Source organism: Thunnus albacares, chromosome 21 (assembly GCF_914725855.1).
Source record: "Thunnus albacares chromosome 21, fThuAlb1.1, whole genome shotgun sequence".
Lineage (NCBI taxonomy): Eukaryota > Metazoa > Chordata > Actinopteri > Scombriformes > Scombridae > Thunnus > Thunnus albacares.
The window spans coordinates 18036962-18181140 of NC_058126.1; the positions used below are offsets into that span (position 1 = coordinate 18036962).

Sequence of the window (144179 nt, forward strand, 5' to 3'; positions counted from 1 at the left end):
AAGTGCTTTTCAATCCACTGTTTGTAACTGAATTTAGCATGTGAGATTCCCCTCCTTAGGTTGGCCCTGGCTGGGTTGTAAGCTTCCTGGTCTCCACACCTGAAGGCTGCATTTCTTGCTTTGAGGCGAACCTCTCTGTTCATCCTGATTTGGGAAAGTTTTTATTTTTTTGTGTGTCGTCACTCTGTTCACACACAACTGTTGATGTGATCCAGGACAGAGTTAGTGTGAGTCAGGCATTTCACCAGGCATTTTATGTAGCATTTTAGTAATATTGCAATGCATATTAGCAAGACATATAGTCTAAATGAAGGGGAAGTTGCAGAGGAGTTTAAATATGTTTCAGATTCTATATAAATGGACTATAATTTAATACACATACTGTGTGGTACTGGAATACTTGAACAGAACCAGTTGCAAGGCCACATTCATGTACACTATACTGCCAAACATGAATTATTTATCTGAATAGTAAAGACAAAATATGAATCATAGCAGACCCAGTGCAGCAGAAAGAACAGAAGTCTGATACACTGATGACTAACAGGTGAGGGTGAAGCATAACTACTGCGGAAATAGAGAAAGAGAGTGAGAGAGAAAGAAAATACGAGCAAATGAAGTAAGAGGTGGAGATGAGTTCACAGAATTTGTGTGTGTGTGTGTGTGTGTGTGTGTGTGTGTGTGTGTGTCATCCACCTCGCCACACCTTCTTTTTTTTCCCTTACCCTGCACCCCTCACACCATTCATACACACCCACACAAGGCTCGTTGGAACACAGTGTGAAAAGATCCATGCTCAGCTGATACTCTGAATATCTGTTACTCTGTGCAGATATTAAATTTCATGTGCATGAGTGTGTCCATGTAAACAACCAGAGGTGTCAGATAGCTACTTTTCATTAGCCTTCACTTTCAATGATCAGTTAACTGAAATGTATCAATTGCAACACTTTCAAAATAAAAACTAATAAACAATAAACCCACAGTCAGTGTTGTCTATAATATTATAACATTATAATAGCAGCTTGCACAGCCAATAGTGGTCAACCAACTGTAAACATGCCAGCAGATTAGCTCATTAGCAGTAGTGGTAACTCAGATACCCCTTTGTAACACAGTGTTTCCCATTTTATTGAGTCCATGGGAAATGCAGCCTCATCATACAGTCACACACCACTGCAAAACTAAGCAAACAGTTGAGGGAAAGTAATTCTGGTGCAAAAGGAAGCCCTGTCATCTTTCAGCAGAAGCTGATCAGTCAACATTGCATGGCTAGGTAAGATCTGAAATGTTTATCTAGAATACCTTAGGGTGCAAATTCAAATAATATCAATTTATAACCCCTTTGTGGCTAAATCAGGCAATCAAACAAGCATTTTTTGTTAATGATTAAAACTCATTTTATGTAGAAATTAAAGCCAATGACTTGGTGCAAAGTTGATGCAAAGTTTTTGGTTAAACAATATTTCTACATCAAAGCTTTGGCAAGCAAGGTTATTAGAGAAAATGTTACCTTTATGTGAAATGATGTGATATAAAAATGATCTAACCTACCATTAAAATATCCAACAAAACACACTCATTAACTGTTTGACAATAACAGTACAAATACAATGACTGGCAAAATGCCCATATTGGTGCTATGCTGACTCTCTGCCAACTAAACTGAACTACTGTGCAATTACAAAATCCTAAAATTCCTTTCTGTCATGTGAAGTGCAATTAGAATCCAAATGCAAACAGTGCTTAATAGTTACATAACTTACTTCCATGATAAAACATAATCATCTTATCCCTTTATTGTGATCACTGTCTGCTGAAAATAGAGAACCAGATTTGAATTCAGAATGTCAAGGTAACCCCAAGGTACCGTATTATCATCCATCAACTGCCTGGCGCAAGCTGGCACTTCTCCTACATCACCAAAGCCTTGTCAGCACACCCAAACCTCACTTATATCTTTACTCATTCAATCAGGGGAAACTGTTGGATGCAGATTGTCGGCACTGACAGCAAGGCAGACAGAAAAAAACAGAGGGATGATAACAAGAAAAATGGAGAGATGGATGTGCAGATGGACGGATGGTGAGTAGACAGTTTCTTAGCCAAAAACACAGTCAGGTTGATGAATCAATATACAGACTAATGGAAAGTCAGTAAACCAAAGAGAGTGCTTAAAGACCAATAGAGAGTTCAACAAAAGACCGGATGACAATGCTGAAAATAACCTGCTGTTACTCCATCCCCAAGGAATTGTATGGAAATATTAATGCAGGAAGTATGTATAGAGAACTGCAGGAGTAGTCTTAATGAAATACAATACATGAAATCTGTGTGCCTTTAAGTCAGAAGCTAACATGATAAAAAAAATACTGAAAATATGCATTATGATTATTTCAACAGTCAAATATGTGATTTTATGGAATGTCATTAAAAAAGTGACATTGAATAATGATAAAAACATGCAACAATATGCTACTGTGGCAAAGGGTGCTGTGTCAAATCATTCCCAACTAAAGTGACATGCAGGTTCCTCAACGCAAAATAAAAATAGAAAGCCGAACAGCATTATAATGAGACGAAATTGTTTTATTAATGTTTTCCCCTTTTCTCTCTTTTTCTCTCTCCGTCGGAGGCATCCTGCATTCTCCTCAGCATAGCTCACAGTTCCTCCCTGCTTGCACTCTCTCCTTGGAGGGAAAGTCAAAAGGTTTTTCATTTATCTCAGACCGAAGACGAAGCACAAAACATGACTCCCCCGAGAGACCCACGAGGAAACTGCGAACACCTTGCCCCAAATATCTGATCTTGGAGGAGCAGAAAATAGCATGCGCGTATTTGTTTGCCGGGACGAAGACTTTCCTCATTCCCTAGACGATGTGTTGTCATTGAACATTTTGCCGCTGTGTGTTAGGCATATAAAAATACATTTCGATTTTTATTTGGTAAAGAAAACACCACTCAAGAACAAAAGATAATTGTATTGATTTGTTGAGCATGTGGAGCAGTTCAAAAAGCGTCTGTTGTTAATGTTTTGAGCTCTGCAATTGTGCATGTGTATTTTTATGCGTGCATGTGTGTGCATTTGCTTGCTTGCTTGCTTGTGTATCTGGATTGCGTTAGTTTGTGTATGTTGTATTGACCAAGTTCTCACAGATGCTGGGTTTCAGATACAAAACAGATCATTGAGTTTTTAAAGCTGAGTTTGAGAAGAAGCTTTAAGGTATAAAAACTAAGATCAAAGAGAAAAAGATGGAGGTAAAATGTTTTGAACTCATTCAGTGGGTATGTCTGTGCAACTACACGTATGGATACATATATGGATCAGTGTGACAGATAAATTTGCTTTGTACCAAGTGTCAGTTCAAGGAAGACAGCCTCAGTGTTGCTTGGCACCTTTAAACTCAACTAGTCATTCTGTTCTTTCACCATCCGATAATCAAATGCACGGAGGACTTACAACAACAATACATACTGTGCTTGCATTTGCTACTTTAATATTAAATAAAATGACATTTCATGGTTGCTTTAACCGCAGCATATTACGGATGCATCTGAACCGACAACAGTTAATCAGAGTCACTAAGAGGAACCGGTAATGTCAGTTATGGCTGATGGCCATATTTCCCCATCTAGACAAGTTATCTCTCTCACTCTCACTCTTACTCTCTCTGTTGCTTCGAGCTATGCTAAATAAGACAGATTTATGCATTGATAAAGGCAGCTACTCGATTAGAACAGTTTGAATGTCTATAAAGCAGGTGAGCAAGGTGAGCAAAATAGTAATTATGCTGTCTTTTCCTTTAATCATAGTGTGTTTGTCTCACTGTCTATCTGTCTCATTCTCTCTCTCTTTCCTTTGGTACACATATGCACACACAAACACAAAAATAAATCTTGGTGGTATGGCATCTTGGCATATGAATCTGGCTGTTTCTTAATTTATAAGCTACTATAAATCCATCTGTTGCTGGTCAGAGTCAACATTTTAAGTCTCTACTATGTTTTTGCCAACACGTTCTCATCCCAAGACGGAGACATAAAAAGAACAAGTATTCTGTGGGAGATGCTCATAATACTTAGTATATATTTAGGATTTTACAGTAACAAGGATATTGGAAGAGAAGTCACTGCTACTTTCCCACCTCACGGATGTATATTTCATATTAGAGGTTTGTGGCTGGTTGTGAAAGACTACTGAAAACATAGAAAAGCAGGAGCAGCTAAAAATATAAAACAGTGCTCGACAAACTGACTGAAAGTGGAAAACATACATGGCAGATATAAGCTAATGTCACAAACAAATTTGTTTCCACACAGCATGGGTGCAACAAGTGTCAGATGTCAGCAAACACCACTTGGCAGCAGCAAATTTAGACACAGATGGTAATAAAATAATGGGTACAGAGCAAAAGTCCAAAAAATCCTCTGCAGGTGCTTTTCGTAGGAGTCCCCCACAAAGAGTCGCCTCAGGGGGCAGACTGCCAAACTCTTCCTAAGGAGGGTCACCTTCAGGGGGAAAGGGAAGCAGTGAGACAGGGCCTTCAAAGGCAGGTTAGCGAGAGGGATTGAGGAAGTAGAGACAACCCAGGCTTGCAGTACATTAAGACCAAACCCACATGCATATGAAAAGAAGCAGACACTTGCTGCTTTTGAGCACAGACACACATTTAGCAGAACCACATGTGGGAAACACAGGCAATGCAAGTCATGTAACGATACTATCGACACAAACATATTCAGCTAGATGCACACCAACACACACTGGATAAAGATTCTCACTCATATTCACATTCTGCACAAAGCAAACAAAAAAAAACCCCTCCCTCTCTTCCTCTTTCACTCACAGACACACACACAAACAAACACTCGCAAAAAGAAAGTTTCAATCTGGTTATCAGCCTTGGTCTCTTGGCTACAGGGCTTGTGGGATACCCCTGCTTCTTGGCAGTCGTTTCTAACTTAAGCAGGAAAAACAGGCTTTGGGTTTGTGTGCGCGCGTCTATGCCTCTGACTCATTCTGCATGTGAGCATGTGTTTTGTTTTTATATGAGTGTGAGTGTATTTTTGTGTGTGTGCCTACATCTCGGGAATGAGCATTTTATACGGGCTTTTGTTTGTCTTGTAACGTGTGTGTGCATGCCTACATGTGCATGGACATTTGCTTACATGTACAGAACGCTGGCGGCAAAAATCGATTAATAAATTGAGAGAGACACTGAAAAAAACCATTAGTGACATCGGTTGAAGGATAAGAAAAGAAAGATCCAACACAAACTTTATATGCATGATTTCTCAAGAATGAATCCACCCCCTTTCACTTTTTGCGCAACAAAAGGATTTCAAAATGTTCTTATGCAGGACTTTTTTTTTTGCTGTTACTTCATTTTTAATCAAAGTGAAAAAGACATTTTAGATTTATATGTGAATGTATAAATGACAGAATGGCAGAATCAAAATTTTAAAAGTGTTCATTCCTTTCATTTTATTTGGGCTAAATTGCCTCAGGGGCAAAAAATCTTTAACATTTTATAACACTCTCCTCAGATTGTATTGAGAGTTTTCATATCTGAATTATTCTAATTCAGTCTTTCAATATTAGTTGCTTTTAGCTACACATGAGAGGGTGTACTTTATATCTAAATTCTATAGAAAGGCATATACTCATTCAATTTGTGTCACCATGATAATACAATTTGAGTTATCAGGGTTATGTTATAAGTTTACAGCTCACTCTAAAGACGGATATCCGATTACATCTCACTTTTTTTTTCCTGGGAACTCCCACATCCACCTCTAACTGCTGCTTTTACTGCCTCCTGTCTGGGCTCTTAGGTCACCTCTTACCTTTAATTACCTCCATCCGTCCAGTCCTGTCTCGCTCCCTCCGTTGCTTTATCCATTCGTTCTTCCTTGCCAAATCATCTCTTGGGTTTTCTGTGTGAATGGTTCAACCAAAACAACACAGACCAGGTTTGTATCTAACAGGAGACACACTTCTGTTGATTTAATCACTTTGAGTGTTTTGAAGGCTCTCTAGTTGCTTACAGTACAATATTTTGAGCAGCATGTCTTATGATAAGTCTTTTTGAATCAGCAAGGACCTGTGTTTTGTTTTTCTTGGGTATGTTTTACTTCAAAATGATATGAAGTATAACAGGCCTGAGTTGGCTAACAATTCAAGGATCCTGATCATTGGTAGAAAGCAAGTTTGCCACTTAAAAATTATTCAGAATTTCTCTTGTGTACTAAATCTAAAATATTTTTGGTTGCGTCACCTTATCACTGCAGGGTACTCTCTCTCTTTCTCAATCTGCTTGCCCTTCTCTCTCTCTCTCTCCTACGTCATGTCTCGCCCCTCTCTCATAATCCACGCTGTCATCAACAGATTCAGATTTAAGCTTCCATTTCATCCTAGAGGCCACTGAAGATGAAACGTAGCTGCTAGTTTTGCTCATAAATGTCTCACTAAGTGCTGATGTGCCAGGAGCCCTCCTTAACTGGTTGACTGCTGCTTGAGCAGCCTTCTTTGCAACACCAACATACACACTCACATACACACACATACACACACCCTCTCCTTTTCTTACTCGCACATTTGCACACATAACTTGTACCCCCTTAATCCTAAAAAAAGCAGATGGGTTGCTTTCAGATTTGATTTATTTAGAGATAATATCATTGGTATGCATGATGTTAAAGGGAGGGGGGGATTGGAAAAGGCAGAGATGGTGAGGTAACCTTCCTGCCAGCCAGCCAGTGAACCAGCCAGCCAGAGAGCTAACATTGCTGAAAGGCAAAGAGAGGAGATTTACTAATCCCCACCTGCTTGTCAGGAGATCTACAGGTACCAGCTAAAGCAGCCAGCCAATGGAAGAAATCTTGGAACTGAGTCAGTGTGATTTCATGTATGTGTGTGTACGGTATGTTTGCACATGCATGAACGAGCTAGTGAATAAAAGAGAAACAGCGAGGTTGTGTTTAGTGTTTATATATGTTGTAGAGAATGTCAAAAAGTTAGACTAAGAAAATAAGGGCATGTATTGTAGGATGGTAGAGATAAAAATGGTGTTTGTGCATGTGTGTGTGTGTGTATGTGTGTAATGCACAAGTGAGTGAGAGTCGATGAGGTGTAGATACTAAGCACTTGAGAGCAATTATGAGTTTGTGAGTGTGCAAATAAATGAGCCAAGCAGACAGATAGTGTTAGGAGAGACATTTTGTGGTTTTAGCTTTGTGACAAACTGTTCAATACCACCTCCAAAACATGCTGAGTATCAGTCACCAGTGATATTTTATGACAGAATAAAAGAAGACAGATCAGGAGACACAGAGACAGTGTAATTAGTCAGAAATGTCCACACTCAAACTCACAATACACATATATACTCTGCAGCTGTGCAGGTGAATATTACTCATGCTGACTCTGCTGCTTACCTTCTTGCTGTTACAAGAAACACTGAACACAGAACCGACTCCAAGCCAAGTGCCTTTTGCTGATGAAGACTGAGCCACAGTTGAAAGGTCACAAAGAGGCCAGTAAGTGGAGCTTGAATTTAGGTAATTTTGTAAATGAATCATCAAGATTCAATGGGAAGTCGGACTTGTTTGATATGAGCGTCCTGTATTTTTAGGCCTCCTTACATTTCGCATTCTGTTTCACTTTTGTTGTTGACATGAGCAATATTGGGCAAGCAAAGAGTAGCGTGAACAGGTGGGATCTGATACTAATGGTAATGAGATGGACAGCTAGATACATAAATATAAATACAGAGTATACAGAGTCATTTTAATCATTTAAATTTTTAGGAGCTCTTTAATCAGTGAAGGCTTCCCACACTTGATGGTACAGCCGTTGTGTATATCACTAAATATAAGAACATTGACATTAATGTATGCCTATATCTACTTTATTGGAAAATCCACCACACAGGCCAGGACTCTGTGTGAAATTTGAAACAGAATTCATCACCATACTCCATACTTGAAAACATTCAGTTGATATTCAGGTGTAAAATGTGCCTGCAAAAATACAGCAGACAGTTGTATAGCCCTGCCCTCCTCCCCTTTAATAAACCAGGTTAGTCTGAAAATCTCCTTGACTCAAGTTGTTTAATGACCATTGCTAATGCCGCTGTGCTCTCCCCTCTCTTTGTCTTGTCTGTGTAGCCAGCCTAATCGCTGCTGACAGTCAGCTTTGCTCTTTTATTAGCTCTGCGTCGCTTGCAATCAGTGACAGTGAAGTCAGGCAGCAGGAAGGGCTTGTGTGAACTCAACACCCACTCGGGCCCAACGTTCAGCCTTGCACACACAAACACACTCACATAATTGTGTGCATGTGCATTTACACAAAGAAACTTGCGCTTCTTCTAAGACAAGTCAACAAATCCACAACCTCTCATATATGCACACATACACACACATTTGTTTACATGTATGCCCATAAATTCACAAATGCACAAATAGGCATGCATGTAGGAACAAGCACACATTTCTGCACCCACACACACACACATGCGCACACACAGAAACACACACACACTTGCTTTCAAAATAATGAAACAGCCTTGGCTGGGCAGCCACTGGCCTCCTTGTATGTGGGTCAGGCCCATGCAAAGCTGTATTGATTTTTTGGCTGTGTGTCTGACTGTGTGCCCCCATGTTAAAAAGGCTGACTGCTAATACGACAGCTAGCAAGCATATATAAACACACACACACACACATGCACACACACGCGCGCTCATTCACAGACGAGAGGTTCCACAGTTTGCTAGCCTCTTCTTGTCAGTGCCCCACGAATTGGCAGACAATGGACTTGTTTGATAAAGAGGAGGGCTGACATTCGAACGGGCAATTTGTGAGCGACAGGGCGGGAGAGAGGGATGGGGGTGGGAAGGGAGGGTCAGGAATTTGCTTCACTCTCTTTAAAGAATGTAGCGTCACGCATATGTCCGTCTGCCCTGGTGCATACTCGATGGAGTGGAAGGGCAGGGATGCGAGAGTGCTCTCTCCCTTTTTCTTTCTCACTCTATTTCGAGTCTATTTTGCAGGGCTGTTGAGCCTTTCTCCCCACTCTGGTGCAGAGCAAAAGCTTAATGCTGTTTTGTCTATTGCAAACCATGCAGTGGCCATTTAGGACACTATGTAGGCCACAGCAGAGAGAGAGATGACTCTAAAAACCTGTGCCAGCTGTAGTTGAGGTCAGAGCAGTGCATAGCTCAGTTAGAGTGAAATATTTCCAACATTTAAAAGTTGAAATGTCTCTCATCCTGAATAGACAGCACCTATCCTTCCCTCAAGTAAACGTGTTGCACGCTCCATTTAAGTGCTTTTAAATGAGCCCTTATAATCCCCTTGACTGCAGGTTTGCACCTCATATTTACCACAGCCGACCTTTTGACCCTAGCCACTGGCTAACATCTAATGTTGAAAATTGGCTAATTTGTGAAATGGCAGAATTTGAGGGTAAAGACCACTTAGAGCTAATGGCTGGCTCATCTGAATATAAGCGCCATGCTTAGGGGAGGGCAAGCACAGGGCAGCAGTGCTACCAGTGTTGGTGAGGTGTATTTGCGAGAATTCCCATCTCAAAGAAGCCAGATATTTCTCCCCCTCACATCAATCTGAATAGCTAAGACTTTCACTGCTTCCATTATCTTGCCATTTGTTATCCTTGTATGCTGTAGGCTTTTTCTCAATTACAGCCATTTATGGTTTCTGGAGTAATTACATCAAACTCGAGTCAGTTACCTGTAAGGTGTGTTCTACTGTAAATTAATTTGGAAGTTTCTGTCTTACTTCCTTTTCATTTGGTAGTAATGGGTTGTACTTGTTCTTATGCAAGACAACCAGGGGGCTGAATGAATTCTGAAGCAGGAAACTGACCTCATGAGGGAGGGAGACAGAATTTCAAGAGTTCAGAGCAATTTCCATTAAAGCCGGGAGACAGAACATGATATGTGACAAACGATGCCAGGCAAGCATATTGTGTCAAACCGGTACATGCAGAAAAACCTACTTGTAGATTAGAGCTTATTGCCGCTCTGTCATGTACAAAATAATTCAACATATTATTAACATAATAATTTTCTCATACAGCGCTGGATGGATATTTTATTTCATTAAGTAGATTTAAGCTTTTATTTGTGGGTTATTAAATTGCATACAGTGAATCTGTAAGAATTAACTGAAACACATGGGAGTAAGCTGAACCTTTTCTGTTTTATGTAATGCCCGGAACATTAACATTTAGAAAACACAGGTAAGTAACTAAACCTGCAATTGACTTTACTTTTTAACTTTATCTGGCAATGGTATGTTTTTTTTTCATGATGCAAATAGTTATAAAACTGTTGTAAGCAAATAGTTATTAATGACCAGTGTGTAGGATTTAGTGGCATCTAATGGTGAGGTTGCTGATTGCAACCAACTGAATACCCCTCCCCCTCCTAGCATATAGGAGAACATACAGTGGCTGCGAAACTCGCGAAAAATGCAAAAAATGCAAAAAAACTTGAAAAACACAAAAGGCCGTCTCTAGAGCTAGTGTTTGGTTCGTTCATTCTGGCCTACTGTAGAAACACAGTGGTGCAACATGGCGGATTCTATGGAAGAGGACCTGCTCCCTATGTAGATATAAAGGGCTCATTCTAAGGTAACAAAAAACACAATGATTCTTATTTTCAGGTGATTATACACTACTTAAAACATACTTATTAATGTTATATTCCATTTCTGCCAATAGATCCCCCTAAATCTTACACACTGGTCCTTCAAAAAGAAATTAATTGATACAGCACATTTCTTATGGAATTATACAAGAAATGTGCATGATTCCAGCAATACCTTAGAAAACTAATTTATTTCTACCTTCTCCCCTCTCTACTCACTGTAATTTGAGTATTGGATGTTTTGCTATCTCTGTTACCTTCAGCATATTTAGTCAGCCCTTCATTTGCACTCGTCGTTTAGGCTAACAGCTTATTCATCCTGTTTATGGATGGCCCCTCAGAGCTAAATTAATAGAAGAGGCTTTGGGGACCAGGGAGGAAAGTCATAAGCAAGACTGTAATGCTCATTTGCAACGTAGAGGCTAATTACCAATTTGCCACTCTCCAATCTTGTTTCATAATATACGTTCACGACTCAACTTCTTTTGTGTTTTGGTGCCTGCGAGCGATGTATGACTTTTATACAACAGAGGATGCTTTGCTTCTGTCTTCTTTATAACTTCATGTACTGGAGATATTGAGCTCTTAGATTTGCCCCACACAGGCCCACATGTGAGAATGGTGCTGTGACTGCTTTCAATTTTGACGACGTTCTCTTTGGCTGCAATTTTTGACTCGTGGAGAGAGAGATGACAAAATACATCCAAGGGAAACTGCTCAACTGAACATCAGTCATCACTCTAAGTTATTCTACGATGAAAAAGAGCGTGCTTTCCATTTTAAGTAGGTTGTTTTGAGATTCAGAGAGAACAAAAGAACTTTAAATTAGATAAAGATTTTGTAAGACCAATTTTAAACAAAAGACTTCAAAACCGTAACTTAACAGTACACATTTCAGCTGACAAAACAGCACAAATGCTTCGCTTGTCCTGCTTTAGAGACAAATTTACAGTTACATAACCAGACTTTAAAAAATGCTCTTCTATTGTTACAGCTTTTCCTCATCAGTCAAAGGCGTGAAATAACAGACAGTAACAGAATCTGATACAATAGGCTATGCAGTACTCACACTATACCTACAAATCCATTGTTTATAGGCAACCTAGTCTCACATCAAAATGTGTAATAACTTCGTTGGTCCACAGCACAAAACATATTAGTTTCACAATAACAGCTCTAAAATTGTGAGATGCCTATGTCTTTTTGGCCTATTCTTTTCTGCATCAACATCACATAACTGTCAAGTTTCTGTCTGTGAAAACAAACAAAATGGCTGAAATTCCTTTTATTCTCAGTGGAAAATTTTAAGATAGTTTTGGCATTAAAATGTGTTTTCGATAAAATTTCTAGTGAGAAATGTGCATTTTATTTTCATAATCTATGTCAGTGATTGTATATGATGTTTATTTTGTTAGTTATTATGGAGATTTTTTCAGGCTTTCTATGGTTGCTATGGTGGTCTCTACAGACACTGCTATCACTAAAACCACGTAGTTGCATGTTGTTTGAATCATTGTCTTTGCGTTGTGTAGTTATCGGAGCTGTTATGTTATTTTTTTTATTTTATGTAACTGTTTGACGATGTTCTTTCAATAAAAATCATTGAGGACACTGTCACCGTGTTAAGGTTTTCTTTTAATGATATCTTTAACATCTCTCAACACAAAAACACATAAGTGACTCTGAGAAATGAAGTTTTTTGGTCAGTTTTTGATAGCAGAAAGCTATGGAAAAGTATTGTGTTGTGGGTGGATGTGGTGTGTTTGACTACTGTTTTGGGTTGTCTGCCATTGGTGGGCGTCATTCCATTTCAAATTGCCACCCGTCGGCCACAGCCCGAATCCAAAAACCATTATCTCTGTCAAGAAAAGGTATTTTATAGCCTGAAATCATCAATCATATGAAATCATCTTTCATAAAATGTAGAGTCTTCCTCAATTAATAGTGAGCCACTTCATCCAATAAAGCTCTCCAATGTGTGTGTGTGGGTTGCATTCAACCTCCACTGTTACATAACTTAATTATTTATGCACACGTCACATTTAATTTTTGCTCTTGTCACCTTCATATATTTCATACACTTCATGCCTTTGTTAATAGTGCAGTCCACATTTCCTTTGTACAGTCATTATTACATTTCGAGTTTTATATCCCATTTCAAAACTATTACTATTCCATTCTGTGAATAGATTTTAAAATTTCAATTTCATTTTAATGTTACTTTGTTTATTTCATTATTATTATTATTACTTTACTTTTTTCTATTTTCATTCTTCTGGGAGCAAATGCCAAGACGCATTCTTTGTATGCTTGCATTGGTTAATAAAACAGATTCTGATTGAATGGTTTATGTTATACTGACATAAAATCCCAAAACCAAGAATCATAAAGACACATAAAATCTCCAGGGCTGTGTAAATAGTAGTCTATACATGCATCGCTATTTGACGACCTGGGAATGAGGAAGGGTTGGTCTGGTCAGCCCTAACACTAACCCTAAACCTAATCCAACCACTTCAGAGGCCTGTACTATGAAGCAGGATTTAGGGTTATTGAGGTAACTTCAGGTTTAACCCTGGGTTCTCAGGGTTATGACAGTGGTTCACTTCTTACTGGGGTACATTGCCATGGTAGCTTACGCTACACTCTTAACTTGCTCCGAAGCAGGTTATGTTTGAGATAACAGATCAACATATATAAAAGCATCACCTACTGACCAATCAATTCTCTTGGAAAATGGCATCACCATTTGTAGAAGATCCCGTGGAGCTCAGTGTGCGGATTGTGAGAGGGTCTCTTAGGAGGGCAAGAGTGTTCAGAGATCGGCAAAACCCTGTGGCTTTCCCTGACAAATTTTTATATGAGAGATATAGATTCTCATCGGAGGGAATGACTTATCTGTGTCAGCTTCTTGAGCCGTATGTTGCCAGTGTGACATGTCGTAGTAGTGCGCTTACAGTCCTGCAGACTTTATGCATTGCCTTGCGTTACTTTGCTACGGGTACTTTTATGTATGCTGTGGGTGATGCGGAGAACCTGAGCAAAAACAGTCAGCTTCCTTTAAGGGGTGACCCTCATTATTGCAGAGGGCCAGCTCCTCAGCAGGAGTGTACTCCTGTGTAGGAGGCCCCCCTCCTGTCTTCTTCATTTCATTTTTTTTCCTGTTGGCTGCAAGAAATGTCAAAGCCATTTCATTGTGCTTTTGTAAACCGATATCATCCTAAAACAGAGACTGATTGAAGCACTAAAGCCTTGTACTTGTACTTATAAGATATGAAAGTAAGCCTACTTACCGCTTTGAATTATGATGTTTTATTTATTTTTTATTTGCCCCCAAGTCTGTTTGACACTACCGGGGTTGCAGCTGAAAGAATAAGGCTAAAATTGTCACACACGCCATAAGAATACATCTAAACAACACGTTCATTTCATGGAATATACAAATGTAATTACAATCAGATCTACTCATGTCCTAATGATGGGGCAGTGATGTTATAAGCCTATTAACTTATGCATTCACACAGTCTGCTTTGATTATGTGTTTAACTTCTTTGTATTTGTCTAATATTATAGTTTGCTCTTCGTTTGTAAAATATACAGTAATACAGTAGACTTGTCCATGTTTGCCATTGGACATATGCTGCAAACACTGCCCCTTTTGTGAACGTGCTCATGGCTCACAATTTTAGAGCCGTTGTTGTGAAACTAATATGTTTTGTGCTGTGGACCAACATAGTTATTACATATTTTGATGTGAGACTGGGTTGTTATAGGCACAACCCAACCAAATTATACTGTCTGAATTCCTAACACAAAAGGATTGTCTGATCTTTGAGGGATGATCTCTGAGGGAATGTAGAATCAGACAGATGCAATTAAAGAATTAGCAAGCCTGACCTACACTGACAACATGCATCAACTGCATGCTTAGCATTGACTCATGCCTTCTGTGTACTTTTCATTTCTGGTTAAACAACTACCTCATGGTAACTGTTAATGATGTTCATCTCATAGCAAACAGATTGTGTACCAACATAGTCTGTGGATTAAGAACAGCATTCTTAAAAATCCAACAAGTGAGTTTTGGGACATGAATGTTCAGAACTTGTACATGGTTTTGTGTACCATCAAAAGGATAGGAAACAAAAAGGGCGAACATAAAATAATAAATCAGAATAGTAACCAAAATGTGTGTTAATGGGTTTTGTCATGGTAGATCACAAAAAAACAAAAACAAAAAACCAAGCAAAAAACAAAAAAACAAAAAAAAAACAATGTCTATATCCCAGCTGGATTGGCTTGAAATTACTTCCTTTTCATTTGGTAGTAATGGGTTGTAGGCTTATGGGTTGTTCTTATGCAAGGCAGCCCTCTGGTTGTCTTGCATAAGTTCATGTGTGGTGTACTGCCATTCTCCCATGAAAGCACATGATCACTTTCACAACCGCTTCTTTCCTTGAAGTGATGCGCAACTTATCTATTATAAATCACAGACCAGTTTGTTGACTTTTTAAATTCCTTTGAGGGTGGAGGAGAAAATTACAAGATGTTATTGGCAAAAACAACCATACCAACTATGGTTGATGGCATCTGAATAAGAAGTTGACAGGTATCAGCCTTGGTCTTGTCAATTAAAAATGATAAAACAAAAAACATATGGGTATAAATACTTATAGATATCCGGGGAAGAAATGTAAGTGCCTTTTTTCAGCAGAATTACAATATAGTAATCAATATATTATAATAATAGAATTATAATATAATAATAGAATTACAAATGTGCTGCTGCTGGTTAGATGGAAAAGTCAGTGTAGTAAACTATAGAGTCAGTGTAGCTTTTCATTCACAGCTAGCTAACAAGCCAACAGTTGCTGACAATGTGTGAAGAAATGTTCCACCAGCTGTCTCTATCTACAGTATAAAGTGTTGGATACATAATTACGGTAAGGTAAGACATATTTATATCACAATTTACAGCGATTTTTAAGGTAATTTCAGTATTTAGACTACATTTCATTAGCTAGCTTGATTGTATGGCACCTTGGAGTGTAACTACTTGTTTGTTTCCACTGCTTTGACTAAAACAATGGAGCCCACCTAATGCTTAAAACAATTGTTTTTTCCCTTAAAAAAACTGTTTTTTTCATGTTGTAAATAATACACAAAACTACTCCCGCTGTAAAACATGTTGTAAAGTAATAACATCTGTCTTTGCAAGAATTTTTGAAAACAATGACAATAACTTCTGGGAGGCAACCTTGGAGAAATCTACAGTACAACAGACACTTGCTACTGTTCTAACTGATGCATACAGTGGGGGTGTAGATCCTCGGCTGACTGATGATTTGAAAACTAAATTAAATTAAATTACACTCATGTAAATGTTGAAGGAAATGTACAACATCCAGCACTGTAGGTTAAAGAATGAGACAAAGAGAGAAATACAGTGTTACCTCAGGTAACTTCTACATCTAAATGTGTCCTTGCTTTGCCTGTGTGTTAATATGTCAGTGCACACACAGTAGTAAACTTAGTGTTGAATCATTAACTGTAGGAAATAGATCATTAAAAGTTCAAAAGAGATCTAGGTTAAACTCACAGAGTGAACATTATACCCTTTAAAAAACTTAAAAGGCAAGAGGCAGAGGACACAGTCTATGAATAGTCCAATGAGCTTGCTACTACCCTCAGGGTCAGCGTTGCATGTCCATTGAAGACAAGCTGAATGGAGTTGGTCATTGAAGACATTTACATTTCAAACATTCTCCTAGATATTTAGACAGATGTGTGGGTTAGCTAGTGACCTGGGAGATCAGGGTTGAACTCATTTTAGGCAATCAGCTGCTGTTGCAGCAGGAGTCCAACCTGGACAAACTACTTCCTGATACGTTCATTCAAACAGACTCACATCCTTTACGAGTGAGTCATCAAGAAATGGTTGAGTGTATCCTAGATTTAGTTTAAACATTTTTGCAATTAAGGGCAGCTTCCAATAGTTGTTACACTGCTTTCTATGTAATATGTGTATGTCTAATATACAGTAGTTGCTACTGTTATTACTGATGCTGCATTGCTGCACAGTTTTACCAAAAATTAGAAAATATATATAAAATCAGAAAAGGCTGTGCACATAAAATCAAAAGATGAAAAGTTAACTGCAACTATGAAGATGCATTTCTGTAAGAAACATCCCATCACAGAGCTTAAAATTTTGTTCTGTGTGCTGCTTATAACAGGTAGAAGCTGATTATGCTTCTGATAAGACTGCCTTTACAATCAGTATCTTAGATAATAATTAATTTTGGATTAATTTTGTAACTGTGGCACTGTGAGGAAGCTTGGCCAGAGTGTCAAGGAAGGTGATAGGAGGCAGAATGAGAGACTTGTTAAATCACTAATAAAAAATGTTGAATTTATTCAAATCGTGCAACTTGAGAGGCTTAAGAGGCACATCCTCTTTCCTTTCTTCTCTCCACAAACCAACAACTTCTCCTTTTTGATTTTTAACGGCTGTTGGCAGCCAGTGTGTTAGGTACATTACTGCCACCCTCTGCTTCAGAGATTAAATCCTACCCATTAATCCTGTCTGTCTGATGAACTCAAAGAAAACTCTACTGCTCGACCCACTTGTCAGATTCATTAAAGTTTTTGAACTGAGTTCTCGAATTCTAGCCTACCTGAGTTCTTCCTTCATATTAAACCAAAAAACAATATTCCAGTGCACACCAGGATACTAAGATCGACACTATTTTATTACAAAGGGAGCTAACTACGCGTTTCGCATGTAGCTTCATCATATTTGCTCTGTGCTCAATTGCCATCAGGAGTGCCTTTAAATAATCAGGTGCTGATTAGCGGAGAGTCCAAAAGGTTCAAATTCGTACACTTTCATGAGACAGATGAATGAATCAGAGTTCAGAGGATCATATATGACTGACATTTGCACAATTAAATGATAATCTGTTAGACAAAATACAACAAAGTAAGTAGCTAGCAAAAACTCTTAAGGTGATCTAAAGCTTTTTAAATTGACATTATTGTGTAACTGTCCAGTTTATCAAGTGCAGCTGCTTCACATTACAGTAATGTTAATGCAGTTTGGTTGAAAGAAAAAGGAAGTAAAGAAGGTGCAACCGATTCAAGATTGAAAAAAACAGTTTAGGGAGGAAAGAGAAACACATAGAGGCAGCCGAGGCGTCAGGTGATGGAGAGAAATGAACAAATTCAAAGCAGGAGGCTGGTAAAAACTGGTAAGGTCTGAATTCCACCTCTATGTAGATGATTTTTTTAAGGCACAACCTGTTATCCAAATGTAAACTAAAGGGCATCCCAACAAACAGAACAAAGCATAAGATTAAAACCTGCTATAAAAGGACTTACAGATCTTTGAATACAGGCACTAACACTACAGAACAACTCTATTAACATGATGTTTTCTTAAACTGTTAAAAGGTTGTTGACCTCAGTAACTGTTGTAAACACATCATTAAAATTGACAGTTTCAGTTATTATGAAACACAAAATGCTGATTCATCATTCATTTGACTGATTCATCTATCAGTCAAACTGTTGTCTTAATTTGGCTTTAAGTTTGAGCATATTAATTCTCCATAAGTCAGTTTTGCTATTTTATTAGATTACAAACATTGATCTATATTCAACACAATATAGACGGTGTGAGAATCAAGATTTTTTTGGACTGATTGGTCCATCTACCATCCATAAGGCCTTTGTTTATTTATATGTTGTAAATAAATATTGCTAATATTTATTAGCAATAAATATTGCTAAAATGTATTTACCCAATTCATGTGCACTTGTTTCATCTCAGTTAAATGTAGAGAAATACAGCGATACAGACAACTGCCTTATTGCAACTGTCTATGATGATGATGACACTGTTGACACCACATATCTGTATCATCTGTATCATGACACACCCACCTACCAAAACTAGTAGTTTCAGATGGCCTTGATGCATAAGAAAGCATCAAGATAGAGCTTGTTTATCAAAAAAATTTCCAGAGGATCCACCCAGAGCCCCCTGCTGGGGTTCAGGCTAAGCTTCGAAAATCCTTGAATCCTAGAAACGCCCCTGCTTCAGCTGTAAATTTCTTCGCATAAAGTAGTAAAAAAAGTAGATGAGCACAAATCCTTAATCTTGTAAATATTTTCCATAATGTGTACTTGCTTGTTTTCAAATGTAAATACAAGATGCTGAAAAATCTCTCACAGTTTTAGGATTTGGTGTTGCACTTTTGTCATGTTTTAACAGGTCAATGGAATTTTTACACAAATTCTTGCTCTATATATTGTGGATGGGGCCATGCAAAGGACTATCATTTAACCACTGTTATTGTAAAGATTACTATGAAGACTGCCAGAACAGAAGTTGGTTGATGAGATCAACAAAACATCAATATTCTGTCACATGAGTCCATTTTATTAACAAATGCACTAACATAAACACTTCTCACCCAGTTGTACATACTGTATGTCCCTTTTTATGCAGTATGTGAGTCATTAAACTGCAGTTCCTGCAATAGATAGTCAAACTCATCTGTCTCATCAGTCTCAGACTGTATTTCATATCACATCCTATACATACCGACCCTTTGGGCCCGCTGACACACCACTGCCTGTGGCCTCTTGATCTTTCAAAGGGATCACAAGACTTCACTGTGCGATGACATCACTGTACATCTCAGAATGAATGACAAAGAAAGAAAATGTATTTATAGTACAAAGTTTCATTCTGACAATTGTCTAATTTCCTCAAGCGTTTTGTGCGTGAACTCGCAGTCAGTGTGCTCATCAAAGGGGCAGATTCACTGCCTGTCAAAAGGCGCATAATAAATCCTTGTCATGGACGACTCCGTTGCATGCAAGATGCCCCTTGTTGGTCAGCAAGATGTTTCTCAAACACTCCCCCCTTGCTCTCAATTTCTGAGATCATGCCCTAATGATGACCCTAGGCCCACTTTTAATCACTATTTGCATTGCCCTTTTAACAATCATTCCACTCCTCTGCACAATTTTAACTGTGGAAGCATGAGATGGATTCCTGTGATTGTTAACAGCCTTATAGACACAATCTTTTGGGGCCACATCATTTCTTGCTACACAAGATGTAACACACTCAAAGGAAATAATGGAAAAATTTAGGAAAAGTATTGTCTTTAATGACTTTCCCTGTAGTATTAGTTATGCTGTATCATGCAAGGCAAGCTTACTTCCACAGCATTTCCTCCCAAGTTTGATTGAAGCAAAGTTGAGGCCTCTTTATGCAAGCCTCTTTTTTAGAATCACTCACTCCTACTCTTACAAGGCTGCATGAACTCTGTGCAAAGCAAGTATATGAGAGAAATTACTTAAGAAATTGAGAACCAAAAAGTCAAAAGTAACTAAATGACACACTGACTTCTGCTTGGGAACCAGAATCCAGAAACAACAATGCTTGACAAGTAGATGCAGTAGTTTGACAGAATTACATTTCATTAGTGAAATAAACTCTTATAAATGGTGTGTCCTATTTCCTTTTGTTGCTTGTAACATATGATGTATATAATATGCAATATATATGCTATCAGTCATAGTTTTAATGATGTGTAATTAGCAAAAACAATATCTAAAAGCATGACAGAATCAGTTCTGCACATGTGTTGAGAAAGATTAATGGATGGTTTATGACTGTAAAAACTATTTGATCTTTGCCCTTTTAAAACAGAACTTAAAAAATAAAACATAAAGCCATATTATCAGTTCAGTGATGTAAGAGTTCTATGCTCAGGTCCAAGAAATAGGTCTCTCATGCTGCAGCGCCACATTCATGTTTGAGTAATCTACTTGTGAATAATAAAGTAGCCTTCAAGGTTTATGTATTTTCCTTTCACAGGCAGTGTTATTAATAGCCTCATCTTTCTTGCCACCTTAAATACAGGATGAAATATTTTGACATGTTCATACTGTAGCATAGGGAGGGAGGTCCAGGCCATATAAACATTTGTTTTAATTAATCATCTGATTGTGAATTAAAGGTAGCTTTACAGCCCACCGGCCTTTCTTTTTACCTCTGACATCACCTTGAGTCAAAAAGTCTGCTATTGCCCCTGTATGTCAGATCTGTATCTATTTAGGGAAAATCTTTACTGAGATAAATTATTTTTTGAGCAATGAAGGATGAATCTCCTGTGTTTTCTTTGACCTTGAGAGCAAACTACAAAAAGTAGAGCAATCGATCGCTATCCTCTGAAGATACTGCAATATTGTATTTTAGAATGAACAGTGAAAAAAAAAAATAGAAGTCAAGCCAGATGAACAGCTGTATTGAGATAAACCGTCACCCCATATGCTGAGGGAAAACAATCTCTGCACATTATGGAGACTGAAGATGAAAAAAATACACTTAATCAACTAACATTGATATTACTTCTGGCAATTAGGAGCATGCTGGTAATGATATGAGTTTTCAGCTGTAAATAATTATGCTGCCTGCGGGCCATACTTTAATTCTCGGCTGTATCTATAAACAATAATCAAACCAACAGCAGCAGGCTAAAAGTTGGAGATTTGTGGTTTGCAGAGCAGCGGTTGAGGAGCAGCTTATTGGAGCCCTGTGGTGATGCCAGTAGTCAGGGTCACCTTCAGGTGCTCTCTCATCTACACAACAGCGTGCTAATGCACAGCTCTATTGATCAGCCTGTATGAGTCAACACACGCACATGCAGGTGCACACAAAACACACAGATATTAGCTCACATCTAAAAGCATATATATGTATATAGACATGGGGTTACAAGCATACATACTTCATAGGCACTTACACACATCCTTTATGTTCATGTATGATTGCATAGGGATGCTTAAAAGGCAAAAACACAGATGACCAAACACATACACACTCCAGCATCAAATAAGGGTGTCAGAAAATTGCTGCCAGGTAAGAATGGACATTAGCAAGACCAAAATATATATCTTACTGTTACTCATTTATTTAAAATGTTATGTTGGTTTTTGGAAATAAAAGTATTTTTTAGAAACTATGTGTAAGTGCATAATTTTGTATTTACATCATGTATATTTGGTGGTTGCTGCAACTGCATTTACTAGCAATTTACCAAAATAACACTGCCACAAGTTATAAATGAAAATAATAACACTTTAACATTTATATTTGTAACTGCAGCATTGCCATACTGTTACAGAATTAGATGTGAACATGCTTAACATGCATGTTTGCTGCGCTGCTGCTGCAAAATATGACATTTTTTAAAAAAGAACAGAAAGAAAAAAAAACTTATAACACAAGAGTGAGACTTGACAGCTAACTTTTACTCACTGTCAAACAGGAAGCGGCAGCCTGCTGATGTGTACGGACTAAGATGAAGTGCATAATTAAAGAAACATATGAAAGCCGGCACTGGGCCTGAGATTAATTAGGTGTGTGTCAATACCCTCATCAATATCCGATTAACTAATGACACATGGCCCAATGAGGGCTATTGATTTGCTACAAGTCTGCTGTGTTAATAGGTTGAAGCTGACATTCAATGGGAAAGCTGACAGGAAACTGTGAGGGGAGTTTCACAACATACAGGACGCAGGGCCCTAAAAACAGCAAAATCAAAAAATGTCTCCTCAGTCATAAGTAGTCAAATCACATTTGTCTAATGTTCTCATGGGATTCCAGTGATTGCTGTGACCACAACTGAACTTATACGGCTTTGCTAGAATTCCCATCCTTTTAGTGATAATTAAAAATGACCCCAAAGGATCCCCCTCCCCAAAAAGAAAAAAAATAAGAGGACTCAATCTAGATTAATGGTGGTGAAATGGCCAACATCATAAGTTAGCCGCTTTATGATAATGATTGTAATGATAATAATGAACACTTGGATGAAGGATGAACAATCCCCTGTCCTGGAGTTGAATCCCTATACAGGTTAATTAGGTAAGATAACATCATTAGCCACTCTCATGCCTGCACTGAGAATTAATTGGATAAAATGGAGATTTAGGTCTATATTTAATCGCATAAACGATCAACGACAGCTTAGCCAGGAATTGGGAGGTCCAAATCGGTGGGCATCTTATTTAGATCACATTTAACCAGCTTAATGAGGAAAAAAGCTTGCAGTGGTCTGTAATATAGGTGCTGTAAAGATCCCCTTTGCATGCACTGTATTGATTAAAATGTGCATTAAGGATGTATTATTTTGCCTTGTTAACTTCTGATTGGTTTCAGTATTGTGATATAATCTAGGAGAGAATGCAATACATGTCACATGAATGAATAAAGTTCACAGCAGTAATCATAAACTTAAATATAACAAAGTATTAACTCTATATTATTATAAACAAGAGAAGTCTGAGCAATATCTCTTCCACAGTTGAAAAGGCCACCAATGGCCTCATGGCTTTGCAGTCATAAATAAAGCAAAATCTGACTGTTTGTTCTAGGGGAAGCATTAGCTGTACCTCATGATCTGTTCTAAAGGGGACATTAGTGGTAATATGCCTTATGCCATACGTGAGCAGGCCAATCCGCCGGGTGTTGTGCACCTATTCTTTACAGCAGCTGTAAAGCTTGCCGGGTTGTCTTTGGCGGAGAAATACGTTTGTCTGCAGTTCCCTCTAAATAATGCATAAGGGGAACTTTTGTGGCAATTGTCATATACTACATAATGGATGTTTACAAAGCAGTGTGAGTACTTTATCTTCAGTTTAGGGGAGTTCATTGTAATCAGCATGGAAAGGTGACAAAGCAACCTGTTTTACCAGTAATATCTCTGGTTCCGGTGAAACAATAAGGGACCATCTTTTTGAGGGAGCACCATTCCACACTCTACATTAATAATGAATAATCGTTTAAAACACAAACAGTGATGCCATCTGGTAGATGAGGCTGTCACACAGATGAAACTTTATCTTGGAACAACTCTCAACGGTTACAGTTTTGGTAATGGCATGCAGGAGACTGTCTGATATGTCTCCTTCCCCAAAATGTGAAAATAAATAACACATTCATGTGTTATGTTTTTCCCTTTGTTTATATTACATATCAGGTAGATAGTCTGGTAGAAACCTGAGATCTAAATGATGTGAGGTATTAGAATTGTATATTTTAATTTAAACTTCCCCTTGTACTTTTTGTTTCAGTAAGTGAAAGTGAACATGAGAAGGTTACATGAGATGTGTGTGTGTGTGTGTGTGTGTGTGTGTGTGTGTGTGTGTGTGTGTGTGTTGTTAGAGGCTGCGTCATAGTCACCTTGACGACTGTGGTGCAGCTGACCCTTAAGAGGGAGTTTTCGGGCCTCAAAAGGTAACATACCTCTTAATTCATTAACAAAAACAATATTTATGTATAGAGTTACTAATATAATGTGCTTGTTGCTTGGAATATGGCTAATAATCTATTGATATGTGATGTAAATTGTATTCAATAAGGACTTACTTGCTTGAAATTTACCTGAGCAGTTAGACAAAACTCATTTACCCATAATTTCCTTAAGTAAAATAGACTTGCATGAATTCACATTTAGTCCATTGTTGTTCACTGTACACTGCACTACTGAAATATGCTTTTGTAAGTGCACTTGAAAGTGCAAAGAGTACATTTAGAGTAAATGTGCGTGCAAAACATCTTCGTTGCCCAGCGAAGAAGAAAGAACCTGCCCTTTTTCTACCCTTATTGTCAGCTGTGTGAACTCTATGTCTTGAGGGAGACTGGCTGTTGTCAAACACTAAGAAAAGACCTCTGTCCACAAGCAAATAAAATATTCTTTGGTGCATGGTGCCCTGTCCCTCGGTGACTATTGAATTACATCCCTTATCCGTGTTCGTGGAAAAGAAAAAGAATGTCAAGTGAAGATTTCAGGTCGCACTATGCCATAGAAAAGGGGAAGTGCCTTGTCTGGTGCAACACAGACCCCACTGTCATTCTGGATTAAGGGTTGATTGAGTTTAGCTGACTAGATGACAGAGGAGATGGTCATTCTCAGGGCAGGAGAGGGAGACGGAAAAAAGGGTTGCAGGTCAAATATAGTATCATGTCATTTTAGAGGAACAATGTACATATTTGCTTTTTGGTAACCTTATACATACAAATGTTATTATTTGTGCAGTACATCAGGTTTTTGGGTTCATACTGCAGTTTTGAACTGTCATCAATTGTAGTCTTTGTGGACAGAAGGCCAAGAGGCCACTCATTAAAGGAGGCATTATACTCATTTTTGCAGAATTTTGCAGCACAGTTTGTGCAGAGAGAAGGTGTAGAGAAAAGTCAGTGAGTGTCTATAAAAAGCTGCAAAACAAAATTCAAAACAGCAATAAATTGACAGCTGTGTTGTCTTTCTGCTGTTAAACTCTGACCAGAACAGCTTATTCCAGGCATGTTGCTGTGATTAGTTGAAAACAGAGAAACAGTTTTGTGGTGTATGGGTCAAAAACAAATACGTTTGCAGGGAAACCTTGTATAGATAATTTAGCAGCATGCTGGCTGGTAAAGGCAGTGCGTTGTTTGCCATGGGTGTATTGTTCAATAAGCACATTAGATAATTTAAGACAGCAGTGAACTCATACATGAATATCTCTTTGGACTGATACTAACTCAAGTCTAGCAAGTATATTATGTTCTGTAGGACTTTAGGGGTTTCTTGCATGTACTGTAATACATTCGCATATGGCTTTTGACAGAGAGCCTGAACCCCAAGCAGAAAGTGAGTCAGTCATTTATGTGGTTAACAATCGTGTTGGCAATCTCATTGGTTAAGGAGCCAGTATTTGGCAGGAGGCGTGCAGTTTTAACAACTAATGGACTTATTTTTCTCACAGCATCACAATTTTACAGGCTGTATAAAACATTCACACACACACACACATGCGCGTGCACACACACACATGGGTGTATGCACACACACATACACACACACAAGCACACCTCTATTAGTAACCCAGAAAAACATTTCAGCAAATTAAAAACAGGGATGTTAGGGTGTCTTTAATTCAATAAAATACACATGTAAAGGAAATGCTACAAAGTACCTCTTTATCTAAAAGTATTATCCTTCTTTTGTGTAGTTGGCGATAAGCGCCATTGGACACAAATAGACACTGCTGGAAATATAGCTAAAGATTTTTATTCTCCACAGTTGTTTACACAATCAACTTTTTTTGTGGGCTGTGATAAGGTGCATGGATATCCTGTGGTCTTTGCCTAGTTAATGTGTACGGACCGCACACTGGCTCTGCTTTCACTGAGTTATTACGCCAAGTGTAATTTGAAACAATTACAAAAACACTGGCCCACTTGTTACAACACTCATTTTCCCTCACATATACAAACCACAGATTCAATAGCTTTACATGTTTTTCAATCACACCCAGTGGAGCAGTGTTCAGTGTGAAAAAGTATAGCATTTCATCCTAGCTCGCATGGTATGGGATAATCTTTCACATTTTGCCTGGGGTTTGTTTTGCTATTTCAGCAGAAACTTGTGCAAGCCATGTGAATTACCATAAGAAAGGACGATAAAAATACCAAATGATATTGTATCAGATGTAAATGAATAAACTATTTGAATAATCAGGGCAAATAATTTGTTATCTGCGATAATAAATGGTGTTTATTGTCCTTTATTCTCCAAGATGCATTTCAGTTTTAAACACACAAGCAGCAGAGATAATGTAATACTGCATGGAAAGAGGGATTTTGTGCTGCACAGTAAGCTATTTAATGAGGTCTTTTTGCAAATTCTATCTCTAAAAACATTGAATCATAAGCTTAATTTAAAGTTTTAGATTTAAGTCAACAGCAGATTCTCCTCATGTGCAGTTTAGATTCTTAGGAGCCATGCAACATTAGATTTATTTTATTCATTTTGACACGTTTCTCACAGTTTTTTTTTCTCACATTCTGTTTTGCAGGCCTTGCCATTGTTCAGAGGTCAGGGTCAGCCAGTGATGATCTTTTGCAGTTTGCAGAGATGGACACCTTTGGCAGTGTGAGTACAGTTTCACTTCTAGCCCTCATAGCAGCGTAGCAGAACACAAGGTCAGGCCTTGTACCTCCATCTCTCCCTCTCTGAAGGTGCTGGTGCAGCCTGACCATTGACATTTAGCATTCCTCTGGGTTCTCAATGGGGGATTGAGGGGCGCAGAGGCCAGTGCCTGGTTCTCAAGGGTAAAAACAAAAAGGCTCTTGAAAATCCCAAGGAGTTCCCATGATCCTAGAAAAGACCTTGATCCGACCTGTGTTAGATTTCCATTCCATGGATTAGGGCACACAAAAAGTACATATTTGGCTGATTTATTTTGTCTTTTGCCCTGGATTTCGGACAATGAATTGCAATGTTTTCCTAGACTGACACTGAAATATTTGGCATGGGGATTTGGCAATAATGAGAATTTGTATAAGTTTGGCAGTGTAGTCCAGGAAGATTTTTTCATAATTATTCAGCATTCATGATCTTCACTGACATTTCTAAGTCAGCGCAGAAGCTTGTAGTGACATTTTAAAGTTTTCAAAGTCATTTTTCAAGGTTTTTTCCAGTAACATACATAATCTGTTAGCATCAAAGGAGCACACATGCATAAATAATTGACTAATTCACTTAAAGGGGGCCAGCGTAGATTAATTAAGCTTGAATACTAATTATGTTTTCTGTCTACACCAACTGATGCGGTTGTTGTGTTAATAAGAAACTGTTTGGTGGGTCACAATTACCGTGCACATATAAGGCTGCTCTATAAATTAAGATGGTTTCACATTTTCAGGGTAGAATTGGCTTTGTATGCCTTTGAAACAAAATGCTAACCTTATCTTTCATTATTTGAATACAGATGCTTTGTAGATGTTTTCATTATTCTTATGACATTTTATTGATATGGCCGTCTTTTTTTTTATTATACTGATAGATAAAAAGAGACTTTATAAACATGAAAACAAAATCAACTTTTATGTCTTTACTGATTTTGCAAGGACTTCATAGTCTCATCCTTATCATGTCTTTCTATAATTTCACACACATATATGAAGATGTGATTTTATTCACTTGCCACTATGTGTATACATTTATTCACATTCAAACTCTGATCAATGACGCTATAAGAAGTCCACAGGCAGAATAGAACAAATGTGACAAAATGAATTTTTAAAGTACAAATTAGAACTCAAGGAAGAGACAAAACATCTCTATATAAAGCCGGTAAAACTTGTCAAATCCAGAAACACTCTTGTCCTTGACTCCTTTGCCTAGCACACAGGGTGCTTGTCTGAAAATGGTAGCTTTAAGTAGCTCTGTGAAGACGAGGTTTTGCTGTCTACGCTCCCCTGGCAAGCAGCGCACACAGGGACAGAGGAAGACAGCTCAAAGCTGGGGCCTTGTTTACAGCTGCGTGGGGAAGAAAACAGGCAGACGTAAATGAGGGTTGACGGTTTCATGAAGCACAATTGGTTGATGGCAGATTCAATGTGACTGGGCTGAACTGGGCGATGATCCGTACAGTATGCAAAATTCACTTTCTAGCTGGTCTGTGCCCACCAGCCCCTAGCAGCAAGCGGTCTTCCCCAAGCCCTTCTAGCTATGCCTTTGAATGCAACAAGAACTGAACAAAGCATTGTTGTGCTCAATTCCTTTTGACAACAATCACATTTACAAAGAAAGCAAGAAAAAAAAAAGTCAGGGATTTTTTTTGTCACCAGTTATAAATGATTTTTTTCTCATGTTGACTGCGCAGTAAGCATTTTGTCTGCTGCGAAATGAAATGTGGACAGAAGTGGGAGGGCTTTAGTGGGCATGTGTAGATGCCTCCAGATGACAAGAGAATGAACTTGGGGACATATGTGTTGTTTTACTGTATATGCATGTTGTAATAGACCCAAATTTCTTGGCACATGGTTTTGGTGCAGCACCATAAATTTTTATATATTTATGGGTAATGTGACAGGGCAGTTTTAAGATATTTGAGCCTGCACTCTGTATAGTTTTGAACAGCCATTCCCACCTCTAAAAGTCCACTATAGTTCATAAACGCCTATGATACTTCTTTTTCCTCAGGATTGAATTGTTGTTTATGATTTTAGAAATGCAACATCTGCATGTTCCATCCGGTTATGGCACATTAAACAACAGTCCTTGTATTACAAGGAGCATGCTGTCAATGTCAGTGGGGTCTAGGGAGCGAGATGAGAACCAGGCATTTTTCTTAGCTCTCTAGACAGAGAGGCTCACATGGTGCTGTGTGGATTAGATTTTTAGTGACAATGACCCAAAGCATTAGGCCTGGGGTGTATGTACTGTACTCCTTCTGTGTACTTTCCCGTGTGTGTTTACTTGGCTTTTTTTTCCCCCCTCACTGTAACTGAACTTAAGGCGAGAATACATTCATAGTGATCAGAGGACTTATTGACATTTGCAGGACATGGAGCTAATTTACTTTGTGCAAAACATGGGCACTGTTTGAAATGGGGCCAAAACAAAACTGTGCCCAGAGGAGAATTGATATGAAAATTACATAAGGAAAAGAATAAAATAACTATACAAAAACTTCAAAAAAAAAAAAAAAATCTTATGTAAAATTTCATGATATTACTGCATACATGTACATGTACTGAAGGCTGCTATATATTACACTTTTCAAGAGAGAGATAATATTGAAGAATATTCTGTGCAGTAAGTGAGGTAATAAACAAAAATGTGTTGGTTTAGCCTAAGATAAAACTTAATGGGATTTCTCCTTTGATTTTTGCCAATCTATCCAAAGTGCCTTTAGCCCTGAGGGCAAAAACAATGATTTGAGAGATAAAGGAATATTATCCTCCTCCATTGTTCTAATTTGATGATTAATTACATTGGCAAACAAAATATCAACCCCAACAATCAACTTTCATAGTATATTTTCCCTATCAAGTAGGAATATAATTTACTGTAGACGCACTTTAGTTTAAATATATTCTTCATGTTTGCAAAATTTGCTTTGAGGTTCCAATAATGTTCAAAAATTTAATATCATATAATGAATGCTAATGTCATGTAACCTATTTAAATGGCCGCTTTAGTTTACAACACAATATTGTTTAACTGGGTTGGTGTGATATAAAGCAAATGGTGATTGGGTGCAATTTTTTTATGAGCAGAATTACCTGATTAATTTTCTCATAATTGTTTCGGGGAGTTTCTCCATTTGAATATGCACCCAAACACTATTTGTCTTGCAGTAAGGTGTATAAAGTGTTTGATGAAATGAAAATAGGAAAATAAAAGAAAATACAGGGAGACAATCGCCACCGATCCTACGTATGCCAGTCTCATACTCCACAGTATGTGCAACTCAGAGAAACTGATTGGTACCCAGTCGAAAAGAAAATGGTTTTTAAATAAGTTACAATTAGATAAGCATTAATCTCAGTGGTATAAATGAATGTCTTGCTGTAGGGCTTGTTGAATGTAAAAACAGATTTACAAAAACTCCTCTTACCAGATTGGTCTGGAAGTAGTCCTCCTCGATTTTAATTGCTCTGTCATTTAGAGTCGAAATAAGCCCCCCACCCATTCTGCCCCTTGATTTTTCCTTTGAAATTAAATATTGTATACAAATACATGCTGTTCATGGGCATGAGCACAGTTCATCATTGAAATCTGCATAAAATGATGCTTAAAAAGCTCCATACGCTTTGAGCAACAGAGCTCTTTTATATGCTGCATTCTTATGTAAACATATCCATAACAAAAACAACTACTTATGCCTTTTACCTCAGCATTCTTATTGTTCTGCCTGTCCGCAGAAATGAGAGAAATGTGGGACTGCAGAGTTTGTTCCACACACTCCTGATTTCAAAGGAACTCATACTTGCTTTTATACATTCCTCCTTCTTTTTCTTTCCATTTCATGCCAGTGTAGACCACCTACAATACTAGTTGAAATAGTGTTGACTAAGCATGTATACACACACACACACACACACACACACACACACATATATATATATATGTATATATATATATATATATATATATATATATATATATATACAATGTGCTTTGTATCACATTTGTGTTTGTCATTGCTTTTCTTATAAATTCTATGAAAATTCTCCAAGCTTTACACAATAGCAGGGACCCGGCATGGTGTTATTTAAATACTATTGTTTCCTCTCCTTTGAGACTTTCTAGGTTGAGTTCATGTATGTAATGAGAAGTGTGCCTGGATTTCCATACTCATTTGCACACCGAGTCTGTGTACTCTCATGCAGCCTGTGTAAAAATGCATAATATAATCCAGGAGAGTGTTGTTGCCCATTCATTTTAGAAACAAGGAGGAAGTATTTTAATGTGACCTTCATTACACATTCATGTCAACTTTTCTTATCTATTTATGATTAAATTCTTTTCCACTCCTGTTGTTCAATTAGTGCTTGACCCCTTTAGCGGCGATGTAAATTAAATGACATTTCAGTGTCGTCCCATATTTAAAATACTGCGTTAGTTGCGGATCATAAATGATGATCTTCATTCTGCAGCTAATTTATTCATTTAACAATTTCCCTCCAGAAGTTACAGCAGAAGGCTCTGCAGCAACCTAAGCAGAAGAAATCCAAGTCGGCTGAATTTCTGATGGGTGAGTCCTGCTTGATGAGTTATTGCTCATAATTTGTGTAAGGATTAATTAACTAATTACAGACAAATGGCTTTGGGCTAAATTTTGCTCTTGCTTGTCAGGGCGCAATTTGTAATTATTTTAATCATTTCTTCTTCTTCTCTTTTTTTTTTCTCCTCCTCCTGCAAGATTCTGATTTAATTTTAACCTAATTGTGTTTTAGTGTCATTCGAGGAGGATGCGCTTGAACATTTTGGGGCAGAGAAATCACCAATAGAAATATTTTGTTACAATTAAGTATGCTTTGTTTTATGTTGAGTCGCTTTGACCTAACTCTTGTATTGCCCCTTCATGTCACTGTTTGTATTTTTATTTATGTTTCTACTTATTTTGTCAGGGAGAGAAGAGAGAGCCGCTGTGGTGGGCATAGACAACCCAGCCTTCGATGGAGGAGGAAGAGCTGAGCCTTCCCTTCCTCCGGTTTGGCTGCGGAGAGAAATTCGAGGTGACAGGCCAGATAGCACCCTTGCAGCTCACCAAAAAAAAATGGAGCTGCAAGCCCCTGCCAAAGAAAGAGGTGAAGCTTCATTCTTCATTAGCCTCAAATTTGTTGACAGTAGATGTGTTCCTGATCTAACCTTTCTCTCACTCCCTCTCTCTTTCTCTCTGTCTCTCTCTCTCCATTTGGGGGGCCCTTGGTCCCTGCATTCCAAAGCAAGCGTGTCCTAACAAGCAACCCTCGTATAACTTCTTCCTGCTCTGGAGAATGCTACAGTAGTGGGTGTTCTATCTCTATCTAGAAGTACCCTCGACACAATCAGCCTTGACTCCCACTCTCAGCTACATGCCTTGTGGTGGGCTGGAGTCATAGGAGAGTGCATTTACATACGCTACTATGCTACCAAGCCGATCCGCTGTCTGTGTGGTGTACTCACAACGCCCCCGAAACACGGCTTAAGGCCAATCAGGCATACAAATATGCCCCCTTATAATTCAGTATGTCAGGGAGAACTCTTGAGGAATGGGATTGTAAATTAGGATGCGTTCAAGGTTGTGAGCGTGCCAGTTTTCTCAGGGATGAGTCACATGTTGGATTCTTGATTTAATGTGGTTTATTTTGCTTTTGCTGTGCTTGGCTAGTAATTATTATCAATTATTGCCATGATGTTTAATGCACAAGAGGTAGGATTGTACTTTAGCGTAGTGTGTGAAAAGGGCTACAATATGAACGAAACTGATTATCTTCCAGGTCAAGACAGTCAGACCCTAAACATATGACGTAAGGATAATAGTGTAAAATCTAAACAAATAATTAATAAAACTATCTCATTGGTTGAAAATAATGGTCACTGTAAACTTGCTTTAGAAAAGCAATCAACTATTGCACAAGTCAGCATCTATGCTTTTGTTTTGTTTTTCACTCTCATTTCAAATTTATGTTGGTGTTGAAAACACAGATGGTGTCCAGTATATAAGCAATCTTATACAAAGTAGACCAAACTGCAGATATAACTGTCAGTAAAAGTCTGCTCTTTAGGGCTGTTTTACTGTTTGTCTGTCTCATCGTCTCTTGATTACATATAAAATTTGATCAGTTGAAGTCAGATAGTATGAGGTCTCCTCAGTTTGGGGAGACATGTAGTGTCCTACTATTAAACAGCAGATAACTGAGAGTAATACTATAATTGGACAAGTGATCTGGGCATTCATGTAACACTTTTCTCTGTGTTTTGGAACTGTAATGTAGGCAAATTTCATTGCCTACTCCTTAACAAGGACTGTGGAGAAGTGATGCACTTTTTGATTGGTCAAAAGTCCTCAAGTACTTTTCCATCCACTTGTCTATATTGATGTGGAATTTATTCATAAAAAACCTGAAAGGAAAAAGCCAATATATTGCAAAAACTTTTTAGACCTTACTAATTTAGCAACTTTGGCAACACACCGATACATGACTTGATGAACCAAGACCCAAAAATAAAGAACACAAATCAAAATTATATTAAAACATATAATTTCATTTTAGAAAGTCACTACAATTTTAAGTAACATTTGGATGTAAGCATAACTATTGTAAGCAATTTTTCACTGCTGCATTATTAAAGTAAAACAAACAGATAGAGGAAAAAGGTAATGATGTTCCACCGATTTAAATTTTAAATGAGTAAAATTAAACGTCCTACTCCGACATCGTTTTTAAAGAGTACTGTTAATAAAACACAACTAACCCTTACCGCAATTCTCAAAAAACTGTTTTATTGAGACTTTAAGATCCATTGTCTCTTCATTTACTGATGTAGACACTTTTTTGAACATCTATTGGCATGCTGATGAGTTGAGATGAGTTCATTTTAGTTTCTTCTTTTTTTGTTCAATTAACTGGAGATGTTAATTAGGTCACTTGCTGTACACTTAAAGCATATATAGTAAATTAACTTATCTATATGGTAGTTTATTAATATTTCAATAAATGTAATACCCACACAGTCACTATATTAATATGTTTCTATTAGCAGGGTTGTATAAAGTCCATTTACACCTTCTTATCACATGTATGTCTCAAAGGGCATTATATATATATCACACACTATGTGTTTTATAGCTTTATGAGTTTATAACTTAATTTTCTTTGTGGTAATTTCACTGAATATAGGATTTACATAAGCTATAAGTCACTAGTAGCACAAAATAAGCAGCACTTTTCATTGGGGAGTGTGAATATGCTGAACAGTTCAATGACTCGTGTGCCTTTATTGGAAGATCACAAAGGCAGATTGTTCCATGTTTGTGACATTTCTATTTGGCCTTTCCCAAAGTCTTCCATCTCTTTCATCCTCTGTTAACAGTAACTCTGGCTGGCGAGAAGTGCTAGTTGTTGATATTGTGCATGTAAGAACAGATAATTGAAATTTTCATTAGAGAGATGAACTGGAGGACAGCCAGACTATTTAGGTAAATCACAGATATGATTCAAAAGGCGATCCACGAAGCTACTACCATTATGCAAATTTAGTGTTTGAAAAAAGGGTTTCATAACCTCAGAGCTATTTGCAGAGAGACTCTCTGTTAACGATGTAGAGGGATTTAACATGTGAATTTCACAGTCGATTTATGGCGCCGTTGAAGAGTCATACGGCTGCTCCTCGTTTAATAAGTATTTCAGTCTGACTGTTTAACTTAGAGTAAGGACAGAGTGTGAAAACCTCATGCTGATATTTCATATGAGCACGAAAGAATCCCAGTGAGCTTTTTTGGGTAGTGGCCTCGTGGTCCAGTGGTGCACCTATGCAAACACACTTACTCACATTTTTATGCGTCCAAGCGCGATACTCTCAGACTTCTATAAAGGAGATCCTTGTGTGGAATATATAACATGATTTTATGCACCATGCATTTTTTTGCCCCACCACCTGAGAAATACAAGTAAAGCAATTTAGATTGGAGTGAAATATTCAAGGACTGTAATGAGAATGATTTGGGGTTAAGAAAGCTGCTTGGTAGGGTGTACCCTTAATAGAGAGAGCCCCGGAGCCATTGGATTCCCATAAACTCTGCGGAGCAGACTTGATACCCACAGGTCAGTGATTGCTAATAAGAAGTCAATGAGACATGGGCTCAGGTTATTTTCCTTTGGATCTACTCCTCCAAACTTGCCCGGTCCTCTAGGCCGCTGACCTTGCAGTATTTAGAAGGTATTGTCTTTGAAATTCCAGGTACTTTTGAGCTTGTAGACTTTCTCATTAGTTCCTTTTGAACACGGCAAACATATGGCAGTCGTATTTAAGAGATTGCCTGCCGTGACCTTTTGCGGCATGCTAATTAGGCCCCAGAGCACCGCAGGCCGTGGAGAGGTGCGCTGAGAAACCCAGCAGTCTCTTTGCCAGTTCTCTCTTTCTGCCTCTGCACTCGTGTCTCATCTTGGCTCTGCCTTATCTGGTAGCAGCCGCTGCCCCTGCCCTTCGACAGTGTGGGTTTCAAAATTAACATTTCGCTTCATGTGCTTCTAATAACCACTAACCTGAACCTGTACAACTCCCCTCTTCCCTTCCACGCCATCCCCCCACCGACTCCCAACCTCTCTTTCTATAATTCTCTTGCCTCCCGCACTTTCCACAGGAAATGAACGTGCCCAAAATTACTTTGACCCGACGTCGGCGGAGCAGACAGACCCAAGGCATTGCAGGATGGCTGGGGTCAATGCTGAAGATGAGCTGGAATTAAGTATGCCATTCACTGTCATAATAGTTCTCCTCGGTTCATTAAAGTGAGGTGAGAAAGATCACTGTTAGCAGGCCGCCATTTGTGACGGCAGGACAGTCTATGTAAATACACCAAGTGATGGCATCACTAGATTGGCTACCCGACTCGCTGTCATTGACGAAGGTCACGTAGCGTTGGTCAGTTTTCATTTCACCGTGGCTTTTTCTTTCCCCTGTCAAATGACACATGCAGAGCCATATCAATAGTTTTCAGCCCCCTCCTAAAGTAGACCTATTAAAAGCAAGCTCTTGGGAGCCAAGTAATATGCATGTTATAATGAAACATGGCTATTAATGGAGAAGCCATTTCACCTGTATCTTTTGGATATCACTGCCGTGTAATATCAAAGGATTCCCTAAACCAAATCTCATCATATGATGACAGGCCGGCTAACAGGCATGTTAATGCTCCTATTTCATTACCCCTCTGCATACACTTGATTTTCACCCCTCTCCAACCAAGGCTAATATCTATGGTTTGCATGTAAAGATGTGGTTTAGATTGACTTGTCTGATAAGTAGAAAGTAATTTTGTAGCACACAAATGCATGTAATTTTCTAGCACCTTTGAAGGTATACTCATTTTATAATTGTTTTGACTTGTAGCAATATTAAATGCAGATGAAAACAGACTGTATCAAAGAATGGCTGCGTTGCTGGATGAGGAAGACACCTTCATAGACATACCTGGTACGTATCCCCACATTACTCATTTGTCCTGGTTATTTGGAAGGAGTAGGTTGCTGGTCCCTAAACTAAATTGCAAAGATACAAATTTTAATTTGAAACAGTTACTTTACATTTACATCACATAACTTTATTTTAGAATCATTAAAATGTGAAAATTTAAAGTAGGTAGGTAAGAATATTGTTAATTCATTTTTGGATAAGAAATGTTTTTTCCACTATTCAGTTGATATGGTCCTGATTTCATTTTCATTTTTGGCATAAATACTACATTAACATTTTTATTGGATTTGAAGCAATATTAAGGTGTTAAACTGCAGGTTAATGTGCTGCTTCGACACATACCATGTAATTTATATGGTGATATATTGATAAATATACTTTTACAACCATTGTGATGACAGTGGTGTCACTGAGTGCTAGTCTTTAAGGTACAATATCTTTAGGATAAGGTCAAGACAGTGTATTTATAAACAACCTTGACAAAAATAAGACGCCACATTTTCCACGAACACTAAAAGAATAAAACATAGAACAAAGAATATGTCTAGAAATGGACCCTCACCAGTAGTGAGTGCTTTCCAAGCACAGCTATTGTTTCACAGTAGGCGTGCCTTTTCTCATTAGCACAGTTTCATTTAAATATGTAGCAAACCAGGCAACATTGAGGTGGTTTAAGCTTAGCATTGTTCTGGGTGAAGACAGTCGCACCAGATCCTGTTGACATGACGCACATCTCCCTTGTAATTCCAGCGCACAAGTGATGGGTTTAGGCCCGCTTCAACACGGTAGAATTTAGCCGGCTCATATTATTTGCCATTGTCTTGGATTTAGCTGTACCACCGAGATTAGCAGCACTATCCATTGTCTTGGAATGTTCATGAAATCCCACAGAAAAAGTAAAGAGGATCTTGGATTAACAGTTCCTCCATGCAATAGGCTGAGAGACAGGGAAGGAAAGAGAGAGAGAGAGAGCTCGTACTTCAGTACTGTTGGAGTCCAACTGCGATGACTGCCAGTTAGCACTTCACCAAGCTACAATAGACTTCAAGACAATCACCTTACGCTGTTGTATGGATGCCTCCCACCGGTGTAGGCCGCAAGTCTTCTTTTGCAGCTGCAGAACCAGATCAGTGTATGTCAGTGCTGATCCTGACATTTTGTGACTGCTTCTCGGGCCTTTGTCTTAGCTTTTACAGCCCGCCACAAAGCACCATACACATTTCACAAGAAAGAGCATGAATAAGACAAAGTATTAATGAAATGGACACTGGCCAGTACTGTAGACATTTTTTTCTGAGCAAATTCCTGGATAAATCCCTTCTTTCTGTCTAAGATCTTTAGTTCTTCCTTTTTATCTCGATAAATTCTATTGCTTTGGCTTGAAGATGAAAGACCACAGAACTGGCATTCTATTCATTCTAGTTTTCTGTAAGGCGCTAGGCATTGATATCAGCTTCTATGTGAAAAGCATTAACTAGTGATAACAGCTTTGGCTGTTACACATATTGGACTGCACACGTTGAATACACAGATGCTGAAAGAATACCTTGTGCTTTCTACCAACGAGGCAGTGCAGAAAAACTGAAAAGACACACATGGATCTATAGTAGATGATGCTTCTGTAAAGAATTGTGGAGGTGTCTGGTAATTGATGAATAAAACCATTAGAACTTTCATGTAAAAAATAGCAGTCTGAAGAAAATAAAAACAAATTTTAGCTTAAAGCCACAGTCACTTGAAAAAGTAGTATGTGTTTGTCTTTACCTGAGACAGGCAGTACACAAAAAGACATCTTCCTTCAATTCCTCGTATAGAAACAGATTAGATATCTACTCCTGCTGTAAAGTTAAAAAAAACTCCGGTATATATTTCATTATGAGATTCATGTTCATTCATGTATGTTCATATAAGTGTTTGTGTAAGTTACAATTTCAGACTTCACTGTCCACCTGCATTAATGTCTGTATATGCATACACGTCTCTGTAAGTGTGTGTTTGGATGTGCTAAGTATGCGTGTCCATCAGTATGTGTATGCATGTGCTAATGTTTATGTGTGCAGATTCATCTTAGTGTGTGTGTGTGTGTGTGTGTATGTGTGTGTGTGTGTCTGTGCATGCCCACTGATGCGTATCTCTCCAGGTACGCTGCTAGCCTCTAGGGATGAGGAGGTGTTGGAGGTGAAGGCGGGTGATCCGGTGCTTCAGCGGCGACTGCTGCTCCATAGTGGTGGTGATGCCTCAGGCTCCAGGCCCTCCCAGGCCCATTTCATTGCCAAAGCCCAGGCTGGGGCTAGTGCTGGGCTTGGAGGAGAAGCTGGACTGGAAGCAGGGAGGATGGTAATGGGCAGAGAGAGCACTGTAAAAAGTAATCATATCCTTTTATTCATTTTCATATTTGAATTCTTGTGTGGAGAGTATAATATAGTATAGTATAGTATAGTATAGTATAGTATAGTTATATTGTATGGTATAGTACTATGGTATTTCAATAATTCGAATTCATTCATAATTCATCAATTAATGACGTTTCTTCAGTTTTTATCCCTGTTAAAGTTTTTATTGAACGTTTTTATCGGAAAAGAAATCTGATAAAAAAAGGAGAAGAATTTATATTCATTTTTTTCTTATACATTCTTATATCTTGCAGTGAAAACAGCTGAGGAGGTGATCCCCCACTACGCCCAGCAGCTGAGGGAGTGTGTGCGACCTGACATGATCACGCTTGGCAGCCTTTCACTGCAGCAGGTCAGGGCTACAAAGAGGAATATCTGTGTCATCATCCCATATTCACCAGCACATCAGCCATGTCCATTATAGTGTGTATCAGTGGCTTTGGCTAATGGACATAGAGTGTGTGCATGTGGGCGTGTACATTCATCTGTTTTTGTCTGTTCACATGCCTGTGTGTGTACATATGTGTGTGTCTTACACACTCAGCTTACTAAGTTTCTTTCTCTTTTTTCATACTTGCTTCTTTGCTCTACTTTTTGTCCCTAACCTTTTTTTCTCCACTGCTACCTTTTTGAAAGTTCCACATTTCATTCTCAGTGTGGATGGTCTGAATCTCCACTGAATGCATTGAAATAAAATAGCTCTTTGTAGAACGTGCATTGAAGATATTTCAGAGGTTAGATAACTCATTCATCCTCAGCTCAAAATGAGAGCATGGATTTCAACTGTATAATTTATGCTACATATGATATCCTCACACAATTAATTTATTTGTGGAGACACTTTTGTTCTGTCTTTGAACTTTGCTGTGCATTGTCATGCATATTTGTTTCTGACAGAAACTGAATTTTCTTGGTTCTTTAACCATCTTATTTTCCTTTTCAGGAAAAATAGAGCGTGACTACTTTTTATTTTCCAACTGTGTTTTTGCAGGGAGGAGGGATTTTGCGAACTAGCGTTAAGATCTGAAGCTTCTTACCAAACAAGTGTTTGTATTCCATCAGGCAGAAAAGAAATGAGAGTGAACACGGGATTTCCATTGTGTCAGGAAATCTAGATTGCAAAGAAACCCAAACATTAACACATATGTAAACAGAATGCAGAACTTCTATCCACTGTATTTTTAGTCGTAATCTCACTTGAAAAGAGAGTAGGAGTATCAAATTATATGAATAGAGAGTAAATGTAATTGGGGAAAAATGGTTCAACAATGTCTCACCATCACTTGGAAGACACAGCAACAGTTGACTCATCCCCTCTTACTGGATAATCAGTGGCATCTACTGTGTACTGTATCAGTATTGGGATCAGTGTTATCTTATTCTGTATAATATGTATGCGCTCTCCTACTGTTTCCACACCCACCTCCCATTGAAAGCACATTATCCACCAGAGATTTCACATCTATTTTAAAAATAATAGTGTTTTTCTTCTTTCTCTATTCTGCTGCACAAAGCCTCTACAGGGCGAGACGCTGTCACTTAGCAGTGTCAATGCGTCTGAATGGGGAGTGTGAATGTGCTGACTGAATGTAAAACCGGCAGAAATGCTCATCAAACGCTACATGTCTTTAGGGTCTGGCTCGGTATCGATTGCCTGCAGATTGCATTACAGTTGCTCCTTGTGCTTAATTCTGCCATTATGGTGTACCGCACTGTTTCATAAAGCTGCACTCAAAGAAAGTGTGCATGTGTATTTACACATATTTTTCAGCAAGCTGCTCAGAAGGGACCACTGAAGAGGAGTGAGTGGGCAAAGAGAAAGAAGAGACTAATGGCCTTTTTCACTAGGAATGTTGTGGTAAAGACCCTTGTGCTGCATATATACTGTATGTGTTGCTTTTTTAGTTATAGGTATATCTGCCCTCAAGACATTAGCTTTGAGGCTATATGATGTCTATAGGTCATTTCACAAGCTGAACACATCATATTCTTTTCCATTACATTTGTCCATAATATAAACCCACCAAATTGTTAATGCTTATGTGCTCAGCTTTAAAATATGTTATTGAAGTCTCACATTAATTAATATCTTAAATTACAATTATAAACGAGGTTGTTTAAATTGAATAAACTGTCAATTAGCTGATCATGTTAATGATAGTTAAGTATGGTTGTTAACACATCCACTTTAATATTTCAAAGGAGCCCCATTCACAAAGAGACTGTGACGAGGCAGTGAGAGAAGCGCCACAACCCAGGCTGAACACACTGCTTCAGTGGTAAGTCCAGCCCATTTCATATTTCTCTCCGTATGTACAATTGATGTCACATGACTGTAATCATTAATTGTGTGAAAAGCATTTGTATTCCCACTGACATCCGAGAAGGCATGTAATTTATATGTCCTCTGCATGGCTTCTCCTGTCGGCGGGCATTGCATTGTGGGTAGTATGGCTCGAGGCCACAGAAATCTGTCCATGTCATTGGGCTGGAAGGCGCATCAATTCTTGGTCCATCCACTTAAGTCAGAGATCACACATCACATCTCATACCGAGAGCCCAGCGGGCAATCAGCTTAGCATGTTTAAGTTTTTAGTAATTATGGACTACCATGCTGGCTGACATGATAGAATCAAGAAACTACTGTACACATCAGTATCTTCACTTGTGTTTGGTTGTTTTATGGGTGGGTGGTAGTCGGACACCAGCCCTGTCAGATGAATGTGGTTCGGAGTTTAGCGAGATGACCTCCTCTCGACAGCCTTGAACCCTGTAAATTCCTTCTGATATCAATGGTGGGTGGCTATTAGACATGGGAGACTTTCTATGCATCACCTAGGGCTACATCTGCCTGAAATTGAATGAGAAATGATTTCACTTTTTCTCTCTCTATGCCTATGAAAGAAAAAAAAAATAAAGAGGAGAGACGCGGAGCTGAGTTGTGGTTTTTGTAACAAATGTGTAATTCATTTGTTTCCACTGTTTCTGATTTAATGGAGGTCGAGTAATTGCATTAGGAAGCACATTGTGCCTTGTTGTGAACTGATGAAAGCACATGTAATACTTTTGATAGGCGAACAGAGAGGAGGGAGAGAAAGGAAAGAAAGACCCAGTGCCTGCCTTTGATGCTGAGCATTTATTTGCTGAATTATCCTTCCTTTTACAAGCATCTTATCCCCAGTCACAGGCAGGCCAGGGCCCCTGTGATATTGCTTTATTTTGAGGAATTAAGAGAGGTGGCGAGGAGACAGAGCGAAGCAACCGCTTATTACATTACCACTGATAAGATTGAAAGGCTGAGAAAGGGAGAGAGAGAGAGGGAGAGGGAAAGAAATAGAAAGAGAGAGAGGGACCCAGTGGAAAGTGTTTTGTTGTGGTGTTATTAGATTGAGCTGCTGTTGGCTACAGAGTGGAACAACAGAGAATCCAAAATGCAGGTGGCTGTTAACAGGGTTAGCTTCTTGTGTTTGTGTTTCCTATACACGTGTGTGTGTGTGTGTGTGTGTGTGTGTTTGTGCACGTAGTAGCAGAACCCTTGAAAGCCTGTCACTCAGAGCGCTGGGTGAAGGCCAAGAGGAAGCTACAGCCGAATACGGCCAGATGACAGAGCTCCCAGAATCCTCCTCTTCGGCATCATGGCCCCTGCGGCAGGTAAGATCTGTTTTCCACTGTGACTGTGGACTGGGGGAAAAAGAAAACACACAAACAGGAAGTGACATACCCCTTAATCTCTAAGAGGGTTGTGTCTCAGGAGAAGATATCGATCCTGAAGTGTTTACCAATCGCCAAAAAATAAATAAATAAAAGGCAGGATTGGTTGTTCAAAAACAGTCAAATGATGTAATTATGTGAAATCCTATGATGAATGGGACCTTTTAAAGAATGGGGAAATTATGTCCCTTTTTTCTAGTTTTTCAAATTCCTTCACTCCTTTCATTACACCAGTGGGTAGTGAATGTGCACATGCCTACACACATACATTCACGCACAGGCACCATACAACGCTGAGCAAAAGGCTTCCCTATACAGTATGCTAACTATCCAGCCACATTGTTTTTATACAGTATATAAAGAATGTTTTCCTGCTTTGTGTGGATGGAGTCTGTGGTTTTAGGAATCTAAGTAGGAGGGAAAAGGAGTCTTTGGAGATGAAAAAGGGGAACAGAGGGAGAGCAGAGAAAAGAGAACCAAGTGGGAAAGGGAGACGGAAGCTGCAGCTTTAGCGGTAGCATCACCAGCTGTGGGAGGAGTGTGCTGTTGTGTTGCATCTGGGGATGAGGCTGCCATGCCACCGTGCTGGCTTAAAGATGTAATGAATCTTCAGTCGGGGGCTTTCCTTCCAGGGTGACAACTGGCTTTGAGGAAGGTTGTAAATGCAGGGGAGATTGTGGTATAATTCCTCAGACTGGCGTTTGTGCCCCCCAGTCACCATTCGATTATCTCCCAAATTGCTGTGTTTCACTGAGATAAAGATTTTTTATGGCTTGCTGACTTGAAACAACCGGCACAGGCAGAATAGGGGGCAAAAGAGGGAGAGGGAAAGAGAGAAAGAGAGAGAGAGAAAGCAATGGCCAAACCTGCCACGCATAGTAATTTCCTTTGGTAAATGACAAAATCTTTGTTTATATGACATTTCCCTAAAATTACTGCAGCGAGATGAATCTGAAATATAAAATGTCACATTTGGCATGCAAAACTATGAAAATATATTTCTGTGCAAAATTCATGGAGGCATTTAATTTAGAATGTGTTTAATAACTAAGGCAGCCTGCATCAGTAATCCTGCCCGGAGGTCCCAAAAAGATTGTCATATTTATTCTCTCCTTTCTTCACCCCCCTCCTTCATTCCGAAGCCAAAAATTTTTAAGGGTAAATGTTCATTGTTAATTAAGATTTACTAATTAAAATGAAAATAATTAACGAGAAAGCTTAATCTCTGAATATTAGCCCATACTTAGAAAGAAAGGAAGTTTTTGTATGTGGCATTTCCTGTCTCTATTAAGAGTGCATTTTGTGTGATCAGTCAATGTGTGGAAAGCCCTGAAAAGATATTTCAGCGAAAGGACGGCCGCTTGCCAGCAAAACCACGGAGGATCCCTCGCTAGAGCCTTTGATCTCATCTGTAGGAGTGCTGTAATGTTATGGCACTTTAGGCACAACTCAGGCTTGGGGCAAACAAACCACCTCTGATATGGAAAATTGGCTCACTTCACCTTTTACCTTCGCCTTGCTGTCTTGACTGTCTCTTACGATGCCTGTGCAAGCATGTGGGCCAGATAATAACAATACCTCTTAAACACATACGTAGTGCAAATTGTAACATTGTGATGTTATTATTTTTTATTTCTTTGCCTCTTTCTTCTCTTTTCTCCTCATCCTCCTCTTCCTTTCCAGTCTTCATGCATCTCTTTCTAGTGTGGGGGTTTGGAGGCCTCCATCACCTCCTCCCGAATGTGAGATGTGTGGGCTAAACCGCTTTGCCACCAATTATACTAATTTCACTTCTGCCTAAATTGTTTTTGTTGTTTTGGTATGCAAAGATGCTCACAGTGAGGAGATTGAGGGGCATTACTGCAGGGCTCAGCACACACCTTCCCCCCTCACAGACTGGCAGAGCAATGGGCACCGCCAGCTGCTGCTAGGTGAATGTGTGTGTGTGTGTGTGTGGTGTGTGTGGCTGTAAAAAGGAAAGGAACAGTCTCAGGTTGGTTTGTGACAACACCGTGTTACTGTATACTGTAAAACAAAGTGGAGACAATGCATGAGTGTGTGTGTGTGAGCACATATAGACTCAGAGTGTTACTGTGTCATCGATTGGAATTGAGGGCTTTAATTGCCAGACACTCAAAATTTGCCCTAGGGGGTGAACACAGCGCAAATACGAGAACATAAAATAAATGGACATTAAGAGATGCAACTTAGATAATCATAGGATAATAAATGCCTGCGATTTTATACAGTGTACAGAGGATTGGAAATGATGGGATAGGATGGGAAGGCTTCACAAAAATATCAGGAATCATCTTCTGGTGACCATAAATATGCATATCAGATTTCATGGCAATACTTTGGTCACCGCTGTCTCTTTTGTCTGCACCAAAGTGTGGGACAGACAGATTGTCGAACTAGCCAAACAATGGGCTGACAAACATCGCTATTTAAAAACATATGAATGGTGACAGAGAAGTCTCTCTGTTTAAGCCAAATTGACTTTTCATTCAGAGCTGTTCAACAGATGCCACAGGGGACAAAAGACTGAATATGTATTTATATTGTTCTCTGATTATGTTTCATTAAAAAAACTAAACTGTCTAGCCAGCTTACCCTATTACTCATCTTAAGCCTTAAAAAAAGGCACATGTCACCAAAACAAACAAACAACAAGTGGGACGATGTAGCCTGAAGGTTAGTGGGATGAGCTCTTTATACCAGGGGGTTGGTGTTCTGAAACCTTCATCTGAATTGGCAATCTGGCCAGGGGAAATAAATATCACTCGATAACGAAACTGCTGATGTGCCCTCGAGCAAGGCACTTAACCCCTAAATGGTTGAGTGGAGATCAGTAGATGGAAGCCTGCAGCTGCACTGGGCATCTCTTAAACAAATGACTGTGTACTTGGGCAAAAACACCTCTCTTGTTCAGCAGACATACCTGAAGTTAGTAAAGAAGACTTCCCAAAAGGTAGAATTGTATCATCAGATACGCATTTTCTGGGCAGTTTGATTATTCAGAGGTTGTCAAAGTTTGTTTCTACCTTGCTATGTCATATATTCAACTTTTCCATCCATCATACAGCAAGGTCGTGATGTTTGTCATTCACTACAATACTAAATTACATGCAACCTGTGTCATGGTCCTCCTTACATTTACAAACGGTGCAATATATTCTCTGTGACTGGAGGTCTGTTCTTGGAATCCAAAATAAAGACAACACAAGACTTTGCCATGCTAGAAGAAATAAACACAGACAAAGATGTTTTTGTTAGTTCTCTAAACCTGCAAAGACAAGAAGAAGGGATGGATAGATTGCTCATTATAGCAACAGATTAGTGTAAGTAGGTGATGTGAAAATGGAGAAAGTGAGTAATGAAATAAGTAAGCTTTATTTACATATCACTTTTCCAAACAATATTTACAGTGTGCTTTATTGAAAGTGATGTTAACCATTGCCAACCAAGGTCAATATGGGAGCCTCGCTTTGCAAACAAAGGAAGGAAGGAGAACTATTTATTACTTTGGCAGGTGTGTTGGTGATGAACTGAAACATAACAGAAATAACAGCATTAACTAGATACAGTAGATAAGCAATTAAAAAGTTGCCACACTTTCCTGGAAACAAACACTTACACTAAAATTTAGTGTAAAATGAGTTATTGGTGAAAAGCTGTTTTTAAGTTTATGCCACTCCCTCTTGATACTACTGTTGGCTGTAGGCAAATTAAAATGAAGTGACGCCTCCATGTGAGGCCGTCTCTTCCCTTTCCTTCAGATGTGCTGTAAGACAATAGAACATCTGTATTTCTCTGAGGTTTTGTATGTACAGGAAATCAGGGTTTTACCTTTGCACATAAAAAGTATTACATATGCAAGATTTTAAAAAAATGGCAACACTATACAGTAGGTTTAGGGAAAGTGCAGAATATACAGTTTGCAGTTATAGCCCTCAGTAATGGTAAACACGGAGACAAGGATTGCATCAAAGGGTGTAGGATTATTTATTAATTATCTGTATTATGTTAATGTCATTCATAAGTTCCATTTAGTGAGATGACAAGTGTGGCATCCCATTAGCTTAACTGTCCATAATCATAGAAATACCAGAGCTACTATAAAATACTGCTATCAAATACTCTGTACTATGTGTATTGCAGATGAACCAGAGCACAACTCCCCAGCCTGTGGAGGTGTGTATGTGTTGCCTACGGGCCACCAGGGACAAGCTTCCCAGGGGTCTCTACACGGTCAGTGTGGCCCTTCACAGTCGCCTAGGGGGTCCAGCCCTAGCCTGGTGGAGTAAGAAAGAGCAGCAACAATGGATGGTGTCCACTGACCCAGTCGAGCATCGGGGACGCTTCTACGACACTGACCTGCACATCAACCAGCACCTGTTCATGGTGAGGATGTTTTTGATGGGAAAGCAGATCATCTTACATTCTAAATCATGAAAGGTGATGATAAGTATTCAGAAACAAATAGAAGTTATTTATAATTTTGATTAGGAACACCTCAGTATCTTAGAGTATTTTCAAAAATACAATCCACAAGACCTCAAAAATGCCTTGCTTTTTAACTAAATGCAGATGGGTTACTTGAAAGCTAAATATAAATGAATGAGTCATAACTTAAGTATGTTTTTAGCTTTGTTTAAATATTGGAGTTTGGTAAAAACATAGATAATTCTGAAAAACAAATATTTGGAATCCATGAACTCCAAATGTTTGGTTTGCAGTCAGCGTTGACATTCACAATTAAGGCAGCAGAATTGAAAGGGAACAGAGAGATCTGCATTTGAAGGTACCAGTGATATGTGCCTCTATTGACACTAATATGTTTTTATTCAACAAAGGAAGAACAGAATTAAGTTGGGATTTTGTTCATTCAATAAGACCACTTTATGTAAATTGTGCTTGGGGAAGCTGCTTTGAATACTCCTTTTTTTTTCAAATATGTGTATGATGACAAAAAGTGGAATAAATATAAAACATACTGTATCTCTCATCTGAGAACAATTCTGACACTGGTAGACTTTGAATTCAAACACACTCACTTTCACTGACGCCTTTGATGTGAAATGCAATGGAAAATTTCAGTAAGATGTGATCCTAAAAACAAACAGTCCTCTCAGATCAAAGCAAACAATAAAACATGCCGTGCTAATATGACAGAACCTACCACTGCATGTTTAGTTTTCATTTTTGTCACAGTATTTCCAAATTCCTTATCCCTTTTCTTTTCCCCTTGGTTTCTTCAGTTGCAGGGAAGACAGAGCAGTTTCTAGATTGAAAGGGTTATGAGAAGTTATATTACTGTAAAAGACAGAATATGAAAATATGCCACACGCAGCCTCTAGGTTTTTCTCTGGGGATCTCTATATGAATAAAACAACAACTTTTCAAACATGACATTTAATCCATGCATGTAAATCAAACCCAAGATCAATTATTCATTTATATAAGGAAGTAATGTTTTATTGGAATGAAAATGAAGTACAAATGCAGTGAAAAATTTAGTGTCTTTTCTACTTGTCTTTGAGCATCTATAACATAGTTCAGCTGGATCAGGGGGCTAAAAGAAGAAATAGAAAAGTTATGCAGAATTGACTAAAGTGTAATATTTTTTGAAGAGTATAAAAAAAAAAAAAATCTCAACCCCCATTTCCAGTGCAGGATGAAAGACTAAGCATGTTTTCATATTTGGTCCTTTTGGTGAAACAACACAGCAGATTACATTAGATGAAATCCATGCAGATTTCACAACCACTTTCCTAAACCTCTTGATATGAAGGAAAACATCCTCTATAGAAGCTGCACTAATCTTAAAACCCACGTGCTCGTTTTGGATGGTCGATATTGACCAGTGGATTAAAAATCTTTGTTTATGTTTACTCATTGATGATGTGTGCACAGTACAAAAAGAAATCACAAGAGAAACCTTAAAACAGAAGCCACTAAATCCAGTGTCCCTCCTGATCCCATAGAGTTTTGTGCAGGCTCAGAAAGGGCTTCTTCAGTGTTCTGATGGCAACTCTAAAGGCCTTAGCTGGAGCATTTAGCACATGTGGACACTGTCAATGTGCTGGTGGGCGTATTCACTGAGCTCGAGCATCCTGATAATATTGTCTCCGGCTCCCACCAAACATAAAGGACGGGGTAAAAGCTGGCATAAATTGAATGCAGACCTGGGATCTGATTCAGAGGTAAAAAAAAAGGTTTAAGTACGGCATGGTAAATGCCTCATGTCACTCTTCCTCCCTCCTTTCCTCCCCAAACCTTCTGCTGTGCTTTATTGACAAACCTGTTGTTGTTGTCCTCATTGACAGTGGTGGAACCGCTGATCAGATTTGTCTGAGACTATCAGGATTGGCTTGGATGTTTTCTCTCTCTCCTCTTGCCCACACGATAGCGTGCGATTTCAGGAGTGCTTGCAGTGCCTTCTAAGAGGAAATGAGGAATTAGTGATGGTAGGAGGAAGCCAGGAGCTTATTTTACTTTCCTCCCTCTCTCTCTCTCTCTCTCTCCCTCGTTTTTTTTTTCGTTTTTTTTTTCATTCACCCTTTGCTTTGTGTGTCTGGGTTTGGATTTAGACAGAAACAGTGCAGTTCAGTCAGAGATGTCTTGGATATGCTGGCAAGTGGGAGCCCTTGAGAAGAGTCAGGCCCACGGTCTTTGTTCAATTTTTACACTAAATGAGAGGATGCATGAGATCGTACATTTTAATATTAAAAAGGGAAGAAGGAAAGAGAGAAAATAATGAAAGCATCTAGAAAGTATATTTTGGGATCTCTTGATTTTACTCGATAATATTTTGTCTTACCGTATGTTTTGGTCATTGAAGAAGCATTGAGCCACCATGCACAATGATAGTCTGGAATATGTTTTTTTTTTTCTCTTTTTTGTCTTTTTTTCAATGAAACACTATATCTGTAATGATTTAAGAAGACATATAAAGCGGGAAAAATCTGAAGCACATGATGTAGTCTCAGAAATCACACGGGAACACAGCGCTTCCTGCATACACATATATGCAAATAAGCGCACATGTCTACGTGCAGGCACTACACACATGTGCACTCACACATGCACACACAAATTACTATTTATGCAGGTCATATTTCTTACAGTAAATGAATAATATGAAATATCCTCAATATCCATAATCCGTGATATTATGCCATAAATTTGTGTCCTGAGTCAGACACTACTACCCATCATTTCACAGGTGCATACCAAAAGTAGATTAGGCGGGGGGTGGGAGGGATACACATGATTTATGTGTTAAAACAAGTCCTCTGCGTTTTCCATTACAACTAATAAAGGGATAAAATATTTCCACCCAGTGATGGATGAAGTGGCACACACCTCAGTTCATTTTTTTAAGCAAACCCACCGTTCTCTGTGTAAATAAGAATGCATGTGTTTAGCATCGACTGCTAACCACTAACACTTTTTGCTTTATGCAAGATCATCAGTTTGATTGATGGCTGCCTCACTGCATCGTAAATTCAGTAACTGTCAGCTCATAGACTACAACGGTAATCTCAACTCCTCCTCCTCCCTGTGTTTGATGCTGACTTTATTACTACAACATCAACTTTGAGGCAGTTTGCTGAGTTGGACAGGTAAGAATGGCAGTTAAGAAGACTCTAAAAAGAACACAGAAATAATTTTAAGGAGGATTCCAGTCTAGGATGTAGATAAAGTGGCTCCCTGAGGGCTTGTTTCCTGTTTGTTACTTTCTGTTTGTCTGTTTGTCATTGGCTTCTTGGTTACTCAAGTAGTCCTGTATATTTGGCTTTAATGTGTCTGCATATGTGTGCATACGTTAGTATATGTGCCTGCAGGCATGTGTGTTCACCTGAGTGGAATTGCGAGTGACTTTGCGCCTTGCTTTGTGTCTGTAGATCTTGCCTGCAGCCCGTGAGGTCATCCCCTCCATGGTCCTGGTATTCCAATTGATTGCGCTACCAGGAGAGAGCAGCCACATTAGCTCTGTGCTAGCTTGGGGGGCATTTCCTGTTTGTGGCCCGAACCTCGGTCTTGTCCAGGGCAGGTAGGTCAATGGCAGATCAGAGTTAGCTCTTGCACCTGAAGGAGTTTGTATTTTGAGCAATATATACAAGTATTTCAGTTCACTTAACCACGGTCATTCCTAGTAAAATCATTACATGAAGTGACATGAAATTTTAAGCAATTATCCGATCAAATGCCTTAAGTTGGAGAAAAGTAAGACTGTTCATGAACACTTCTCCCATCATGCATCTGGTTGTATGGTGACTATTACTGCTTATTTGTCATCGGCCAGGTACAAAACCCCACTGCTCAGGGGAGAACCCAACACACAACTGGACCAGTTTAAAAAAATTGAGGCCTTCATCTCCTCTGATCTAGACCACTGGCTGTGCAACTTGTACTTTCAGGTGTGTGTTTGTGTGTCTGATTAGGAAACATGTGTATGTACGTGTTTTTTTTGAAGATTCATATCTGTTTTTTTTCTGTATTCTATATTTGTAATCGTGTGCAGTCTAAGTTACAGCTTTTGACTAGGTCTGAATATTAAACCATATGTGTGTGCGTGTGTGTGTGTATGTGTGTGTGTGTGTGTGTGCATCTTTTTTCACTCTGAACCTCACCTATCATTTGGGAGGCAGGACTGTAACTCTGGGTAGATGGGGGTTTGGATTTTTGGATTTTTCATGATAAAAAGCTTTTACGGAGAAATTGGAAATTGGCCCCAGAGAGCAAACAAGAACCACATCTTTACCCAAAAATTCCTGATGCATTTGAGCTGATGCATTGATTAGATTAGTAAACATCTTAATTGAATTAAAAGCCAGAACAAAGCCTTCTTTCTTGGGTTTGTCTCTTTATTTGTCCCTTTGACTGTGACATGTTGTTTGTATTACTGCATTATCATTACTGTTGTCTACAGTTGCTTTGATTCCTGAAGGGATGTAAATTGCCATATTTGTGCAAATCTTTGCGGATGAACTGCACAATAGGATGTGCAATATTCATACTAATTAAAATCATAGCCTTTATTGAATTATTTAATGCCAGCATGGCACACTGTGACAAATACTAATAGTTGGCCATTTTTGTAGTTTGATCACAAACACCTGTAATATAATTGCACACACATGCTGTTTTCCCAAAAACAATGGCTAAATGGTGATGCAATGGAATAATATGAGCATAACTGCTGATGGCATTAACATGAAGAGGTTATATTAATGTTCACTGAACCCATGTGTAGACCTCTAATACACAGAGACAGACTGCCTCCCATTTGTTTGTTGTGTTTCAGGTAAAGCGTCTCCCACATGGAACGTCTGGGGTGCCAGAGCGCTCCGTCACCCTGTTGATACCCCTTTCGAACCCCCCTGTCATGCCCCAACCTGAGGTCCATCACGATCAACTGCCACCCCGGCCCCAGCACCCATCACAGTCCCAGCTCTGTCCACAGCCCATTCATCCCCAGTCCCAGTTGTACCAACAACACGAGCCTCACGCAGGCCCCAGCAGTAGAGCAGGAGAGCCCGCTGTGGTACATTCTCATCGGGGGTCTCCTTTCCACCTGTCAGCTGATTTGGCTTGCTCTTCCTCATCTCTGCCAGGTAGGGGTCCGATGTTAAAACCCCCGACTATGCCACAGTGGGGAGAAAATGTCACCCTAATGTCAACCTGCATTGGGATTGGAAGAATGGCAGGCCTCACTTACAGCACTTTCCCACTGAGCTGAATGTGCTTGAGGGTAGGGTTGGGTAGACAGTGAACAAACTTTGACAGACAGAAGTTAAATCGCGGATGTTTTTCCAGTTAGATTATATGCAAAAAATCAACAGATACTGTAGCATTAATGTTGGTTCAGGTAAATATTTGAGTAGCAAGCGCAACACTGATAGACCCAGCTGACAGACTTGTAATACATTCAGATAAAGCTTTTCAGATAGTACAACCACTTAAATAAGTAAACAAAGCTTTTTCAGCGTGATGACATGACGCTGGGTAAATGTGTGCAATTATCTGAACTAATAAAATGACATCTTTTTGAATTGAATGATAACATTTATATTTTATGTTTCCCATTTTCTTTTTTATGGTGGAACTGAAATAGATTAGCAGCCACACATAAAACTGCTTGTGTGATCAAGCTATTTTAAGGCAATATAGTCAGTGGTATGTCTGGCTGCCGTGTTTAAACTCACCAGTTTTCAATTCAACAAACATGTACAGTAATTAGATTTTATGAGAAAAAAGTTTCCGCAGGATACCAGTGTTGAGTATTCTTTCTTTTTTGCCTGTTAGATGTTCAAACAGTATATTTGAGAAGTATTGGGAGACTCAGCCTCACTGTCCCTTATATCTACACAGTTTCATCTCTTTAATACTTAACTAAGATAAACAAACAAAAGCCTTGGCAGACACAAATTGATTTTGTCATTGTAGGTGTTAGCTTTTACTGTGGTTGTGGTTTTATGTGATACTGCAATAAAGGAATTCTTTTGTTTGCTTGTTTGTTTTGCCTTGATAAACACTTCATTGCTAGACAGCACATAAAGCATTAGAGAGGCGTCTACCTTCTAATTACTGAGTTATAACTTTAAATAGAGCAGTTTTGATCCATTGACTGAGATCTCTTCTCTGCAGTCCAGTGAGGTGTTGGCTGTTGTCAACCTGTAAGCCATCATACATTTCTGATAACTGTCTCAATGTTGTAATCTCTCTCATTATTAATACTGAAGCTTCAAATGTAATCTTCATTTCATATCACTTTTTTTTTTCTAGAGGCAATAGGACATAGAACAGTGGCTCTGTGGTTAGTGTTGTTGCTTCACAGTAAGAAGAGCCTTTCTGTGTGGAGTGTGCATGTTCCCCCCCGTGTTTGTGCGGTTTTCCTTCGGGTGCTCTGGTTTCCTCCTACAGTCAGAAGACATACAGGTCAGGTTGATTTGAGACTTACATTTCCAGGTGTGAATATGATTATGTTTCTGTGTGTGGACTGGTGCTCCTTTGCTTTTCTTTTTTTTTTTTTTTTTACAATGCATGCTGGGATAGGTTCCAGCCCCAGTATGACCTTGAATAGGTGTAAGGGGTATATCAGACACAGTAGATGGATGAACTCTTCTGATGTATTGGTTGCCCTGCTTATCTGGTGGTCTGAGCAAGGTCATACCACAAATGCAACCACATCCAGAGGTGTCTAATGACTTCTGTTAATAGTAATAAGGATCCACTTCCTTGTTTTTAAACATGCTATTCTTGTTACCCTCATAGTTTCAAGTAATTCAACATCCTGGTCATTGCCAGGAATCAAATACAGGCTCATTTGGTATTGATCTACTACAAAGGCGACTGGCTAGCTTCTTTGTTATTAATACATCCCCTCTCTTTTTTTCCTTTTCTTTTTTTTTGCACGCACAGCTCATCTTTATTTAACAGTCCTCAAAAGTTTCTGGGGTGCTCTGCTTTAAACATCACACAGGCTTTTTAATTACAAATGAGTTGTGACAGGTCTGCTGGGTAGCACCCTGGCCCATTTTAAACGTGATGCCGGCTGACAGCTTGGCAGTGTTCTCCCAGCACTGAAACATGTGGAAGAAATTGGTCTTTTACATTTCACAGCTTGTCGCTTCCTCCGCTGGCTGACCTGTGACCCCCCACAGAGATCCTAACGCCCACAAGGGAAGTGTCCCCAACGAACTGACTGCCTTTCCAGAGAGAGAGAGAGAGAGAGAGAGAGAGAGAGAGAGAGAGAGAGAGAGAGGGAGGCACTCACTATGGGAGATTTATGTACTGCCACACAAGGCAAGAGGTACCAGGTCTCTTCAGCACACATGGCTGCATACTCAGGCTCACACACAGACGTAACGCACACACATTCTTACAGCCAGGTGAGGAGGTTGCTTGGGAAGTGAACCCGATCCGTAAGTGAAATAACAGATCAAAAGGTGTCCTGCACAACACCTCATCCACGCCGCTCCCTAAGCCGACCTGACGTTTGCGCCTCGTTTGCATACAGATCCGTTCATGTTGCATTACCTCTGGAGCGAATTATGGCATTCAGATGGGGAGATTACGTCAAGGTTGAAGGGAGCGATTGGATGGACAACTTTAACCTAGCCAAAAATGGAAATCCAATTCAGCGAGGAAAAGAAGAACAAATTATCCCCCGTTCTGCAGTCCTCTGTCAAGTCTGGGGGTTTCAGACATTTCCTTCCCATTTCATGCCTCCCTGTTTCTGATGTGCGGCTGTGTGGAGATCGCTTTTTCTGTGCATGTGACGCCAGGATTTTCCTCATTACCCATTTGTCTCAGAATCAGGACAAGTATATGGAGACCTCTTGTCATTGCGATAACATACACACAGCAAAGCTTGACAGTGAGACTGGAAGTTTGTATTCCTGAGGCCTTAAGTTAATTAATCCCTGTAGAAAAAATCACAGTGTGCAGTGAGGTGTCTATTAGAGAACAAAACCTGACATTCCAATCCAAGATAATAACTCTGACAAGTTTTGATCAAGAAATCTGAAGATTACTGTAAGTGCAGTTGTGTTTGCATTGATATTTTTGCGTTTAGTTGGATAATAATAATTCTGCATTACCTCAGTTGACTTGTCCAAGCATAATGGACTGTATCTGGCTTTTTAACATGGAGATTAGCTAGAGGCACATTGGGTTAAGTGACCTTTCACATTAACTGAATGATCCAGTTACATTGGGTTTGTTTGAACCCAAATGACTAATTAGATTAGCATCTTGTTTCATGATCGCCTTTAGTGGATCACTACGAGCACGCAGATGATTCTGCCATAACTGTATCGCTGCTTCATTTCTCTGCCTTCTTATACTTTCATTTATTTATTTATTTTTTTACAAATGCATCGTATCATCCATCCCCTTGAGCACGGATGGTGATTTCGAGGATTCCTCATCTAATGTCTTCTTTGGAGCGCTGCCCTGCACTTTCAGGATGTGCTCCCCTCCAGGCCAGTCCCAGTCATCAGAGTTTCAAACCACAGGGTTATATACCCTCTCAATCAGTCCCACTCCGCACCCCCCCGATTAATTCAACAATGTCCAGATTTCTAAATAGATGGATTCAATCTTTTTAACGTCAAAGCCTGTTGCAGGGATACACATGTAAATGCACTCAGTGGGTGTGGTAATCAAGAAGCCTATAGGGCTGCACGTGGAGGACAAACAAAGAGCGTATGGGACAAATACACCCAAAGGAAACAGTTTCTTGCCTCTGAAATGTACAGAAAAATTCCCAGTTTCTGTGTGATAAGACAAAAGCAGCATATGTGGTTCGGCGAACGGGATAAAGACAAATTTGACTTTCAAGAGCGACAGAGTTCACCAGCGAGAGTGGAAAAGTCTTAAAATGGTATACAAATATGTGCATATTAATATTAATCTGTTTTCGTCATGAAAAGTCAATGAATTACAAGAAGAAATAAAACACTTTTATGTGTGAGGCAACACAAAATCCTCACAGTATCATAGCAACCTTAACACAAGATCTTGACATGGACTCAGGGGTAATATGTGAGTCACTGACCTTCGATCCCTCTGTAACTTTGGACCAGTCATCAGGCAATTAGGGGCCTAGGTGAGCAAGAACCGCCATCTCAGCCTGGTTGCATCTCACCGGTAACACACTGATGGGGTCTCGACAGTGTTACGGCCCCCAGGCTTTTCTCTTTCCTTGGCCTGTTTTTGTGTGTAAGCAAGAAAAGAGGTGTGTCGAGTTATGCGTTTGTAAGGTACACTCATTTGTAGTTCTACCCTAGAAAACGTTTGTGCATGTATGCAAGTGTCTGCATATTAATGTTTTTGTTTGTATGCCTTTCTGTGTGTGTGGGTGCGTCAATGCAGTGTATGCACACGATGAGCATGTGTGTGTGTGCTGGTCTTAACACAGCTCAGAGCGCAAGGGATAACAAGGAGTTTGTTGTTGGCCTTGAGTGCCCGGAGAGGCTGGAGTTGTGGCAGCTCCAGCTCTCTGAGTTCACGGACATAGCCCTTAGCTGTCGAAGCTGTCGATGCTGCCTCCGCGCTCATTCTGGTTCCACAGCGTCTGCGCATTAGCAAGTAGGGCCTTGTGTAATGAGTGTGTGTGTGCTGTCTAAAAAAGCATCCTAATCCGTGGTGGTCCAAGTCTCTGAGTCCACAGTTGCTGTTGTTGTTTCTAATAGAGGCTGAGGTGTGTGTGTGTTTGTCAGTGTATGTGAGTGTGTACATTAAAAGCAGCTGGCCATGGGCTGCTCAGACTGTCTGTACAATAACACACACACATACAAATAAATACTTTGCTAAAATGCAATTTGCACAAGTGCAGTTTTAGTGATAAACTACTGAAACAATTCGTTAAAACCTGAATTAGAAATGGTTGATTTTGTATTTTTTTAAAAGTTGAGCAGAATGGTCTTTATTTTCTTTTTGGATTAATACAATGAAATGCAAAACTACCAAGTTCGGATTTCCCATTTCATATATTTGACACAAAAAGGACTCTGACTTGTTGCCTCTTGGTCAATCCCCCTCTTTCTAACTGCTTTTACATCTTTGACATTTATTCATGGCAGTGCTTCACATGTCTTTTTTCTTTTTCTTTTTTAGTATGAAAAATATCTTGTCGTTTCGTCCAGGTATTCAAATATTTTAGCTCAGTGTTTACAAGATATTTGACAGATGTGAGATTATTAGAATCTTAACACTGACAGAATTGAGTTTACAGTTATGTAATGACAAGTGTAGAAATATAAGATATTTCATTCTGAAGAGAACAAATATAACCTTATTACCTTGTAACTGTAGGCACTCCAAATGTTTACCAGCAGCGCAGTGGTAATTAAAAACTACATCTGTGTTAGGATGAAATCTGATTTCAGACTCCCTTAATAATAACAGTGAACAGACACTTCCTGCCATTTATGAACATTTTAGCTGTCAAGTATTTCTTTTTTTTTATGATAAATAGTTTATTGCTGTCAAGTATTTCTGATGTGTCACCTATATTTAAGTTATTATTACTGATATATTTAATCCAGCAGCAAGAGGAAAATGATATCATCGCAAAGGTTTCCTTATGTATTATATAGATGTGACTGGTTCCACGGGGGGGAAAAAGTTTCACATAGTGAGATTTTTACATGTATCAAGCTAAGGTTTACTTAATTACAACCTCCAGGCAACGCAGGAACCCTTTTTTAAATTCTGTGAATGTTAATATGCTAAATAATGCAGATCTCCGACTCTTCAAGCATGAGACACACATCTGGCGGCTTACAATTTAAATTACAGCAAAAAAAAAAAAAAAAAAAAAAGAGTGAGACAGATAGAGAGAGGAAAGAAAAAAAGAGGGTGAGGATGAAAAACACTTCAAAAGTAATTTTCCAAAGAAGAGAAGAATGGGAAAATGTATTACAACCAAATTTAATTTCTTTTTCGATTTTTCATCATTTCTAATTGCATACATTAGAGTGTGGAGGCTGGTACGGTTCAGCTCTGAGATTGTGGGAGACAGAGATGACTGTGCAGTGGGAGCTCCATAAGTTAACACTCCTACTTCTCTCTGTGCATCAGCCTTTGTTGCTTTTTCAAGTCTCCAGATAGTACAGCAAAACATCTTCACTACAGTACCTGCCTCAGAGTAGAAAAACAAGACAAAAGCAACACTTGCACTGTGCTCAGAAATGCAAAGAGTATTTCATTTGATGTACCGGTGCACTGCAAACAATACATTTTTAACACACTTATCTGTTTGAATTGTGATCTCTGTTAATTTTTAAAAAATCATCTAAAAACCTGGAATTTCCCAAGCACCTTTAGCTCAATTTTAAATGTATTATACATAGATAAATACTTTTATTTTGTATTATGGTGCCATATGGTGGTCACATGATTATTTTCATAATCCTGAATGTACAATGTTTTTTTCATTTTTTAATTTCCTTTATTGCATTTTAATCAGTACTTTCAACAACTGTATACTAGTAATCCTTTGAATTGTGTAATATAAATATTACTTAACCACCCCTGATCCTCTCTATGTTTGCCAGATGTGGTTTGCAAATGAAAACAAACACGGACCTTTCTTTCTTTCTTTCACACTGACTGCACACTATTTCTCTGTTTGGGATCCAGGGAAGAACTCTTCCTTGGGAGCCATTTCTGGAAACACGGGAGAGAAGAGTGATCCATGCAGGGAGAAAGCAGAGGGTGGGATTCACTACAAGGTAACAACAGTGATTTAAGGGGAAGTGTTCCTACCCTTGAAATGAGCACCCTCTCCGCTTTCCTCTTCCCGCCCCTCTCTGCACCCCTACACACACCTCCCCGGCTTATTATCTGAGATTTGTCAAAATACATTTCACACTAACAGGTATTTTTCAGCCTTCAAAGCCAGTTTTGATCTGCTTGACAAGCCAAAGCAGCTCAAATTCTGTGAAATCAGCAATGCCAGCCAGGCCTCCCTTTTTTTTTTTCTCCAAGCCGCTCTGAATACGCCTCTTCCTGTGCTACAGAGGACTTAAGCTAAATTAATCAAAGCCTGCATGTTACCTGCCATACTTTGAAGTGGTAATTGCAAAATTACTCTGTGTGCTGATCTGGCATTGCTGCCTCCTGGTCCGCCCCTGCCATTGTGCCTCTGCTGCGGCCTTTTGTTGTTGTGATGTTATTGTTGAGGTAGTTAGAAGCCTATGAACAACATCAAGCCTCCGTCTCTCACGCACATAGAGACATCCTCCCCTCTTGCATCTCTCCGCCGTCCCTCCAAGTCTTTATTCTTAGTAACCTCCTTCTACTGATGTACAGGAGGCTCCTCAGACCGCCATTAATCAGTGATAACCTGTTAAATAAATGAGTTTGTTGATATGAGCTTTTATTTCTCTGCAGCCTCTATAGACCATGTTTTTTCCTTATCCTCCTGGCCCTATCTTTAAAAGCTTGCTAACTCTGTCAAATGTCGTGGTGTGGAACCCAGTTGTCTAATGATTAAGTGGAGTGATCTCCAACCTGCCCCAGCCTGGGAGTGCTAGGGATCAGATTTCAACCCTTCAACCTGCAGTGCAGGCCTAATTAAAATGAATTTTCTCCAGGCAACCACTTTGCCCATAGGGCAGGAATCCAGCTATATACGGAATCCGCTCTTAAGGTATTGCAGTAAATTTATTGTGGGGAGACACCAGAGAACATTGCGGTTTATATATCTCCTGCATTTTTCTCTCTGCTTTTTTTCCTGCTCCTTTCCACCTTTTTATTGTGATCATCACTCTGGAATCCAAGCTTGCTTTGGCAAAGATTGCCCTATGAAAACGAATGGAGCTTTTATTGGGCCCTGCCCATTTACTACTTCCTGGGCCTAGTTTATCTCAGAGGGAGAGATGGAGAGGGAGAGAGAGAGAGAGAGAGAGAGAGATGGAGGAGAGGAATAGGTTGGAAAAAAAGAAATGGAGAGAGGTAGAGTGAGACAGTGGAGGAAGAAAGAGAGAGGTTGCTTATTCCAATTGTGGATCTCATTAACATACATCAGTGAGTATTTCACAACTTCAAGCTGAAAGGCACTAAGCCCACCCAAGGGCAACACAGGCAGGGCTGACAGGGCCAGGGAAAGCAAGCCGTTAACATGTTGGCGGCTTAACAAATAATATCTGCTCCCAAGTACCTTGGTGAAATATTTAAAACCCGACTTCCTAACTCCATTTGACTGTGTTTATGATGATGACAGTAAACGACTTGTGTGGAAAAAAACAGTGCCAGCTGCTCAAATATCACATATTTAACACCACCGTCACTGTACGCATGTTTCCCAAATGAACTCAACTTGAATGATGGCGTGCCGTATGCGATTTCGCCGTCATTCTTGTCTCATGTCAATTGAGGCGCGGTTGAGATATAGGAGAGGCTCCAAGGTGCCACGCACACTGTCACTGTCACCGTGTGCATCCCCCAAGATAAATTCAGAGGCCTGTTTCCTGCTTTGATTACAAATGACATCCGCATGTGTTCCCCCCGATTTCTGCTCCTCACAGAAGAAGCCAATCAAGAAGACAAATAGCTGCGGCCCCAGCATGAGCGGCAGCAGCGCACCGCCTCGGCAGGCAGACAAACAGAAGATGCAGCCTTCAATGGAGAACCTCTCCACGGAGGAGATGGAGGAGTATACATTCTCCCTACAGTAAGTCTCACCACTCATTATCCTGCCTCAGCCTGGCAAAATTCAAACGTGGAATAAAAAAATTTAAAAAAAAACAAAACGTGGGTGACAACTGGTTTCTGTGCCTCACAGACAGTGATGTGCATGTGTGCATCAACCAGACAGACACTGACAACACAATGTGCCTACAGCACCTCTTTTACAGATATGGATACCGTAGACTTTCAAGGGAAATCCTAACTAAAATGTTTGTGAGTTTCCTGCTGGTTATTTTTAATCATATCATTTAGTTTAAATTTGTTAACATAAACTAGCAACCAAAGTCATTTCCAGTGCCTCATGGACTAATCTGTCCTAAACAAAAAGAAAGTGACACTTGGCAAGAACTTTGTGAGAAAGCAGAGAAATTGTATAAGGGGTTATATTTTATATTTCATACTTAAAAAACAGACAGTGTCACCTTTTGTACCTTGATCAAATCTCAACTTTTTTGCATTTGAATTAATATGGACTTAAGTCTTGAAGATCATGCAAAAAAAAATATGGATTATAAGTTTGAAATTCACTTCAGTTTTACAAATTTGAGACAAAAAAAAAGAAACTAATTTCTTTTGCACCAATATTGCATATTAGCCAGTCCAAACATTGTTCAGCCTATACCCATTACAGTATGCCACTATGTGGTTTCCACTTTACACCAAAATGATGCACAGGAGGTTTGAAAAATTTTGTTTTCCCCTTCATCATGGCTTACAGCATTTGATTTTAATGAGAAAACGGGGTGTATGAAATATAAACAAAGCAGGAAGCATAGAATTTCAAACACCTTGGCCATGTGTTAAAAGCAACAAGGTGCAGAACTGTATGCCCATGGAGCATCAAAATAGGCTAAAAGCAAAATTGCTTATTTCAACAAAAAAGTCACAGGTATTTGTTTTTATTTGAACGTCAACTAAATTAAGGGGAGGGGATAACCACACACTACACTAGGGGGGGAGCGAGAGAGACAGAGAGAGCGAGTCTTATGTGTGTGTGTGTGTGTGAGAGAGAGGGATCAAGACAGAAAGAGAGCTCTCCCTGGAGATTTAAAAGTACCCATGTTTCCTCATTTCTGGGAGTTGGTAATTTATAGCTGCTGGTCACATATTAAACAAGATCAGAGACTACTCCCTGACATCTTCTGAACATACTGGGGGAATTCAAATGATTACCAGCGTATCCTGCCAACAAATGACGACACAGGGACTATCTTGAGGGAGAGTGAATACAAAACGAACACAGAACCCAGGCAGGCTGCACACAAAGGGACACAATTAAATGGTTTTCACAATTATTCATAGTGCCGCTTTTTACCTCTGAGCAGTCGCAGGGTTCTGTGAGATGAGACGTTTGTCAGTCATAGGTACGGATTGAATTGAGTTGGAGCCCCGTCTGTTCCCTGACGCCCTGTGAAGGTGCTGCCGCTATTGATTTCATCTTTACAAGCACACACATTACAGTATCTCTGAGCTAAAGGCTGCTCTCATCTAATCAGAGCATTAGAAAGATACGGTGCCAGTGCTGGCTTTCACAATGAGGTAAAAGACACTGCAGTCTCAAAGTCATACCCTCACCCATATCTCCCACTGTGCTGTTTGACTTATCCTGGGCTTCTCTACATTACCTGAGGACTGAAAGAGATGCAGACAAAAGGGATTGTTTACAGATTTTTTTTATATTATTTGCCATAATGATGTCATCTCCATCTCTTCTGGCATTTTGAGAGCTCTGTTTGTGTCTGTGTGTGCATGTGTGTGTGTGTGTTTACATGCATTTTTGTGCATGCGTGTGGGAGTGTGTTTGGGTTTATGTGTACATCAGTTCTTGAATGTGTGTGTGTGTGTGTACAGTATGTGTCTGTGTATACATGTATTTTATATGGGATGAGGATTCATACTGCAGTGATTGAGGGATATTACTGCCATCTATTGAGCCACAAGAGACTGAGCTCATTGAGATTTTTATAGGGCGTCCCAACACAAATGTGCAAATCAGATGCTCATGCATTATTGAGGAAACAGTTAGAAACAGTAAGATTTAGTTAGGATATTCTGAGAATCACACAAAAGCTTTAACACAGTGTATTTGTTTCCAGTACGTCACAGTCAGGAGCACTTTATTCGCTAAGTAAAATAAATATATCGGAAGGACTGTATTGGAATGAAGCAGAGAGCTCCACAGTGTGTATTCATACTATAACCAGTATAACCCTGCACACTCACTCTGCATACAGTACATACTTGTAATATTTACTGTACTTAAGTTGCAGGCTGCAGGTGTGACTTCAAAGTGTATAACTTCACGCGAAGAACTGTCTATTAATTGTATGGCAACTGCTAGTATATAGTTTATATGAATTCATCTAATGAAGATGTCAGTCATACAAAGGTTCGCACGATGTACAGTAATGTATGCATTAAATGTTTACCTCATCTATACATGAAAATACTGGGAGAACTTACTGAAAGCTGTCTAAAGACACTGTTTAGGTATTATAAAGGATATTGTAGATAAATAATATTTTATATTTACATTTTTTCTCTCAGTGAGGCCAGAGTCAACTGCTTTCTGGAGTTGCTTGTTGATTATGTTCTTTATTAGATATATATACTTTTTTTTTTTAAAAAGTTTCTGGTTGACAACCTCAAAAATGCATCTACCACCCCGCCCCCACACACACATACACACATAAAAAGACAACACACTAGTAACTTTTACTGTAAGTATTGACAATTGCAAGTCAAATTCTGAGCAAATGAAAAAGACTATGAAAGCAAGCCAGCAACGATTCTTCTTTTCTTTTTTTTTGTGAGTAGTTCCTATGCTGCTGCTATCTGTTTGAACATGCATGAAAGCCTCTCGCCGACCTTCCAGCTTATTTGATGTCTACAAGTGTAATCTTAACCACCTTTTTTCTCACAGAATAGCACTGAGCAAAATCAAAGCACCTGATTCAATACGGCTGTTGTAATTCGATAGTACCAGTTTAATGCTTTTACACTTTAGAAGGTACTTCAAGCAGTACTTTATAGTAAGTGTGCTCAGCACAGTGATAAGTCAATGTTGCAAACTTGCATTTGAGCTGTACAAACCTCATCATCAAGTTTATAAAAATGAATTTGAGATGAGATGACATTTTAAAATTGCAACATATCTTCAGTATTAATATAAGAACAAATTGTACAAAGAAAGAATTATAACCTTTCTCATCTTAGTTGTGCTTTAGCTATTATCAATGATTCCTACATGCCGTACCTCACATTGATTTTGATTTTCATGCATCCACGATTATTGCCAATTAGCTTTAGCATTATGTCTCATCAATGTCACCCAACTTTTTTTTCTACTCTGGTTTTGAGGAGAGAAACCTGTTTTAATCAAAGTCATTCTCACATAGCAATTAGATCTAATTAGTCCAATTATCAAGATTCTAATTACACTGAAATATACCCCCTAAATCTCATATCAATTATAGTATGTGTGACTTGTCCTGATCAGGAGACATGAAGAGAGAATGAGAGACAGAGTTAAGACAAAGCTTGGTGGGAGGTAAAAAAGAAGAGCATCCTCATCCTCCGGAGGCCAAATGACTGCTGACTCCATCTGTCCCCAAAGGTTTTTTCTTTTTTTTTCTTTCCAAATGACTGTATGCCCATTTGGGGATAAATGTCACTTAACCTTTATTCATTTGTTTTACATTCAGAACTATTTTCTTACTGATTATGATGTTATGATTATTTACATCATGCTTGTTTTGTTTAAATCCTATTCCTAAGATGAGTGATGAGTCAAAATAAAAAAGTTTTTAACATTTAAGTCCAGTTAGCTATCAAACACTGTTGTTAGGTCTGGAATAAAGTGGCAGAAATCATTGTGGTGGAAATAATTATCACCTGTATTGAATTCAGGCCTGACCTTTAGAGGCGCATTCACACACATGCCAACTTGCGGCAAGCAGTGTACACAAATACACAAACAAGCACAGACCTGCACAGTATGTTAGTATAGTGGTGCAGTATGGCACTGTAGGTGCACCAGCAAAACACTCACGCACATGCACATACACACACACACACACACACACACACACACACACACAAACACACACGCACAGCCTGTTCTTGTTGTGGAGTCAAAGGGAACACACTGACCTAATTTCCCCCAGTTAGCTCGCCTCGTTGGGGACCAACGTTCCTCTCCACCAGTTTCCCCCAACCGAGCCTATCAGAGCACTCACTCACTGTGTCTCTATCTTTCTGTGCCCTCCATCTGTTTGAGTCTGTATACATGCTCACGTATAAGATTAGTAGTAAAGTGTACAGTTATATTCAGGGCTCCTCATCTGCATTGCTCTATGGTACTAATTATATAAAATCATGTGTTTAAAACATAGATAACATGCTCCCTACAGTGCATTACCATTAGAAGTCATTCCTTTGCTAAAGAATGATTAACTATCATGGAGAGGAAGAGAGATCGGCCTGCAGTTACCGACAGAGAAAAGAGAGAAAACCACCTGAAACAACAGCCAGTTCCAGGCTGTCAATCCCATGCATACTGCAGTTCCAAATCACAATGCAGTGCAAGGGTCAATCAATTCTGATGTAATGCTGGTAGGAGAGGTGGGTGGAGATGGTAGTGCTGGTCACCCCTGGGTCTCTAGTGCTTTCCAGGGCTCTTTCCTGTGCTGAGAGGGCAGGAATGTGTCTGTGTGTGTGTATGCCCAAATGCCTGTGTGCATGTGTGAAAGAGAGGCCCCTGGCTACTATGGCCCGGGTGCACATGTTAGGGTTTTCTGCGTCCAGACGCGCCCTGGGTCACTTCGGATCTCACAGACGCACACATACACAATCATTGTGCTCCTTCCTTTATGGAAATCAGAGCTGTCAGCTCCCTGACAGGCTAACGTTGCAATATGATTGGTTAATCTGCTGTGATGTGGGTGTCAGTCAGAGCTGACTGCGGTCCCATTGGTGGTCTGGGTCAAATGAATGTGTTTCCCACAGACACGTAAGAGGGAGATGGGGGAGGGGTCTCATGTAGAGGAGAAGTGACAGGAACTATATGTGAAAGCATATGAGTGATTGTGTGTGATTTGTGCATGAGAGATTGTGTATGTGTGTGTGCGCTTGTGTGTGTGAGCAGGAGTTAGGCCAGAGGTGATGCTTCCCTCACGCTCTTCTTTTTTTTTATCTGCAATCACTTGTTCCAGTTTGACATAAACATCTTAAAAAAGATGGCAAAAGTCAACAAACAACTCCCCAAGAATTTAAAAGTGGATTGTGATGGCTTTTAGCATGCAGATGCATACTGACTAATGCAGTGTAGCACAAACATGCACTAATGCACCGTGCCCTGTGTAAATAAATATGAACTTTTAGGAAAACATCACTGACAGGCAGCTCTAATAATATAACTGACAAGTTGTACATGTCGATGTTATCAGAATTTGATTCACAGTACAATTGTTGTGTGCGAGCATGATGTCATCAGCTCCCATTTTAGCAATTGTCAGTTAAGAAACAAGCATACTTGATTAGTAAGAGTTAACAGTTTGCCTTTGTCTTACACTTTGTTTGTTTGGAGGAACACATATATGAGATATGACTGACATTTATAAAAACACACATACACTCAGCCTTTAGCCCATTTATGGTGTTTTTTTCCCGGCGTTATCAAAAATACCATCTTTTTTATTCATAGTTGCATCAAGCTTTGATCTTATGATTGAAGGCTGATTATTTTTTGCTTTTCCTAAGACAGCCCAAGATGTTTTCAAGTAGTGGAACCACAGCATTTTCTTAGTGCAATAAAAATAACATTCAGAATGTTGTTACCCTTAAAAACAACAAAGAAAAAAGTCAAAAAGACAAGTGAACTGTGTGATTCTAGAAAAAAGGAGAGAAAGCCATTGCACCTCGTGTCTTTGGGGTTAAAATACAGATCATGAACCTGTCCGGGGATCTTTGTTACATCTTTCACTCCCTCATTTACATCTTCCTGTCAAAATAATTTTAAAAAGAGGGAGAAAAAGTGATAAAAGAGTCTGGCCACATCATGAAGAAAACGGTTTTAAGACATTAACACTGTTTAATTTCATCCTGTTAATACAATTGATAAAACAAAAAAGAAAGTAATATGAGAGCTGCAGCACAGATGCCAGGTCAGATCTGTGACGCTGGATGGCATTCCAGGTCAGAAAAACTTTTTTTCCTTGCTTTCTTTTTTCACTGTCCATCCCTCACTTAATTGCTCTCTGCATACACTCATACAATACATAGTTAGTCTCTCTGGCTCATAACTATTTCCTCCCTCTCACTCCCTCCCGTTAATTCTGTCTTTATCTCACTTTCTGTGCCTCTAATTTTCTCCATCTTTCTCTCTCCATCCTTTCCTCATTCTCTGCGTGTCTCTATCTCTCTGGTGACAATGTCCTGCAGTTATGAGACAAGGTCAGAGAAGTGAAATCCATTTAAATACTGATGCAACTCTCTGGAGGCCTATACTCAGCCTCTGCAGCACTCCTCCCTGTACGCCTCTCCCAAATTGATGAATGGATATATCGCCTTAGAACATTTATTATTTGTCCTGTATTAATCATTCAATGTATTGCACATTTAATGGCACGGTGTTTTGTGTTTTTTTTCTCAGTGCCCCAAAAAAGTTTATAGAGGGGAAAAACAACCTGTTCTTCATTGTTAAGAACTGTGGTAGTAGTAGTGGTGGTAGCTGTGTGTGTAACAAGTGCCTGGGAAGTCCCTGTGTGTTTGTTGATCCCAGGTGCATCTGCATTTGAAATGTTTCCACCCTAGTTTATGGTGCACCAAGGGACGTGCCATTTCCATGTTTTAATCCCCTCTCGTGCTTAGTCAGGCGCTCCATAAAAACGCCACATGTTTCACAGCAGTGAAACGGCTACCTCATGTATACATGTAAACTATTCCAAGGTGTGTGAGAAGGCAAAAACACATTTTTGCAGGAGGGATTTGTTTGGCTAGTGCAGCAGTCAAAAAGCCAGATTATCTCTTATCAAATAAGTGGTGTTATTTTGTTTTTTGGTTGTTACATTGATGTATATGTTCATTTCCTTTTTTCTACTTGTGGTCAACATTGATTTCTTTAATTGTAATCAAGTGGTTATTATTGTAACCATGACGATGAAAGTCCCCTAACCATAGCACCAAAGCAGAAATGTTTACGTAAACTGAGGAGTTATTTTGACCCAAACCAACAACTTTTCCAACCCTAATCAAGTTGTTTTTAAGCCTAAAACTAACCAGACCCATGGCAGTGTAAGATCAGATTTTATTTTTGAAACAGTTCACTGATGGCATCGGATCAGAAAGTGTTTCTGTGTTTCATCCTGGCGGCCACAGTGTATTCTGTCGCCTGATTTGGAGGACTTGTTTTTTTTAAACGGTATGACATGATGATGAAGTTGTTGTTTAGCGTTCCAGGTCTGAGTTTTGACATCATCTCTGACCACATGACCATGATTTTGAGAAAACTGGATGAAGCAGAAAGACGGGGGGACAGCTTGTTGCTATGATGTGAAATTGTTCGCATTTATTGTGTTTCGTTTGTTGTGTTCGCAACAAACTGGGTAGTAATTTACTTTCTTATCTGAGTTGATTACATCAGTATGAACATATGTGCTGATTCTGTTTTTATTGCACTAGAGAGTCATCTTCAAAAATTCATAACCCAAACTCTGAGACATTGTTGCCCACATACAATAAAATGTTCCACATTTTACTCTTAATCATTACCATGATGCTGATTCAGTGTTCCTTCCTAGTTTGCTGCTTGGTTTCACATTACATCTAATCATTCATACAACATTTTTATCAGCTTGTGATTCTATGCCAGAATTGCATCTCACCCACTGCTAGCTAATCAACAGCACAGAGCACTTGTGGCCTTTTCCATGGCCTTCATACGCTTCCCTACATGTGAGAACCTCCCTCACGTTGTAAAAATGAGCAGCCAACTATAAGTCAAACAATGATTCCTAATTAAGTGGAACATATTTTTTTTTCCACTGCTTCTGATTATGCTCTCCTCTACTCCCCGTCAGCTGCAAATAATTCTGATAATTTGGTGGTGCATCGTTATACTATTTTAATTACATGATGATGGACTCCAGTTCTGAAGCTGAGTCACTATTCCATAATTCTCTTTTACTGAAACCACACCCCAAAATACCTGCCACTGCTCATTTTGTCAATGAAACTCATTCATATATATTCTCAGCTAGCCAGGGTCTCTGTAGAAAACAGAGCTTATAAAGCCCCTAAATGATGAGGTAATTGTTCTCGGAACAAATAAAATAAGAATTTTAAATAAGTAAGGGGAAAGAAAGAGAGAGAAAGAGGGAACACAAAGTTAAATCTGAAGCAATTTTTTGTGATTTTTTTCCCCACAATATAAATAAAAAAAAATCTCAATATATATAAAAATGGCTCAATTATCTAAAAGCCTTGCAGGCATGTAGTCCTGCTCTGTTCAGCTTGTTTTTATGCACATATACATTCAAGGTGCTTTGGAAAATGATAGCAGCTCAGTAAGCAGTGATTATCATTTAATACATCTTATGGGAGCAGGTTTCTTTGTGATTTCCACTTCTTGCATTATATTTGTCCCACCTGTGCAAACCCCTCTTATATGTCAGTCATTACGTAAGTCCGTGTGCTTCTGCGTAAATGCAAAGGGGTCAACAAAGCTTAATGTTTATACTGTGGGAATGACCGTAGCATCTGTGCATTATGCAAACTTGGACTGGTATACAAACATTTGTTCATGTCTATGCAACACAGAGTTTATATAAATATACACATATAGAAAATTGTACTCTGATTCTTATTTATGTACATGTGTGGTTTACACATAAATATACTGATTCTAGACAATGGAAATTGTAAAAATGATGTCTTTGATAATTGTGAACAGCAGTGTTGAGGCCATTCAGTGTGTGTGTGTGTATTTATGTGTTTGTCTAATGAATTCTTACATTGCATCTCATTGCTTTCATCTTGAAGTGCTTCACTGACTAATCATTTACTGGTAGGAGGTTAACCCTAAACCCTGAACTACAGTCCAATTAATGAGTTGTTACTTTACCTTATACTGTAGATATTATGCTCATGTTGTTTGTTTTGGTTTTTGGGTTATACACTTACGCACAAACAATAGTCAGGTGCCCAAATGAACACTGACATATTTTTCTCGGTCATTCATACTGGACATTAAGACATTCCTTCACAATGCACCTTCCATGCAAAAAAAAGTTTCCAAAAAGTTTCCTGGAAGCTAATATGAGGCTTCAACCTTCCAAATTAGTCAAATAAATTCAATATATTTCAAAGTTACTGTCTTTTAGTGCTGCAGCTGAACAGGAAAACACTGTCTATCAAGACACAAAAAGAGGGTTTTTTAATATATTAAAAAGACTGTAACTGTGGAAGATGTCCACTTTATTTGACTAACTTCAAATAAACTTTACCATACATTTGTGCTCAAAATGAGGCCTGTGGATTTTGTCCCGCATCACACACTGTAAGTGCATTTGGAGGAGATCTTCTCAGTATTAACTGAAGGAATGATTACAGCAAGCGAAACCTGTTTCGATGTTGATATGGGCACCTGACTGTTGTTTTAAGACAGACTCGAAAATTATGAACCTAATTATTTAATTAAAGGATAGCTTGTTTTTCAAAACAAGTTGATTTCAACTTGACATTTTTATTCACACACCCTTTGCCACGTGTACACCGGTTTACAACTTGCAAACTCATTCTCACTCAAAGTTTTGTTTTGTTTTTCCATTTCAAACTAAATTAAAAACCTTAATAATCCCTCAGAGAGGAACTGGTTGTGAAACTCACAGAGGACAGATGACAGATACAGTCAAAATCCAAAACAAATGCATTATCAGCATTCTTCAAAGATGAAATGTAAACAAAGATGCGGTATCTTCAGTCCTATCTCTTGACACCTAAGATAATCACACTTCCATAATCACCACGACTCTCGTGCATCTGGGCCACTAAGAAAACAATCACGTTATCTGTCAATCTTTTAAGTCTATTTTCACACTGTATCTTTGCTTTCTCTATTTCCCCAACAGCTAACCATTCTTCGACTATGTGGGAAAAGATGTGTGGGTTTTAGTGCATTTATAAACAATGCCAGTGGCCCAAATAAGACAGTGACAGAAAATAACTTAATCCTCAAAATAAAGGGATAAGTCCAATACTTTAAGTGGCCTTAAACACTGGAGGGTTTAAGCCACCAGGGCTATGCAGAGGGTTTCTGAGGGTTACCTTCAGTCTCTTCGGCCCTGGAGCCTTCTTACCATAAATCTGCTATTTAAAATGTAACACTCCACTGTACTCCTCTTCCCCCCCCCGCCCCTCCATCTCTCATTACCCATGCTGTCTTAGAGGTTTAATACTTGTCTGTACTTGCTATTCACTCTGAACTATAGCACAGCTCCCGTTTGTTGTCATGTTGTACCACATTAAGGGACACAACCTGGGAAAACCAGTCCAGGAAATGGTTCTCGCTCCAATGGTTGACAGATATATGCTAGTTAAATCTGATTTACGGATGCTGGCATACTCTGACAAGCTTTAGAGAAGATGATGAGTCCTTTTGCAATGCGCTTTGATGAAATGAACAACAAACATATCAAAACTAAGATAATGAGGGAACAGCTTCTGGCCCAGATTTCACAGAATCATATAAAGTACAATTCAAATATAGTATTATGTGCCAATGCATGCCTGTTGAAATGGTTAGTTTCATCTTTAGGCTGCTACGCCACATGCTATCAGTCGTTCAGGGGACAAGCTGTGATATTGGAATGAAACCTCTTTCGTTCCTGCAAGATAAAAAGCCCACACCTCCACCCCCTGCCTTTCCCTCTTTTTTTTCCTGTATTGTACTTTTGTAATTGGAGGTGCCATAATGAAATCAATTCAGTGGTGATAACAGATTTCACATCATGTTACCTGTTTCCCTTGGAAGAGGCCGCCACGTGAAGATGTCTAAAAATATTCCTCTTTCATGCATCATCAATATCTTCATTATATGAAGGATGGGCGTCAGGTTGTGTTTACTGTTTTCGTTTAAATGCCACTTGACAGGGTAGCATCTTGCCAATGTCTGTAACACACTGCTTTTTTTTTGTCTACTGTGTAATTTCACTTTTGCAGACATGCGAAAAGCAGTTATATACCACACAGTGGTGATAAAGCTTGGAAGAGAATAAAAATGCCCTTGTCACAATCATAACAGAGAAGCAGAGACACACGTTTGCTTTACATTATCATCTTTCTTTTTGTGTTATACTTCAAAATCCCATGTAAACAAACAACTTGACACTGGAATTGCACACTTTTCAATATACAGTCGCAGCAAAATGTGTTTTTTTGTTGCTGTGGCCTGAAAAGTATGTTGGGTTTTTTTGGCAATATCTACTGTAAATCTAAAGAGTCATGTTTCTTTGCTTCTTGTAGCCATGCATTCAAAAGATTCAGGGTAGTGCCACTGATTAATATGGAGGCCTTTGCACCCTTTATGAAAAGTTGTTCTTTAACCATAGAATGCAACTTTAATGTGACAATAGTAGCAGAGTACAAACAGCAGCAGTGAGCAGACATCAGATGAATTAATTTACATGTAATGAGAAAGAAATAGACACCATATAATTATTCCTACGTATACCATTATTGCATTTATTAACCTGTATGCATCTCACAGCTCACTGATCTCACACAGAAAATATACAGTATATTTGCAGTGGAGCTCTTGTAATGCAGTTCATGCTGTAGTTTACAATCTCAACCACAGAGCTGACCGGTAACTGACTTTTATGACAGATGTTTATCCTCTCTGCTTGATTTTATTTCAACCATGAATATGCTAAATATGAATATTTAGCAGGCCAAACTGTTGACTAAGCGTTTTCTGAATGAATCCTGAGTTCTCCCATGTGTGCTGTATGTTACACCACTGCTCTTGTGTGCATCCACTAAGGAACTTAACTTACTAACGAATAATTTTACACTTCAGAGAGTGTGCCCACCTCACAGGAACAGCAGAAGATGATCTCTTTTGTTTTAAATGCATCTGAGTGTGACTGTTCATATTTTAGCAGCAATAGGAGTAGGGAAGAAAACGCAATGCTGCATTTTGATGCAAGTCTAGCCTAATTATTTGGAGAGGTTGGGGGGGGGGGGGCAATACAATTGATTCTGTTTTTTTTTTCTTGTTTTTCGTCTTTAGGCAGTGTACCATTTTCCCTAGATACACACTACAAAGTGAATTCCTACTGTGCTCTGGGACACTCTGGTGAGACACAGGGATATCCACAGGCAAAGGCCTTAAGTCACACTCTGTGATGCTAACCATAGCTCTACTGTACACACCTACTTTAGCCTTGGTCTAATTACTGTCAGCCAGACGATAGGGGTCATTGGTGTCTCCTTGTGTTTACATGTGCTGTAATATATGCATGTTTCAACAGTACACACCAATTTACTATTCACTAACACACTACGCTGTTGCATGTGATGTCAAGTTTAATTTTTAATGGAAGACCATTACTAGCCCATTCTGACATACTTTGAATATGTCTCTCCTCTCCTCTCCTCTCCTCTCCTCTCCTCTCCTCTCCTCTCCTCTCCTCTCCTCTCCTCTCCTCTCCTCTCCTCTCTTCTCCTCTCCTCTCCTCTTCTATCCTCTCCTCTCTTCTCCTCTCCTCTCTCGCCTCCACTGCTCCATCTGTGTCCTCTATATGAAAGGGAATAGTTTAGCAGGCCTGACAAAGGGCGGCACAGAGGAGGCAGAGGTGCTGAGGGAAGCTGAGCACTGCTGGAAGGGATTCCTATCTGTTTGTGTGTGTGAGTGTGTGTGTGCATGTGAGAGAGAGAGAGAGAGAGAGAGAAAGAGAGGGAGTACATTTGTATACATGTGCGAATTTGAATAATTTTGAATGTCAATTTGAATACTACTTATCCCTACCTGTAATGTTTACTGCATATCTGTTGAGAGTCAATGATGTAGAGAAAATTAAGTACTTGCGACTGTAAAACTAAAAATACAGTCCCCCGTTTCCTAAAAGCATCTCAATGCTAAGGTGATCGTAAAATACATTTTAAGAACCTTAGCTGGGTTTTAGACTGAAAACAGCAATGCATTAAAACAGTACATGGCGCTGGGCTGGTAGGAGTGTGTTGTTTAGGCACCGGTGAGACAATGAAATATTATCCAGGAAGTCCACTTGGAGAAACAAATATATGCATTTGAAGGCTTATCAACAGTTTGTAATACTCACAGACAGCATTTTACAACTCTGGAAAGGTATCAGCAGCAACTATTTTATCTTTCATCTTGATGCTTGTGAAACAAACAACAGAAATATGGCAACCACATTAGAAAATAATTCGCAGGAACGTGCACTTGCATGTGTGCGATTGGCCAATGTAGCGCCTTGCCAGATGACGCCATGTCACATAGCAGCAAAACCTGAACCTGGTTCAACTTTTGCTGCTGAACTGAACTACTACACTGACTGAATGGCCTCCTTCGAGTGAATGTTAAATATGTTAAGTTACTTTAAAGGGTATTCAGCATCATCTTCAGCACCACGGACAGCTGACATTAAGGAGCACTTAACGGTATGCGCGTGCAGTTGTTCTTACGTGCTGCTTTTCTAACGTGTTTTGAAATTTAAGAGCATTCGGAGGAACTTTTAAAGTTCTTAATTTCTGAGATTGAGTTTTTTTAGGAAATGGGGTCCAGGTCATTAGATCTGGTGAGGTAACTGCTGAGGTATACTTACTGTAATGTCAATACAATGCACATGTTGCTTTTTAACCTTTTATAGTAAAGATCAGCCTGCGTTCAAGTCATGTAGCTATGAATGTAATGTAAGTTGCATTAGTTCAAGGACATGTGACAGTTTGAGGATGACACTCAGACATTGTTGTGTTTAAAAATCTATTTTAAAATATTATGATCAGAAGGGAAAAAAAGTGAAGAAAAAACTCATAACCTCTCATGTATATTGTGCTTGATCCTCCTCTGTCTAAAAACAGACCAGGACTGAGTGGACCTGCTTCCTGTCCCCCATGCCTGTCCAACCGAGCCCGCCTGGCCCTCCGCATGCTGCCGTCCGAGCTGGGCCTTCTGTTGCCGCGGCAACAACAACTGCATAGCTGGCGTGGCTCCGTTCGGCAGCTCGGCCTCATTATGCTGCTGCTGGCTTTGATGTGGTTTGTGAGGCTCTACCTGCATTACTGCAGCCAGTGGCTCTACCTCCAGGCGATAGCAGTTCCTGTCAACAAGTGAGTTTGCTTCCTTTGATATCGCCCTGCACACACACACACACACACACACACAGACACACACACACACACACACACATACACAAGGGTGGGGGAAGCGTACAGATACACATGCACACACAAAAAGCAGAACTACATAGACACTTTTTGAGCACACACATTGCTGCTAACATGAATCCCTTTACATGGAGGACAGATACATATATAGATTGCTGAAGCATGTGGGTAAATTGCACATGTGCACACACACAAACACACACTCACAAACAGAATTCATTGCACAACAGACATGCATGCAAGCTCAGAAACACACACATGCAAAGCACGGTTGTGGGAAAATGGGGTGTGGACGGGATATGGAGCAGAGGAGAGAATGGGGATGTGCAGTGTGTATTGGAAACACACACACATACACACACACTGGATAATCATCTGTTTGGAATCCCCCCATTAACATTTTAACAAGACTCTCTCAATATTAACAAACCATTGCTGGGGGAGTTTGTTGATTTCACCACACGGCTCTAAGTCCCAAAAGGCTACATTATTTGGAAGGAATTTATTGTTATTATTTGGTACACAGCATTGAGAATAAACAGCAATAAGATACCACAGAACTGTTAAATCACATCTCATTGGCATATGGTGCTGATTTAATTCATCACAATAAAAAGGGCTGGCTGCAAACATGCATACAAGCAGGTTTTTATTACAATAGCATGGGGGTGCAAACATCACGTTAAATCATGGAAAGTGATAGAGGACAGCAAAAAAAAAAAAAAAAAAGGAGAAAAAAATGTGGCTGAATGGAAAAAAAGGATGGACTGAGGGGGCGGATAGGAGGTGAAAAAACAAAAATGCGAAAACAGAGGGGGTCAACGTCGGATGACAACTTCCACATGTCCGAATCTGCTGCTTTCCCTTCGAGCATTTCTCTCTCCATGCTATGGCCAGAGCTGGCGGTGCCCAGTGAGAGAGACCAAGAGTGACATCAGAGTGGCTCGTGTGATGACAGGCCTCCCTCCCCATTTGTTTCTATCTCAACCTTTCTTTTTTACTCTTCTCTATCTCTCTCTTCCTCCTCCTTCCTCATAATCCATCCCAGGCAATTAGTGGACAGCAAAGTGTGCACAGAAGCAACAAGGTCTTTTTTACACACTGACACAATCGGACCAGTCAGATGACCAAAATCAATGGTGAAAGACATATTTACATTCTAGGTTTTAAAAATCTAATGTAAGCTGCCGAATAAATGTAGTGCTGTACAAAATGTACAGTACTTCTCTCTGAAATGTAGTAGAAGTATAAAGTTACATAAAATGAAAATACTTCAGTCCCTGAAAGTTGTACATAACTACAGTCCTTGAATAAATGTACTTCCAACACTATTCAAGATCCACATTGCTTGGCGATAGCACTTGCTAAAGATCATTAGAGTACCACTTGCAGTTGTGAAATTTACAATACAATGTGACATTTGAAGACAAAGAAAAAAAAAATATTAAATGAACTGCCACTGTCAATATTTTATATGGAATGATGCAGTCCAAATGCTGTAGGTTTCATCCTATTATATGAAGATTCACTATAAATTAAATATTTCCCTGCCATTCTTAGAATGACACTGAACAATGTAATTTATTGGCAAAATAGAAATAACATTAAACTTGTCTATCTGTGCTGGCCATCCAGTGAGTTAATCTTTTGGAAGTTAGGAGATTTGCTTCAGATAAAACACCAATGGACCTCTTCAGTCAGATTAATGAACAGAATCTGAAAGGCGCTTGACTTTTAGAGCAAATCAGATGGGAATTAATGAGCAAAAACTGCACCGCTCCTCTCTCACCATTGGTTCTACCTCCCCCTGACTGATGGGAAGATTAAGAAACTCATGAGGCTTGCTGTAAATGGAGAGTCTAACTTACAATTGGGTGCTTTGAAAGCTCTCATGTAACAGCGCAGGTGATAATACTGTTATTTGTAGCATGAATGAGTTTGATTTTGATACTTTTTTGATATATTTTACCCTTTTTACATGATTTTTCAGTGAGTTGATATTTCTAGATTGTAATGCCAATAATAGTTTTCTTTAATACATCACATGTTAACAACAAGGCAGCACAGACTAGTGATGCAGCCTATGATAATGTTGATTGTCATCAAACTAATTAAATATGATTGAATCAACCACAAATAATATAATATAGTGTGTGAATTGCTGGGACCAGTTGCCCCTGAGCTGCAGAGCTTCGCAAATTCCTCACAAACACACCACAGACGTATTGACACATGCACATAATGCACACACATGCACGTCACTCGCTTCCGTTTCCTCTCCTGCCAGATTCCAGTTCCACGCACACACGGTGGACCTCGTATACCAGAGTTCTTTGCTTCACACCCGGGAGGAGCTGGTGATGGTGGTGGTGGGTCCCCTGACCTTGAACGCAGTAACGTTCCTGCTGGTTCTGATCAGATGGGGCTGTCAACAGATATTTGGCTCACTCCCTTCCTTCACGTCAAAGTTTATCATGGCTCAGGGAGTGTGGACAGTCCTCAACCCCCTGGCAGTCTTTGCAGTGGATGCCGTCCTCGGGGTAAGTCACTTAAAAATAACTTGGACACTTGTGCACTTTAAATAGGAGTTCACTTTATCTTGGCAAAGTGACTTTATATTACAAAAAAAAAGGGAGGGGGGAGGGGAGGGTGAGAAAGAAAATGTGCAAGGTTAGATGGGTGTCTTTTTTGGCAGTGGGATGGATTTTGTCAGTGAGGGAGACCGAAATGATCTGGACTGTTCAGAGTTATGAATCATTTAAGGTAATGTCTAAATCAAAATGTACTATAACGGCATTGTAAAACTGTTATTTCTGACCAAATGCTATAATTCTTTGTACTGATGTTGATGTATTTGGGAGATTTGTAACATGTGAGAGGTAAACAGTGAGCTAAAAAGTATGTGATACCATCATGTGATCTCTTCAATGACAAGAGCTTCCCCATATTGCAAATGTCCACCCTAATACATCCAACAGTTCTCTTGTGCAGATATGTCTGTTTTTTCTTCCAATCTTTGTCTTCTCAGCGTCTTGCCTACAGCCCAGATGCACCAGTGGGTGATGCAGCCAAGCTTTACTGGCACTTCTATCGAGCTGACCAATCAGGTGCAGCGGGGGTGATCATCACTCTCTTTCTCTACGCAGTACTTCTCCTTCTGTCTATCACCATCCTCTCCATATATCTTCTCAGGTGAGACATGTAGGCAACAGTCAGGTGCCACCCAACAAGCTTGGTAAAGTGTGTCAGTAGCAAACATTTTCAACAACCTAAAGCTGCGTCTGAAATTCCACACTAACATGCTATTTAGCACGCTAAAACAGTATATGAGATTTTTTTAGTATGTCCGAAACCTTTGTATGAAACCAATAGTACGTGAAGTGCATACTATTTCTGGGGAAATATTACAGTATGCAAGCACTGGACACTATGCCATGCATAAATATACCACAGTGCAAGGCAGTAGTGACAACGAGAGAGAGAGAGAAAGATTTTAGCTCTACATGCACCAGTGACAACAATTTGGCACTTGGCTGAAAACTAAAGACAGGCAGTTACAGGTGTCATAAATCAGAGCAGTGTTTTTTTTAGTCCTATAGACTATATATTGTACTCTTGTTTATACCTCAAACATGCTGCAAGGTCAAACATCTGGTAGAACATTATTTTGGAACTGACTTTTATGAGTCACTCCTTTAGAGCAAAAATAAATGCACCCACTTTGGCTCTTAAACTGATGCTATGACAGCAACAAGCTATCATGTCAGTGCATGTCAGTACTAAGAATTTCCATATTATATCACTGATGAAAAACACAGTGATGAGCATGCATCCATGGTCCCACAAACACTCAGTTCTGATTTTCACAAGTGGATCCAGTTCCTTTTGTCATATTGCTCTTTCACCCCTGACTTTGAGCTCTGTGTTTGACCTTCCTGGTGGCTGAGAAGCATAACAACACAGCTCAAGCAGTGAAAGTGGGGAATTACCAATTTTTAATTGACACAGCCTGTAGGGAACATCTGCCAATGAAAAGGAAGACCCTCTCTGAAACACTCTGGCCCTCACCAGCCTACTATACTCAAGCATCCATTCAGAAATAACCAACCACCCCCGCATCCTTGTGCCGGTTCCACCCATCCACCATTCCTTTCCTTCCTCTGTCCACAGAAAAGCACAAAAAACAACAGAAAATGAAAACAAATGTTGATCTAATCCATTTTGATTTTATAGTCGCATGGAATTACTTATGCAGTTATGCATCAACCTCACACATCTACACACAGGCGCACACTCACACACACATTCAGCTATTAGACACAAAGGCAGGCACCACACAGTTGCCTTTTTGAACATACCATACTCTGCAATTGGTTGGAAAACTGAAAGCGTTTCTAATTCAAAAGTTAGATGTGTTTTGATATAGCGTGAACATGTAACCCTCTTACATTATCCGATTAGGCTGAATGTTTTGCATGGTTGGTATCACTGAATGTTTCATACATATTGAAATGGACTGCGTATATATGGTAGTGAACACAAACACTCTATCATAAAGCATTGTGTTTTCCACTCATGTCTTGCAGATTGAGGTCAGCCATGCTGAAGCATTTACTTGTTAGGTTTGTATTGTGATTTTGCACCTCAGACTGGTTTAAGTTGGTTTAAATTAACTGGTTTGGATTTTTTTTTTTTTTAACCAAGCCTTTATGTCCTTTAAAGAGCTGTTAGAAGCTTCTTATAGGGTGAAGATTAACACAAGAACATGAAAAAAACTCTCACAACTTTAAGAAGGCTGGTCCCTAACTGCTGAGTCAAACATTGTCCTTTTTCTCAGTTTTACAAAATTACAGGAGAATAGCACAGCATTGCAATGTGAGGGCAGACTTAAACATACACCGCAGAACTATTGATTCAGAATTTTCAGCGTAAAAGATGACTATTACATTTTTCACATAATAGAAGGACATAATTTTTAGCAGCATGGAAGTAGAAAAGTAGAAGGGTGGGTTATAAATGACTGAATAATGTAACTCAGTATTCATCCAAGGTGTGTTCTCCCACCCTCATATAAGACCAAATTCCATTAACGGCTCAAAATGTAAGAAAACCCTTATTGAATTAATCAGTTTGAGATTGGCGGCCGAGGAGAGGGTGCCATCTAATTTCAGTAAGCGGGGCGCTTATCGGGCTCCAGCTAAATGGACAATATTAAAACAGCAGCCGGGAATAATGACTTCTGCCACTCAACCGCCACACGGGTTTGTATTGAATGTAGGCCACGAGGCTGAAGCAAGTCTGATAATTTTATGGGTTACAGTTTCCTATTGGCTGCAAGGAAGGGGCTCTGACACAGAGCGTGACCTATTTCTAAAAAAATGCCTCGGGCTATATGTATAGATAGAATGGACTGTTATCCTTTTTTAATTACATTTTAGGCAGCCTTTATTCACTGGCTGCAAAAATACACCTCTATCCTCTTTGAAACTTTACAAACATCAGAAACAGTGATGTGACATTGATAGTGGTGTTACATGCAAATCATTACAAGGCTTAAGACTACAAAAAAATACTTAGTTTGCATTCCCTACTCAGTTAATCAGTGCCTACATGTGTTTATCCTTTTGTGTATGTGTGGGCTTCTGTGTGTGCAAGGGTATTCAGTAAGTTAGCATATATATATATATATATATATATATATATATATATATATATATATATATATATATATATATATATATATATATATGTATATATATACAGTATGTGCATACAGTATACAGTTTAAACAGGGACTCTGGTTAGGGGGCAGTGAGACTCGTGCCCTTTAGCCCAATTAGTCATTGACCACTTCTCCTTAAAGGAAACCTGCACTGATTGGTTGTTATATTTTATAAAATTCAAGTGTATTGGTATGAGATTGGGAGGTAGGGCAGTGAACCAGTGGTCAAATCAAGTAAGAAAATGAAAAACAGAAAATTAATCTGCTATTTTGATTATTGAATAATCATTTTAATCATTTTTTAAGCAAAAATGGCAAAAATATGTTGGCAAAAATGTGATGGTTTGAGCTTTTCTTTGTCATACATGATGGTAAAAACTGAATATGTTGAGTTTTGGACTGTTGGTTGGACAAAACAAGACATTTGAAGATGTCACCTTTGACTCTGGGAAATTATAGGGGGCTTTTTTTCCCCTATTTATTTACTTTTTTGTAGACAAAATGATTAATTAAAAAGATAATTGGCAGATGAATCGATAATTAAAATAATTATTAGTTGCAGCCCTAATTATATGCAGTATAAAGGCGCGTATTTTTGGAATAATATGCATTTAATTCAGTTTTACATCACAAAAATACCTTTTATCGATATTTCATGGTTTTTTTGTCATGAATATTCTATTAAAATATACTCCATACAGTAACAAATATCCTTATGCTGACCCCTATATTGAAGAAAAACTGAGGAAAGCCTTGTCATCCAGGTCATGCCCTAGATATAAGTAACACGTACTTACATTCAAGGCACTTCCAACACCAAGGAAATAAGCCTGTTTTGAAGCACAAAGATGCAAAGATGGTGAAATCCTCCAAGAGAGAGACCGCATAAATGAATGAGAAGCACAATTCAAGTGTAGGATGAAAATGAATGCATGCTATTCCTGTGTGTGAGGTCAAGATTCTACAAACATCCCTCTCCCATGAGCGATAGGGAATGATGCTAAGTTCAAAGCTCCGTACCAGCTTCTTGTATAAATCCCCGTCTCCTTGATGTTGGTTTTATTTGAGAGTTGATTACCCTCTGACAGGCTAGAATCTCTATGGAAGGGCACAAGGTCTGCTGGTTTTGATGGTCAGCCAAAGCATTTGTTTACAGACATGGTGATTCTTTTTAGGGGTTGGCTGCATGCACCCTTGTGTGGCAAAAGAAAAATAACACTTTGGTAATATGCGCTCATCTGGAGCTATGAATCGATATGCCTTCTGCTGTGCCAACGTTTTCTTGTGACTCAGGCCGGGCTCTCCAGACGCATCTGCAACCAGCACGTCCGTTGTATCTGCCATCTTTGAAGCTGAGCATTAACACTGAAGAACATCCCAGGATCTGACTCCCACACATTAACAGATGTACAACCATGCAGACACACAGCCAAACACAGACATCGCTACAGTCAGCTTGTGTTAACAAAGTGCTTCCCACTCACAGGCCATTTTGTTTGATTCCTCTTGCTCTTTTATTGCATTTGTATTGATATATTAGACTTTTATGGAGCATTAGACTGCAAATATGCTTTGTTTAATCAATAGAAGTTTCATGGCTTCTTCCAGAGAGTTGGGATCATTGTTACTTGACCTGTTTTATAAAAGCCAACGCATATGGCAGTAAAAAAATAGCACAGAGGTAAATTTGCGGTTATCATCTTTGACACAAGGCAATGCTTGTTTTCCCTTGATTTGATATTTGACCCCATGTGACCTTTACAGCGTAGAGACAGTGGTTCAGTATGGCGTCACTCCTGCTTCCACTTCCCCCTCCTCACTTCTTTTCTCACACTACACCTTCCAGATTCCACAACGATGGTCGCATGCTGGATGTCTTCCAGAGGCTCACAGCCAAAGAAGGGACGTACTTCCTGCCTCAAGACCTGGAGCTGTCCAATCAGGAGCTGAGCTACATTGTCAAGAAGGTGGAGCAGTGGAGAGGCTTCAATGGGGAGAGGCGCAAGGTAAGCAACTCACCACACTGAGACCTCTTCTCCTGTCCTCTCTAGACGATGCTCTTCTCCTCAAACCCTTCGTGATTAATTGGGCTAATGGGTGTTTTCTTAACGACAGAATGAGCTAAAAGGTCATTGATACTAATCTGTTAGATTGGTCTGTGTAAAGTTGGTTGCCTGTAACCCCAGGAGATTTCAGCCATGGTGCGCCTCTGACGAAAAGTCTGGCTGGGGTGGGATGAGTGTTGATACTGAAAGGAACAATCATGGCAGCCATGATAGTATCACGCTGTCCATCATTACCAGATTAAATTTGGTCACTTTAACGAAGATATTACGTCCGAGTGGATGTATAGAATAGGCTCATTTTATATCATTAAATTTTCTTTAGTTACATTTCAGAAAGCTGAGAATTCATCTCAGAGGTCTTTAGCTTCATTCTAATTAGTACAAGATAATTACCAAAACAGAAACTCGGCTAGCGGGCTGCCTGATTAGTCTGTGGAAACCAATTTCCGAAGATATTTCATTAAAGAAAGACTGCTCAATCAACACACATAGTGGGATGCATGTGCACATGCTATACTGGGCATTATCTTAATGTGAACTGAGCATGGACAACTTGGTGTCAGGGAGTGCAGGATTCCAGTTTGCATAAATGCAGGTCCCCATGAAATTACTATCGCTGGAGTGAGGCTGCCGCACGTTTGACAGCCCAGCGCAGGTCGATGGTGATGGCATAGGGAAGGGCAGTGTATTAGCACCGAGCCTACACCCGATGTAGAATCTTTGCATAGTGATTGAAAATGTGACTTGTTAAGATAAGGGAAATAGAACGCAGCGATCAAACTGCAGCCCCCTTTAATTTATTCTGTAGGATTTGTTAGTGGCACACATCGCTCGGTGTTCTCCATGTTCATTAACTCCCTTGCTCTTTGCTTGCACAAGTTCATATGGCTATGGAGGAGGGAAAAAGTGAAACTACAATATGTTCAGGCTGGCTGGCTGTCAGGAAATGTTGTACCATTTTGTCTTCCAGAGGAGTAAAAACAGGCCTGACCAATCTAAAACATGTTTTGTAAGAGGTTTTGTATTATTGTGAACACAATGTGAACTTCCTCTGTGTAACCTCGTTTTAGCAAACTAGTCTTCACCTTGAAAAGTTTTCCTAATTACAGTGTGAATAGAGTCAATCTGTAGTATGACAAATATGATTTAAAGCAGACAGTTTACAGAAAAGTACTTTTTTGCTTCCAGGTTTGGTTGACAGTGTCTCAACCAATAAATACTGTATGTGATCACATACAATAAATACATTCAGGGTTGTATCTCATTGAATTTGTGTTATTTCTCTCATAACCAAACTAGAATATTGAGACAAATTTAAACTTCTGTTCAAATTTTGTTTTACAAGGTGTTGATCAAGCTTGTTAAGCACCTCACAGAAATCTCACTTTCTAAATACTTTATTGAGAATCAAAACAACTCATAAAATGGACGATGATAAATATTGTTCACATTATTAGTACTTGAGGAGGTCACATTTCTCTTAAAACTGTTTTAAAATGTAATACAAACCGGTCTCACAATCTGCGTACAAATAACATGGCTTTACACTTTCAATTGGTGTGCAGTGCATACGCCAAAGTCCAATTTTTATGTGCAGACATTTTTAACCTTTTCTCATCTCATTTAATGGCGTTGGTTAGGTTTAGGCACAAAAACCATTTTCTTAGTGTTAGGGAAAGATCTTGGTTTGGGTTAAAACAGTAAAATGCAGTAAAAATGTCCTGATGTGACACTAAAAACTCTCCAGCAACATTTTGCCAACAAATTATCTAGCCATCCACCCAACCCGCCTTCTCTTAACAAGCCAAAACTAACCTTATAAAATAAAAGAAAGTTGCGTTATATTGATGTCACTTGGCATACGCACTGCACACAATTAGAAATTGTAAAGTCATGTTATTTGTGCACAGACTGAAGAGACTGGGCTGGTAAAACTTAACTCACAAGGTATGATTATTTGTGTTATGTGTACTTCACTGCATCCATAAAGCGTTAAACTACAATTTTCCCCAAGTCCTATTTTTTTTTACATTTGTCTTGTAAGTCTTAATGAAATGCAACCCTGGCTCAGAGAGGTGACTACACCACTGCTAATGGGATGGTGATGAACCTGTTTATTGGGAGAAAATTGAACTTCCCCATGTTTGGAGACTTTGAGAGAAATTACACCCCCAAAGTTTGTGATTAAGAAAAGGCTTCATTTAGCTGCTGATGGCCTCTTGATGTGGTGGCACGGCTAAATCATCCTTGTATTACTACGTATCTCCCTCCACAGCAACAATTACAGCATACTTCATATTGTCCCTAATTTGGCGTTATTAAACTGATAAAATGTTAACACGTTAACATATTTTCCAGCATGATGAAAATTTAGGGTTATTGCATTTTATGATTTTTACATTATTCAAGCGGGCCATTTTTCATCAAAATAAGATGGGCTTTGCCATTATTTCATAATTATTGTAACAATTTCTCCTGTGAAAAGGGTCACTTTCCTAACTCAGCAAAGACATATCCCTATTAGACTAATTTGCCTACATGCAAATTTTTGCCATTTTTCCCTCATTAACTATTTATCATAGACAGGAAAAAAATATATTCATGAAGGCGAGCAAAGGAGCAGCCCGACAGAGCTGAAACTAATATTTTGCAACTCTAATGATTTTTTGCATCCTTAATTAGATAGAATAAGGTTGATATGATTAGGTCAGGATGTAGTGTTTTTCATTAAAAATACATTTCAGAAACTGTATTCCAAATGTGCCCTTGCAATTAAATAATGAATCTGACGCATTCCTTATTACGGACCCAATTAATATCAGAGGCAAGGGCGTAATTTTAATAACAGTGGGCCACGAGGCCTTCATTAGCTGAGTGAGAGAAAGGAGGGATGAGGAGAAGGAAAACAAGGCACTCAGAGGAACAGCAGCAGTCTGATATTGAGCCAATTTTAGAAAGTTATTGAACAGATTGAACAGAACACTCTTAAAAGGATAAAGTATGACATTTTCAACAAATCAGATCTGGGGCAAACAGGAACTGCAAAAACCTCTTGTTTGTTTTACCCTAATTTGATAGCAGTTGTATGTCAGTTGTCAGATACGGCAACTGAAAATCATTTAGTCTTTTGAGGTTAATCAGATACTTAAAGTAGGTTATAACATAACAAAACACACTACTGTAGTAGCAGTTGAGCCTGCGTTGGATCACAAGTAGCAATTGCTACTAGTTGCTTGACTGTGCATCAGACAGGAAACTTTCAACAGACACATGTTAGAAATCTGTCAGCCAGTTTGCACTGTGCTTGACCAGGCAACCCACCCAGGATCTCTTGTAACTGAACTATCATCACTGGGCACATCTCATCACCTGCAGTATCAACTGTAGTGGGCTAGAGGGACAAGCAGACTGTTGCATTATTTTTTACACATGTTTTTACACATTTTTTTTTACATGTAAGATATATGCAAGAGAACAGGTTGTACAATTCTGCATTAAAGGAGGAAATATGTTTGCAGGGTGCATAGCATCAGAGGTTTTATGACATCCTGTGTGTCATCATGGCTTTACTACTGTTTATGCTAAGCAAAACATAAAAATAGATTACCTTAACACAAGTAAAACAAAATGAGAGATGATTATAATCAATTAGGTAAAAACTAGTTTTCTGGATTTACTGTGCTGTAACTTAGAACTCAGCAAAATCTCTATGACGCTGTATCTCCCTGCAGCACTGAAACAATAAAAAAGAATCCACATTCAATAACCAACCTGCAAATGGCCTATTATTATCAAACTTGTAATTTTCACAAGGCGATCATCAAACATAATCTAATTTTTACTTTCTCACCAATTAACCCCATATTATAAATTCCTCTATGCCATATGATCATTTGAGTTGCTTCCAGGTTTAAATATTACTCTCAGGTTAAGATGACAGCAGTAGAGCTTCCTGGCTAAGCAAAGTAGGGGAATGAGTCGAGGACCTATCTACCTGTGTGCCTTTTAATTTGATCTCAGGAAGGAAGGAAAAAGAATGAGTTTCCGTCAAAGACCATTAGCCTCAAGTGTTGTGGATAAGAGCTGAGAGAGAGGGCGTAAGCTCATTCACCAATTATGGCGTTTTTTTAAAAATTGAAATTCTTTAAGACTTAGCTCACTGTTTTTGTTCCTCACTGCTTTTTACACATGTAGCAGACATCACATCTTGTACATGCTGTTCCACTCTTGCTTCAACCACAACAGAATTTGTTTGGAAAGAATTTTGTTAAATACTTCTAATATACTATGTAGTATAAATGAATAGTGAGTGGTGTCACCATAGTATCACACCTAGTATTTCTAGAAGCTATTTACAATTTCCATAAAAAAACATAGTATTTTGTAATTAAAGTCCTGTTCTTCTATCCCTCTTTATGGTGAAGTGTGGTTGACCTGATTGCTCTGAATCCAAATGTTGTCATCATGAAATTATATATTTGCTGTCAAATTAGTATATTGATGGAATTCCTGTCCGCTAAAAAATGGATAACAACAATGCTGAGTGAATGTATATGATGTTTAGTTTGTCAGTTATTATAAAGATTTTTTTAGGCTTTCCACGTAGTTGCATGTTGTTTGAATCATTGTCTTTGTGTTGTGTAGTTATCTGAGCTGTTATGTTATTTGTGTTATTTTATGTAACCGTTTGATGATGTTCTTTCAATAAAAAATGTAGATTTTAAAGTACCCCGAGGATAAATTGAATTTGAAATCCAGAATTTGAAGCTTTGCAATTGGCTAATCGGACCCGCCACCCGAAAGTATTTTCCTCATCGTCACCGTGTTAAGGTTTTCTTTTCATGATATCTTTAACATTTTTGTTTGTTTGTTTTTTTGTTTTCACAGACAGAAACTTGACAGTCATGTGACATGGATGCAGACCAATAGAAAGAATAGGCTAAAAAAATGTAGGCACCTCACAATTTTAGAGCTGTTATTGCGAAACTAATATGTTTTGCACTGTGGACCAACGTAGCTATTACATATTTTGATGTGAGACTGGGTTGGCTTATGTGACCATTTTTGCGATGGTTTAGCACAAAGGCTAAGAAAACCTGTAGAATAAGCTAATGAAAAGTTTAATAAGACGCTGTAGTCAACGCTGTAGATGAGTCAACAAGAACAAGAATCTTCACATTCCCTGAGCTTTTAATGCTATCATGCTCTGAGCTACTGAGTGTGCTAGCATGCTCCACATCATACTAGTGGTTCAGTAATGAGCCCCATTAATTATGTAAAGGCAGTGATGCAGATGGACCTAATTAATTGTCTCCCGTCACCCCCCTGATTACTGTACCTGGAAGGGAGGTGTTAATTTCTGTAATACTTAAGCAGGTACGCAAACTGTTTTGTCAGAGCCATCGCTATGACAATGACATAGTAGAGCACCAGCTTACCTGCTGCAAAGCTCTTTTGCTGTTAATTCACCAAAAGGAAAGTTTCCCAGTGGTGGTGGTGACATTGTGATAATTGAAGGAGAGAGGGACAGATTAAAAGAAGCAGAGAAGGAGGGAGAGAGGAGAGAGGGAGTCTGTGCCGTGGCCCTGGAGATGTTTTCGCAACCTGATTGCATCAACATTTGCGTTCCTTCGTGCCGTTTGTCTCCGTATGTCTAGGTAATGGGTTACCAGCGGGCAAGTTTGGGAACACCCAAGGTGCTTTGCAACAGCAGCGTGGTTGGTGGGGAGTAAACCTGTTGAGAGTCAAACAGCGCAGATTGGAGTGGTAATGATAACCAGAGTCTGTGAGGCTGGCTGTTAATCATATAAGATGTGTTTTCCATGTTAATCTACAGCAGTGACATCATGGTACCACCTGACCAGAGGTGAGTCAGGGTCATCCAGGGTCATCATTTTTCCCACTAATTATCTAAACATAAAAAAGGAACATTTGTAGTTTTAATCCCATTGCAAAAGTTAATTTAGAAATATTCTATAGACAAAATAATATAATGTAGATACATTTGGGTGCAAAACATGCCACCAAAATTACAATAATTTCATACATATCACAGTGAATGGGGAATTTTGATATTACAAAATCTACATGGTCTCTAAACTCTCTCCAATAAAGCATTTCACTTTATTTACAACACAACAATGCACATTATTCTCATAACACAGCACTTCACCCAGTTCATTCATCAGTCTTGCTGTGCAAATAGTACAGTAAAGAGAGTAGGAGGCCACCTGAGATGCAAATCTTAACTGAAGTAAAGGAAGAAGAGGCTTTGGGAAGGAAGACAGACAGAGGGAGCAGTGGGCTGTGACAGGACACACAGGAACCGCTGTCACATAACAATAGAACCCTCAGCTCCTGAACAGGAACCCATAACAGCAACACAGGAACACCAGGAGAGGAGAGGACAAGCTGAGTGCTTCAGTGGAATAGGAGAGGTTGTCTAGAGTCAGAGGGCAACTTATGGTCTATGGTGTCTTTGTGTGTGTGCGTGCGTGTATGTGTGTAAGCATTGGGGTCACAGAGATCTCCCAACCCCCCACTAGCCTCTACTAAAGAGCAATGTGGTCAGTGTGTATGAATGTGTTTATTCATGTTTGTGCATTTGTGTATACCGTCATCCACATTTTCATGTGTGAGTACATGCATGCATAGCTTTTTTTGCGTACCTGCATGTGCGTGTCACATTAGAGTGGCTTCTTCAATTACAGCGGATGGGTTTTTTTTCTTTTTTTTTTTTTTTAGTGGACAGCGCTGAGGGCCCCAATGGCCTGAGGCAATAGCAAGCAGGCAGGCAAGGACAGGAGCGACGTAGCAGCAAGCACAGCATCCACAGTCAGAGCATTAGGGAGCTCAATATGAGATATGACTGCAAAGGCTACATGCCTGTGTTCCTGAAAAGGTCATAGACTTTGCTGGGCAGTAATGTGTGAAAGCAGTGCACGGTGGTAAAAAAAAAAAAAAAAAAAAAAAAGAAAGAAAGAAGAAAAAAACAGATAAAGCTCAAACACATGTACACTCTCACCTCTTTCCTAGTTCACACATATACAATTGTATAGACACAAATACAAAGCACTTTAAGGCAAACTGACCTGTCCCATTGAATGTAATGGTAATGTGCATGAAAAGAAAAAAAACAAATAAGTACTGTACAATAAATGTTGTCTCTGAGGGGACCACAGCCAAATGCTAACATATCTACAATGTATATAATACCTTCTTACTATTGAGAAATCCCAAAATAACAGACAGAGAGAGAGGTACACCCTCATCATATTCTATCTTCTATTGTGTTGGGATCTGTCTCCAGGTCTATATTGAAATCTGGCTTTAATGGGCTACTCTTAGTTAGACTGTCCCATGCCTCCATTTTCAGTATGTCCGGTATGTATTGCCCTCTATGATGCATGTGCCTCTTCCTTAACCTCTGTTTGGCACCTGCTGGTACTGCAGGAGCAAGAGGCAATACCCATACAGGCCCTAGCATTCTCAGAAGAGATCTGGGCATGTGAGGGCATGGACATAGGCGTTGCTTTTACCAGTGTCTCACAGGGTCAACAAGCACAGGTAATTTCAGTTGCTTAAGAAGCAAAGGTTGCTATGGTAACTGGCTAAGTGAAAAAAAAAACAACTACTATGACTGATTGTGACTTTATTTTTTATAAAGTCACAATCAATGCCAAAACTTCATTGTGGTTCACTCCTCTTGGGTAGCAACCCATCCATATGTCTCATAGGTTGTACCTTGGATGTATAGTGTCACAGTATGAGGCGCACAGTTTGTCCCCTAAACCCTGAGGGCTTTGTAAGCAATGATTATGCATCATGAAAATTATGTTTGAAAAAGTAAGGGTCATGTTTTAAAGGGTCTTCTGCTGGCTCCTGTTAAATGTTTTGCAGCCATAAATACCTTACAAGTGGTTTCTAGACATCTGCATCGAAATGGAGCAGAGAGGTCATCTGTCAAGTGGCCAAGTGATACGGTGTCACAGAATGTTATGTCAGAGGATGGCAAGTGCCAAAAGAGTCTTAAAAATTCATTTCCCCCCTAGCATCAGATTGTTTTTAAAATATGATCATTTTATGGCTTATTTTGTTTTTGTTAGGTTTTACTGATTCATTTTAAATATAATAGTTTTGTGATAATACATTTAAAGGATGTTAAAGATCAACATACTTAATTTTATTTGACGTGTTTCTTATATACATAAACAGGTGTGGGGTCATTTTATAATAAAGGTTTTATATTCTGGCCAATACATTTATTCTAGTTCTATGGACACAGGTGGAGCCATAAAGCTTCCCTATATTTTTGTTTAAATTTCACAAAGTGATGCACATTTCTCACAAACACAGCTCCAGCAGTAGATAGAGAGAGAAAAGGAGAAAGTGTTCCAGTATGAACTCGTCGGTGTGAACAGTTTAATTACAGGGAGTGTCAGCCCCATTGCTTAATGTGTCCCTCACAATTAATCCAGGGAGAGGATGTCATTATCTACCAAAGACTGGGCCTGGGCAGGCTTTTCTGTCAGAGGGAAAAGAAGGAGGGAATGAGAGAGTGCAAAAGACAAAGCGAGTCAAAACAAGGAAGTGCCTTTGGTTAGCAGCCTACAGTATGGTCGACCTCCGTGTCACACAAAAGGATCAAGCTAAGATGCTTGGAGATTGTTTCAAAACATAGTGTTCTTTGAATATTTCGGACACTTGCCTCTTGTGACTGAATCAGTGAGGAAGGGCTTTTCCCTTTAATTTCTTCATAATATGAAGCATCGCCCGTCAGCTGTCAAAACATGTCCAGCTGGAAAAGGTTAAATTGACGCCAAGTTTTCACCACTTTGGGATGCTTTTTTTGTCCTTCCCTTCTCCTCCTCCTCCACCTCCCCTCCTTTCTCCTCCATCAGGCCAAATCCTGAGGAGTCCTGGCCTGTTCCCTTGCCATCCCATAATGTGAAACAGAAGGCAACAAATTGGACTGTTGAAGAGAGAGAAAAGACTTTTGCAGGAGCTCTGCACATGCACGGAACAAAAATTAAGAGTACTCATTTTACGCCAGTTCCAGAAGTTTTGCAACCACTACTTGGCTCGGATCTGTGTTACGGGTGTAAAGAGCGGTTCAACCAAAACGTTTAATTTATAATGTTACATATGTTGACCAGTTAGATGTGATTACTGTGGAAACATAAGTTAATTATGTCAGCTGAAGTCACTTACTATGTATGCAGACGCACTTTACGTACACACAGAGGTATTACTGTATGTAATGCACGCATATAAACATGCACATACAGCCTCTGACTCCACAGAGGTTTTACAGCTTGAACTTGACAGATCTGATTCTTTGTGACTGTCCGTCGTTAGTCACTTCTTTTCCCTTCTCTCCCTTCCTTTCCTTTAAAGATTTTGACCTTGGCCGCTTCTTGCGGCCCGGAGGGGATGAGGAAGGTCTGGTGATTGTGACAGGTGTCGCGTCTTAACAGCCCCACATGACATCCCGAGGAGAGATAGACATTTGGATTTTTTTTTTTTTTTCATAAGGGTTTCACTCATAACCTTAAAGAGACAGAGTGGTGTGTGTGTGCATGCATATGTGCGCTATGTGTGTATGTGTGTGTGCGTGTGTGTGTGTGTATGTAACGCATGTGTGAGTCTTACCACTGATTCCCAGCTCTCATTTCAGTTATTGGCTTGGATACTTATCACCTCCAGCCTCCGAGGCCTGATTAGGTTGAAGCTACTCCAAAGTCAAATTTTGGATATCAAAGGCAATACTCAGCTTTGGCATCTGTCTGCAGCATCTTAATACAAAGCTGGTCTCCTGGAATTTTGAGAATTGAGCATGATGTCTTAAAATATGTGTCCCGTGCTCTTAAAGTGAGAGAAATATGTTTTTGCACTACAAAAGGATTACCTGAAGAAGGCATGTCTGCAAACACTGAATTATTTTGGCGGAAAATATTGGTGGTTTGATCTGTGTAGCTTTTGATAATACTAAATAGTAAGAGTTTGTATATGGAGGCTATAGAGGGGCTTATGTTTAATGCCAATTGATGCATGTGCTTTAATTATTTTTGGCCTTTTTTCTAATCTATTTAAGAATATTTTACTCATATGAATATGAGTCAGTTGGCAATGTTTGCATCAGTCTTACTCCATGCGTTGTATTTTATTTTCAGGTTTCACATTACATATCTGCATGTTTGAATGACCCCTGTACTGTATGTGTTATCTTGAAGAAACTCAAAGAAACTTGGTTCAAATGAAACTGTCAGTCATTTGTGAGCAGAGTATTAGAAACATTAAAATATGGGACAGACTCGTTTTTCTTAAATAAAGTCTCAGGTGAACTTCAATGTGCTCCACAACAAAACTGCAAAAGTGATCTCCTTAGGGCCCAGGGTGAGTCAGACATGGTGTGGAAGTAAAAGATGGGCTGCTATCTGAGTTGTTTACTGTAGGCTCAGAGTAGGCTTTATTTTCTGCAAAGGAGATTAGTAACAGTAAATTATGCATATCTTATTTTCTGGATTATCTCAGGCACTCAGAGATATTATCTCTCTGGATAATCTCTTTTAAAGTCGTTCAGTTTATTCTGACTGTAAATATAGTCATTGTTGCTTGTTTATCTTTTCTCGAAGTCCAATTTGGTCTGTGCTACTTTTGGATGGAGTGTATGATTGCACTATGATTATTCAAGTTGAAATATTTATAGACAGTGATCTTTGCTTTATAGGCACAGTAATGAGAGAAGGGTGGATGAAAGCTACTGTAGCTTGCAAGCCATTTTGTCACTCTGTGTGTACGTGTATGTGCATATGTGTGTGTCCCTGCATGCAAATATGAATGGGTGGCCTGTCTTGTCCAGTGGTGCGTTTAACCAGACACAGACCTTTGCTTCAGCCAAATCAGGCCCAACGCAGACAGTGTGCATCCATGCCATTTTCAAGCTGCTCCAATTATATCTGCCGACCGTCCACATATTGGCCAAATTTACAATAATAGCATATCTATTTCCATTCTAATGGCTGACATTGCTTGGCTTATCCATGCATGTATGTCGGTGGTCTTTTATGCTTTGTGGTTAAGCCTGTTCCCAGTCATGTGCAATGTGCTGTAGCCTTTCTTGGCCTTGTATGTGTGTGTGTGTGTGTGTGTGTGTGTGTGTGTGTGTGTGTTGCAAATAACCCAGTGTGTGCTTATGTTTCTGTGTGTATATGTGCATTCATTAATATCTTTGTGAATGAGCATTTGTGCAGAGTGACCCTTGACGTATAAAGCTTGTGCATCTGTACTACAGTGTACAGTATGTGCCTATTATTTCAAATGGTGTGTGAGTGTGTGAACCCAGTGTGCATTTGTATTGGTTCGTGTGTCCATGAACCCATGTTGGCACATGTGTTTGTGTGCCTACATACAGTCTGTGTCTGTGAATGTGGTATGAACCCAGTGCTCAGCAAACAGGCCTTGAACCCGGGCCAGCTCTGACAGACAGGGTGGTGATGGTGGTGGAGTGGAGGGATTGACCCTCTATAGCTTAGAGAGCCTCTGCACAGTACACACTCCTCTCACCCCTCCTCCCCTCCTGCCCATCTCCCCACAGCCCTCCCCTCCCTCCCTCCCCCCACTCCCTGCTGCCTAGCCCCAAGCGCCCGCAGGCGTTGGAGATGCACGCATGCGTTGCTTCACTGTGTGAGGCTTTGTTTGTGAGCAAGGATGTGTGTGTGTGTGTGTGTGTGTGTGTGTTAGCATGTAGATGAGTGTTACTGTTTCTGTGTGTGCGTGGATGAGGATCTGTGGACAAAAGAAGCAACCCTGTCTACCTCTTCTCTCACTAGGCAATAATCATTGATGCTCCTTTCTGCCTTATCAGTGCTTGCGTGCCCACTGTATCTTCATGTTGTGACTGCCCTTTGTTTTGAAATGCACAAAAAAATCTGTGTCTAATGTGGCTCCATAATGAAAACAAAAGATAGAGAAGATATTGTTATTGGAAATCATTGTTTAGTGGTCTGATTTAAGATACAGTAGCTTTCATACAGTGGTTGATAAAGTTGTCATTAGCAAATAAGCAAATTCTATAGGGCCTACAATTCAGAATGCTGATATACTCTCATCACTGCATATTTGGCCTTCTGTTGTCCAGAAATTATATTTGCTTGATACAAAAGGAAACAATCCTTTCCCTCAAAATCTAGAGTTTTGCGTTAATGAAAAGCATCATGGACACCATTAGGCCTCATCCATTGTCATGACCAGTTGACCAGCTGGCTCTTATAGGGCTGTGCATGTATTTGGCTATGAGCTACCATAGCTTGACTACAAGCTATGAAAGATGGTCAGAAGTCACATAGGTTTGATCGCATACATAGAAAGAGAACCAATAATGAACACATTTGTCAAGATTCTGGCAAACGTCTCTGCATTATTTAAATAAATTCAAAGAAATTAAGTGTGTCCTCTTTGGTTATTAAATCACAATGACAATATGGTGCCGGGGAATGCAACATATCTAAAAATGACATTTGCACAGTGTGATACCTTGTGTAGCACCGGACTTCAGGGCACTCCTACCTTTCCATAATAAATCTTGTAATCCCTGTGTGGTATCAAACTAGTATAGTGGTGGAGTATCCCATCAATACAATCTACAACTACTCAATTACTTATCCCAACTAATTCCAAATGTTCCTGACAGACTACACCAATGCTTCTGTGCAATATTTCCAGCCAACATGACTCAGATCTGGTTCATCTTTAGCATCAAATTTTAATTAGAGAATGTTGGCTAACAAACAGGAGACTTGGCACCTTATAAAACATTCCGAAGTACTTAATGCACTCAAAACATTCATTTTACATTGGAAGCTCTACATGTGATCCAGACGTATTATAACATGCTGGTGCCAGGCCATAAAAGCCAGCCCATAAACATTTTCCTTGATATCCACTTACAAGCTTAGCCCCAATTTAAGCACATCCACATCTAGCCAGTCCCAGCCATACCTTACTCTGAATCTAGCCTTCAACAGGTATCAGTTTTCTTCACCATCCTCATCCCTCTCCCCACTGTAGCTTTAAATCTCTCCTAAGCCACAGCACCTCATCCAGCTCCATTCCTACTCCTGCCTCTTTCCCCTACAGTGCCAGAACCTGCCAGAGCCCCATTCAACGCACCAGGTCCAGCACCAGCACCATCCTTAGCTCCCTCCCATTTCCAAACCCACATCCCTCACTCCAGAGAGCTCAAATCTCTTCCTTAGTCTCCGTCCCAAATGTAGTCCCAGCCACAGCCGGGGCTTCCATGTGCGACTGACACATAAATAACCAAGCCTGTCCGCCACCCAGGCAAATTCAAATGCACCTGTCAAAGTGATGAAGCACCCGCCCGCAGGGAAGCATTGTTTACATTTTCACTCCACTCTTCGCAAAAGTGAGATTCTAATTATTTTCCCACTGTAAATTAAAGCCAAGTGGGACAGAACTACAAACCAAAAGGATCATGGCAGTGACAGGAGAAAACCCTAGCCCTCCTATGTATGAATTTGCGTGAAGGGTGGGAAAAGGCTGAGGAAAGCGTGTGGGTGGTAGACAGATGGAAGGTCAGCAGCTTTTGTCTTTAAAGGGGGAGATGGAGAGAGAGACCGAGATGGGAGAAATGAGAGGCAGAGTGTAGCAAGTCTACTTCTGTTGTGCTCATTACAGACAGGGTCTAGAGAACTTCAACCAACTGGAATACATTATGCCCTCACATTTCATACATAATAATGTGCCAAAAATGTGCTGCATTATTTTTCATACCAATGGACACAGAGAGCGAAAAAAAAAAGACAGAGAGAGTGGGATAGAGAGACAGAGAGAGAGAGAGGGAAGGCAAAGATTTAATTAGTTCATGGGAACATGCAAATAGAAGGTAAAATTAGACTGAGAAAGGGAGACCTGGGGAAGAGAGAGTGCATGAATGGTAATGATGGCTATCTAGTTTGGATCAATCATTAAGGGATCAGGGGGACTGACAGGCCGGTTTGTGCCCACGCCTTAGGCTCCTGTCCTGGACAGTCGCCAGCCCGGCTCAACCTGCCAGCCCATGGAGACTTTTCTTCTCCCTCCAGTTCAGTCACACATACATGTACATAGGTACTGATGCATCATACAGTATAAGTGCAAGCAAATGTGTTCCAATTTTAGCTAATGTGGACACACATACAGTATAAATTCACACTTTTGCCAATGAAAGCTTAATATTTAATACCTACAGTATGGATAACTCACTCTAGGGCCTTGTTAGTTTGTGTTTATTAATCGGTGATGCATCCCAGCCTATGGCAGTGTTTTCAAAATGGTGGATTTAAGGAAACATTAGTAGACGGTGGGTGACTTCAGATTTGCTCCCTAGGCCTCTGATTAGCTCCCATTTTGACGCTGTGTTTTGATTATGAGTGGAAAATTGCTTAGTTTTCTGCAAGGTCGTGGGGTCGAGTTTGGGAACTGTTTTGGTTGTCAGCAGGGACACGCCTTTTTTAATAATGGTCAACTCCAGACACTGTGTTTATATCCCACATGTCACAAAATGGAGGAAAATGTCAGCCAATGATATTTGTGACAGTCAAGGAAGTGTGAGACAAATATATAAAATATACTGTATGTCTCACAGACAACTATTACTAGATCAGTATGTCACCCAGTGGAAAATTACTATTTAATTCCCAGAAACTGTCTGCCCTCTTTTTAGCTGTTGGATGCAAGTTTAAATCCTAATTTAGGTATGAATATGGGTCACTTTTTAAATATAACACAATATAATATCCTTTTTAGAATGTAGTGCATTTATCCTTTTATCTCTGAGGCAGTGATGCCTTTTTTTGGCCTCAAACAAAACAGATATCAGTGACAAGAATTCCAAATCCATCTCTTGACAGACCTTATAGTTGCGCACACTTGAATAAAAATGATTGACACGTCAGTCAAATTTTATTACAAGTCACAGTAGATTTTTTAAAAAAGAAAACCTTTCCACAGGCGCCTGTATTTAAGCACTGATTGCTTTTATTGTGCTTTCATATGTGGTATGGTATGATTCGGTAAGTGTGAAATTGCATCTTCACCCAGAAAGACAGACTATATTTGTGAACCGTGGAGCCATGTCTGCAGCTGTGCCATCCCCACTTCCTGTGCCCCTGTCCCCTCCCTCCCATTCTCTGTGTACATTTGCGGTAATGTCTACAAATCCTGAAATTTATGTCCCTGCTGGAAAACATGGTTTGCCGTTTATAGTCCTCCACTAAAAGAAATAAGGCCCGTCTCTCCTGATGCAAGTCAAGGGACTGATGCAGACTCTATCAGATTTCTAAATACAGACCTCAACAATAAATCCCGGCTTGATTGGGTTTGAATTGGGTTAGCTCACTTGAATGCTATCTGCTTAACCCACAGCTGGCCTGTCTGCTCCATGCAGGCATTGAACCTAAATCAGTCACTTAGTGCTATCAAATGGAACAATGGTGGAGTGGAGAGAGCACTCAAGCTAGGGCTAGAAGCCAGGCTAGCGCCATAACGCAACACAACAGACCAGAACAGAGTAGTGCAGAGCAGACAGGCCCTCTAATGCTCTTTCCTTTTTGTGTCTCAGCAATGATGCATCCTGAGAGCCATGGTGCATTGCATGAAATGGCATCACCCAAACCGAACACACAAACACCTTTTCAGGCTTTTGTCTAGTCTTGTCAAGTGGATTTCATGTGCTAATTAGCGTAGGATGGTGGCATGGCTAACATCAAAAAAATCTATTTTCATGCAAGCCAAAATACATACACATGCACACCACACAAGGGAATTTAAGCAGGTGCGTTTAACCAAAGTGACTTAGAGCATGGAGGCTGTATCCATGGTGTTTCTATCACCACTGTACAGCTTGGTTTATAAATCCTGGACTGGGACCTCAACGGGGTCACACCCCCATTTGCCCGGTGGAGTGGAAAAGGATGTTTTCTTATTGCCAGATTCGTGACTTTAAATGTTTGTAATTTCTTACTGTATCGTGAACAAGGTGAGAGTCACAACATAGGAGGAGATCTAGGATTTTCTGCACACTCCCAGTTGTGTTTCTTAAAAAAAAAAAACGAGAAAAAAAAGAAAGAAAAAAAACACCAAACCAACATACACACACTATCCAAACACACTGATTGCTGCCTTGCAGAGGTGCTGATTACTTAAGAAATTCAGGTAATCACTTTCCCCCAGTGTGGGCCGAGGCCAAGCTGGAGGCAAGGCACAGTTGAGGCGATTTCATAATGAGCGGCGTCCCCACCTCCCCCTTACACACATGCACACACACACACACACACACACAAACATACCTTCCTCCAATATTCCTGGCAAGTCCTCTTTCTCTTTGCACTTGTGACTCTGACATTTTGACAATGAGTTCCTTTCTTCTCATGGAGCTGTCTGCTTTGCAGTTTATGCAATGTCTCTAATTACAAGAGGGGTAATGGCTCCCACTGTTTTCTCTGTGAAGTGCCTAGAGTTGTGTTTGGCTAACCGTTTATAAGTGTGGGGTGACATCGATACACCACCAAATTAAACCTCTCCTTCAGCTTGACCCTGCCACTCATGGCCTGCTGAATGAGTTTGCCTTTTTCCTTTTTCTGTATTTTTAGACGAATCATAATTACGCAGCCAATTAGGGGGTCACCTTGAGTTTCACAAACTACTTGAAAAACTTCCTCCTCTTGGTGACTCTGACTCTGCGTGTGTGTGTGTGTGTGTGTGTGTGTGTGTGTGTGTTTATACAGTCATGTTTTGGGGATTCATCTCCCTTATGGGGACAAAAAGCAAGTCCCCTTAATGTAAATCATTAATTTTAGGGTGAAGACTTGGTTTAAAGTTTAAGGTGAGTTTACGGTTATATTAAGGTTAGGATAAGGTTTTGGGTTAGGCAAATAGTGGTTATGGTTAGGGTTAGAATAAGTCTCCAAAAAATGAATGTAAGTCAATGTAATGTCCTCTGAAGTGATGGAAACACGACTGTGTGCGTGTGTGTGTGTGTTTGGCTTTGTGTGTGTGTGTATGAGGATTTCACAAGTCTGAGACTGTGATGTCAGAATTGAAGGAATTACGGCCTATATAGCCCCCTATAGTACATACATGTACACATATAAACACACACACAAATACACACGCTTGAAAGATCTCTTACATAGGCAGTAGTAAAACTATGCACACAAACACAACTGAACCCACACACACAGATGAAAGTAAAGTTAAAGTTTTTAGATGTGTGATATGCTTGCATAGGTGTGTGATGTCAAGTGAAGGCCTTGGGACTAATTGGCCTATGCTTTGCAGACTGGAATATGAATTTGAGACCTATTTAGGACAAAAGAGTTTACATTATATCTACTTTATGTATGTTTGGTATTAATGACTTTCGCTTTTAGTTAATATGATGTATAAGATCTACTGCAATGCATGTTCAGTAGACATTCAAACCTTCACCAGCAGACACTACGAGAGAGGGAGAGAGCTTCCATGATCTTCACACATGGATGACTTCGAGTTACATGACCTATATAACATGTTACACGCTCCGCTTGCTCCCCGTGTCTCACCCTAATAGAGAAGGGCAGTGCATTACAGGTGTGTTATCCCCCAACACACACATGCACACACACAGAAAGAGTCCTAAATAAGCCTGCCACCAGAATTACACATATGTATGCATGATCACAAACACAACCTGTCTCTTTACCTGCCACGGATCAGGCCCCATAGGACTCATGCACTATTAGGAATTAGCGCGCTGATGTACTATACGCCACTGGTGCTTATTTGGTGGCTGCAGTTGTATGTAATTAAAATGAACAGCACAGCGGTTTAGATGGGAGGGTTTAGAACATAGTATCTGGCTTTTTAATAATGCGTTGTCTTTATGAAATAGGCACTTATTTTCATGTCATTTGAGAAATTCTCCCACATGTATAGTATATGGTCACACACTTAACAAAAACATACAATGTGTTGAAGGCTGCAAAGTATTTTCACATGAATGCATTGCAAGTTTGATGGGGACATTTTTTGTCCTTAAGAGCAGAGACCTTTTTGAAAACTTCCCTCTTTTATCAAATTTACATTAGTTTGCTTTTTGTGTGTCTTCTGGGTTTAATTTCACTACAACACAAACTAACTTTTAAATGCAGACCAGTTTCACTTCAGACATTATCTCCCTTCATGTGTGTGCTTGTTTAGGTGGCAGTCTACGACCATATCTGGACCGCAGAGGACCCCTTGGTGGGCTCTGCAGCCCCCATTCATAACTCGCATAGGGAGGGTTACCCCCTACCAGAGGGCGACACCAGCATCCATGTGGCAGTCTACACCCTGTACCTGAGCGGTCTCAAACAAAGATACAGGCATTTCCTCCGACAACCAGATGGGGCTATCATCGAGGTGGGATATCAATGTCCATACATGGCCACAACATACTTGAAATAAAAACCTTGATTATACATAATGATCAAGGTTTTTATTTCTGTTTTTCTGCTGAAAATGTGAGAAACATGAGTTTTATTTGACTATATTCCTGATCAATCTACTCTTTGATATTAGTGGTGAGATTGAGTGCAATAGCCTTTGCAGAATTAAAGGGACTTGTACAGTCAGTCCACTGCATTAAGCACCTCACTACAGAGAGCACATACCTCTGTCAAGGTTACACAGTCCTCTAAATCTGTTATTTTAATACCAGAAAAAAATGGCTTTCATTTGTATCTGGATCTGTATTAAAATATATAGATTTTTGGAAATAACCTAATTATTATGAGCATGAATTGTACAAAATGTCAAGTGACATTTTTTTAGAGTATTCTATATATATCATGTAATAAATCAGGTGAAGTTTACATGGTTAGTTAAATTTGAGAGTATTTTCCTGTCTTATCTTTTTTCCCCCACATTTTCTCTCTTTTTTTGGTCTTCCTTCAACAGAAGTTTGCATCTTAAAATAGAGAGAAATTCAGAGAAAAGAACAATGGGAGGGGAGAAGAAGAGGGTGGAGAGATGCGTTGGTGGTTCACAAAACACTCCCCTCTTTCCCCTCTCTCTCCTCCCTCTCTGGCGAGAGAGGAGAGAGATAGTTGCAGTAATGCAGTAACTAGATGCTAGTTCCTCATTCAGTACAATAAAAAGACAACAGTACAGCTCTGTGGTGTGAAAGGGTGAATAACCGTGACTGATTTTTATGTTTTCCTTAGGCAAAACCAGATTTGAAATTATGACCTCTTTTCAAACAAAAATGACAGGATTTGCCTTGAGACACAAATCAAGACTTAGTTCATCATGTCAGTGTAACTATTGCTCGCCAAATATTAGTCAACAAAACTCTCTTCTTTTCTTGGTCTCTTCTGCCTCCATAGTGACAATAATTTATAGTTTGTATGTTGTGATATAAACTCGAGCACCTCATCCTGTTTAACACTACATTCTGACTTATGATGAAATGTCATTTACTGAAACAACAAAGCACCATTCTACTTCACTTTACTGTGTACTGTAATTAGTCAGTAACTTAAACAAAGCTCCTCATGTCTACCAACTTCCAACAAGACTGGCAGGTCAGAAACAGACTGATTCACAGATTGCTGCCTAATTAAAAGTAGTGCTTTGTGACTCCTGCAGTAGCAAGAATTCATTCCTTTCCTCAATCATTCTGTCAGTCCCCCAAGAGCAACCTGGATCATCCCAACAAAATTAATATTTTGAAGTTTGAATGTCAGAGGAGTGAGGAAGGAGGGGGGTTATATGTGCTGCAATTAGCTCTGAGGCTCTATTGCGTTCTAATGGTTCTCCGTCATAACTTGAGTGATGGTGAGCTTATGTGAGTAAACACACAGCATGGTATATTTATTACTGGTGTCGCACAGTCTGTGTGTGTGTATGTGTGTGTGTGTGTAGCCTCTAGACCTGTGCATAGCAGATGAGACATCTGGGGGGGAGTTGTTTATAGTCAAACTGAGCACACACACATTGACACAGACACATATACAGATTCTCAATTCCTGCACAAAAAACATGCACAAATGCAGATGCTGACATATATAAATACTACACCTACAACCACAACACACATAACCTTAGTTTTCTTTCTAACCTGCTGACCCTCCATTCTTTAAACTGAGAAGAGAGTTTCATAGAGGCCGCCTTATGTGAACAATAGATGTTACTGTCCTTGGAAAAAACATACACACAAATACACTCTATCTTACTCTCTCTGTTGCTCTCTTTTTCTCACACACATTGTGTCCCTTGGGTGTTGCGGTCTGTTCTTTGCAACTTAACAGGCAAGGACCTCCAGCAGCAAGAGATGCCGATGGCATCCTCTTTCACCCGCTGGTAGTGGGGAGCGATAACACCGATCCACAGCATTGCCAAGAGAGCACTATGCCATTCCCCTTCGCCTTGCAGCACGGACCCCCACTTTACATATTCAAAACTAATTCTCCCCTGAATATATAGACTGGTTTTATGTATAGAGCAAGATCCAGGAATCACCAAAGGGCATCCCCAGCACTCGGAAGAACACTTGAGCTGATTTTATTAGTGCTTTATATAATTCTGGCAGCGATATACACATGCGACAGGGTGCTGTGTACAAACTGGCCTTCAGATGTAAGGTGACAGCTCCTCAGAGAGAAATAACAGCCGTGTAGGCACTTCTACAAAAATTAAATAGATTAAAAAATATAGAATGAAATAGAAAAAAGCTTTACCATTAGATGCGGTGACCAAAGGAAGGTAGAGAAGTCCCCCCACCCCCCCACCCCCATTCTTAGATTTATGACATGTTAAAGCAATTTTATGGGTTTTCCTGTATAGGCTTATTACTTTATTCAGTTATCCGAATAATAGCATGTTTTATGGTGATGTGGTTACACTGCCATGATACCAGAATAAGTGTTATGTTGTGTTGATCCTGTTCAAGCAATAAAGACTAATGCAATTTGTTGTACTTTCAGCCAAATATGCCTAAGTATATGTGATGTCTTCACACAGGATTATACTTATTGCAAAGCTTTAATATATCATTACTTTTGTTTTGCAGAACAGAAAATACCCCTTTGTTTTTTCTTATCATCTTTACAGTATATTTCTGTTTTGAAATCTTGATCATTAGTGTGGATGACACTTGTAATAGGAGGTTGACAGTGACAAAAAATATTTAACTTCATCTGACTGTGTAATAATGTGACTCCATTCTCTGTCTCAGTTAGTTAAAAGACTAATCCTGCTACTTAAGAAGTCTTTTTCCATTTACTGAGGAAATATTGACGGATGGCTCATTTCCCTTCGGCACTGTTTTAGCAGGCAGTGTCCTGGACACCAATGCCCTGAAGGACCTGCTCCTCCCTTAGACTAACATGACCACAGCTCCAGGGGCCAGTAGATTTGCATAATACCCACACATTTACACCCAAAATTTGTCTAAACGAACACCTTAAAAAACAAATCCTGGAAGAAGTGCCCAGAGCTATAGACACTGTTTGGAACGAACAGAACAATGAGGTGTGTTCTGTTTGATTTGCTGAAGAGTGAAACACTAAGTAAAAGTCACGCAAAACTAAATATGTCTCTTGTTTATTCAGCCATTATTGAACCAGCTATGTTGACTGAAAGTTTTCTTTTTCTTTCTGTGTTGCATCGTTAGCAAGAAGTAAGAACTGAGTGTAAGGAGTGAATTTGAAGTTGTGGGTGTGCAGTAAAATATCACTATAATGAAGTCTTTATTGACTTGCATATTGAATTCTGTTTAAAGAAAGTTAATATTAATGATCCATCATATGCTCTCATTCAACGTTTCGCCCAAGGCAGGTGTGATATTGACCATGTTGAAGGAATCTTCTAGCTGAAGCACAACAATACAAAAAGTTAAAGCAACGTTCCCATCAGTGTGCTCCAATAAAAGACATTAAAGGTAAAGTGAGGTGTAGCTTTTCAAACACTCATTACCTATAAACAGATGTTCCACAGCTGCCAACTCGCAAAATGCACTGCTGACAACAACTGTTGGGGCCGAAATTATGCAGGAAAATGCATCTATATAACCTAGGACCTTCAGAGAAGGCCTCATAACCACTCCGTCTGAAGAAACAAGATGGCTGATGAAGAAATTAATGCAGGCAAAGTCATTATCTTCCCTCCTAAAACCACAGTGGGTTTATGTCCCCCTGTGTCGTTTTTTCTCCCGGGCTAGCATTTAAGTGTCGATGGACTTATAAAAAGATAGGACAAGCCAACTGTGCTCCTTTAGACTCCTTTCCTCCATATGGGAGGCAGCAGCATATGCAAGAACTGGCTCAGCTTCTGTAAAACTTCCATTAAAGATGCACAACTAAGGCTCTGCCAGCTTGAATATTACCTCTCTCCGCAAATTATTTATGGCTCGGAAAAAACGCTGATGATGAGCATCTCCAGCGACTTGTATAAATAAAAACACTTTTCGCTGCAATTTCAGCTGTTTTTTTTTCTCTCTCTTCTCTTTTTGGATGTGCTTAACTGTTTATAGAGACAAAAGGTATGCTGTTTGTTCATTGTATGGTTTTAACTCTATTACATTTTATTATTTTAACCTTAAAAGGGATGACTTTGTTGTATTATGCACGTTTTATGTAACAAGTAGAGGATATCACCTTTGTGGTATGTAGATTTTTCTAACAACCGTGCCACAGCAGATATATATGAAGATGACAATAATGACATCGATGACGATGATCAGATAAAATAAGAAATGGAAGGCAGAGCGATGCAAAGTTTCATAAGGGACGCCTCATCATCATGATATGCCATGAAATCTCTCATTAATAAGGAGCCTTTGTCTCAGCTCTCCATGACTCAGCCCACCGTCCGTTTGCACATGAAGACGCTTCTTCGCCAGACCAATATTGACCTAATTTAGCATGCAGAGAATATGAAGAAGTTAACCTTTCGAAAAACACCTTGCAGCAACATTAATTGACAAACCGCATCAATTCTCCCTCCTACCCCTCTTTTGTAATTACTCTGCTGCACGTTTGATTGCCGCTGCGGAGCTGAGGACCCACGCTTCATTTGCCGTGAGGTCATCAGCAGCCCTCAGAAATATGAATATGATTTATACAGGAAGTGAGTGTGCTCTCTATGCTCTGTGTGTGTGTGTGTGTGTGTGTGTGTGTGTGTGTGTGTGTGTGTGTGTGTGTGCTGTCTTTTCTTCATGTGGTGTGTGTGGCTACAAGAGACACAGAGAGAAGAGAGGGAGAAGGGAATGTCCTTGGCTACTTACTGTATGTTGCATGAGGAGATTAATGCCTCCCTGGCAGCCATATCTGCTTAGCAGGAGGACTTCTCCAAAGTATACTGCATATAATTATCTGGCAAGTTTATACTAGTTTTAGATAAAGAAGCACTCTGTGGCACATTTTTCAAGTTTGCTCAATTGCTGTTCTATCTGTGTAATTTGCAACTTTTGAAAAGAGCCTGCCTACATTTTTGACACCACATACTTGATGCTGCTGTTATGAAATATATAGCTGTAATATATAGCTGTGTAGAAAGAATTCAGACATAATTTAGACTTAACCCATGATATATATATGGTAAAAATATAGTTAGAGTTTTTTTTATGACAAAGGTAAGCTTTATTATTTTATCACAGCTCATAGCAGTGAGATTTAAGTAGTATTTCATATGACTGTACATACTGTAAGTAGGCCAACCAAGTGTTGTGAGAGCTGTTTCCCCTCTGGGACAAGAGGTAGTGTGTCATATAAAGTCTCCATTTCTGCTTCTCCTCCAAGTTCACTCTAAGCACCAGGACAGAGGTGGAGACTATGCATGACAAAACTACTCGCAGGCCTGGAAGAAAATGTCAGTTCTCCTGTGAATCTGAGTCACTGTCATCCAAGTTCAACCTGTACTTTGAGATGCTTGATACATAAGGCCCCGGGGTTTCCTGTAACAGTTGGGTTTAACATTGTTGCACTGTTCATCTGCCTGAAGGAGCATTGCTGACTGCATGTGTGGGGTTTTGCTGAAGGTGGTTGGAGACATGGAGGGGGTGGACAGTGCGACCAGGATGGTGCCGTGCCCCGGTCAGGGATCTGCCAAGCAGGGGCAGGACAAGGAAGGCACAAGCGCCCTCCAGCAGCTACGGAAACGGAAGAAGCTATTTGGGCGTGAGTGTTGTTATAGAATTTGGATGAATTAACCTACCAACCACCAAAAACTGTTTTCACAATGTTTAAGCGCACACAAAGACAAGTAGATCCCATCATCTTATCTCACATGTGACCCTCTACCTGAGCAAACCTTTCCTTCCTGCTGTTTGTTTAACAGAATTTATACAGTTTCACTGAGTGTTTCGTTCCCTCAGGGTCCCATCGGGTTGAGCCAGTGGGAGCCAGTGGGTGTGGCTCCACTTTTGCACAACAAGACCTCAACCAATGATATCAAAGCAAGGGAAGAGACCCTAAAACTGATGTAAGTCGTCTTATCAACCATCTGTTTGACTTAAGTTCTCTGAAACATACAGAGTTGTTACATTTCTTGGATATTTTAATGTTTTTTTTTTTTGTGTGTGTATTTAAGAAATTAAAATATGAATCTTACCAATGCTGTATTGCTGCCATTAGTTTAAAAAATGTGCTATAAATCTATAGCAAAAAAAAAAAAAAATTGAAACTACTTTTCAACAGCTTTATTCAGTAGAAAAAAAACGCAAGTGTGTACTGTATATTTTGTGCAGTACTTCCTGGGTACTATACACTTTAATGACAGAGTGAAAGAAAATGCTTAATATACTTAGAATCTTGGAAGCCTGAGGCTGAGTCATCAAAATAACAAAAATATCCAAATAACCAAAAACGGTGCTGTATATTATATTGTAATGTGTTGTGATACATCCTTCTGAATGCTACCATAATGCAAGCAAACATAAAAAAGTAAATCTATAAGCTATGTGTAACCTAAGAAACAATGTTCAGCAACACTTCTAATGCATGCAGGTTGTCAGGTGTTCAGCGCTGCCCCAACACAATGAAAAATGAAGATTCTAAAAGTCACTAATCAGAACACCAGTGATAAAATATCAATATTGGCCTCACATTAAGCAGGATAATATTCAGGCCAGCTTGATTTGTATTGAATATGTGTCTGCTAGCCGGTGCTCAGTGTAATGAAGTGGCTCACAAATCAGGCCATAATGGCCGCCTACTTACACATATTGCTTAATTAAAGGTTGTGAGCTTATTAGCATGTGTCTCTGGCACAGGGCGCAAGGAGATGGGGATCCGGGCTGATGTCGTTGAGGGCCAGGCTTTAAAGGTTTTATAGATAGCTAACCTATCATACTAAACCCATAGCCCCCCCTAAAATCGGATCTTAATAACCTGTCATTTTCATTGATGATGATTCTCCTTTATGGGCGGCCATTACAGATCAAGTTCTGGGTCTTGTTGGATGGTGATAGAGGCCATTCGCACTTGTCATTATCAGGAACACACCTGACTTTGGCCTTGAAGTTGCTCCTCACCTCCATGTTAAAACCATCACAGTCATGGCCGTGGGGCAAGGTGCACAGTGCATATAGACACACAAACATAACACATTCTCTCTCTCAGACACACACACACACACACACACTGAACACCTCTGTTTCTGATCCACAGAGCTCTGGTAGGCCTTTCCTGCCTAAACATCTTCATAAGAGGAAAAGAGAAATTAGAAGAAATTAGGTGACATTTTTAGATCTTTCAGTCCATCTGCAATATAAAATGAGCAACGTCCAACATGTTGGCACAGCTCTACTGGGAATTTATTATTTGTTTATCTCTCTATGCAAATACTCTTCAAGTAATGACATTAGGAGCTGTGGTTTATTTTTTGTGTATTTTCAGTGTTGAGCAAGATGTGTTAGAGTCTTGTGTTCCTGTCCTTCTGTCTGCCTTTGACACTACCCAGAACCTATAGAGCTAATGCGCTCCAATTAGAGATCACTCCATTAACAGTGACAGTGCTACACCCCCCAATTCAATCAGCCCCCTAATGAACATTAAGCAGAGACACTGCCTCTCAGAGATGACAGGAAGCTCTTCTCGTTCTCCATTTGTCCTACCTCACTCCCTCTCTCCCTATATATATTTTTCTTATCCTTTTACCTAACTCTCCTGTTTTTTCATATTTTCCCGGTTTGTCTCTGTCTTCCTTTCTTTAATAATGTGTGCAACATGATGTTGGTTTGAAGAAAAACCCTAACACAGCTAAAAAGCAGAAATAGTCCACCGGTCTCCTATTTGTTTTGATATGTTAATACTTTTCTATAAATTAAAAAAGAAATGATAAATGGCTTTTGTTTCTCCTCCTGCTTTCTCTCTCGTGTGATGTTTTCTGAAAGTATCCCCACCTTTTCAATTCATCATCATCAAAACAAAGCCCTCTGCAATATTTTCCAACTGGGGGCAGAGGTTGCAGATACAGAGGGGGCAAAGGTATTTCAATGGTTCAAATATTTGATTGTTAATGACAAACACCATTTCACCACAATTTAAATTTCAAATTGATCCCTGGGAGCAATTATTTCTGGGGGAGAGAAACACGCCGCTAGGTCTCTACTCCACACATTTGCTGATTTAAGTTAAAAGAAAACCTTTTTGCAGAGCTATCATAAGGGAGCTGCAACTTTTTGAAGTAAGTGCCTGCATCTGCTTAGAGCCAACCCAACCTGGGGATGTTGCTGGAGAGTGAGAAAAGGGGGGAAAAATAAAACATAAAAAGAAAAAAAATAACACTTTGTCTAATTCTATATTTATGTAGCCCTCAGCTTGAGGTATTCACATAAAACAGTTTGTATTCAGAAGTGCTGCGGTGATCGTTATGCTGCACATTGAGATCGGCAACTCTTCGGGCACGGTTGGCGGGTGCAGCTGAGCCTGATTCATTTGAATTAAAGTTGCTCAACTAAATAAAAGGGATTCAAAATCCCACTTTTGCTGCTTTGGTTTTTTTTTTTCTCATTTCAAACCTTTTCTGATTGTTTTTTTAAGTCAACCACTAAAGCATTTCTTTTGATGAAAAACTTTGTACATACCCCGTCTTTGCATACATGTCCGTATATTCTATTAACTCAACCTTATTTAAGGCACAATTTTGTTTGATGTTGAAATGTAATTATGTCTTGTAAGGAGTACAAGAGCTTGTTCTGATGCTTTGTTTGATCAGAGAAAACCTATAATATGCATCAGGGAGGTATGATGATACATTCATCTTAAATATGTGTACCTGAAATATGTTCATTACACTTCTCATCTATTTATAATATATATATATATTGGAATAATATTAATATTAAATCAAAGTACTACTGCTCTCATTTAACCTCTTTCTTTGTGTGACGGATACACATTTTACTAGTTAAAAATGTAAAAAAAAAAAAAAAAAAGTAAACTTTTGTTGTTTTTCAGCTTTGGATTGTAAATAAATATATATCCCATGGCTTTTTCATTATTACATGCATTATTTTGATATTTTATACAAAAAAATCTCACCTCAGCTGTAAGATGATCCCAAATAAGTTGCCTTAAAGAGCTGATCTAATCAGTTCAGCAACACATCTACTGATCCCCTCCTCTGTGATATGAATTTTAGTTGGTCCCAACTGTGCGTAACCTGCTACACCAGTGTTACAGTGGCATTTATGTCGCTGTGGTAGAACAATAATATGCAAAACAGATATACATTCCAGACCTCTGTCAGGTTTTCCTGCCCAAGCTGTATTCTTCTCCACTGACCCCGAACATGATTTCCTGGTGCTTAAGCCCTGGAAAACACACACGGTCTGGGTGTACGAGAATGTCAACATCGTGCCATATTTCTGTGGCATCTGGATAGATCATGTGCCTCTCTGCACACATATTTATTTATTTTTCCTCTTCCAGAGTAGTGTCAGGGAGGCAGATGTCCTGCTCACAGGAAAAATAATTTGCGGTGAAAAAAGGGGAGGGGAGGTGGAGGGAAAAATATATGAATATGCAAATCTTGTCACAGTGTGGAACCTTGTAATGAGTGGGAAATGTTGTCGCCATCTTTCATTATGCAGAGGTCATTGCTTAATGCCAGGCAGCTGGGCCCAGCTTCTTCTCTCTGCGCCCCCCCCCCCACCCACCCCCCCAACCTCTCCTGTCATCTCACAGCAACTTGAACCAAACTACAGCCTGGCACGAAGAAACATAGAGGTCACAGACACACACACACACAGATACACATGTGCGCATGCAGACACACAACTGTATGCCCAAACACAAAACACCTGCATTTGGCTGTTTTAGCCACAATTGGGTTTTTTTTAGGATTAAGAACATTTTACACACTTTTGAGCTTGTGACACCCTTTACACAACTATTGAATGACATTAAAATGCAGTTTGGTTTAGCTATAGATGACAATATACACTTCGTATACATGATGCCAATTCTACTGCAAAATTATTAAGAATCTACTCATTCTAATACTCTAATACTCCTGTTTGTGGCTGTATGTTGCATGTTTCATTCGTGCACTCATTGAGCACACTGGTGAGAAAATGCAAAGTGAGAAGATTAAAAAATGTGACACATCAGTCCACCGTGCAGGTAGAACTTGTACATGATGGTTGTGTGAGAGTTTGCATCTATTGAAAGTTACAGCCAACACCTCTCATATCGTGGTTGTTGTTTTTCCTCGCTCTCCTTTTGATCAACCCCTTTCGTGTTTTGTAGATTGCTGAGACAGCTCACTGCTGTTCTGTCTCCTCTCACAACAGCTTTCCTGAAATTTCCACTGGCGTCTGCCCGACATTGAGCTATGGGGCTAATCATTAGGTAAACCAGTCTCTCTCTCTCTCATGCACTCTTCAAATAATCCTGGGTTTGAATGCTAAAAATGTAATGAACTTCACGGTTCATTGTGTCTGACATTGCTTAATTAATGGGTGCATTTAAAGTACATAGGGCCCCGGTAATTGATTTATATGCATGATTTGCACATACAGCTGTTGGTTCCTGTAGGACACTCATCACTCAAAAAGTGGCTGCCCTGATGATAGGCTGGCTAGGTAATATCAGGATGTTCTGTTGGCCAATCCAGCCTTGGGAAAATAAGACCAATTTATATGTTTGCATATTTTCCTCTGGGATTATCTAGAACTACTTAAAATTTTGACTTGGGCATTTTAATATCATATTTTCAACCAAACACTTATAACTCAGCCCGGCAACATGTTTTGATATGAAAACCTTTTGGCTCCTGTAACATAATTGGACAAAATGACAAAATATAGTTGAGAGACTTTATTTTCATTAGGCTATGCCTGATGCTGAGTTTAGTTTCGTGCCACACAGAGCAATTAAACCTCCTCCTCATGCCAACATATTGCTTGGGTTTGGCTGTCTCTCTGTATCAGTCTATCTGCCTGGTCGCTTTCCACACAGACAGTTTGTATTACCGCACCTGCCAGGACGGAGCTGGACACAGGCATCACCAACAATAGTGCCAGGGCAGTTTACGGATTTGCGAGCTAAGGTACACATCATGCATTGGATGTATTGTGGGTTTCAGTTTGGTTTTTGTTGTGTTTCAACAATCATCATCTTTTCTGCACTTAGTCGCAGCAATTCCAAAGACTGACAGGAAACACACATTCCCCCTAAACTGAATGAGTGCTCTGGAGAGTCCAACTAGTGGCTCCATGCTACTGCAACCATGCATCCAGCCGTACTGAATATTCATTATGTAACCAGTGTGCAGTATGAAATTATAATGATGCAGGTTGTTCTGGCTGAACGTCCTTATTCAGCAGAAAATATTCTAGATTATAGTCAATGAGCAATTTGAGCATTTTTTGTTATCACTGACTCTAGTCTTAATCAATTTATGAATTTAATTTTTTTTAAAAAAGATTTGTGTTAGAACTCTCAGTATGTGATCATCACCTATATATTGATTGATTTAATTAACCACAAACCAAGATATGGTGTAATAATTGGATGATGGATTTTTTTGTAGAAACTGGAACTACACATTACTTCAGTTATTACCAGACAGTATACAGTGTAGATATGAAGTAACAAAAATTTATGCATAAGGGGCTTGATTTTAATAATTGTTACTTCAGCAGTGAATCTACACTGATATCAGTGATCAAACCTAAATCATTGTCTTGGCAATTACAACATGGACCTATCTACTGTTGAAAGCTCCAGTTTTTCTTAATGCTCAACCACCACCTTTGCAGTGTTAGCATTTAGCCTTCATTGACCGTGGCCTTTATGCTTAGTTCAGGCATACACAGTATGGTTATAATTATTGTTTTCTGTGGAGATCGGGAGGTCGCTGGCCCCTAACCATTATTTGGTTTTGGACAGACCCTCTGTGGAGCTCAGATCAATCTCTCACCTAGAGAACATTCTAGCATATTTCTATCACCAGCATATTGATTTTTCCATGAGCAGGCCCCAGTTGTGTGAGAGGTGTTTTCATGCACGGCACATAGGGGATGCAGCCTGCAGCGTGCACAAACACAAATGCTTGCGTGCGTAGATACTGTACATGGGCTGACACAAACATACAGACGCATACACAGGTACACACACACACACACACACACACACACACACACTTGTTCATTTATTAATTTCTGTAGACACCCATAGGCATTTCTGTGTGTAAAATGCACGCATCGGCATATTTAGTGGCTTTAGATCTGAAACACACACACTCACACACACATACACTCCTTGTTAAAGCAGACACCAAGTGAACCATGTCCTCTCTGGGGCCAAGTGTCTCGCTTTCTTTATTACACACACTAATCAATACAGACTGGCTTGGTGTTGAGGCCTGCCATCTTTCCATCTTTTTTTCCTTCTCTCCCTCCTCATCTCTTCTCCCCATCCACCACCTTCGGTCATTCATCTATCTCATTCCTCCTTTCCTTCCATTCACCCACCTCTCTGTCTATCATACCTGAATTCCATCCATCTGTGCATCCATCATCCCCTATCCCTTCATCTTAACCCTCAACCATCACTCCATCCATGTGATTGTTTTGGTCCTTGGCATGAAAGGGGCATGAAGAGTGAAGAGAACAGCGTCTGTGTGTATGTGTGTGTGTGTGTGTGTTTGAGTGAGAGAGAGAGAGAGAGAGAAGTAGCATTATTGTCATCTATAACATGGCCGGACAGGAGAGGGTGATTTGGATTTAAATAATGTATTAGTTTTTCAGCGCTACCATCCACAATGCCTCACAACACTATGAAACATGATAACTTAAAGCTATGCATTTGTGTGTGTGTGAGTGTGTTTGTGTGTGAAGGTGAAAGAAAGAGAGAGCTTGGCATAGTATATGAAATTGCATGTCTTTTAGATGCAAATTGAGTTGCATGTAAAATGGTTTGATGCAGACTGATCGGGTCAAATTGTATTCACACTGTTGTTTAGCAATAAAGAAAAGAGTCTTTTATTGTCCAAGTGTGTTATGAAAAAAACACAAAGTCAGGCTGCAGAGTTGAATTGGAGCCGAGAGCTTTGGCACTGGTGCTTTGAGACAAAAGAGGAGGTCGGGCAGAGAGGAGGGGGGCGGAGTAAAAGATTGTGCTGGAATTTGTCAAAAGCCAATAATCATTCTGGTCTAGGAGAGGAGTACTATATCAGAGTGCCAAATCAATATCACATTACTTTGAGTATGGGAGTATATACAAGACTCATCAAATTGATTATTTTTGATGCTACAATGGCAGTTTCATTTGCTGGGGCCCTCGACAACAACTACTGTTCAATTACTGGGGCTGTGTGTGAATTGAAAAAAAAAAAAAGAAAGAAAGAAATACAACAAGACAAATGGATATTTATTTGACTAAAATAAAGCCTTGCCTGGAATAGAAATGAGGAATGGTATGTCACAGTCAAGCTCTGGTTAAAAGATGACTTGTTTTATCGGACATTGAAATTTCATGAATATATTTTCCAAAGGCCCTGGAAAAACAGAATTCATCATGAAGTTTGTACAGGCCATAATGTCACAGTGAAGATTAGTCAATTTCCTAATGTATTGTGCATGTAACTGTGGCATTGTTAAGCATATGCCTCCCCTGACTTGGTTACAGTCTGATGGTTGTAGACAGACTCCTGATAGCTTATGTTGTTCCACAAACACACAGTTCAGGCCTCTTTTAAAACCTTTTAGAGCCATGATTAAAACTATATTGCAAACTGTAAAATTTAATGGCAATATTTTTACAATTGCAGGCCTTGCAGAGGTTCTATCTGCATTTTGTACATTAATATGAACGATATATTTCCTTTCTCAAGACTAATATCAAGCAATATATGTGTTTTTTGTCACCTGAGCAAATCAAAGAGGTAAAAGAGCATCAGTAAAGGCCTGTATCTAAGCATTTTTATTGTTTTGTCACCGACTCAAACACTTTCTGTTCAGTTGCACCTTCATAAGTTGTCTCCTTAAGTAACACCAGTCCAACTGTTGCTAAGAACGGCCTCTACCAATGAACTCCTTCTCCTAATGGCTCTAAGTCTTCAATATGGGGCCATCAGGAGAGACAAGGCGCAGCGGCTCCTTGGATGATTAAAAAGTCATTTCCTTAACTGTCCTCCCAGGATTTGCAAGCTTTTTTTTGTAAGAAAACATTAAATTGCTCCAATCAAGCATAAACGTCTCCTGCTTGTGGTGTAATTTGTACTGCTGTTCGCGTGGTGGGCGCTTATTTGTCATCCTTTTCCTTTGGCGCTTTTCCCAACCGCCTTGATCAACAATTAATGGTTGAAATTGCTTCCCTGTTACTTATGGCTGTGGAGACAGATGCAGCAATGCAAAAAAAAAAAAAAAAAAAAAAGAATGAGAGTTTAATTGAACAGCAGAAATTAGTTAAGATTGGTTCAACTTTATTCACACAGTATTGAACTAATCTCTTCTCGTCCTTTTACTTTTTCTAATAGTTTTGTAGTGCACTCTTATAGTATGATACATTCTCTTATTACAGAAATACAGTATCACAACAACAGTAGTCCATTCTGTCTTGCCAGCCCACTATTCTATTCCTCTCTACCTCTCTGCTCTTCTGTCTCTCTCTCCCCCACTCTGTTCTTTCACACAATGACCTTTAGTGCTCTTTTCTTCATTGCGGGGACTGGCCGAGGCCTGGCATCTGATAGAATCAATATTCTATTATGATAGTGCGTGGAGCGTGTGGGGCTTTACAACTCCGCTGTAATAGTCTCTCTATTTCATCCCGTGGCAGCCATGGCCTGAGGGATCATCCAGGCTTCTCCAGGCTCTATGCTCCCAGCATCGCCCCATTTCCATTAACGTCGCAGGCCTCTGCCTACCAGGGGACAATCTGTGTGACCGATGGATGGGGTTGAGAAAGAGTCCAACTCGGGTGCAATGTGTGTCAACAGACTGTGTAATAGCCAGACCTGGGTGAAATGTTAGTTAAATGGCTTTCCAGTTTTAAAAGAAACAAGAGGGATACTTGTGCTGTGTGTCTCATTTTATCTTGATGCTTTTTTTCCACTATTAAATCTCCCTGGAGGTGAAATCAAACTAAATCAAGTAATATTTGGAAACATTATATATGACTGATAGCTGGGAAATATCAGGCCCACATGAAGATGTTACCTCACTTTGAAGGAAATTGTCATAAAAAATTATCTTTTGTTGCTCTCAATAGGATAATGTGTCTTTCTTCCTTCTGATTTTTTTGCTATGACAAAGTAGGGATGAAAAACAGAAAGTGAGGCTGAGATTTTAAAACAGAAAATGCACTGGATTTGGACCTCAGTCATGTACCATGCCACCCCCTGCACCATACTCCTGCATGTTAAATAGTTGTTGATTAGAGGAGTCCTATGTTGCACTGCACTAGCATGGAGGGAGTGCTAAAGTGAAATGTTAAGCTATTAGAGATCATGGCACCAGGCAGACCCCCATAAAAGATTCATGCCATTACAGCTGCCTTTCTCGAATAATTAACTAATGTGAGTATTTTACTCAGCCAAACGCAGTTACGGTTTAAAAATCCTTGCATTTAAATGTCATTTGGGCGTGGAGTTTTGATGTGAATTTTTAATCTTGGGCAATAAACATTATGAGGTTAACAGGGTACGCTGAAGGAAGCAACGTGGTTGTCGTCCCGAGAGGCTTCCATCAAATTTAGAAGAACCCATTTCACTCTAAAATGTCAGCATTCGTTGTAAAATACATTACAATTTCTCTCTGTGTGAAGTTGTTGGAATGCATAATATTTGTAAAGTCACAGAAGTCAAGAACAGAGCCTTTAAAGCTTATGGTCAGTGCCGAAGTGCCCTTTGTCGCTCTTTTACATTTCCTCGCACTCACATCTTTTGGAAAATACCTGCCGTTTTTTTGTCCTCGTACTCCTTCGGTCCCATTTACTCCTGATGTATGCCTTTCTTTCCTGCGGAGAAGAGTTGTCCCTGACAGCATTCACGTTCCTCATCCCCCCAAACTCCGCCCCCACCTCTCCATTTGATTGAGAGTTGGGTGACTGGAGGTGCGTGATGAGGCCCCGCTCGTCTCATATTCATCATGATGTAACCGTGAGCAACCCGGATCTAAATTACCTTCGTCTGGCATCATTCCAGCACATGCTATAAATGAGGTAATCGTCCTTGACTATAAAATTTGCATTTTCAAGACTTAATTGCTATCATTACATTTTTTGCGTAATTCTATTAATTTAACAGAATGGGGGATCAGAGGCTTTTTTATGGTTATAATTTGCAGTAAAACAATGCATTTGCAAAGTAGAAAAAAGTGTTCAGTAGAAAAAGGCTGAGAGGAGCATCAGGACCACTTTGGCCTCTCATCATGAATTTCCATTATCCCTTTTCATTTTAAAAAAAAAAAAGGAGGGAAAAATAGCCAACAAATACTTACAAAAAACTTCCACTAACATGCAGTCAGACACAAGGATGCGTGTTTGTGTAGGCCAGCATGAAAAGCTCTCTCAGCTGAAGACAGGAAATGCATCAATTATATCCCATCATCACATTGTGCGGGCTAACTGAAGCTTGTGTCTTAATAATGTGGGGCTGGGCTCTATTTTTGCCACGCTTTTTCAACATTGCCTGCCTCCTTTGTGCATATATGTACATGATGTCAGCTGCGCTCAGTAGTGCCGTCCCCAAATAGTATGGTGGAGAGCACGGCGGATGACACGGAACAACGGAGCCATCAACTCCCATTTATGCTTCCTGCAGTGACCTTGCCACAGACGTCTATGAGGTTCAGAAGTACGCCAAGCTAAGTGCCAGCAACATTCTGCAACCCGCTGCATTTCCTCGCACTCTGCTGACCTTAAAAGTGTGGCCTCAATTTGGGGGAAGGCTGAAAACACACATAAGCATTCTGCTCCTCCTTCTCTTTTGTACTTCTGTTGTGATGCCCTACTTTATCACACTGCAATTGTTCTATGTCCATGATTTAGATTAGACTAAAATGAATGTAGATATATTGCAGATGCTGCAACTGGCAGCTTTGCAAACTTGTTTCAGTGGTGTTCTCTTTGGCTGATCAAACCAAGAAACAGCAACACTGACAGGAGACCTGATAGACTCCAGCATGTGCTTATTTTAAAATATTTCACTTTCTTTGAAAAAGCTACAGCTTGACACTTTACATATTAAGTGTAATTTGAATCATGTACATATTTCCATATTCTCCAACCTTATTCAAAATGCAAGCATGTGGTGCACCTTTAGTGGTCAATATTAAGTGGGCTGATGCAATGGCCACATTTTATGTCTATAACTTCTTAAAGTGCAGCAGTGGCTCAAAAAAAAAAGAAGAAAAAAAAACCACCCCCTGAATGTGCATTACATGGCTCTCTAGCCTCAATGTGCAACCATTTGACAACACTGCAGCCAAAAAATAAGCATCTGGCTCTGAGGATGAATGAATCTTTTCAGCGCTTTAACTCTAATGTTTCTTCTAAAACCTTTTAGTCCAGGTGCACATTACCATCAACAAATAACTGATCACATTTAGGAACTTATTTAATGCTCTAATTCAGAGTGAGTCACAGTCTATTCAACAGTTACATAACATTTAATCCTACAATTGTCTGATTTAAGTGCAAAGTTCAGTGTGTTGTACAATCTGGCATGAGCAAACAGAGGAGCATGTTGCCTCTCCTGAAGAAAATAATTAATATTTGTGAAAATTGACTGTTTCCTAAAGCAGTACAGTAGCAGGAGTATGGGAGGTTATGGTGAGCCTTTCTTCCAGGTCTCCCTTTATCTCTCTCTTCTCCGTACCGCCTATACTGACTCCTGCTGACACTGACCAGGTGGCATCGTCACAATGGGTTTCCATGGAGCCTTCAAACAGGAAGCAGGTAAGGACTGACGCGCCGGCCTCGATGCTTAACGTAGCGGTGAAGAAACACTGAGCTTTGTTTTGACCGTGTCAAGCAACATCAGCTCAAGATCTGGTGCGAGGCGCGGGAGAGCACTTTTGTCTTCGGTCTCTGTTTCAGCATCTGTGGTGTGAGTGCGTCTCCGTTGCAGACGTGGTTGGGAGAAGCTGTCAGGTGTATACACACAGGAGGTCATCAGAGCACTACTGACAGGGGCACTTAGGTGTGTGTGTGTATGAAAGAGAGGGGGTCTGACTCACCCCTAGACATTGCTTCATGGCTGAGTTACAGTTAAAGGCCCAAACCAAACCTCAGTTTACAAATGTAAAAAGATTTGCTCATACCTAAATGAACCTAAAGATGCAGTATGGGTGAAGATTATTTTTCACTTGGTAAGGCTCTGACTAGTAATCACACATAGAGTCTGTGGTGATGAAAGAAAAAGTATCAACATGGTTTGGACACTATACTGTATATTATCTATGAATGGGTTGCAATTAGTTGGGAAAAAAAGAGCTTGTTTCTACCTGCAACTTGAATTCAAGTTCTCAATGCAACAAAAACAAACTTCTTTGCAGTCACAAAAAAACACTCATCTCCGGTATGAAGAGGTGTGCAAACAAACGTCTATAAAGGAACATATCAAAAGTTCAATCCCATAGCTTTGCAGGCTATCCTCAAAAAACAACACTGAGAGCGTTACATAGAACAAACAAGGCCTACACATACACAAGGCATTAGTGAATCCCTCGCGTTGTTTGAGTTTGGATTTAAGATTCACAATCATGTTGAGAGGTGCGACTCTTCATGATCGCTGTGATAATCTCCATCTATCAACACACTAAGCCCGCTGTATTAAAAAAGTTCTATCTCCAGTGATTTGGTTCAATTTGCTCAATGACATTTGTCGATAACAGTTCAACACTTTTCAACATTGACATTCTACAGTGTGATACGTGGTGAGTAACCACATTAGTCACTCCTGGTCGGTGGCCAATTCAAGCTGTTTGCTCAAGATTAATATTTTTAAAATGCATGATAGAAATAGGGAAACTGTGAGTTTCTTCAAGTAGTGATGCAAAGTGTTTTGATAGTCAATGTTCAAATGTTGAACTCGAGCCAAAAACAAAACAGCATATATTAAAAACATACTGCAATGGGTTTGAGCTGATCGCTGCTTTGTTTTCCCAGAACCACAAATAGGAAACTGTGTATAAATGTGAAACTAGGTAGTGCTGAAAAAGAGTAAGTATGCTCAAACTTTTTAAATCTTAATAGGAAATCTGTGAATATGTTTTGCAAGGTTTGTTAATGCCAAAATCAAGAGCTCATTCATTCAACTTGGTGAAAGCCCGGCTCTTTGCATACTGAAACAGAGGGGCATTTTGTTGATGAAGCTCTGTACTTGACATTCATCTGTTGTGTAAATTAACATTTAATAGCCATACACATTTGAATATGTTCTTTCTTGACACAGTGAGAAACCCACAACGTCGAGCACATACACAAACTGAGGAGGACGAGAGATGGGTTTTGGCCGCGAGCGCTTTTGCCCACCGCAAGCAACATTAATTGTTTCACGAAAACTAACTGCGGTGCCCATTTTTCAACGTTGTTTCTTGTTTTGTTTCCTCCTGTAAACAACTCTTGCCTCACAATTTGTTTATCATAACTCGACATTGGACGGCGGAGGGAAACATTTTTCGTGCCCCGGAGTAACGACCTTGCAAAGAGGCTATATAAAAGGACCAGTGGGAGGATGATGAAGGCAAAAGATGCTTGTGCATTTGTCACATTTATGAATTAAAGAGATGCTCAGTGAGTTATTGCTGCACAGCTGACCAGCAGAGACTGCCAGCAGGTGTCTCTGTTATATACAAGAGTGCACTTTCTCCAGCCAAGTCACTAAACTGTCTTTGAATACTGAAGGATGCATAAACGTGAGCACACACACACACACACACACACACAAGCAAATGTGCACTTGAGTATGAGACTAACAACTCTTAAAAGGAATACACACCCACATAGGCACTTTCCAGAGAATGTGTTATACCATAACTGCCAACCTCTGTTATTTGGCGGTGCCTCCCCTGTGCTTCAGCTCTGCAGTGTGACACCATCTGTCTACTGGGTGCTGTTTGTTTGGTGCTGCTTGGTTTCAGCTTGAGAGGAATCCACTCTGCCACTCTGCGGGTGGTACACACAATGTTTTAGAGGAGTTGTCATGAAGCGTGCGAAAGGTGGAAGTAAGGCAGGTTATACAGTATCATCGAGAGTCGTTGCTTTAGAGAAAAGAAGAAAAAAGAAGAGGCCCTGTGTGTTGTATCAGTGTGTTTCTCCGGAGTTGATACATCCCTCAGGTGTGACAGATGTGACAACCAAGTCAGAAGAGTATTTAGCACCTGATGGTCAGGTAGAGTTAGACCCGGCAAAACTATCTCCTCCTGGTCAGGATCAGGTGCTCTCCTTGGGGACAAGCGTTGTGGAAACCTTGATAGTAGTCTTGACCCTGTATTAAGTGGTGTATTTGTGTGTGTGTGAGTGTGTGTGTGGGCACCAGAGAGGGGGCATCTCCTCCTGATTGAGACTGATGCGTGCTGATTGGTTGCCAGGCCGTGCTCAGCGGCGGCTCGGCAGTGTCAGGTGAAATTAGCAGCCGTCAATGAAGGACCCTCAGACCTGGGGGATTCATTAGGGACAACCTCCCCCATCTCAACACAGTGACAGCCCTTCACACTTACACCCTCGCCACACATGCATACATACACATGCACACAACAGACATGCCATTCCCGTCTGATCCCACAGCTCTAAATAATGACTCCCAGCTAAGAGTCTCAGGTCTCAAGTGCAAAGGAGTTATATTCATGTGTGTTTATCGGCCTGTATGTGTGTGTGTGTGTGTGTCCTGACCCTCTCTTTCTTTCCCTGTGCGGATGTGTGATGCTCCAGGGCCATTTTAGCAAACACCACGCCAACCACCAAACATCATTCACAAGTATCTTCCTCTGCGATCCAACAAGCTTGCTGCATCCTCCAATAAAACATCAGAGCAGAATGAGTTATGATGATGGTGATTGTGGTGCTGTGTTAATTTTACAACTGATATCTCTGTTTTATGTTTTACTTTTATATTGTGTCCCTTAAGTCTTTTATTGTGAATCACTTTATGACATCTGACCTATAAATACACTTTGCTTTACTTGACTCTTTTGTGCAAGTCTCCGCTGTGATGACATTTTAAAAGTTAGTCCATCCAAATGACATAAAACCACATTTTCTCACTTGGTATCTAGCCATTTGTTTAACTTATGTACTTTTTGAGATTTCTGCTTAACACCCAATACAATTGAGTTGACTGGACAAATATAAGCAACACCATCTGCATGGCTAGTTAGCAGAATAAAAATGCTTTTTTTGTAATTTTTGTGAACTGACCCTTTGAAAGAATAGAAATTTTGATAAATATGATGATTTGTTTTCTTGAGAGTTAGATGAGAAGATTTATACTCACATCTGTCTGTTAAATACGATGCTACAGCCAGCAGCTGTTAGCTTAGCATAAAGACTGGAAACAGGGGAAAACAGCTAGCCTATCCAAAGGTAGCAAATTAGTAAGCATATTCCCCCACATGTTGAACTACTCCTTTAAGAAACTACAACACAAAAATTAATGAGACATTTCTTAAGAACATGTTCACTTCATCCCTTTGACACCCATAGATACTGTATCTAGCTGTTTCCTAGCACAGCACAGTTCAGTAATATGCTCTGGGACGGCAAATTAACACACATTATTTGCATTAGAGGAGAGTCCGCTGTCTCCAGCTGGACACAGCGCTCACGCTACCTGTGAGTTTGGCATTATTCCAGATTTGCTCTGGCAGGTGAGAAACCGCTTGCTAGCCAGGCCAACTCAATCACCTCCCTTTCGTTTTCTTCCCTCCCCGTATCTCATGTGTCTACTCTTCATTTTCTTTCCTATCCACTCTCTTTCAGTTGCATCATCTCTCCTGTCCTTCCTGCTTTTTCTTTTCACTCCTCAGACCCTTACACTGCCTCTCTCCTTCTCTTCTTTCGAAATGTTTCGAGTGAATTCATTAAAGCCTTACAAAAACATGATTCAGAAGAGGGCATAACCTGAAGATGAGTCAGTGTTGTTGTGTTTCCTGCCAAACCTTTTTTCATGAACATTGACACATTATAAATGTCTTTCATATTGGAAAAGTGTCAAAGTCATATATTCAAAGGTGCCTAAAGGTGCTGTGGCAAATTGTGCAACACTTCATCATCATTATTTTGATAGGATGAAAGTAAATATGTGTGCTCAGCCACACATATAAAGTATATCAGTAGAATCATTCGATACAGGCTTTTGTGCCAATGTGTACATCTGCATGCCTGATCAAAGCTGATGACTTTGAACTTGGGTCCATTTGCCCTCATGAGAACTCTGTTAATCCAGTGTTTCCCAGTTTAGGAAGCTTGTAGCTGCAACACAGAGGCTCCGCTCATTAGAATTAGAGACATTAGTTACGACCAAAGGAACTCTATTTCACGCACATCTCCCCGACTGACTAAATGAAGCTTTGCAAATCCTCCACAGCTTTTAATAGCTGCCACTAATATTACAGGTCACAAATGATTGCTCCCTCAGACTCAGATTTGGCTGATCAAACACAGGCCAAGATTATCAGTGTTATTTACGCTTGTGTATCACTCTGGCATAAACACACACTTATGGAAATGTGATCCCTCTACGGTAATGCACTTTATAATGATTTATGCTAGAACGATTCATGGGAAATGTAGCAACACAAGCAGCCTCAACCCACAATCCGATGTTGTTGTTTTTTTATTTGGCATTTTTCTTCTCTTGTGTTTGCAACACCGACTGAGAAATTTCACTTGTAAACGTGTACATTCATACACATCGCTAGAATCACAAAGTCTCGCCTTATGTTTCGGAAACACAGAGCCGAGCGGTCTGCACTATAGTATAATGGCTCCACCTTTACAAATCAATTATAAAGTCTGGAGTAAATAATACGATGCATGTCTAATTACCCAACAATCAAGAAGCTTTTGGGGGCCTTGCCAAGAAGAAATGGAGCTAACATATGTATTACCACTCGAACACGCACACATACACAAACCCAAACATGCATAATTGCATCTGAACTCGCGCATACACCTAAAAAAACACACAATTCAAACAAACATGTAGTCACAGGTACTCAATGTATCGACCAATTAAAATAAGGGATTACTATGTTGACTGTGTGTGTGTTTCTGTATGTAAATGTGTGTGTTTATGTGTGTGTGTGTGTGTGGCGGGAGGGGGGGGGGGGGGGACTGCTGCCACGCACACAGGCAAGCAGGCAGGCAGGCCTCACATTGCCCACAGCTACTCGGTAAGGATTCCCGATAAGGAGAATTAGTCAAAACTTGGGAGCTGCCAGTCAGCGCCAATTAAACTTTAATCTTGGGCTGAAACAGGCACAAATAAATTAAACCCTTGTGAGCGGCAATGTGCGCTCTCCTGATAATAGGGGATTGAAGTCGTCTCGGAGCGAGGCTGCATGTTCCCCAGCTCAGCCATGGCAGGCAGCGGTACAGGGGGATCAGGGGTAAGGCTGGTGACAGAGTGAACTGAAAAGAACTCTCGAAGTTGACAGACGCATTGACACTGATACACAGGCAGGAATATATGAATTACTTGGATCGTTGATGCTGGACAGCGGGGGGAAAAATGACTGGTTGATTTTCTTTTTGTCATATTGCAAGTTAGTAAAAAGGTTGCACATTTTCAGCTGATTTACAGGATTTAAATTATCCGAGTATGTGAAAGCAATTGAGAGGTGTGAGTAAAATTTAAAATCAAGATTTATATTATGAACAAAATATGCTTTTTCTTCCATATACATACACATACATTGACCTACAATACATGCTCTCGCATTGTAAATTGATCTATGCATGCAAATATCAATAGAGATCCTTACAACTTTTTTTCCATGGTCCATGCCTAAACATATTATCCTTATTAGAAATGCCAGCCAGGCATGCAATTGACCTCCGTAAGTCCAACACTTTTTTTCCACAGTAAACTCTGCATAAACCCAGTGTATTTAATGCAAATGTCTTTGGACAATCTTGGGGTGGAATCATATTGGACCTTGCAGTGTGTATTGGAATTTGATAACCAAACCATGCGTGACGCTCCCAGTACCAAATGGAAATGATATTTTCAATCATGCTCAGGCATGGAAAACAGAGTACAAGTATCAACCAATATAATATTAATAATAAAGAAAGATCTACCCTTCATATCAGCCAGAGGAAATACTTTTAATGTTGCAATATTCAAAAGTATGGTTGTCTCCATGCACACTTTGTAGAGGGGGATATTTCATTAATATTTTTTAATGAATTAGCACCCTTATCTCTATTTCCTGTGCCCGACCTGTGCTAGCCTGGTGTTTAATTTCAAAGTAATTTTCTTGCTATATGAGCATGCCGTTTATGTATTAATGTCATGGGCCTCGTCAGCCAATGCCATGATTTATTCCAGAGTAGCGGTCACATACATCCTAATATCTTAAAAATAAGCCCCAGAGAAATGCTGTAATGAGAAAACAATAACATTAACAATATTAGCAACAATAATGAAAATAATTGCCGGTGAAGCAACAATGGTAATCACACATAGAGAAATACCTCTGTGTTTGACCGAATCGTACACAATTATCATGCATGTGTATATAATATAATTAATTCTATGTCTGAGCCTCTTACCCCGAGGCGATCAGCATAGAATCAGTTTTGTATGTATAATAGATCAGAGCGCAGTTCATGAATAAAACAAACGTGGGGAGTATGCAGCAGTGACTGTGAATGTTTGTCTTTGGACAGCAGAATCAAAGTGAACATGTAATATTGTGATAATCCATACTTGATGAATTCAAGGGGCTGACTTGCCTTAGCTAAATTCAGCTAATTTCCAGACATGGCTTGCCTCCGTAATTGAGTTTCCAATAACATTATGATTATTCCAGCCCACATGATAATTGAATTCAAGGTATTTTTTTCTTAACACTGCAATATTGTAGATGTGTGATTATTATGCATTTGCATGTAGATTTCAGTGCCTTCCTGAAACTCATCACTTTTCTCCTAACTGGATTTCCTATATTGTAGTATACATTTGGCTCATAACAAATGACGGGATCCCCTCTCGTTATGAGCACGGAGTCAATTATTCCAAAAAGTTCATTTTTATATCAATTTTACCCGAGATAATGGTATTGCAAAGAAGATTCCTCCCAAAAAAAAAAGTCTCCAAAAATCTACCCAGTGTCGACCTGTTTGTCATTCTCATTATACATGAAAAGTGAATATTTTTACTGTTGAACTCATCAAATTCACATCACTGCCAACCCTCCTCCCACGCTTCCAGTTTGATCCTGCTTAAGAAATGCTATCAAACTTAGACACCCTGGCCCCAATGCTCATCTGTTGCATAATGTAGGCTGTATAGGCAGGAGTGGTGCGGGTGTGAATGTAATTTTCATTAGGCTGATAGAGCCTCCACAGATTCATCCCGTGCATAGTAGTACAGTAGGGGCACAAAGCGGAGCACAGAGCCGGCTGCTGAATATGGGAGTACTGCAGTATTCTTTTCAGAGGCACAATGCGCCAAATCCCCTTTCCTCACAGCTCTAGGTGAACTAGTTGGCATCTTCTGTACCCCTGCATGAAAATGAATTTTTGACAATGCAACACTAAGAAGTCGTTGCATTCATACATGCATAGCAGCATAAACACCCCCCTACAAGCCCCCAAAAGTCGGAAATTATTAACCATATAGCCTTGCATCCAAGCCCGCCTCAGACTCACCCTGGAAAGCAGAGAAGCTTTTGAGTGCGATGCTGAACATCATCAGCACAGACACTGCGAGCTTATGGCGAGAAGTGGGTGGTGCTTCGGCATTAGTGTAGCATTAGCTTCTTGCACTGAGTTGTGCTAGCTGTCACATCGGGGGATGACTGGGCAACTAGTCGATGCTTTGAGCTACTCGGCACACATGGATGGCTGTGAATGGAAGCTCTATCCATTCTCATCATTTGGAGTAGCCACAGGGCCCGTACAGTGAGGATGGCACCAGCCAAGACATTATGCCAGAGTTTAGCTGTTGTTTTGCATAAATGTTGAATCATGCCAGCGTCCTTTTAGTGTGTAACAACAGACTGCATTGATATTGATTTAATGCTCACTAATATTTAAACTGCCCTGAGGGATCGATGCTGTTGAACATGATTTAATATGGCCTACTAGTACAGATATAAATACAGCCACATAAAACAGAGAATCAATTATTTGCTGTTTGATTTAACTTCTTCAGAATGTTGCTAAAACTGACTTCGAATCATATCGGTTTTATTTCAAAATGAGATATCAGTTTTTTTAAAAAAAGTGATGGCTACTGTTACAAATAACTAAAAGCAGTATTAATATATTATTGATAGTGATTGTTGTATTTGAGGGATGATTATTATATTAAAAAAAATATGACACAGTGCATCTTAATGTTTTAGTGATATTAAATGATCAACGTCAAGCAATAATGTACATATTTTTCTTTTCTTTTCTTTGTTTTGACATAGTGGATATATATCATTTTGGAAGTGAACTGAATCCCTGGTGATGAGGAGGAATGGGGAAAGGAAAGCCAGACATAAGTAGGAAAGAAAGGTTGCAACAACTTTTAACAAAACATGACATGCGAATGAGGGCTGAGTCCTCATTTACATATGCTGACATTTTGCAGAGAATATTTCAACGTTAGGCTGAGCTGTAATGAACTCCTGCCAGGGAGCAGTCAAGGAATAATGTTTCCATAAAGGTAACCTGTCCACATCTCCTGCAGGAGAAAGATGTGGAGGAGGAAAAGAGACATTTTTTTTCTCTCCCTCTCTTCCTCCGTGTTGGGTGTTTGGTAACAAAGGGGTATTTTTCTTTCAGCGCGCTTCATCCATCTTGGCCGATACTGATTTAGTGTATTTTTCCACGCTTTTTACAGGCTAATTGCACACAGCGTCGGTGAATTTGTTAGTGGTGACACCTTGCCTACCCGTTGGGAATGCATCTCATTACCGGACGCAATGTCCAGGAACATCAGATATTATTAGCTGTCATTAATCTGCCATATATAGTGAAGGGGGAGAATGGGGGAAAGAAGGGCAACAAAGGACACAAAGAGGCAAATATGATGGCTGCTAAGTGCTGTGTGGTAAGGTCAAAGTTCATGAAGGTTAGCAAGAACCCAGGTGGACAAGTGGATGTGGTGAATATGAATGATGATATTTGGATGAATTCTTAATCTGGCAACAGACTTTAAGATTATTGCAGCCAACAAATAATTTATTTCCACCAATATATAAAAATTGTTTAAGTCTCTACAGTTAGAAAGAAGCACTTAATTGAATGACAGGTCAACTAAAATCAAACTCGTCTTGTTTGGAAAATCCCCACATTTCAGAATTCTCACAAATATGACAAAACCAAAACAGAAATGGAAATCCATCCAAAAAAATTGTCCCATTCATTTGTGCTATTGCCATGGAAAAGAGGAGCACAGATGAAAAACACAAATTTGAGAGAAACAACACACAGAGCTGGGGGTGAGTCAACTTTGAGAGAGCGTGATGAACTTATATAAAAGGTAATAAATATTTTCACACACATCACATTGTACTATTTTTATAGTTCTAGTTCTAGTTTCCAGCCATAAAAGAAAATCACATCTATGTTGTTAATAATTCTATTTATAGGAAATAGTTTTGTTTCATATCAACCCAGTGTAATAGCTACGTTGGTCCACAGCATAAAACATATTGGTTTCATAGTAACGGCTCTAAAATTGTGAGATGCCTACATTTTTTTTGAGCCTATTCTTCTCTATTGGTCTGCGTTCACATCACGTGACTGTCAAGTTTCTATCTGTGAAAACAAAACAAAACAACAACAAAAAATGGCTGATATTACTTTTATTCTCAGTGGAAAATGCAATATTTTAATAAAATTTAGTTAATTTCTATTGAGAAATTTGCTTTTTATTTTATCTTCGTTCAGTGAATGTATATGATATTTAGTTTGTTAGTCGTTACAAAGATTTTTTCAGGCTTTCTAATATTGCTATGGTGGTTGCTATGGACGCTGCTATCGCTGAAACCATGTAGTTGCATGTTGTTTGAACCATTGTCTTTGTGTTGTGTAGTTATCTGAGCTGTTATGTTATTTGCGTTATTTTATGTAACTGTTTAAAAATGTTCTTTCAAGAAAAAATGCCCCAGGGATGAATTGAATCTGAAATCCAGAATTTGAAGCCTTGGCTTACCTTCCCTTACTGCCCTCAGTTGTTGACTATACTCACATGATAGCTGAGGTCAAGAGCTCTCTATAACAGTTGGTCCCAGCTGTATGATTTTACCTCATGACTCATGGCCCACACTATAACAGACTCAGTCCAGCTTGATCTGATCAGTTGTGGAACCCAAATCATAAATATGATCAGCTCAAACAATCATGTCGATTATTAATTTCAAAACTGAACTTATATATATTTTACACACACAATGTATTTTATCATTTTCTTTTTTATGGTCAAATTCAAATATTTGAACCAGTAACGAATGAAATATATGTTACTGAATATTTATATTTTTCATTATATTTCTCCATTTTATTTAAGACTTGCTTTGATTAAAGGCCTGTGCACAGTGAATAATGTTTTTGTAAACAGATCAACTATTTGGTCTGTTTTTGTCATGTTTCAAACTGCGTTTTGTTCTCAAATCCTATTTGACTAAAATGAATATGACAACCTTAAACTAGATTTTCAGAAGAAATTCATTCTCTTTCAATGCAGACTGATTGTTGCCCAAAAGAGTGTGCTTTTTTCCACACATATGTTTAATTTGATACAGCATCTTTGGCTGTTTTTCCTGCACAGCCCCGCCTGAAGACTGCTACATGCATACTAGATAGGATTACACCTTCTAAGCAGATTTCGTTGTGGAAGGGTTAACACAGATCCCCCTGCTTTGCTGAACAAACAGGACACCATCTGAAGACACAGGAACTAACCGGGCTCTCATTAAGAGATTTTTTTTCTTTTCTGGAGTAGGGGGGTTCTGTCCTGCTTTTTTGTAGAAGAAGCACGTTGCGGCCTCCTGCCGTGTCGCCTGGCTCTTTGAGCAAGATGGAGTATATGGCCTAATGACTAAAAGTTCCTCTATAAAAAGTATACAGCGCAGCTCCCTGCAAATTGAGTTTCCTCTTTGTGCCAATTGAGGGTGGTTTATGTAGGCTGCGGGGAGTTCCTTTGAACTCTCATTCCAAAAAACTCCAGATTCCTGGGTCAATCCCTCCCTCCCCTCCAACTCCTTTTCCTTCTTATGTCCCACCAGTGGTTAAGATAGAGGAAGAGGAGGCTGCTGTCTCAGACACCCAAATTCATGCCACATTGCACAGAGCGGTCTCTCCAGACAGAATGAGAGAGAGGAAAGAAAACACATCTTAAAATGAGGTTAAGGTGGCATGAAGCAGGTGTTTCTCCTCTCCTTTATTGGTAATAAATGAGTTTGTAAATTGGACTTTATTGGATTAAACTTTCTAATGGTGTTTACATAAGGCCAAGGTAGCATAAAGTCATTAGACATTGTAGCACTTTCTTTATTTAAAGTGGCATCTTAGAAGGCCAATCAGGATGCCTTAGTTTCTTTACTAGAGAATTTGATAAGACCTTATTTGATGAAAGCAGTGAAGGTTTGGACTTTAGGGATATGACACGGAGCACAAAAAATAACTACAAACATAGAAAACTTAGTATAACAGTACGGTTGTATGTCTTAAAAAATGGAAAAATGAAAACTCCTAGGACAAAAATTCCCAGATACATTTTGGTTACGGTAGTTGATGTTAGACTTCTTTCATTTTGAGAGACAATATATTAATGTCAAATAGTGATATAAGATTTGAAGCAATGCAATAATTCCCCCCAAACAAGCCTCATTTTTAAACTTTTCAACTCATAAATGCTCTTGTTCTTAAGGAAGAAACAGCTACAAATTAAGAAGGCCTGCTTGCAAATAAGAATTTGCCAAGAGGTACTTGCTGTCTTTCTTTTGTCCTCAGCTATCTTTATTGCCAAAAGCGAATGTTGGCGGCATCCCATGTGGAAGCAATGGGGGCCTGGATGCCCAGGACTCAGCCAAGTGGCAGCGATTGTTTTCCATGTTGGGGGCATGAAAGCTGGGCTCGTTCTACACTAATCAAAACCCCCAAAAAGGTCTCAGTATAAATCCCAAGACTTCTTCTTCTTCTTCCTCTTTTCCCCCACCCCGCCATCTTCACAATTATGCACACACATTGCCATAAATCTAATGCGCTTTCATGATCTGTGGGAGCAGAGTACATAAAACGTGTTTGCCGGATTTGCATACAAACATACTTATTCTAAATCCCCCTCAGAAGTTGTAAATGATTGTCTTTTCTTGAAATACATCTCAGCAAATTGTATTTGGGCATGTTTATGAATCCTATTATGGCATGGGTTTTATCATATTTTGTGGACAGTGATGGCTTCTCAGCATAGCTGTTAAGAAGAGGGAGAGAGGGGCCTTGGGCGATAGACTTTGTCATTTGTTTCAGATGGGCGCTGGATTCCCCTTCATTGCTCCATGACAGGTTCACGGTACCAAGATGGATCTCTGCTAAGTCCTTGCAAGAGGAGTAATTCAGTAACTACTGTCTACTGAGCGGAAGAGGCTGCATTCAACGTTCACTTTGGTCTTTGATGCAACACTTTTGAATGCATTATTTTGGATCTTAACATGATGCAGTAACAGCAGCAGAATCTCTCTTTGATTGTGGCCTTTTCAATTCAATATTTTTTACACCCTGTAAACATAGTGACATAATCGAGTGGAGTGTTGCATAATAAGGCCACAATAGAGCAGTATTTATCAAGAGCTGGAAAGCTGCTGGGCAGGGAAGAGTAGGAAGACTTTGTTAACAGTGCCTGACAGGCCTGGGCTGCCAAAGAGATTATAATATCTCTATGTGGTGTGTTTCCCTGTAGCAACTGAACAGCCAAGGTAAAGTACTGATGGCATATACACTATCTGGAAGTAAAAGACAGGCCAGGTGGTGACAAGTGTCTCACGTAGATTAAAATAAGAGAATCGTCTAATTTTTCAGGTGATATTTTCAGAGTTGAGTCTATTCAACGATAAATCAAATGCATTTCAACAATGTCATTTGAAATGTAGTATATTATTTTCTCTAGTTTCCCTGTAGGACCAGCTGGGCTCACGGACTCTTGTCAGAATTAGCCATTAATTGGTGGGACAAGCTGCTGAGTGGGAAGGTCATAAACATTTCAAGAGTTATAAAACTTTCATTAAGTTCTCACGATATCGCGCCAGTGAATGACCCTCTTGCTCTCTCCCTCTCTTTTTGTCTGGGTGGCGTTGAAGAGGGGAATGATTGTGAACAAGCGGCCTCTTTGTGACGGAGGGAGCCTTTTTCAAACTGTCTCGGCCTCTTGACTCGTCCTAAGCCAGAGATCAGAGCTTGGAAAGTGGCAAAACAAAGGGCCGATTTAATGAGATTGTAAAACAGGCTGAGGAAAAGGAGGGGGTTACCAAATAGCCAGACTGCCAGCTCTGGTCCATTTCAAAAGGTCTTTTCAGGATCTCCTCTAAGCCGCCTCAATATGAGCAAGAGGAAAAAAAAAAAAAAAATCAAAGGACTCCAAATGCTCCGACAGATTTTGACATGAGGAAGATGTGGACATTTGTCTGCTTTTTTTCCACACACAAAAAAAATGCATTTCACTTGTCGGAAAAGTCTGTATTTTTCCCTCCCTGGAATTAAAATTCTTTTGATTTCAATCATCAAATAAAAGAAGTAATTTCAAAGTACTGTTAGTCACATCTAAATTACTGCAATTTTGCTGTAATTGACAAGCAGTTAAAATCTGAATATTTTAAATGGGAGCAACTGAGAATAGATAAATCAATAAAAGAAATCAATGACCATTGAAAGAAAAACATATTTACAACAGCTTTAAGCTTCAGATCAGTGCACTTTGCAAAGGAATGATTTGAGTGAAGGAAAAAAAACTGTGGTTTGTGTTGTGATCTTATAAAATAAATAAATAAACTGTCCAATTATGATAGTCATAAGGCGGGACTTCTTGTTGTTTACACACACACCCTATAAATAGTACTGGCACACATTACAAAGGAAACAACATTCCCATTCATGTCCCTGGCTTCTGAGTTGCTCTTTCTAAGTAACGCCAGCTTCACGTTTATCGCGATACATCTGTCACGTATCTTCACCCCCAAAATCTCTGTGGAATTAGACCATTTAACCCCTCCTCAGTTGTCATTAGAGGAGGGAGAGAGAGGATGGAGGGATGGAAGGAGGGGAGGGGAGGAGAGGAATGAAAACAAGCCAGAGTTGAGGAGATAACCATCAGGGTCCTAAACCCATTATCTGGCCCCTGTCCACTGTTGAGTGTCAGGAGTCACACCCAGGTCCAAGTTAGCCTGGAGCTGTTGACCTGACGGTCTCCGCTGACATTTCCATTCAGATGAATGGCTCTTCGCTGCATGCTAGGAAGTGTCCAGTTTGACCCTTACCTGCCCCAAGATTCCCTCCCTTATTAACTGGGCTGTGGCCCTCTGTCTAACCTGTATTCTATTGCCTATCACCCCCTCCCCACCTCTGAGGCTTCAGTAATAATGGAGGACAAATGAAGCCAGCCAGCCCTAATGGTGGTGGTTTTTAATGACACTGAGCTTTTGTGCTCTTTTCATTTAGACAAGGAGTGAGAGATGAGGAGGAAAACCGCCGCAGCACTGGGATAGTAAAACTGCGGCGAGTGGCGTACCCTCGTTTTAAGGTTATAGGACACAGTTAAGTTCCTTCCGTGGCACAGGCAGGCGTGTCAGTAATGGGCTCGTCAGGGCACCGCGCCGTACACAGCTGTTTCTTTTATGTTCTTTAATTTGCTCGGAGGAAGGATAAAGCGTGTGAGTGTGTCTTTAAGGAGGCCCGTGGACTTGAGAGACCAAATACCAAAAGGACCTTCATAGGTGCACTGTAGTTAACCAATGTAATTAGCAAGAACACAAGTAATCAGTCCAGGGAAGTGTGTCATTAAATGGCATCCCCCCATGATTAATTTGCTGCTCGTAACGACGAAATGAACCTTCTCGGTGTCCTTAATGACCCTGGTTAATCTTTTAAAGAAACAGAGAGGAGAAAAGACAGCCAGAGAGAGATAGAGAGAGAGAAACTGACAGGGAGAGGGAGAGAGACGAGATATCAGCTGCTCACATCAATACAACTGCTTGCAGTTACATAAGTTTTCAACCATAGCCAAGCTGGACTACTGAAATGCCATTTCGAGTGGCTTAGTAGCAACACACACATAAACAGATACAACCCACAATGATCTGTTCTGTTGGATAATCCCCCTTTAGAGCTATTAAAGAACAGAGGCAGCACATGGCACCCAGCATCTGACACCATGCTCTCTAAAGTGGAGGTGGCGAGGAGATTAGCGCAAGGAAAAGAGCCCTATTATACGCCCTGTTGCATTATTAAACACACCTCCACGTAATTCATTCTTCGGTGGAGTACATATTTGTCTTGGTAATTTTTCTTAAGCCATGATAAAGCAGAATTAACCGTTTGAATTAATCATGGGAACTAATGCTTTGATACCAGGCCGGGGCCCTTGCGTCCAGCCAGCTGCACTGGCCGGGGCCCGCCTGCTTAACACCAGAAGTGCCAAGCATATGCTAGTTGGGAGGAGGAGGGCAGATAGAGAGGCCTGGGTGGGCAGAGAGGAGGTCCCTGTGGAGCCCTTCACAATGAAACACAATATCCTCCTCCTCAGACGCGTGCAATGACTTAAACACTCCATTGTATTAAATATGAATGAGGTTCCCCATTGTCCGGGTGCGGGCGAGCGGGGAGACTGTGTTGTCGATTAGCCACATGATTAAGCAGACGACACGGTAGGGGCCGCTGAGGTAAATAAAGGCCGCCTTCTGTCATTTCCTTGTCCCCAAGGGGCCCGCGCCAATGGCTCCTCACAAACTTAGCATGGTTAAAGCCAATTGACGGAAAAAGTGATAATGTATGAGTGTGAAAACAGCTGAGTGATAGAAGAGAGGGAGGGATCGAAAGGGAGGGAGGAAGATTAACAGGCTAGGAAGTGGATGTGAAGGAAGGAGAGAGAAAGGGAGGAAGAATAAAGTATCAAAAGGGATGTGGAGAAAAATATGAATGGAAATAAAAGGACAGGATAGAATAGTAAAAGAGAAGGTGATGAAATGTTATGGAAAGAGAGGGGGAAGAGAGAGAGAGGCAACAGAGGGTTGGGAGCTGCAATAAGCAGCGCCTTTGATTAAACAGGCAGGATAATTCAGTCATGCTTCATGTCAGGTGTTTATTATCACATTGTAGCATTTGCATGTGAAAAAGACGCTAGCGCTGGCTTCGCCTGGCCCTCTTTCCTGCTTTATGATTGGCCGACATGGCATCTGCGCAACACTGTTGCAAAGCCCCCCTGTTAGGAGTGCATGAACCCAGTCACGGTTATTCACACTGGGCCCAATATGTCAAACGGTTATTATTGGCAGTGTTAGCCAAGAAAACAAATAGAGGCAGAGAGGCTCGTAATGAAAGGGAATAGATTGTTTTAATCAATTCTCCTCATTAATCAATTTGGAGCAATATGTCAGCGATACAATCCCAGTTGATATTACTGACGAGTCACATAAAATGTAATTCTGTAAAGCTTGTAATCACAAGGGATCATTGCAGTTTTATATGCTATATCACTTTGTCTTTGATTTTATTTTTTCTCATCTATTGCTTGCTGATTCAATGGTTCATTTCAAAGATTTTTTTGTATTTTGTGGACATTGGAAATATATATTTTTTTAAATGTCACTACATATTTTAACATTATACATATATTTACATGTTAAAAACATGTTACATTAAAAACTGATGAATACTAACACAATGGAATTTTGACAAAAATGAAAACAGTAAAAGTTCATAATTTAGGCTGTAGAAGTTGACGCTTTTCCCTCTGCTTACCTTGAATGCCCATGTGAAAGCTGTCTTTTGGGGAGTCTCATCACATCGTTGTAACTATGATCTCTTCCATTTTAACGATACCAAGCAGCTAACCTTAGCCGACTCTCCTGTCAGCATCCCACCCTCCCCCTCTTCCCCCCCATACCCAACCCCCCACCAGCCCCCTCCTATCCCGTCGCGGGACATTCAGGTAACTAATCTGCCTTTAAATATGTCTCGAAGGAAGCGCGGCTAATTAGTATCGGAATTTACTGCCTTCACTTTTATTGACTTGTCCTACTTCTCCAATAATTAACTAATGAGTAAAGTAATGAGCTATGTCGTTCAGTCGTGCTGTTCAATTAGAGTGCGGAATCAATTATTGAAAATAGTTTCTGATGCCAACGCCTGGTATGGCGAATGAGAGTGCATGCAGAAAGGGGACAACTTTGATGTATCAGGCCCTTTGACCAAAATGACGTAACTTTAAAATGAATAGAAAAACAGAGGCCTGTCTGTAGCAGGCTATGAAATATAGCTATGTAATCAGGACAAAATACAACAACCATACCACAGTCTTTTTTCAATCCTAATACCCTGTTACATGATGTCAGACGTGCTATATGTTATTGTTAATTTGCACTTTCAGAACTGCTGATGAAACATGAGCATACACCAGACTACTGCAATGCTCTTAACCCAACACAAGCTTTCTCACAAATCCCATTGGAGCTGAGATGAGGTCTCGCAGTAAACAATGTGTCATTGAGGTATTTCAGAGCTTAACAAAAACATTGGGTTCATTATAGAAAATTAATTAGAGTAACACACTCCCAAGTGTTTCGGCTGATAATGAACTCTCTATCTTGTCAGGCCAATTTAGTCTGACGCTCTTTGATAATTATGTTTACATCAAAATCAATGCCCCTTGTGATGAAATAAGCTAGAATTTATGGTTCAATATTATATAAAGGGAATACTGTAGTTGTGTAATTCATAATAATTATGTTTTCAAAGTTTTGTTTTGGTATTTGTAGTAGAAAAGTTGTATTTAAAGGCCTGGAAAACCCATTTTCTCAATCTGCTTCTTATTATGAGTGATGAGGTTCTACATGAAAGTTCATGTTAAATTTGTGCTTATTTCACATGAGAGATTTCAGTTTTTGGTTTATCAGGTACTTTCTTTTCCCACTGATTTGAAGTGGGTGGGGCTCAGTTGGAAACAGGTGGTGGCACATATTGTATTTCTGTGTATCAATCAAAGTTTACGCATATTTGAATCAAATTGTGGTGACAATATATGGGTGTGTCTGTGTCTGTTGCCATAACTGTCAAATTTGATCAAACCACACCTACACAGTCTTAATGAAGCAGTTTTTGAGTGTTAAACTCTTAATAAATAATAACAGAGGATGTTTATTTCCGAACATTAACTGGTTGCTGCTAATTTAGTCATGAATATTTAATGTGATAGAGAAACAGATTTGAAAACAAGTTTTCAGGGGCTTTAAAACACAAATTATTTAAATTTCTTTTTTCTTTTTTTTTTTGCATAATTATCTTAAAACTAAGATGGCAAACTGACATTTCAGTTCTCACAAGATGAAATATGTATTGTGCAATTGAATTTGTCATATGGTGTTTAAATTCTGCTGCGTTTTACTACTGCTTTATGAGATCCAAAATGAGCCTGGGAAAGGAAACCAGCATCAGTTAAGTAATATTATGAGAGGATTTAAAGCACTTGTGGGTCATGCCAGTACTGGTTGGTGTAACTGCAGTGGCGGAAACATGAATAAAGATAGTTGGACAAGCTCCCAGTTTCTTCATGGCTGAGTCATTGTTTTTAAAAAATGTCCACATGAAGGTACACGCATAGTGTGGCTTATGAAACAGCTGAGATGTTATTGTGAGTGTGTGTAAGAAGCCTGATCTCAATCATCTACCCATTTAGCTCACACTGACCATAAAAACTGCTGATAATTCAATTGCATTAAACAGACCTGTAGTTTTTGCTTAAATAATAATGACTTTAATTGGAAGTAGAGGTAGGACAAACACAAATGAATCAGGCTTTGCATATCATTAGAAGTGCTAGGTTTTATCAAATTAAGAAAAAAAGAAAGAGCAAAAGTATGTAGAGAGGGGAGGGGAAAGAAAGAGGGGGGTCCTGTGGAGAGATATGGGGGGAGAAGAAATGAGAAACCCACCGCAGTGTTTTGGCGGTATCAATATTCTATTAATATTCACAATGCCAGAGGTCCCGGCTGGTATGCCAGTCAGTGCTGAGCCGATGTGACAGGGTCCCAGAAAGACGTTAAAGCCAAGGACATTAAATTCCCCCTGACAGCAACCTTGGAGACCGTCCCAGGCATGCGTTGCTTTGACTGCGGTAAATCAGAGAAATAAACTCAAAAGAACATAATGGAGTCGGTTCTCATCATTATTATGACAAGCAGGTTTATTTAGTGTACAGTTGGCTCTCCCTCTGCTTCTACGTGTGTGTGTAAGAGCATGTGGATGTGTGTGTGAGTGCTTGCTTTGCTGAGCTCTAACAAGACAACCAGTGGTGACTGTCAACTGTCAGATATTCATGTAAACCGAAGCTGCTGTTGGACTGTACATGGAGGAGAACGTGAAGATTAGAATGAAACCCACACTAATTCTGGGAGAAAACCACACTCATAAGAAACAAATAAACATACTGTGGTAAAATGCATTAAACCTGCAATGCGGAACTTTTACATATAAATGAACATCCGTTACATGCGAGCCCTTGCCAAACAAGTTCACACAATGCTGATTAAGGCTATCACCACCAGATAAATCACAGTATATGGAGTTTTTAATCTGCTGTCGGGTTTGACCTTCCAGTGCTGGCTGGATGAACGCATACTGTGCATGCTCTATGGGCAGAGCATGCACACTAGAGACTTCTGCCGGCTGAGCGGCTAACTTCCAGTTAGCCCTCTGCTAACTTGAATTGGGATAAAATAATTTAATCATGCAGCTCTTCTAGACTTTCCAAATATTATCTGACCAAATGGATGAAATTCTGATAGTGAAACGAGTCATTTTGCAGGGGTTGTGTGACGCTCAAAACAATTAGCTCATGACGTCAGTACATGTCAACGGTGTTTTTGTAATTACATTTTTTGTATGTTGCATAGGACTACAAATTATGACACATACTGTGGTATAGATTTCACAGCAAGAACTGCTGAGAAAAAACTACAACTTTAACTTCCGGCCATGATAAGTCAAGATCCAAGATGACACATTTCTTTATAATTCTTCATGTAGCACACAATATGTAGATCATATATATATGATTTAAAAGATGGGGATAACCCACAGACCTCCCTTGCAACTACAGTACATACTGCATTTGTTCTTCCGATTACATCCACAAAATGAGAAATAAAACAACAGCTTATGGCACCACAGACAGCCTGAAGCAAGCTATCTGGGGGCCCCTCTATCATCCTTGTCTTCCATTCCCCCTCCTTTATAGAAGTCTTGGCCAAACCTTATCATCATTGCTCCCATTTGAATAGTATTACAGACACGCTGGCCAGGGGAGATGGAGATGTCATAAAACATTTTATTGATTTTTTTTTTTTTTTTGCTAGTTGTCATCTTACATTAATATCACCAAATAACTGTACAGCTCCTGTTTTTTAAGTGTGGCTTTTGTGGAACGTGTCACACTTTTTTTGCCCCCCCTCAATATGTCGTAACAGATTCTGGTGACGTTATCTTTCTGGTACAGCGTGACTGATCCCTCTGCATCTTGTCAGGCTTCTTGGAGAAAGGCCTTTTTGACATGCACAGCCATGCTGCAGCAGGATTTGACGTGGCATGATGAACAGTAGACTTTTACAGTGGGTGACTTCCTAGTCCTACGGTCTGTGGTATAGCGGGTGTATTGGAGTGTATGCATGTATATGTCTATGTGCACATCATGTATAGGGGTATGTTCGTATTCCTGCATGTGTTTCCATGCGATGAATCCAGGATCACTACAGCAGTAAGGATATATCAATGCCTGTGTGCCTGTGTGTGCATGCATTTGTCGTGCCAGTGTATATCCTGATTTGTGTGTGTGTGTGTGTGTGTGTGTGTGTGTGTGTGTGAGCCACGATGTTGTATAATGACAGATTCACACCTTTGCAAGACAGCACCAATGTCCACACGCTTAGGCTGTTGTCCCCAATCCCCCTTCGCCTATCCCAGCTTCTTCTCTTCAACTCGCCTGGCGTGAGCAGGTGACAAGCTCTCTGGAGGTGTGAGTGTGTGTTTACCTTTAGTCACACACATTCTGTCAGGTGTCACTCACAGGGATGGAACAGAGATTGAGCTGAGAGTGAAAGGACCGCGGTCGTTAGTCGGTACATACTGTATATGCAGACACACACACTAGTATTCAGGTTGTGTGTTCACTCGTGTGCTCAACAAGTGAGTGGAGGTCAATTCGTGTACTCCTGTGTTTCCTGGTTTTACCATTGCCAGCAAGAACCCAACTACACACACACACACAAAAACCAACATACATACTGCTCACTAGCATTGTTTTAAACAAAAACACACGAGGAACATCTTCTCATAGCCTACATATGACTAGCAGCCGCAACCCCCTGCCTTCCCTCTTAAACAAAACTCAGCACAAAGTCCTGACACAAAGAGGCACCAACGAGGAAGTCAGCATAAAAAAAAAAACAGAAGGGGTCAGCATATGTCCAGTCAGCGTACGACACCTCACAAGACAACTGTCCCAACCAAGCAGATTGGGTCTCTCCTACAGCTTCGGCATGGTGTGGCATGCAGCTGCGTGTGTATGTGTGTACTCACCCGTGTCAAGTACAATACTACACAAGTGAAGATGGGGCAGAATAGCAGGAGAGCTGCATGGGCAGATTTGGGTGTTGCCCCCAGGGTGTGTACTGTAGTCTCCATAAGTAGTGACATGACATGCCTTGGACCCATATTTTTGGAGGCGTCATTATACTGCAGGTCCAGGTAATGAGGTTAGAGGGATAGTCTGGAATTTTATCTTTAACTTGAAGCTTGTTTAATTCTTCCAAGAGGCTTTTGACTTAGTTTAAAAGGCTTTGAGAGAGAATAAAGAAGAAGGTAGTATTAGCGATGCTAGCATAATTTATTCAGACTGGTTTCTTTCTAAGACCAAAAGCTACAAATTTCAACTGTTTTCTGTCGCTTACATATAAAATCTAACTCCTGTACACTGCGAGGAACTTAAACCAACAGCAGGGTGCATTTTCAATGAATGAAAGGACCAAAGATGATCTGAATATCACCTGAAACACAAGGTGCAAATTGGATACACTATATTCTGCTGTGCTTCCTTAGCCTGCAAAATCCTAGGAGGTATATAAAACAACAGTAAACTACAAGGCAGTTTTTGTATTGCAAGTCATGCAAACACTGTTGAGCCTCTATACATAAAATGGTGCTTATCCAGCCTCTTTTAAAACTGAGAAATACTGCTACGTGGTCTACAAATTGGCATGTGGCTCAATTGCCGCAAATTAAGATTGTAATTTACAATAGTTCAATCTAAATCATTAGTAAACAGTGCAAATATAATGTACTGAGATGATAAATCCACATCATGGAAGAACATCACTTGGCCCACACTCACCAAAATACATTTAAAAGGATATTTGCTGAACAACACTTAAAAATGTGGGTTCAAAAAATCACATTGGATTGAAAATTTTCAACAATCCTAACAGAAATGTAAAAGCAACTGGATGGTTATTGTATTAATCTATTAAGTGTACACTCTCTGGAGCAGGACCAAATAAATAATGAAATTATTTCTAGGAAATAAAGATTTGTTGAACATCTAATAGGACACTGACTATTACAAAGCATTGTCTTTGTCAAATCTGAGTCATCATTGTCGTCAGTGGCACAGCGGAGACATAACATCAACCGCTGCAGCGCACTACAGTCATGGATGAGGCTCACTATTTGTTGTTTGTGTTCTGCCTTCCGCCACAGCCACTGATCCATCCAAAGTTAATCACTCCAAACAGCATTACAATTAGTGCAGTTTGGAGTCAAACATCCATCTCCTGGTCTATCTATCACAGTTTTTTTTTTTTTTTTCCTCTATGCGGTAATATTCCCCAATTAAAGCATTATTGTAGCCTACTTCATCAAGGGCTAAAGTAATCAAGATTAATCTCAGTGAGCTGACACGCGCTGTTTGCTAAGGAACACACAGAACAATTGCTCTGGGCGAGCATCATTAGGAAATGCAATAAAATTAGGCAAACTGATTATATTTCAGAACTGGGGAGCAAAATAAAAACACAATTTGGGGAGAGCTTCAATTATGGCGGCTACGGTTGCTTGTTTGAACATCAGCCACGTTACTGTTGAGATGCTTCGGTACAAGTTTGTTGTGTGTGTACAGTATATATGCTCATATGCATGTATAGGAGCTTAGGATTGTGTGGTTTTGTGTATATTTCTGTATTCCTGTAGATGGTATATGCGTGTGTATATTTTTAGTCATGTTAGCAGATTTCTGTGTTGGTGGGAGGAAGGTTGGTGTTGCTAGTGATGGGGGGGGGGCAGCCTGTAGCCACATATAAAGGCTTCCAGCCAGCTATTGACACTAACTTGGTCTTAGCCAACGGCTGCAGCAACCATTTTAGGCTCCGTTGTCAATTGGTATCTAATAGGGGTTAAGTGTTTTGAGTTCTGTCTTTTGAGGGGGAAAAAAAGCCACCGGAAGGCAAGTTTTCATTTAATTATAGCTCAGATGGGAGATGAAATGTATGTGTTGTATACTGTGCGTTTTGTGTGTATTTTCTGTTTATGTATACACGAGTGCCACTCTACATTTGCATGGACAGTATGTGTGAATTCGCATAAGTGCCTGTTCTATAGGTACAGTGCGTGTGCTTTGTTTATTTATTTGCGCATGCATTCAATAGCTTGCTGGTGAGGTATACCAGGGCAATCTATTTATGTCATTCATGGCCACTCAGTAGTGAACAATACTCTGAAACACACACTGTGATTTGCCGGTTAGCAGTGAAACCGTTTTAAATGCTTATTAATCTTGCCTGAGGCCAAACTCTTCCTCCTCCTTCCCCAAAATGGGATGAAATGAATGAAAATACATGGAAATATGAAAAATACCTTATCTTATCACCGTGTGGAGGTAATATTGTGTGATCCCTCGCTGAAATAGCTCTGAACATTCCATGAATATATTTTGAATATTCCCTTTGCCTGCGTTTGAATTGATGTACAGCAGGGCGTATATGCATTCATGTCGTCTGTCCTGTGTCACGCATCGCCCGTATCACAACGTTTTCCCAATCAACTCTGACAAGGAGGGCCACTTTCAATCCATTTAGATTGGATGAAGGAATAAAATGAAATGGTCTTATTGTTTTTCCTCTATAGAATTCTCTTGGACTTTCTCCCGTATCTCAAATTACTGTACCTGACGATAGATAGAAGCTAAGCTGAACTGACTGACATAAGTGATAACAGGCAGAACAGAGGTACTGTATGACTGCATTCAGATCCCCGCGGTTTCCCTCAGGTGTGGTCCCTGTCACACCTGCTGTTTGTATGTAAGTGTGTGAGATATAGAAAGAAAAAGCAGAAACAATAGATGGAGATTTACTCTCCCACATGACTCCATGATCTTTGCTTGAAAGAAAGGGGGAAAAAAATGAGAAAGGAAAAATGAGTGATGGGGTATAACAATTAAAAAGAATTCTAGTTAATGTGATTGTAAAGTAATATATCATGCAAGTCTGAAATTAAAATTCAGGGTT

The 144179-nt window shown here is 39.7% G+C and overlaps 1 protein-coding gene across 2 annotated transcripts; it reads left to right on the forward strand.

Annotated features, from left to right (window-relative positions):
* Positions 1–26602: 26602 nt before the first annotated feature.
* ofcc1 (orofacial cleft 1 candidate 1) lies at positions 26603–107250 on the forward strand. Of its 2 annotated transcripts, XM_044339916.1 has the most exons (15): positions 26603–26672; positions 31221–31291; positions 31668–31843; positions 36132–36215; positions 38356–38406; positions 51901–51942; positions 58478–58569; positions 60367–60512; positions 74633–74881; positions 77226–77478; positions 77967–78130; positions 82507–82666; positions 100967–101167; positions 106785–106923; positions 107121–107250. In XM_044339916.1, the coding sequence occupies exons 1-15, from the start codon at positions 26655–26657 to the stop codon at positions 107192–107194; spliced, it is 1920 nt and encodes a 639-aa protein (XP_044195851.1). In that variant the 5' UTR covers positions 26603–26654; the 3' UTR covers positions 107195–107250. The 2 variants fall into 2 exon arrangements, with proteins under 2 accessions (XP_044195851.1, XP_044195850.1); XM_044339915.1 differs by lacking the exons at positions 58478–58569; positions 60367–60512; positions 74633–74881; ... (4 more) ...; positions 106785–106923; positions 107121–107250 and adding exons at positions 35383–35487; positions 38863–38960; positions 40380–40466; ... (3 more) ...; positions 50230–50378; positions 50631–50745 and having other exon boundaries at positions 31221–31287; positions 31664–31843; positions 38356–38580; positions 51633–52836.
* The last annotated feature ends 36929 nt before the right edge of the window (positions 107251–144179 follow it).

Coding starts and splice junctions, on each gene's coding strand:
- ofcc1 (XM_044339915.1), top strand. Junction 46,724..50,229: donor TCAACCAGCACCTGTTCATG/GTGAGGATGTTT, acceptor TTGTGTCTGTAG/ATCTTGCCTGCAGCCCGTGA. Junction 50,746..51,632: donor TGTGCAACTTGTACTTTCAG/GTGTGTGTTTGT, acceptor GTTGTGTTTCAG/GTAAAGCGTCTCCCACATGG.